Consider the following 142,456-nt stretch of genomic DNA (forward strand, 5'->3'; position numbering starts at 1 on the left):
TTTATATTGTTGGCTTTGACCTGTTTTTCTTTCGCTTGTTTCCCAAGGTGACCATTTTAGCATCAGTCAAGAGTTTTGAGTATGTCCCAAAGCGTTCGCCTGAGGTCACATCACCCTGAAAGCGCCCGATCTCAGAGGCTAAGCAGGGTCTGGGTCAGATGGGAGACCGCCAGGGTCTATGTTGTTGGCGTTGACCTTTTTTTTCACTTGTTTCCCAAGATAACCATCTTGGTATTTGTCAAGAGGGTTGAGAGTGTCTAAATAGAACACCTATGGCCACATCACCCTGAAAGCGCACAATCTCATCTGATCTCGGAGGCCTAGCAGTGTACGGCCTGGTTAATACCTGTATGGGAGACCATCTGTGAATACCAGGTGCCATAGGCTTCTTTTTATGTTGTTGGCGTTTACCTGTTTATTTTCGCTTGTTTCCAGAGGTGACCATCTTGGCGTTTAACAAGAGGGTTGAGAATGCCCAAAGAGATCATCTACGGCCCCATCACCCTGAAAGCGCCCAATCTCATCTGATCTCAGAGGCTAAACAGTGTCGGGCCTGGTTAGTACCTGGATGGGAGACTGCCTGGAAATACCAGGTGCCATAGGCTTCTTTTTTGTTGTTGGCTTTGAACGACCATCTTGGCGTTTGTCAAGAGGGTTGGGCGTGTCTTGAAGAGAACGCTTACGGCCACATCACCCTAAAAGCACCCGATCTCGTCTGATTTCAGAGGCTTAGCAGCATCAGGCCTGGTTAGTACCTGGATGGGAGACTGCCTGGGAAGACCAGGTGACATAGAAGGATCTGGCCTGGTTAGTGTCTTGATTGGGAGATTGCCTGTGAATTCCGGATGCCGTAGGATTCTTTTTATGTTGTTGGCTTTGACCTGTTTTTTTCCCTTGTTTCCCAAGGTGACCATCTTGGCATTTGTCAAGAGGGTTGAGAGTGCACAAAGAAATTGCCTACGGGCAGAACACCCTGAAAGCGCCCAATCTCGTTTGGTCTCAGAGGCTAAGCAGGGTTGGGCCTGGTTTGTACCTGGATGAGAGACCTCCTGGGTTTTCCAGATGCCGCAGGCTTCTTTTTATCTTGTTGGCGTTGACTTGTTTTTTTTGTTTGTTTCCCAAGGTGACCATCTTGGCGTTTGTCAAGAGGGTTGAGCGTGCATTTGATCTCAGAGGCTAAGCAGGGTTGGGACATGGTTAGTACCTGGATGGGAGACCGCCTGGGATTTCTCGATGCCATAGGCTTTAGTTTTAAGTTGTTGGCATTGACTTATTTTTTTATTTTTATTATTCTTTTATTAAGTAGAACAACATAAATATAACAGTCAACCATACAGCATGACCCAGGGTCACAATTACATGCTAACAAAAAATAGGCAGCCAAATAACTCTGGGTTCTCAGAGGGGAGTCCTACAGTTTCATGCAGAAAATAGAGAAACCCCACCTCCGACATGTAGTACAGTATAACTAGTGCAGCTCCGTTCGGACAAATGTAATCATGGAGAACAACTGGGACCACAGCGAGCCAGCTTATCATGACCTACGTGAACCAGAGTAAAATATGAGCCGGTCATGTCCAGAACCCTGGGGTTCTTCTGGGTCCCGAAGGCTAGTAAGGAGACAAGGCATAGTCAAAAGGGAGGACGGGGGAAGAAGAGAGTGCAAAGACGGAGAGAGAGGAGGTGGGGGGATGGCGACGGGGAAAAAAAGAAAAATAAAGACAAAAAGGGAGGGGGGGAATGCCACCCAGGGCAGACATGGCCTACGTAGGTAAACGTTAGATGTTCAGTCGTTTTCTGGGACGGAGGCACTGCTCACCTCCCGAATGTAGTCTCGAGTACCAGTAAAATACCTCCAGGGCCTCCATGTAACACTAAATGCCTCTTCAGTGTTGTGAAGGGTGGCGGTCAATTCTTCCATCCGGAGAATATGATTGACTTTGGAATACCACAGCACCTTGGATGGGGGCTGAGGCTGCCTCCACAGTGCGGGAATGCAGGCCCGGGCGGCATTCAGGAGTTGCATCGTGAGGGTTTTTTTGTATTTTCGAACAGGCTGTTCGGTCAAGTGTAGAAGGCACGCTACTGGGAACCCAAAAGTTCCTCAAGGTCGGGCATGCCCAGAAAAGGTGTCCCATGGTCCCCATATCTGAATTTCACCTCCAACAAACATCCGGGATCGATCTATCCATTTTATTCAGAAGGTATGGGACTCTATACCAGCGTGAGACTATCTTGTATCTTGATATTGGTTTGCGATGGAAGCTTTATGTACTAAGGTCAGGATCTTCCCTATCTGTTGTTGGGTAAATGTGATGCCTAAGTCCCTCTCCCATTTGTGGATAAATGGTGGGGGTCGACTCCTCCTCCTGACTACTCAATAGGTTGTACAGGAGGGAGAGGGTGTGTCGCACAGGTTCCCTTTTGTGACAGATGGATTTATAGGGGGTCAGGTCTCTAGGAGTGTAGGGGGCCCTTTGTATGGCCAGAAGAAAGTGACAAAGTTGATAAGCACTAAACAAGTCAAGCGGAGGGTCAGAAAGCTCGGCGACAGTTTGCGTGGTCGGGAGCCCTCCCGTGGGCCACACCTCTCCCAGCTGCTGTTTCCCCACCACAGTCAACTGTCGCAGTTTCTTGTTGGTAAATCCCGGTGGGAAGTCTGGATTACCTATAACCGGAGTCATTGGTGATGGCAGGGGAGCAATGTGTGTGCAGCGGAACAACCTCCGCACAACAGCCAACGTAGCTCCCACTACAGGGTGACCTCTGAGGTCTTTTGGTAGGGAGGACAGGAGCCACGGGGAGGTCAATAGGGGAATGGATCCATCCTCAATCTCCATCTCCACCCACTGCTTGTGTGGGCCATTACAATGCCAATCAACGACTCTCGCTAGCAGAGTCACTCTGTAGTCTTGTCTGAGATCTGGGAGACCCAGACCCCCCTTGTCCTTTGGTCTGGCAAGCAATTGCAAACGGCTTTGGGCAGTTTGCGCGCCCAAATAAAGTCCCGGAGCAGCACCTGCAGTTGTCTGAAAAAAATTGGGGGTAACCGGATCGGTAATGTCTGGAACATGTATAAGATCCGAGGGAGGGCCATCATTTTGAATGCATTACAGCGCCCGAACCAGGTCAGTGTTAAAGCATGCCAGTTTCCCAAATCAGATTTCAGTCTATCCAGGAGAGGGACAAAATTAAGCAGGTACAATTGCGCTAAATCCGCTGCGATGTCAACGCCCAGTTAACGTATAGATTTTTCAGCCCAGTAGAATGGAAAAGAGGAGCGGAGCCTCTTGGCCTCACCATCCGGGACCGATATATTCAATACAGCCGACTTGGCGCAATTGTTTTTACAGTTTGATAGGCTGCCGTGTCGCTGTAGAGACGCAAGTATTTTGGGAAGCAAAATGTGTGGATTGGAGACGGAAAAAATTAGATCGTCAGCGTACGCCGCAATTTTGTGGTGTGCCGAGGGTTTGGATATGCCAGTAATATTCGGGTCATTCCGAACGTGACACATAAGTGGTTCCAGTGTCAGAAATAAAATTAGGGGAGACAGAGAGCACCCCTGCCTCCTCCCATTAGTGATGGGGAAAGAGTCCGAGCACCACTCGGTCACCCGTACCGCTGCCGATGGCGTGGAGTAAAGCGACATTACCCAGCTCATCATGTTGGGGCCAAGACCTATATGTTCCAGGGTGGCCTGCATAAAGTGCCAGGCCACCTTGTCAAAGGCCTTCTCCGCGTCCGTTGACAACATAAGCAAGGGCCTTCCCTGGGCCGTATTGTCTCTAGCTTCCGACTTATTTTTATTTTTTTGCTTGTTTCCCAAGGTGACCATCTTGGCGTTTGTCAAGAGGGTTGAAAGTGCCTGAAGAGATTGCCTACGGGCACATCACCCTGAAAGCACCCGATCTCGTTTGATGTTGGAGGCTAATAGAGTCGGGCCTTGTTAGTACCTGGATGGGAGACCGCCTGGGAATACCAGGTGTCGTAGACTTCTTTTTATGTTGTTGGCGTTGACCTGTTTTTTTTCGCTTATTTCCCAAAGTGACCATCTTGGTGTTTGTCAAGAGGGTTGAGAGTGCCTGAAGAGATTGCCTATGGCCACATCACTCTGAAAGCACCCAATCTCGTCTGATCTTGGAGGCTAAGAAGAGTCGGGCCTGGTTAGTACCTGGATGGGAGACCACCTGGGATTACCAGTTATTGTAGGCTTCTTTTTATGTTGTTGGCGTTGATTCGTTTTCTTTTTTTTGCTTGTTTCCCAAGGTGACAATCTTGGCATTTGTCAAGAGGGTTGAGAGTGCCCAAAGAGATCGCTTACAGCAGCATCACCCTGAAAGAGCCCTATCTCTTCTCTTTTCTGAGGCTAAGAAGGGTTGGGCCTAGTTAGTACCTGGATGGGAGATGGCGTTGGAATACCAGGTGCCGTATTCTTCTTTTTATGTTGTTGACATTGACCTGTTTTTTTTTTCACTTGTTTCCCAAGGTGACCATCTTGGCATTTGTCAAGGGGGTTGAGAGTGCCCGAAGAGATCACCTACGGCCCCATCACCCTGAAAGCGCCCAATCTCGTCGGATCTCGGATGCTAAACAGTGTCGGGCCTGGTTAGTACCTGGATGGGAGACCGCCTGGGAATACCAGGTGCCATAGGCTTCTGTTTTTTTTTTTTTTATTTAGTAGTATGCGACATACAATGCAAAGGCAACTTCACAGAATGTGTGATACAAATAGTTACAACAAACGATCATATTGCATGGATATCAGAGCCAATGGTAAGAAGTCTGAGGAGAATAGCACGTGTACAGCTTTGCGGTCATATCAGGATGAGATTAAAGCTCCATCTCGTTGGGATCCTCTACCACTTAAAAATATTATTGATACTAGCCCTGCTACCCTCGAAGAGTTTAGATATCCATAGATAGGGGAAGAGTATTGTGTAGTAGTCAAATGGGGTCGGAACATACCATTTTCTTTTCCCTTTTTTGAGTTAAGAAGGGAAATAGTAGAACTGAAAGGAGGGAGAAGGGGAAAGAGAAGATTGGGGAAGGAAATGTCAGAAAAGGAAAAGAAGGGGTAAGGGGGTGTCGTGGGTAGAGTGGATAGGATGGGGTCCCCTCCCAGGGAGCAAGAGACGCCCTCGGCTCACCAGCTCATCAGCTGTCCAACGTTTGGAAACAGCGATCTCCAACGATCACCATGAGCTTACTATGTCTCGCGGAGGTATTCTTCTGAAAAGCGAAACTGGGTCCAGTAGAACCATCTGTTCCCATGCTCCTACGTTTTATCCCTCATTGTGGCAGTCAGGTCTTCCATTCGTTCAATATCATTTACCCTTGCGAACCACTGGGTCACCATTGGAGCAGATTGCTCTTTCCACTGACTTGGGATGCAGGCCCTAGCTGCATTGAGGAGATGTTTAAGTAAGGACTTATGATAACGCTTTCTCGACATAGGAGTTAGATTGAGAAGAACTGCTGCGGGATCATTGGCTAAGGAAATGTCTGTGAACTTGTGGATGAGACTCAGGACAGGCTGCCAGAATGTTTGTAATTTAGGGCATTCCCAGAAAATGTGGAGAATGGTGCCACATTTGGTCCACAGCGACAGCAGCGGTCAGATTGACCGGGGAATATTTTGGCCAACACCACCGGTGTACGATACCAGCGTGTGATCAGCTTATATGAGATCTCCTGATATTTACTGCAGAGTGACGACTTATGGGCGAAAAAGAGTATTCTGTCCTTCTGTGGTTTGGAGAATGTAGTTTGTAAGTCCCTTTTCCATTTAGCTAGGAAGGGTGGATCCGTGGAGGATTGTGCGTCTGTCAGGATTTGGTAGGACCTAGAGAGGGAACCACGAACTGGGCCATCATCCAGGCAAAGTTCCTCGAAGGGGTGGAATTGCCTAGAGAAGAACGAATGGTTAGGTAGTGATCCGAGGAAATGGATTAGCTGTCTAGCTCTCCAGCTATCCAATGCAACAGGTACTTGCTCTAGCAGTATGGTCCCCATGGGAATCAAGCCCGTGGGTCCAAGAAATAGGGCTGCTCTCAGAATCCCTTTCGGGGCTTGCCTGGTAAAGGCCTGGTCAGACAGGCCCGGAGGGAATCTAGGATGTCCAATAATTGGGGTCATAGGAGAAGGGAAGTTAGTCAGGTGGGAAAGGTGAAAAAAACTATCCATCTCGGCGAGCGAGGGGCCAATTAACGGGTAAGTAGTCACACAGGGCTCCAATGGCCTCCCCGCCCAAGGCAGACCAGCCAGTGGAACCCGCGCCATCTCCTGCTCTAGCTTGACCCATAGCTTCAGTTCCCCATGCCGGTGTCTTATCACATATGGTCCCCCATCGGATAGTGTCCTCTGTGTACTGCGCATTCCGAAAATTGCCAAGCATGAACGGCGCCTGCGCACTGAGTCCAGGTTCTATCCCCACTATCCAAGTGGACATAGAGTAAGAATATAAAAGAGCCGAGCGCAGCGAGGCCGAGCCCGAAGCGTGGCGAGCGAAGCTCGCCTGCGAGGGACCCTCTAATATTCACAACCCTATGTCCGCTTGGATGGTGGGGTTACCACCTCCACTCACCGCGCAGGCGCCGTTCAGCTTCGGAGATTTTCCGAAGCTTCGTCTGCTCCGTACTGCGCATGCGCAGTACGGCGCGGACACTATATCATGGCCGGACAGTATATGGCAGAACACCGGCACCAGTCAACCACCGGTGTCATGTGCGTCACTGTGTAATATAGAGCAGGGTCCGGGAAGCCAATACCTCCCCGCAATTTCGGTCGCAATAGCATTGCCCTACCAATACGCATATGTTTTCCGCGCCAGAGGAACTTGATAAAGATTGAGCGAACCGCATGAAAGAAAGTCTGGGGTATTTTGATAGGTAAGGCTTGTAGTAGATACAGAAGTCGTGGCATCGCGTTCATCTTCAACACATTACAGCGTCCGAACCATGACAGAGCTAGTGGGTCCCATCTTTTAAGGTCCGCTGTAAGCCCATAGGCTTCTTTTTATGTTGTTGGCTTTGACCTGTTTTTTTTGCTTGTTTCTCAAGGCGACCATCTTGGCGTTTGTCAAGAGGGTTGGGCGTGTCTTGAAGAGAATGCTTACGGCCACATCAACCTGAAAGCACCTGATGTCGTCTGATTTCAGAGGCTAAGCAGCGTCAGGCCTGGTTAGTGCCTGGATGGGAGACTCCCTGGGAAGACCAGGTGCCATAGAAGGATCTGGTCTGGTTAGTGATTTTTTTTTTTTTAATTCTTTATTTACGGATTGCAGGTAATACAGAGACAAACTGTAAAAGACATAGATCCCTCAGTTTTCCAGGTTAACAAAAATACATAGTTAATACTTCGTGGGGGACCGGGGGAAACCTAACAACTTATGTCAGCAGCAGCCCCAGCCGTGGCTAGGCCACCACATTATCCCACTCTAATGATCTGGCACCCCAGTGTCTACTTATAAACCAGGGCAGTCCCCGGGGCGATCCCCCTCAAGGCCCAGACTGAGGGGCCTCTAACATCGGTCACCTTCATTCTACTGGTCAAAGAGCTCAGCCGGGACCACCCCAAGGGCCGCCAACCCCTGGCTGGGAAATCGAGGGAACAAAACGAAAAGATCCTTGCAATCACCATGTATTTTAATTATACTTGGGAGTTAGGGGGTAGGGAAAGAGGGGGGAGCAAATGGGCAGGAGAAGGGGATGGGGGTAGAAAGAATGAAAGTTATAGGGGGCTAACAGTGCTACGAGGCAGACGGGGGAGAGAGTGAACCAGGGTGGTATACGAGAAGGGAGAGAAAGAAAGAGGACTCCGATGGGTTCCCACGGCCGGACCCTTCCCTCTATACACGTGCCAGAGCCTACAGATAGGATCTGTATGCGTCGGAAAACCTGAACAGGCTCCAAGACAACCAACGTGCAGTGTGCTCTTCCTCCCTGTCGCCTAACGCTGATGTGAGCTGTTCCATATGGTAGATGTCGCAAACTCTTGCAAACCAGTGAGACACCAGTGGAGCGGCCTGCTGTTTCCAAATGCTAGGTATACATGCCCTGGCCCCACTCAGAAGATGTTTTAAGAGAGATTTATGGTACTTCTTGCTCGAGAGTGGGGTCAGATTGAGGAAGATCACAGCTGGGTTGTTCTGGAGATCAATAGCCGTGAGGTCATAAATGATATTGAGAACCTGTCTCCAGAAATGGGCCAGTTGAGGGCATTCCCAGAAGATATGTAGTAACGTGCCGGCTTGTTCACCGCATCTCCAGCACAAAGGGCTGTGACCGGGAAACATAGCCGCCAGGACAGTGGGGGTCCTGTACCATCAGGTCAAAATTTTATAAGCTATTTCCTGGTATTTACTACATAGGGATGACTTGTGCGCAAAAAGAAGCGCGCGGTTCTTCTGGTCTGGCGAGAGCCGGACATGCAGGTCTCGCTCCCATTTTTCCACGAACACCAGGTTACCCTGGGAGAGTTGGTCCAGTAGGATGCGATATGACAGGGAAAGAGACCCTCGGGTCGGTCCCTCTCCTGAGCATACCTCCTCAAACGATGTTAGGGGTCTGCGGAATTCGCCACTGTTTGGCAAAGATTTCAAGAAGTGGGAGAGTTGGGCAAGCTTCCACTGTCCCAGGGCCGTGGTTGCTAACGCCTCATACATAGTGGAGACCGCTGTCCACGTCCTAGGGCCAAGAAAAGAAGAGGCCCGCACAAGGTCCCGGTCAGGGTCGAGGCGGAAAGACTTTTCCGTCATGCCGGGTTCAAAGCGTGGGTGTCCAATAATAGGAGTCATGGGCGAAGGGAAACTGGGCACGCCCGTCAGGGTAAAATATCTGTCTAGCTCTTGTAACGTTGGCTCAATGAGTGGGTGTGCCCACGTCGCTCCCGACCAGCCCGGTCCACACCAGGGCAAACCCTCAAATGGAAATGGTACGGATTCACGCTCCAGACGAACCCACAGCTTATCCTTCAGGTGTCTGCACCAGTCAACTACTCTGTTCATGTGCACCGCCGTATAGTACCATGCCGGATCTGGGAGGCCAATCCCTCCCTTGTCTTTTGGTCTGAGCAGTAATGTTCGGCTGAGTCTTGGAGGCCTGCCCTGCCATACGTATCGAATAAAGATGGAGCGCATGGCTTTAAAAAATGATTGGGGGATTTTTATCGGTAAGGCTTGTAATAGATACAAGAGTCTGGGCATTACATTCATTTTGAGCACATTGCATCTCCCAAACCAAGAGGTCGCCAACTTTGACCACCTCTCTAGATCTACGGCAAAATTTTTTAGAAGCGGCTGGAAATTCAATTGGAAAATCAGATGTGGGTCCGGGGGAACCAGCGACGGGAGGTTTGCCGAAGCTAGGTACTCGTCAATGGCCGCTGTGCCGGCCTGGAGGGCGTCTCCTGAGTCCCGGGGGTGCAAGTTATAAAGGGCTTCATAGAAAGATCAGAAACACTCCGCTATCTCCCGTGAATCATGAAGCTTGGCACCTGAAGGGGAGGTTATGGTTGGAATGAAGGACGCGTTGCGTTGGGCACGCAGGGAGTTCGCTAGGGACCTACTACACTTGTCTCCATATTCATAATACGTCCTGCGGACCCACATGAGTCTGGTTCTAGCCTGAAAGAGAGAGAAATCTCTGATTTGTTCTCTAAGATCTCTCACCTCCACCTCCAGCGCAGCAGTCGGCTGGGATTTGTGTCGTTGTTCACACGCATGCAACTTGGCAATACGTTTGGAGAGAGCCTCAGTTTTGGCCACTTTGAGTCTATGACCATGTTTAATAAGAATGCCCCTAATGTAGCATTTATGAGCCGCCCATAACATGAGGGGGCTGGAAACAGAATCACGGTTATGATCAAAGTAACTTTCTAATTCCCTAAGCAGGTCTGCGTGGGTCTCAGGGTCCTTCAGGAGAGACTCTTTCAGTCTCCACCAGGACTGACCACGCGACTCCTGTTGTAGCTTCAGCATCAAAGAAATCGGGGCATAGTCAGACAGGGCTATGTGGCCTATCTGAGCGTCTGTGACCGCCGGGATAGCATTGTGGGCGACTAAAAACATATCTATACGTGAGTAAGAACCATGAGCGGTGGAAAAGAACGTATGGTCCCTATCCTGTGGGTGAAGCGTACGCCACACATCGATCAGTCGGTGGGAGTGTAGCAGGTCTCTTATGTGTGAACGCGTTCTCGCAGAAATCGCAGAGGTGCCCGATGATGAGTCTCTGCGGGGGTCCAAGGTGAGGTTAAAGTCCCCCCCAACGATCAAAGTACCCTCCGAGAATGCAGCCAGGGCATCCAAGGATGCTTCTAAGGCCGGCAGCTGGTCCACATTCGGCATGTATAGGTTGGCAAGAGTAAAAGTTTGCGAGTGGAGAGTTCCCTTAATGAAGAGATATCTCCCTTCACTATCGGCTTGGACAGCTAACAGGCGCCACGGCAAGTTTTTAGCAAGAAGAACACACACTCCTCTCGATTTGGAAGTAGGGGACGTGCTGTGGTGGGCCAGGGGGAAGTGCTTACTATAAAGCCGTGGTATTTGGTCTGTCCTGAAATGGGTCTCCTGGAGGAAAACTATTTGGGGCTTCATCCGCCACAATTCTGTTAGGCAGCTGGACCTTTTTTCAGGTACATTCAGCCCTTTCACATTCCAGGAAACCAGCTTCAGGGCCATGACGGCAGTGGTACCCGGCCGGCGGTCCCCACCAGAGTCAGTAGTAGATATAGAGTTCAAGCACAGAGGAAGAGGAGGAGAAAAAGGAAAAGCAGTAACGAAGCGGAGAAGGTCCGGAGTTAGTAGGGAGGAGGAGGGTAGGAGGGGTGGGGATAGATCAGGGAATTGCTAAAGCTCCTATCGGAGAGAACCTGCCGGTTAGGGCAGAGGGGCCTAGTGGGGGAAGAGGTAAGGCACTGCAGAGAGAGGAACTCGTCGGTGCAGTACCCCTCCAGCATCCCATGGTCCATGCAGTCGCAATCGGGCGTGCACGGAGCTTCTTTGGCATCTTAACTACGACATCAAACGCATTATAGAACATCACTGCAGCAGGTATCGGGCAGTTAACAACAGTAGAACAGTGCATAATTAGACCAACATATTAAACTTTTCAACACAGAGTATAGATAACTTTATACCACCCAGGCACCCCCCCCCCCCCCCAAAAAAAAAAAAAAAAAAGGAAAAAAGGGGGGGGGGAGGAGGAGAGGGGGAGGGAGCAGGAACGCCGCCCAGGGGCACCCGGGGGGCACCACCAGGCAGTCCAAAAACACAAAGAGCGCCGAGACTAGGGCACCTGTAGATAAACAGTAACGAGAATGGTGAACAGTACCGCCAATAACTCAGGGCTTCGTCCAGGAAGCGCAGTGTCCAACTCTGTTCTTCCAATGTCCTTCCTCTCCCCTAGCGGGGGCGCTGAGAACAATGGCCCGTGGCATGGTAAACAACACAAAGCTGGATACTCCAGCCGTCTATGTTGGTAGAGAAAAAGAAAACAAAAAAAAAAAGGGTATAACACAGGAATAACGGAAAATTACTGTACTCTCTCAGGGTTCACGATCTTGAGGGGCCTGCGATCTCTGACGTTGGGATCGACGGTGGCGTCTCACTCTCTGTGGCCTGGTTGAGGTGTTGTTCGTCGGGGCCACTGCTCCCTGGGGGACAACAGGAGCCAACCAGTCGGGGACCTGAACCGAGGGCAGGCCCAAAGCCTCCAGAAAGGACGGGACCTCCGAAGGGTGTCGTAGCGCAAGGGGCCTCCCATTTTTGCGCACTATAAGGTGAAACGGATGGCCCCACTTGTATGGAATCCTCCGTTCAGTTAGGTGTTCCAGAAGGGGTCGCAGACAGCGTCTCATCTGGAGGGTCTTGCGGGATACATCTGGCAGAAGGGTGACTTGGGCCCCGTCAAAATCAATGCTGCCTTTGCGCCACGACGCTTGCAGGACATCCTCCCTAACTGAGTAATTGTGGAGACAGCATAAAACGTCACGTGGCCGGTTCTCTGTGGGGCTCCTGTGGACTCTATCAATGGCTATTACTGTGTCAGCAGCGCGGTCCAGACAGGCGTTAAATATAGCTGTAACTGTGGCTTTGAGGTCTGCCTGGCCAGTGGCTTCGGGCAAGTCTCTGATCCTGATGTTGCGTCTGCGGTTGCGATTCTCAAGGTCATCCACTAGGAGTTGCAACTGTGCCACTCTGTCAGCAAGGGTATCATGTGCGGCTTGCAGGCCAGAAACATCAGTGGTCAGGGAGGTCACATCCAATGCCAGGGTGGTCACCCGCTCGTTCGTAGCCGACACGTCACGTTTGACCCCTGCGATTTCATGTCGCAAGGTCGTTTCAATCCTGGCTGCCATACAGCTAAAGTCTGCTTTAGTGGGAAGGTTTTGGAGTAAAGCTAGGATGGCCTTGTCCCCCAATAATGCCGGTGCTGGTGGCAGCGGTGGGTCCCCCTGTGTGTCTGAGGTGAGAGCAGCCTGGCCATTCGGTCCTGGGATGAGGCTTCCACTGCGGGAGGGTCTCTGGGACAGTTGGGAGTTGTGAGGGAACCAGGGTGGCAGGCCGCTATGGTCCGGGCTGTCAAGCGAGGCCATGGACAGTGAGCGGGGGAGACACGGGGACAAGTCACTAGGCGGGGAGAACGGGGGCATGTCGTGTCCCTGCATAGCAGTCTGCTCACCTTCCCTCTGTACCGCGTGTCCTGGAGCGCCGGAGGCCGCGGGCGCCATCTTGGCTGGATCCGGCGTGGAGGCCGGAGGCTGCAGCGGGACCAAGTACCTGTCCATGGCAGCAGTGGCGGACCCCGCTCGGCTGGCTGTGTTCCGCCGAAGCGCGGGGATGACGGCGATGCCGAAATATGCGACCAGACTGTGGTAAAGGGGTGCGGAGGGGTCACGGACCGGGAGCTCCGGAAAAGAGCGTCCTCACTCCTTCATGCCTAGGCCACGCCCCCCCTGGTTAGTGTCTTGATTGGGAGATCGCCTGGGAATACTGGATGCCGTAGGCTTCTTTTTATGTTGTTGGCTTTGACCTGTTTTTTTTTAGCTTGTTTCCCAAGGTGACCATCTTGGCCTTTGTCAAGAGGCTTCAGAGTGCCCAAAGAGAGTGCCTACGGCCAAATCACCTATATATAGTATCTTATATATAATAACTAAAAATATTATTTATTATTATAGATATAGATATATAGTATAGTGATTTGGCCGTAGGCACTCTCTTTGAGCACTCTGAAGCCTCTTGACAAAGGCCAAGATGGGTTGAGAGTGCCTGAAGAGATTGCCTATGGCCACATCACTCTGAAAGCACCCAATCTCGTCTGATCTTGGAGGCTAAGAAGAGTCGGGTCTGGTTAGTACCTGGATGGGAGACCACCTGGGAATACCAGTTATTGTAGGCTTCTTTTTATGTTGTTGGCGTTGATTCGTTTTTTTTTTTTGCTTGTTTCCCAAGGTGACCATCTTGGCATTTGTCAAGAGGGTTGAGAGTGCCCAAAGAGATCGCTTACAGCAGCATCACCCTGAAAGAGCCCTATCTCTTCTCTTCTCTGAGGCTAAGAAGGGTTGGGCCTAGTGGGTACCTGGATGGGAGATGGCGTTGGAATACCAGGTGCCGTATTCTTCTTTTTATGTTGTTGACATTGACCTGTTTTTTTTCGCTTGTGTCTCAAGGTGACTATCTTGGCATTTGTCAAGAGGGTTGAGAATGCCCAAAGAGATTGCCTATGGGCACATAACCCTGAAAGCGCCCGATCTCCTCTGATCTCAGAAGCTAAACAGGGTTGGGCCTTGCTAGTACCTGGATTGGAGACCACCTGGGAATACTAGGTGCTGTAGGCTTCCTTTTATGTTGTTGGCCTTGACCTGTTTTTTTTCCCACTTGTTTCCCAAGGTGACCATCTTGGCTTTTGTCAAGAGGGTTGAAATTGCCTGAAGAGATTGCCTACGGGCACATCACCCTGAAAGCACCCGATCTCGTTTGATGTTGGAGCCTAAGAAGAGTCGGGCCTTGTTAGTACCTGGATGGGAAACCGCCTGGGAATACCAGGTGTCGTAGACTTCTTTTTATGTTGTTGGCGTTGACCTGTTTTTTTTTCGCTTGTTTCCCAAAGTGACCATCTTGGTGTTTGTCAAGAGGGTTGAGAGTGCCTGAAGAGATTGCCTATGGCCACATCACTCTGAAAGCACCCAATCTCGTCTGATCTTGGAGGCTAAGAAGAGTCGGGCCTGGTTAGTACCTGGATGGGAGACCACCAGGGAATACCAGTTATTGTAGGCTTCTTTTTATGTTGTTGGCGTTGATTCGTTTTTTTTTTTTGCTTGTTTCCCAAGGTGACCATCTTGGCATTTGTCAAGAGGGTTGAGAGTGCCCAAAGAGAGCGCTTACAGCAGCATCACCCTGAAAGAGCCCTATCTCTTCTCTGAGGCTAAGAAGGGTTGGGCCTAGTTAGTACCTGGATGGGAGATGGCGTTGAAATACCACGTGCCGTATTCTTCTTTTTATGTTGTTGACATTGACCTGTTTTTTATCGCTTGTATCTCAAGGTGACTATCTTGGCATTTGTCAAGAGGGTTGAGAATGCCCAAAAAGATTGCCTATGGGCACATAACCCTGAAAGCACCCGATCTCCTCTGATCTCAGAAGCTAAACAGGGTTGGGCCTTGCTAGTACCTGGATTGGAGACCACCTGGGAATACTAGGTGCTGTAGGCTTCTTTTTATGTTGTTGGCCTTGACCTGTTTTTTTTTTCACTTGTTTCCCAAGGTGACCATCTTGGCGTATGTCAAGAGGGTTGAGAGTGCCCGAAGAGATTACCTACGGCCCCATCACCCTGAAAGCACCCAATCTCGTCTGATTTCGGATGCTAAACAGTGTCGGGCCTGGTTAGTACCTGGATGGGAGACCGCCTGGGAATACCAGGTGCCATAGGCTTCTTTTTTTTATTTTTTTTTATTTAGTAGTATGCAACATACAATGCAAAGGCAACTTCACAGAATGTGTGATACAAATAGTTACAAACAAACGATCATATTGCATGGATATCAGAGCCAATGGTAAGAAGTCCGAGGAGAATATCATGTGTACAGCTTTGCGGTCATATCAAGATGAGATTAAAGCTCCATCTCGTTGGGATCCTCTACCACTTAAAATATTATTGATACTAGCCCTGCTATCCTCGAAGAGTTTAGATATCCATAGATAGGGGAAGAGTATTGTGTAGTAGTCAAATGGGGTCGGAACATACCATTTTCTTTTCCCTTTTTTGAGTTAAGAAGGGAAATAGTAGAACTGAAAGGAGGGAGAAGGGGAAAGAGAAGATTGGGGAAGGAAATGGCAGAAAAGGAAAAGAAGGGGTAAGGGGGTGTCGTGGGTAGAGTGGATAGGATGGGGTCCCCTCCGAGGGAGCAAGAGACGCCCTCGGCTCACCAGCTCATCAGCTGTCCAACGTTTGGAACAGCGATCTCCAACGATCACCATGAGCTTACTATGTCTCGCGGAGGTATTCTTCCGAAAAGCGAAACTGGGTCCAGTAGAACCATCTGTTCCCATGCTCCTACGTTTTATCCCTCATTGTGGCAGTCAGGTCTTCCATTCGTTCAATATCATTTACCCTTGCGAACCACTGGGTCACCATTGGAGCAGATTGCTCTTTCCACTGACTTGGGATACAGGCCCTAGCTGCATTGAGGAGATGTTTAAGTAAGGACTTATGATAACGCTTTTCTCGACATAGTTAGATTAGAGTTAGATTGAGAAGAACTGCTGTGGGATCATTGGCTAAGGAAATGTCTGTGAACTTGTGGATGAGTCTCAGGACAGGCTGCCAGAATGTTTGTAATTTAGGGCATTCCCAGAAAATGTGGAGAATGGTGCCAGCCTGTTGCCCGCAGCGACAGCAGCGGTCAGATTGACCGGGGAATATTTTGGCCAACACCACCGGTGTACGATACCAGCGTGTGATCAGCTTATATGAGATCTCCTGATATTTACTGCAGAGTGACGACTTATGGGCGAAAAAGAGTATTCTGTCCTTCTGTGGTTTGGAGAATGTAGTTTGTAAGTCCCTTTTCCATTTAGCTAGGAAGGGTGGATCCGTGGAGGATTGTGCGTCTGTCAGGATTTGGTAGGACCTAGAGAGGAAACCACGAACTGGGCCATCATCCAGGCAAAGTTCCTCGAAGGGGTGGAATTGTCTAGAGAAGAACGAATGGTTAGGTAGTGATCCGAGGAAATGGATTAGCTGTCTAGCTCTCCAGCTATCCAATGCAACAGGTACTTGCTCTAGCAGTATGGTCCCGATCGGAATCAAGCCCGTGGGTCCAAGAAATAGGGCTGCTCTCAGAAGCCCTTTCGGGGCTTGCCTGGTAAAGGCCTGGTCAGACAGGCCCGGAGGGAATCTAGGATGTCCAATAATTGGGGTCATAGGAGAAGGGAAGTTAGTCAGGTGGGAAAGGTGAAAAAAACTATCCATCTCGGCGAGCGAGGGGCCAATTAACGGGTGAGTAGTCACACAGGGCTCCAATGGCCTCCCCGCCCAAGGCAGACCAGTCAGTGGAACCCGCACCATCTCCTGCTCTAGCTTGACCCATAGCTTCAGTTCCTCATGCCGGTGTCTTATCACATATGGTCCCCCATCGGATAGTGTCCGCTGTGTGCTGCGCATGCGCAGTACACAGCAACACAGATTCCGAAAATTGCCGAGCATGAACGGCGCCTGTGCACTGAGTCCAGGTTCTATCCCCACTATCCAAGTGGACATAGAGTAAGAATATAAAAGAGCCGAGCGCAGCGAGGCTGAGCCCAAAGCGTGGCGAGCGAAGCTCGCCTGCGAGGGGCCCTCTAATATTCACAACCCTATGTCCGCTTGGATGGTGGGGCTACCACCTCCACTTACCGCGCAGGCGCCGTTCGGCTTCGGAGATTTTCCGAAGCTTCGTCTGCTCCGTACTGCGCATGCGCAGTACGGCGCAGACACTATATCATGGCAGGACAGTATATGGCAGAACACCAGCACCAGTCAACCACCGGTGTCATGTGCGTCGCTGTGTAATATAGAGCAGGGTCCAGGAAGCCAATACCTCCCCGCAATTTCGGTCGCAACAGCATTGCCCTACCAATACGCATATGTTTTCCGCGCCAGAGGAAATTGATAAAGATTGAGCGAACCGCATGAAAGAAAGTCTGGGGTATTTCGATAGGTAAGGCTTGTGATAGATACAGAAGTCGTGGCATTGCGTTCATATTACAGCGTCCGAACCATGACAGAGCTAGTGGGTCCCATCTCTTAGGGTCCCCTGTAAGCCCATAGGCTTCTTTTTATGTTGTTGGCTTTGACCTGTTTTTTTTGCTTGTTTCTCAAGGCGACCATCTTGGCGTTTGTCAAGAGGGTTGGGCGTGTCTTGAAGAGAATGCTTACGGCCACATCAACCTGAAAGCACCCGATCTCGTCTGATTTCAGAGGCTAAGCAGCGTCAGGCCTGGTTTGTACCTGGATGGGAGACTGCCTGGGAAGACCAGGTGCCATAGAAGGATCTGGTCTGGTTAGTGTCTTGATTGGGAGATCGCCTGGGAATACTGGATGCCGTAGGCTTCTTTTTATGTTGTTGGCTTTGACCTGTTTTTTTTAGCTTGTTTTCCAAGGTGACCATCTTGGCCTTTGTCAAGAGGCTTCAGAGTGCCCAAAGAGAGTGCCTACGGCCAAATCACCCTGAAAGAGCCCAATCTCATCTGATCTCGGAGGCTAAGCAGCGATGGGCCTGGTTAGTACCTGGATGGGAGACAGCTTGGGAATACCAGGTGCCATAGGCTTCTCATTATGTTGTCGGCGTTGACCTGTTTTATTTTCCCTTGTTTCCCAAGGTGACCATCTTCGCATGTGTCAAGAGGGTTGAGAGTGCACAAAGAAATTGCCTATGAGCACAACACCCTAAAAGCGCCCAATCTCGTTTGGTCTCAGAGGCTAAGCAGGGTTGGGCCTGGTTTGTATCTGGATGGGAGACCGCCTGGGTTTTCCAGATGCCGCAGGCTTATTTTTATGTTGTTGGTGTTGACCTGTTTTTTTCGCTTGTTTCCCAAAGTGATCATCTTGGCATTTGTCAAGAGGGTTGAGAGTGCCTAAAGAGATCGCTTACAGCCGCATCACCCTGAAAGCACCCTATCTCTTCTGATCTCAGAGGCTAAGAAGGGTTGGGCCTAGTTAGTACTTGAACGGCCTTGGAATACTAGGTGCCGTAGTCTTCTTTTTATGTTGTTGGCGTTGACCTGTTTTTTTTCGCTTGTTTCCCAGGGTGACTATCTTGGCATTTTTCAAGAGGGATGAGAGTGCCCAAAGAGATTGCCTATGGGCACATCACCCTGAAAGCGCCCAATCTCCGCTGATCTCAGAGGCTAGAAAGGGTCGCGCCTTGTTAATACCTGGATGGGAGACCTATGGAAATACTAGGTGCGGTAGGCTTCTTTTTATGTTGTTGGCGTTGACTTTTTTTTTTTTTTTTGTTTCCCAAGGTGACCATCTTGGCGTTTGTCAAGAGGGTTGAGCGTGCCTGAAAAAATCTACTATGGCTGCATCACCCTGAAAGAGCCAAATCTCATTTGATCTCAGAGGCTAAGCAGGGTTGGGACCTGGTTAGTACCTGGATGGGAGAACGCCTGGGATTTCTCGATGCCATAGGCTTTTTTTAAGTTGTTGGCATTGACTTATTATTTTTTTTTTTTTTATTCTTTTATTAAGTATAAGTAGAACAACATAAATATAACAGTCAACCATACAGCATGACCCAGGGTCACAATTACATGGTAACAAAAAATAGGCAGCCAAATAACTCTGGGTTCTCAGAGGGGAGTCCTAGAGTTTCATGCAGAAAAGAGAGAAACCCCACCTCGGACATGTAGTACAGTATAACTAATGCAGCCCTGTTCGGACAAATGTAATCATGGAGAGCAACTGGGACCACAGCGAGTCAGCTTATCATGACCTATGTGAACCAGAGTAAAATATGAGCCGGTCGTGTCCAGAACCCTGGGGCTCTTCTGGGTCCCAAAGGCTAGTAAGGAGACAAGGCATAGTCAAAAGGGAGGACGGGGGAAGAAGAGAGTGCAAAGACGGAGAGAAAGGAGGGGGGGGGGAATGGCAGCGGGGAAAAATAGAAAAATAAAGACAAAAAAGGAGGGGGGGGGGATGCCACCCAGGGCAGACATGGCCTACGTAGGTAAACGTTAGATGTTCAGTCTTTTTCTGGGACAGGGGCGCTGCTCACCTCCCGAATGTAGTCTCAAGTACCAGAAAAATACCTCCAGGGCCTCCATGTAACACTAAATGCCTCTTCAGTGTTGTGAAGGGTGGCGGTCAATTCTTCCATCCGGAGAATATGATTGACTTTGGAATACCACAGCACCTTGGATGGGGGGCTGAGGCTGCCTCCACAGCGTGGGAATGCAGGCCCGGGCGGCGTTCAGGAGTTGCATCGGGAGGGTTTTTTTGTATTTTCGAACAGGCTGTTTGGTCAAGTGTAGAAGGCACGCTGCTGGGTTGTCTGCGATATCTACATTTCTAAAAGTTTTTATCGTCTCGGTCACCTCCACCCAAAAGTTCCTCAAGGCCGGGCATGCCCAGAAAATGTGTCCCTTGGTCCCCGTATCTGAATTGCACCTCCAACAAACATCTGGGATCGATCTATTCATTTTATTCAGAAGGTATGGGACTCTATACCAGCGTGAGACTATCTTGTATCCTGATTCTTGATATTGGTTTGCGATGGAAGCTTTATGTACTAATGTCAGGATCTTGCCTATCTGTTGTGGGGTAAATGTGATGCCAAAGTCCCTCTCCCATTTGTGGATAAATGGTGGGGTCGACTCCTCCTCCTGACTACTTAATAGGTTGTACAGGAGGGAGAGGGTGTGTCGCACAGGTTCCTTTTTGTGACAGATGGATTCATAGGGCGTCAGGTCTCTAGGAGTGTAGGGGGCCCTTTGTATGGCCAGAAGAAAGTGATGAAGTTGATAAGCACTAAACAAGTCAAGCGGAGGGTCAGAAAGCTTGGCGACAGTTTGCGTGGTCGGGAGCCCTCCCGAGGGCCACACCTCTCCCAGACGCTGTTTCCCCACCACTGTCAACTGTCGCAGTTTCTTGTTGGTAAATCCCGGTGGGAAGTCTGGATTACCTATAACCGGAGTCATTGGTGACGGCAGGGGAGCAATGTGTATGCAGCGGAACAACCTCCGCACAACAGCCAACGTAGCTCCCACTATGGGGTGATCTCTGAGGTCTTTTGGTAGGGAGGACAGGAGCCACGGGGAGGTCAATAGGGGAATGGATCCATCCTCAATCTCCATCTCCACCCACTGCTTGTGTGGGCCATTACAATGCCAATCAACGACTCTCGCTAGCAGAGTCACTCTGTAGTATTGTCTCAGATCTGGGAGACCCAGACCCCCCTTGTCCTTTGGTCTGGCAAGCAATTGCAAACGGGCTCTGGGCGGATTGCGCGGCCAAATAAAGTCCCGGAGCAGCATCTGCAGTTGTCTGAAAAAAATTGGGGGTAACCGGATCGGTAATGTCTGGAACAAGTATAAAATCCGTGGGAGGGCCGTCATTTTGAATGCATTACAGCGCCTGAACCAGGTCAGTGTTAAAGCATGGCAGTTTCCCAAATCAGATTTCAGTCTATTCAGGAGAGGGACAAAATTAAGCGGGTACAATTGCGCCAAATCCGCTGCGATGTCAACGCCCAGGTAACGTATAGATTTTTCAGCTCAGTAGAATGGAAAAGCGGAGCGTAGCCTCTTGGCCTCACCATCCGGGACCGATATATTCAATACAGCCAAAGGTGCAATTGATTTTATAGTTTGATAGGCTGCCGTATCGCCGGAGAGCCGCGAGTATATTGGGAAGCGAAATGTGTGGATTGGAGACGAAAGAAATTAGATCGTTAGCGTACGCCGCAATTTTGTGGTGTGCCGAGGGTTTGGATATGCCAGTAATATTCGGGTCATTCCGAACGTGACACATAAGTGGTTCCAGTGTCAGAATAAAAATTAGGGGAGACAGAGGGCACCCCTGCCTCGTCCCATTAGTGATGGGGAAAGAGTCCGAGCACTCTGAAAGCACCCAATCTCGTCTGATCTTGGAGGCTAAGAAGAGTCAGGCCTGGTTAGTACCTGGATGGGAGACCACCTGGGAATACCAGTTATTGTAGGCTTCTTTTTATGTTGTTGGCCTTGATTCGTTTTGGTTTTTTTTTCGCTTGTTTCCCAAGGTGACCATCTTGGCATTTGTCAAGAGGGTTGAGAGTGCCCAAAGAGTTCGCTTACAGCAGCATCACCCTGAAAGAGCCCTGTCTCTTCTCATCTCTGAGGCTAAGAAGGGTTGGGCCTAGTTAGTCCCTGGATGGGAGATGGCTTTGGAATACCAGGTGCCGTAGTCTTCTTTTTATGTTATTGACATTGACCTGTTTTTTTTTCGCTTGTTTCCCAAGGTGACTATCTTGGCATTTGTCAAGAGGGTTGAGAGTGCCCAAAGAGATTGCCTATGGGCACATAAGCCTGAAAGCGCCCGATCTCCTCTGATCTCAGAGGCTAAACAGGGTCGGGCCTTGCTAGTACCTGGATTGGAGACCACCTGGGAATACTAGGTGCTGGAGGCTTATTTTTATGTTGTTGGCGTTGACTTGTTTTTTTTTTTTTTGTTTACCAAGGTGACCCTCTTGGTGTTTGTCAAGAGGGTTGAGAGTGCTTGAAGAGCTCGCCTATGGCCACATAACCCTGAAAGCACCAGATCTCGTCTGATCTCAGAGACTAAACAGGGTCGGGCCTTGTTAATACCTGGATGGGAGACCACCTGGGAATACTAGGTGCTGTAGACTTCTTCTCATGTTGTTGGCGTTGACTTGATTTTTTTGTTTGTTTCCCAAGGTGACCATATTGGCGTTAGTCAAGGTTGAGAGTGCCTGAAGAAATCTCCTACGGCCACACCACCCTGAAAGAGCCCAATCTCATCTGATCTCAGAGGCTAAGCCGGGTTGGGACCAGTTTAGTACCTGGATGGGAGACCGCCTGGGATTTCCAGATGCCGTAGGCTTCTTTTTATGTTGTGGCCATTGACCTATTTTTTTCCGCTTGTTTCCAAGGTGACCATCTTGGTGTTTGTCAAGAGAGTTGAGAGTGCCTGAAGATATTGGCTACGGCCACATCACCCTGAATCTGTTCCATCTCATCTGATCTTGGAGGCTAAGCAGGGTCGGGCCTGGTTAATGCCTGGATGGGAGACCGCCTGGGAATACCAGGTGTCGTAGGCTTCTTTTTTTTTCAAATATAATTTTTTCTCCAAATAGGGGAAGACGGTCCCCCGAGTACATAATGCAACAGAGAAATACAGAGCAAAAAGCAGCTGAAAAATACTTGATACAGGTATATTCGCAACTGTGAGTCTGCCTTCCATCAATCACAATGATTCAAGGCACGGATAAAGTACTGTACCAAGATCCAGGGTCACACAAACCCCAGGTCCCTCCGGCATAATCCATACAGAGGGGGGTGTGGGGCCGTCATTCCCAATTTTCCACTCTTTCCAAAAGAGAGAGGGGGTGGAGGTGGTGAGAGATAGGGGAGGAAGGCCGAAAAGATAAGGGTTGAAAGATCAGAAAAGGAGAAGAGGGGACGAGACACGATGGCAGCCACTGTCCAAGGGGCCAGTCAAGGAAAGCTCAGAGCACTAAGGCGATAGCAGGCGACATCCTTCCAGCGAGAATATAAAGGTATTCCAGATGTCTCAGGTTTGTTTAAAAAATTCTTGTTTACCTTGTGATGTGAGGATCAAGTCCTCCATTTTTTTTAATGTCCTCTATTTTCCTAAGCCAGTGAGTAATGAAAGGGGGGGAACATTTTTTCCAATAGAGAGGGATGCAGGATTTCGCCGCATTTATCACATGCCGTAAAATTGATTTTTTTGTACTTCTTAATGGGAATCTGTGAATGGTGCAAGAGAAAGAATGCAGCCTCTTCCTGGATGGAGAAGTCTGTGAATTTTTGTGTCATGCATCGGATCTCTGTCCAGAAGTCCACCAAGCTGAGGCAGGACCAAAAAATGTGCAGCAACGTGCCCTCTTCTTCTCCACACCTCCAGCATATGTTCGAGGAAGAGGGGAAACATTTCTGCAGCTTTGATGGTGTCAAATACCACCTGGTGAGAAGTTTAAAATTCGTCTCCTGTATCTTCGTGCACAGCGACATTTTGAGAGCCAAAGTGATAATGCGTTGTCTCTGTGCTGGGGAAAATTAGCAATTAAGGTCCTTTTCCCAGTTGGCCAGACAGGTTAAGTGTGGGTAATCTGTTTGAGAGAGAATGTGGGCCAAAGGGCCTTCGCTCCTGCAAACTCCGTCTGAGGGCGGGCGAACGTTTGAGGATTGGGGATGGAATGGAGAAAATGATGTCATTGCGCCGCTCTCCAAAAAGGCAGTTGGAAAAGCCCTGTCGGATCTGTTAGGGTTGAGAAAGAAGGCCATTTTCCATCAATGACGAATTTAGACGCATTGTCTAGGTTGGAATTTCTAAGTGGGTCCCCAGTTCAAAGGTTGGATGGCCACGTATAGGGAATAGGGGGGAAGTCAAAGACGTGAGTGTGTTTTGGGTAGCGATCAGGTGACTGACTTTCAACTAAGCCCCTATAGTGGGATGTGACATAAATTCTGTGGGTAAATACTTATAGCACCACATGGCGCTTCTTAGCGGAATTCGGGAGTGAGCTTAGAAAGTTTGTTTCGATTCCAGTCCAATACACGGCCCAGATGGGAGGCCAGGTAGTAGTTAGTTAGGGAGAACCAACCCTCCCTGTTGTTTAGACAATGTCAGCTGTGACCGCTTAAGTCTGGGATTTTTGTGGGCCCAGTTAAATTGAGTGAGCAAGGATTGAGCTTGCTTAAAAAACAGGACTGGAATCTGGATCGGGAGAGCTTGGAAAAGATAAGTAAATTTAGGGAGTATGTTCATTTTAATGAGATTGCATCTGCTGAACCAGGAATGGAGGCCAGAATGCCACCCGTGAAGCAAACTGCGGATCTTAGTGACAAGGGGTGGGGGGAAGTTCAACGTACGCGCGATGTCCGGTGGAATGTAAGTACGTGAGTATATCTTACTTATCCATGCCAGCATCCGTTCACTCAGACCTATATGGCGAAGGACCGAGAACATTAATGTCCATTTGACCCGATCAAAAGCCTTCTCGGCATCAGTACTCATGAAAAGACAAGGGGTCCCAGATGACTTTGCTTTACGGATCAGGGTAAGCACCTTAGTGGTGTTGTCCCTATCTTCCCTGGTGGGAATAAAACCTAACTGGTCAATATGTATAAGGGACTACAAGTGATGTGCCAATCACGTGGCGAGGAGTTAGAGAATAGTTTTAGGACCGAATTTTGGAGGGAAATGGGTCTGTAGCTCCCACATAGGCCCGGGTCTTTGCCCTCCTTAGGTATCAACGAGATGTGGGCTCTAAGGGTATCCTCAGGAAAATCCCCATTCGAGCTCAGAGTATTAAATAAATTCACCAAGCGCGGGCCGAGAATAGGGAGGAAGGTCTTAAAGTATTGTGCGGTATATCCGTCAGGGCCCGGAGCCTTACCCACCTTCGGAGGTCCCACGGCCGTCTGGACTTCTTCCAGTGTGATCGGGTCCTCCAAGTACTCCCGTGATTCCGATGAGAGGGTTGGTAGACCAGAACCGGTTACATATCTGTCTATATTGTCCTGTCCAGACCCTGAATCGGGCAGGTTGTACAGATCAGAGTAACATTTTTCAAAGACTTCGACTATTTGGGTTGGGGTAGAGGCCCTCTGGCCATTCTCATCTATCAACTGTGGTATGTAAGAGCCAGATTTCAACTCCTTTACCGACCTGGCTAAGATTTTTCTGCATTTGTCCTCTGACTCCTACGTCAGTTTACGACAAAACTGGAGTGCCGCTTTCGCTTTATAATGGAGTAGGACAGCAATATGGGTATGGAGTGTCCCCAATTCAATCTCTAAGGTCCGTAAGGGGGTATGTTTATGTTTCGCTTACACAGAGGCAAGTTCACGAAACAGATTAGCAAGCTGTTCCTTCCGTGTTCGTTTGATGCGCGCCCCGTGCCTGATAAGTACCCTGTGGAGTACTGACTTGTGAGCCTCCCAAATTATCCCCGGGTCACAGTCCTGCTTTAGTTTTCTTGGAAATAAAGGTCCAATTCCCTGGTCACATCTGCTAAAACTTCCGGTATCTGGAGGAGGCTTTCATTAAGGTGCCAGAATAGAGACCTAGGTGAGGGGTTGGGAGCGAGGAGTAAGAGGCAGAAGTGTCAACCGATGGTGAAAGGGGACATAAAAGTCCCCACCTAATATCAATTGGCCCTCCCGAAAGTCACATAATCTGTGCAGGGTAGTTCTGAGGAATGTGTCTTGGTGATCATTGGGAGCGTACACAGTGGCAAATGTAAAAAGGCGCTCTCCAATGTGGCCCCTAAGAAAAAGATATTGGCCCCCAGGGTCCACCAGAGAATCCTGGAGAACCCAGGGGAGCCTGCTAGAGATCAGAATGGAGAGGAGGGGTTAGTAGAGTGGTAGACCTTAGGGAAGGATCTCGACCATAGAAAGGGGAGGCTAGTATTTTTAAAATGTGTTTCTTGTATAAAGGCCACATCAGTACAGGATGTGTTCAGTTCTCACAGGAGGATCCACCGTTTTTCAGGGGAGTTCAGTCCCTTAACGTTTAGAGAGGTGACCTTGACTGAGTCTGCCATCGCTCCTCGGGGAGGGGGAGGGGGACATCAGAGAAAAGCAAAGAAAGTTGAACCAAGGTAGGTTTTGGGTAGGTAATGCATGGCGGGAACTAAGGGGGAGAAAGGAAGGGCAAATGCAAGGAAAGGTAAAGGGAAAAAGAGGCCGGGCACCTCAACCCCAGGGGGAGAGGGAAATTAAGGGTTGTCCGCACTCAACAGTACAGGAAGGGTATACTAAAACAGCACAATTATGCTATAGCGCTTACCAGATGTACACTGGGTTTAACGCGCTGTCCTACTTGGGTAATTGGGTAGACAGGTTGGAGAGGGAGCCCCCGAATCCTAGTCCCCCCAGTCCCGGCAGTGGTAAATGTCACGTCTGATACCGGTATGCAAATAAAAGACAATCAGTAACATCAAAGAAACAAAAAACAATAGTATAACCAAAACAGAGGTAGAGCATATAACTGTTAGCACTGAGGGGTCTCCTCGGCTCGCCCTAAAAATAGGCATGCACGAGGGAGCCCGTCACAACAGAAAAGGCATCACAGAATGGGATCCACCACCCCCCGTCCCATACCCCTAAAGTACATGCAGTCCCCGAACAAATGCATTTCTCCCTTTGGCAGATTGTCCTCTCCTTACCCCCTCTCCCCCGTCCACGCCCCGGGGGGAAAAGGGGCAGGGAAGGGGGGAAAGGGGGAGTGGAAGGGGGAAAAGGGGGAGTGGAAGGGGGAAAGGGGGAGGGAAAGGAGGGAAGGGAAGGGTGGGAAGGGGGGGAAGGGAGGGGGGAAACAGGGGAGAGGGGACAAACATGCAGAAATGTCAAGTCCTTTAGCGCACTCCCACCAGCAAACACCCGGACCCCATAAATTTCAACTCCTCCCCTCCATGGTCACCACATCAAGATGAAAGAGAAGCAGCCCTGGTCAGTGCATGGAAAATCCGGCAGGCAAGGGGCTGGGGCCACCATCCCTCCATCCAATGGGAGACTTCACCCGAGCAGCAGTCCTGGGGCCTGCCAATTAGTGTCTCTCCTGCATCGCCATCAGGGGCTGTGTAGAGCATCCAGAGGGAGGCTGGGACTGCCCAAACAGTAAGGGGTAAATCCTCCAGGGGGGTCCAGAGTCACCCTGGAGGGAAGCAGTGTCTCGTACCAATAGGCTCAATAAATAAGTCATCCAGGGTCCCCGAAAGCTGCAGAAGGCAATGTCGGCAAAGAGTAGGTGGGAGCCAGACAAGGGGCGCATCCAGGGGGAGGGGACACATATGCGGGAATGTCAAGCCCTTCCAGTACAGCGCATTAGGTATCACTCAGACCCCCCAAAGTGCAAATCCCCCATCTAAGGTCAAGACTCCAGAAGGGAAGATGAGCCGCCCTGGTCTGTACATGAAAGAACCTGCTGCCAAGGGGTTGGGGCCATCATCCCTTCCTCCAATGGGAGATGCCACCGGCATGACAGCCCCGTGTCCTGTCAAGTGGTGCCCCTCTGACAATGTCGTTGTGGTATATGTGGAGCATCCAGGGAGAGGCAGGGACCACCCAAACAGTGAGGGGTAAAGCCTCCAAGGGGGACCGGTGTCAGACAGGAGGATAGCGGTGTCTTGTACAAGTTTTTTAATTAGACAAGTCATCCAGTGTGTTTCTGTGAGCAGCGGAAAGAAAGGTCGGTAAGGATTATGAATGGGTGGGGGCCAGGGAGTGCATAAAACTGCCACCAGATGACCGGGGCAGAGAGGGCAGGGGGATGAAAGTCAGATCTGGTAGGTGGGGGCGGGGGTGAGGAGTGTCCCTCATATTACTCACGTTGGCCATACCTTGAAGCTGAGCGCTCTGCATACCCAGGACGTTCTTCTGTATAATCTAGCCTATCTGTACACATTAGTCGGTCCTCTGTATACACTAGTGTATACAGATAGGCTAGATTATACAGAAGAACGTCCTGGGTATGCAGAGATGGAGGCTAGGGTATACAGAGAGAGAGGCTAGAGTATGCATACTTGCTAGTGTATACAGACGGACTAGTGTATACAGAAGACCGGCTAGTTTATATAGGGAGGCTAATGTGTGCAAAAGACAGGCTAGTGTATACAAATAGGCTAGATTATAGAGAAGAACATCTTGGGTATGCAGAGAGAGAGGCTGGGTTACACAGAGAGGCTGGTGTATGCAGACTTGCTAGTGTATACAGACGGACTAGTGTATACAGAGAGCTAATGTATAAAGAGCAGCTAGTGTATACAAAAGACATCCAAGGGTATACAGAGAGACTCGTGTATGCAGAAGACCGGCTAGTTTATACAGAGAGGCTAAAGTGTACAAAACACAGGCTAGATTATACAGAAGAACGTCCTGGGTATGCAGAGATGGAGGCTAGGGTATACAGAGAGAGAGACTGTGTTACACAGAGAGGCAGGAGTATGCAGACTTGCTAGTGTATACAGATGGACTAGTGTATACAGTAGACCGGCTAGTTTATACAGAGAGGCTAATGTGTACAAAAGACAGGCTAGTTTATACAGATAGGCTAGATTATACAAAAGAACGTCCTGGGTATGCAGAGATGGAGGCTAGGGTATACAGAGAAGCAGAAGTATGCAGACTTGCTAGGGTATACAGAGAGAGAGGCTAGAGTATGCATACGTCCTGGGTATGCAGAGAGAGAAGTTGGGTTACAAAGAGAGGCTAGTGTATGCAGACTTGCTAGTGTATACCGGTGGACTAGTGTATACAGAGAGGCTTGGGTATACAGAGAGCTAATGTATAAAGAGATGCTAGTGTATACCGACGGACTAGTGTATACAGAGGACCGGCTAGTTTATACAGAGAGGTTAATGTGTACAAAAGACAGGCTAGTTTATACAGATAGGCTAGATTATACAGAAGAACGTCCTGGGTATGCAGAGATGGAGGCTAGGGTATACAGAGAGAGAGAGCGAGGCTGGGTTACACAGAGAGACAGGAGTATGCAGACTTGCTAGTGTATACAGATGGACTAGTGTATACAGTTGACCGGCTAGTTTACACAAAGAGGCTAATGTGTACAAAAGACAGGCTAGTGTATACAGATAGGCTAGATTATACAGAAGAAGGTCCTGGTTTATGTAAGAGATGGAGGCTAGGGTATGCAGAGAGAGAGGCTTGGTTACACAGACTTGCTAGTGTATACAGACGGACTAGTGTATACAGAGGACCGGCTAGTTTATACAGAGAGGCTAATGTGTACAAAAGACAGGCTAGTGTATACACATAGGCTAGATTATAGAGAAGAACGTCCTGGGTATGCAGAGATGGAGGCTAAGGTATACAGAGAGAGAAGTTGAGTTACAAAGAGAGGCTAGTGTATGCAGACTTGCTAGTGTATACCGGTGGACTAGTGTATACAGAGAGGCTTGGGTATACAGAGAGCTAATGTATAAAGAGATGCTAGTGTATACAAAAGACAACCAAGAGTAGACAGTGAGGCTCGTGTATACAGAAGACCGGCTACAGAGAAGCTAATTTGTACAAAAGACAGGCTAGTGTATACAGATAGGCTAGATTATACAGAGGAAGGTCCTGGGTATGCAGAGATGTAGGCTAGGGAATCCAGAGAGAGACTGTGTTACACAGAGAGGCTAGAGTATGCAGAAGACCGGCTATTTTTTTTTACAGATAGGCTTGTGTATACAGAAGACAGTCTGGGGAATTCAGTGAGGCTAGTGTATGCAGAGAGGCTGGGACACCGAGAATATTGTAAAAAGAAGGCAGGCTAGTGTATATAGATTATACAGAAGACAGAGAAGTCTATATTGAGTGGCTGGTGTACACAGAGAGATTATATATACAGAAAAGTATACAGAAAAGCTAGCGTGTAAATAAGACAGGACTTTATTTTTTGCTAATGCAACTACTTTTGAAACATATAACGTGTTTTTTTCATATTTTGGTGCTGTTAAAAAGTGGTGTGTGGTCAGTGGTGATATCAATGTGACAGTTAATGTGGAGAACTACAACTATTCAAAATAGAGCAAAAGAGTGCTAAAGTTTATTTTGTTAAGTCATTGACTGATAGACGTTAAGTAATTGGCCGTTATTGGTTTGGCAGTACATGGTTTATTTTGATGTAAGATAGTTTTATTCTCTACTTATAGCCGAGTTTTAGACGACTTTATTATTAGCATTATTCGCATTATTCATATATATTATGCAGAGTGTAAGTATTGCAGTGAGACGATATTGCTTTTAAAAGATTTGTATTATTATACATAGCATTGTTAGCAGACCAATAGGACAATTTACATGGCTTAATATTGCGGAGCGTAATATATCAGGAAAGAGATCCAAAGCGTTAGTTGCAGTAGCTTCATAAAACTGAGATATCGTTGCATTACTCTAAATTTAAAAGTTGTTCCGGTAGCACTGAAAAGACGATATTAGATGAGTGATCTACACATTTCGTTTACTATTTCACTATACCGGCTAAATGTTAATATGTTAATATGTGCTGCGTGTAAGGTAGAAATTAGATGGTTTAGTGTGAGCTGGTTTACCAGGATTTAGAGATAGTAATCTGTTTATACTAGTAATAAATATAGCAAAATAACTATAACGGGTTTAAGTGGAAATACACGAAATAACAGCAACAACGTGTGTAGGTTTTTATCAATCAAGTTAATAACGTGTCAGCAGCTAAATATTCTGCAATAGCAGAGATTAAGTATTGCAGTCGAAATGAGATCGGAAGCGTTAGTTGCAGTAGCTCCAAAATGACTGAAAAATCATTTAATTACTCTAAATTTAAAAGTTATCCCGGTAGCACTGAGTGGACTGATATTAGATGAGTAATCGTTCTAGTACAAATTTAGTTTCCTATAGCAGAGAGATACCAGCTAAATGTGAGACGAGCAATTAAACTGTTCACGGTAGCATTGCATTACTCTTAATATGTGCAGCGTGTAAAGAAGCAATAAGATGGTTTTGTATTATCCTAAAATTAGCAGTATACGTAATAAAGGTGAGTAGGTAACCTGGATTTAGACATAGCAAACTCTATAATCTAATTTAGCAAAATTAGAAAGGATAATATTGAGACAGTATATACAGGTAGAGTTTAAGTGGAAATACACAAAATATCTAGCTTACCTTTACATTGTTCAATAGAGCGTTGCAAAGTAATACCAAGGCAAAATGTCGGAATAGCAATTAGATGAGATGATTGCTGTAATCATGAAATATCAGCAACGACTAGGTTTCTATCGGATGAGAAAGTATAATAACTGGCAAAGTATGACATGGCAAAGAGACAAATTGCATTAGAGATGTGAGATGGACATGAAATGTCAATCCCCATTGGTTACTTACATGTAAACGCGGCTACATACAGCAAAGTGTGAGCTAAGCAGCTAAAGCGTATTTAAGAGTAAATTGACGTAGCTTGAAAATTCCAACGTGTAAATCGTTCCATTAATTATGTTACGCACGAAGACGGCTTGTAAGCAGTGTACTGACTGTTTTCCGTTTCCACTGGTCATCGGCATAATGTATCAGTAACCATGAACATTAATAGTGATAGACAGCTTACATTAGGATGTATGCATTATGTGAATGTAAAATGAATGTAAAATAGTTGCATTATGTGTTATTAATGTAATCAAACTGTATTGCTTTGCTTTGCTACTGCAACCACTTCTCAATCAAGTAAACCGTCCCACTGCTTTTCTCACATTTTGCCGCTGTTAAAAAATGTGTTGCAAGTGTTATGTGTTACAAATGGTTATCAGTGTGACAGTTAATGTGGAAAAGAAGTAATACACAAAATAGAGTCAGAAAGAGAATCCTATTGCATAGAGGTAGCGAGAGATGGTTGCATTAATCTTAATGTGCAGTGTGTAAAAGGTTTTAAAAAGATGGTTTTGTGTTACTTTTGCTTTAACGTAAAATTAACTGTAGACATTATAATTTGTTACAATGATTTAGAGATAGTAATCTCTATAAAATAATAATAATAAGTATAGCAAAACAAATTAGGAAAATTTTGAGGCAGTATGTATAGGTCGAGATATAGTGGATACACAAAAGGGATCAAGGGATAGTAGCAAATTCAAGGGATAAATGCAAAGGTACTCTATTTAACAGTAAATTGACGTAGCTTGCTAATTCCAACGTGTAAATCGTTCCATTAATTTTGCTGCGCCCGAAGACGGCTTACACTGACTGTTTTCCGTTTCCACTGGAAAGAGAATCCTATTGCATAGAGGTAGCGAGAGATGGTTGCATATGGCAGAAAGACGGCTTCCACTGCTTTTCTCACATTTTGCTGCGGTAAAAAGAGATGTTTTGTCACTGTGTTTTAACTGTGACAGATAAGGTGGAGAAAAAGAAGTAATACAGTACATGACAGCTGATACTGGTTGAGCAATAAAACTGTTTTATTAAGATGTAAGACTAGTTTTATTCTCTACATATAGGCTTTTCAGAGAGTTGTATAATATAGGCGACCAATAGGAAATTTAAATGGCTTAATATTGTAGGGAGGAAGTATGGCTGTTCAAAGGTAAGAGATTGAAAGCTTAGTTTTATGTTGTTGGCGCTTACCTGTTTATTTTCGCTTGTTTCCCAAGGTGACCATCTTGGCGCTTAACAAGAGGGTTTGAGAGTGCAAAAGAGATCACCTACGGCCCCATCACCCTGAAAGCGCCCAATCTCATCTGATCTCAGAGGCTAAACAGTGTCGGGCCTGGTTAGTACCTGGATGGGAGACCGCCTGGAAATACCAGGTGCCATAGGCTTCTTTTTTTGTTGTTGGCTTTGAACTGTTTTTTTCGCTTGTTTCTCAAGGCGACCATCTTGGCGTTTGTCAAGAGGGTTGGGCGTGTCTTCAAGAGAACACTTACGGCCACATCACCCTGAAAGCACCCGATCTCGTCTGATTTCAGAGGCTTAGCAGCATCAGGCCTGGTTAGTACCTGGATGGGAGACTGCCTGGGAAGACCAGGTGACATAGAAGGATCTGGTCTGGTTAGTATCTTGATTGGGAGATCGCCTGGGAATACCGGATACCGTAGAATTATTTTTATGTTGTTGGCTTTGACCTGTTTTTTTTCCCTTGTTTCCCAAGGTGACCATCTTGGCATTTGTCAAGAGGGTTGAGAGTGCACAAAGAAATTGCCTACGGGCACAACACCCTGAAAGCGCCCAATCTCGTTTGGTCTCAGAGGCTAAGCAGGGTTGGGACATGGTTAGTACCTGGATGGGAGACCGCCTGGGATTTCTCGATGCCATAGGCTTTAGTTTTAAGCTGTTGGCATTGACTTATTTTTTTTATTTTTATTATTCTTTTATTAAGTAGAACAACATAAATATAACAGTCAACCATACAGCATGAACCAGGGTCACAATTACATGCTAACAAAAAATAGGCAGCCAAATAACTCTGGGTTCTCAGAGGGGAGTCCTACAGTTTCATGCAGAAAATAGAGAAACCCCACCTCCGACATGTAGTACAGTATAACTAGTGCAGCTCCAAATGTAATCATGGAGAACAACTGGGACCACAGCGAGCCAGCTTATCATGACCTACGTGAACCAGAGTAAAATATGAGCCGGTCATGTCCAGAACCCTGGGGTTCTTCTGGGTCCTGAAGGCTAGTAAGGAGACAAGGCATAGTTAAAAGGGAGGACGGGGGAAGAAGAGAGTGCAAAGACGTAGAGAGAGGAGGTGGGGGGATGGCGGCGGGGAAAAAAGGAAAAATAAAGACAAAAAGGGAGGCCACCCAGGGCAGACATGGCCTACATAGGTAAACGTTAGATGTTCAGTCGTTTTCTGGGACGGAGGCACTGCTCACCTCCCGAATGTAGTCTCGAGTACCAGTAAAGTACCTCCAGGGCCTCCATGTAACACTAAATGCCTCTTCAGTGTTGTGAAGGGTGGCGGTCAATTCTTCTATCCGGAGAATATGATTGACTTTGGAATACCACAGCACCTTGGATGGGGGCTGAGGCTGCCTCCACAGTGCGGGAATGCAGGCCCGGGCGGCATTCAGGAGTTGCATCGTGAGGTTTTTTTTGTACTTTCGAACAGGCTGTTCGGTCAAGTGTAGAAGGCACGCTACTGGGAACCCAAAAGTTCCTCAAGGTCGGGCATGCCCAGAAAAGGTGTCCCATGGTCCCCATATCTGAATTTCACCTCCAACAAACATCCGGGATCGATCTATCCATTTTATTCAGAAGGTATGGGACTCTATTCCAGCGTGAGACTATCTTGTATCTTGATATTGGTTTGCGATGGAAGCTTTATGTACTAAGGTCAGGATCTTCCCTATCTGTTGTGGGGTAAATGTGATGGATAAATGGTGGGGGTCGACTCCTCCTCCTGACTACTCAATAGGTTGTACAGAAGGGAGAGGGTGTGTCACACAGGTTCCCTTTTGTGACAGGTCTAGGGTGTCAGGGTGACAGGTATAGGGTGTCAGGTCTCTAGGAGTGTAGGGGGCCCTTTGTATGGCCAGAAGAAAGTGACGAAGTTGATAAGCACTAAACAAGTCAAGCGGAGGGTCAGAAAGCTCGGCGACAGTTTGCGTGGTCGGGAGCCCTCCCGTGGGCCACACCTCTCCCAGACGCTGTTTCCCCACCACTGTCAACTGTCGCAGTTTTTTGTTGGTAAATCCCGGTGGGAAGTCTGGATTACCTATAACCGGAGTCATTGGTGATGGCAGGGGAGCAATGTGTGTGCAGCGGAACAACCTCCGCACAACAGCCAACGTAGCTCCCACTACGGGGTGACCTCTGAGGTCTTTTGGTAGGGAGGATAGGAGCCACAGGGAGGTCAATAGGGGAATGGAATCATCCTCAATCTCCATCTCCACCCACTACTTGTGTGGGCCATTACAATGCCAATCAACGACTCTCGCTAGAAGAGTCACTCTGTAGTATTGTCTGAGATCTGGGAGACCCAGACCCCCCTTGTCCTTTGGTCTGGCAAGCAATTGCAAACGGGCTCTGGGCGGTTTGCGCGCCCAAATAAAGTCCCGGAGCAGCACCTGCAGTAGTCTGAAAAAAATTGGGGGTAACCGGATCGGTAATGTCTGGAACATGTATAAGATCCGAGGGAGGGCCATCATTTTGAATGCATTACAGCGCCCGAACCAGGTCAGTGTTAAAGCATGCCAGTTTCCCAAATCAGATTTCAGTCTATCCAGGAGAGGGACAAAATTAAGCAGGTACAATTGTGCTAAATCCGCTGCGATGTCAACGCCCAGTTAACGTATAGATTTTTCAGCCCAGTAGAATGGAAAAGCGGACCGGAGCCTCTTGGCCTCACCATCCGGGACCGATATATTCAATACAGCCGACTTGGCGCAATTGTTTTTATAGTTTGATAGGCTGCCGTGTCGCTGTAGAGACGCAAGTATTTTGGGAAGCAAAATGTGTGGATTGCAGACGGAAAAAATTAGATCGTCAGCGTACGCCGCAATTTTGTGGTGTGCCGAGGGTTTGGATATGCCAGTAATATTCAGGTCATTCCGAACGTGACACATAAGTGGTTCCAGTGTCAGAATTAAAATTAGGGGAGACAGAGGGCACCCCTGCCTCGTCCCATTAGTGATGGGGAAAGAGTCCGAGCACCCCTCGGTCACCCGTACCGCTGCCGACGGCGTGGAGTAAAGCGACATTACCCAGCTCATCATGTTGGGGCCAAGACCTATATGTTCCAGGGTGGCCTGCATAAAGTGCCAGGCCACCCTGTCAAAGGCCTTCTCCGCGTCCGTTGACAACATAAGCAAGGGCCTTCCCTGTACATGCGCCGCATGGATTAAATTGAGGACTCGGGCCGTATTGTCTCTAGCTTCCGACTTATTTATATTTTTTTGCTTGTTTCCCAAGGTGACCATCTTGGCGTTTGTCAAGAGGGTTGAAAGTACCTGAAGAGATTGCCTACGGGCACATCACCCTGAAAGCACCCAATCTCGTTTGATGTTGTCGGCTAGGAAGAGTCGGGCCTTGTTAGTACCTGGATGGGAGACCGCCTGGGAATACCAGTTATTGTAGGCTTCTTTTTATGTTGTTGGCGTTGATTCGTTTTTTTTTTTTTTGCTTGTTTCCCAAGGTGACCATCTTGGCGTTTGTCAAGAGGGTTGAAAGTGCCTGAAGAGATTGCCTATGGCCACATTACTCTGAAAGCACCCAATCTCGTCTGATCTTGGAGGCTAAGAAGAGTCGGGCTGGTTAGTACCTGGATGGGAGACCACATGGGATTACCAGTTATTGTAGGCTTCTTTTCATGTTGTTGGCGTTGATTCGTTTTTTTTTTTTGCTTGTTTCCCAAGGTGACCATCTTGGCATTGAGGTAAACTCACTACACGATTTTAATCATCCACATCAAGCATGCAATAAAACTATCATACATATAAATAAACCATGTACTCTTTTGCTCTATTTTGCATATTTGTAATTCTCCACATCACCTGTCACATTGAGTATAGGACAGTCCTGACACACCATCCTGACTTATTTTGTTTTATGTCTTATTAGAAATAGAGAGTACTATCTCAAAATCCGGTTAAATCTATTCACTTCGATGAGTTCTACCGCTAATTGTACGGTAATGCAAAATGTTCACAAAACCATGCTGCACATACTAAGAGTAATGTAACTATCGCTCGCTAACGATGTAAACAGTTTTATTGCTTTTCTGACATTAATCGAGTATCTCTGACATTAACTGAGTATCTCTCTGCACTATGATCTTAATAATAATAGGATTGTGCAATGGAAAGATCAACTAGTCTAAGATAAGCTTTCTCATTGGTACCGGATTTAGACTAACGCAGCTATTTCTCGGCCATTTTCAAGCTAAGCTTTCAATCTCTTACCGTTTTACAGCCATACTTCCTCCCTGCAATATTAAGCCATTTAAATGTGTTATTGGTCGCCTATATTATACAACTCTCTGAAAAGCATATATGTAGAGAATAAAACTAGTCTTACATCTTAATAAAACAGTTTTATTGCTCAACCAGTATCAGCGTTTCCACTGTTTGACTCTATTTTTCTGTATTAGTTCTTTTTCTCCACCTTAACTGTCATAGTTAAAACACAGTGACAAAACATTTTTTTTTTTACCGCAGCAAAATGTGAGAAAAGCAGTGTAAGCCGTCTTTATGCCATATGCTTCAGAAAATTAATGTACCGCTTTTAAATCCATATCAATTCCACATAACCGTGAACCGTCTTACAATTTTAACATTTACTGATAGCAATTACTTATATTACATTATGACTATACCATTGGAAAAGGGCCGCGTAATGGAACTGTGAAATTAATCATAATCTCAGAGTTAATTTAGCTGATAAATTTACGATTTACGCAACGATTTAAACTTAGATTTTTTCAAGCTAAATCTATTTAATCTTAAATAATTTATACTATATTCTACTGTACTCTTAAATACTTTACTGTTGTTCTGTATTTTAGCCGTTCTCATTTTTCGTTTTATGTTGCAACCATCGAATCTCATTGCTATTCCGACATTCTAATGAGGATATTACTTTGCAACTATCCCTTGATCCCTTTTGTGTATTCACTTTATCTCGACCTATTTATACTGCCTCAATATTTTCCTAATTTGTTTTGCTATACTTATTATTATTATATTATTATTATATTATAGAAATTACTATCTCTAAATCATTGTAAACCTAACCATAGTTATAATGTTTACAGCTAATTTTACGTTAAAGCAAAATTCACACAAAACCATCTTTTTAAAACCTCTACACATTAAAAGTAATGCAACCATCTCTCGCTACCTCTATGCAATAGGATTCTCTTTTCAGTGGAAACGGAAAACAGTCAGTGTAAGCCGTCTTCGTGCGTAACAAGATTAATGGAACGATGGAATTTTCAAGCTACGTCAATGTACTCTTAAATAATGTATACCCTTTACCTGCTTAGCTCATACTTAGCTGTTTGTAGCCGCGTTAACTGTATTAATGGTTACATGTAAATAACCAATGGGGATTGACATTTCATGTCTATCTCACATCTCTAATGCAATTTGTCTCTTTGCCATGTCATACTTTGCCAGTTATTTACTTTCTCATCCTTAAAGACACGTCGTTGCTGATATTTCATGATTACAGCAATCATCTTATCTAATTGCTATTCCGACATTCTGCCTTGGTATTACTTTGCAACGCTCTATTGAACAATGTAAAGGTAAGCTAGATATTTTGTGTATTTCCACTTAAACTCGACTTGTATATACTGTCTCAATATTATCCGTTCTAATTTTGCTAAATTAGATTGTAGAGTTTGCTATGTCTAAATCCAGGTTACCTACTCACCTTTATTACGTATACTGCTAATTTTAGGATAATACAAAACCATCTTATTGCTTCTTTACACGCTGCACATATTAAGAGTAATGCAATGCTACTGTGAACAGTTTAATTGCTCTTCTCACATTTAGCTAGTATCTCTCTGCTATAGAAAACTGAATTTGTACTACAACGATCACTCATCTAATATCAGTTCACTCAGTGCTACCGGGATAACTTTTACATTTAGAGTAATGAAATGATTTCTCAGTCATTTTGACTGAAAACTAACGCTTTTCTACTGCAATACTTAATCTCTGCTATTGCAGAATATTTAGCTGCTTAGCTCACACTTTGCTGTACGTAGTCCGGTTAACCTGTAATACCTGTAAGTAACCAATGGGGATTTACATTTCATCTCTAATTCATATTCACATTTCTAATGCAGTTTGTCTTTTTGCCATGTTATCCTCTGCCAGTTATTATCCTTTCTCATCATTATGCTATATTTGGGGTATATTCACTAAATGATTAAAGACACGTAATGAACCTGATTGATAAAAACCTACACACGTCGTTGCTGTTATTTCGTGTATTTCCACTTAAACCCGACCTGTATATACTGTCTCAATATTAATCTGAGTTATTTTGCTATATTTATTATAAGAATAAACAGATTACTATCTCTAAATCCTGGTAAACCAACTCACACAAAACCATCTTATTTCTACCTTACACGCAGCACATATTAAGATATTAACATTTAGCCGGTTTCTGTCTGCAATAGTAAACGAAATGTGTAGATCACTCATCTAATATCGTCTTCTCAGTGCTACCGGAACAACGTTTAAATATAGAGTAATGCAATGATTTCTCAGTTTTATGAAGCTATTGCAACTAACGCTTTGGATTTCTTTCCTGTTAAATTACGCTCTGCAATATTAAGCCATGTAAATTGTCCTATTGGTCTGGTAACAATGCTATGTGTAATAATACACATCTTTCAAAAGCAATATCGTCTCAGTGCAATACTTACACTCTGCATAATAAATATGAATAATGCGAATAATGCTAATAATAAAGTCGTCTAAAACTATCTTACATCAAAATAAACCATGTACTGCCAAACCAATAACTAATAAAAAAAGCACTGTAACTCTTTACATGTTTCAGAAGTTGTTGCATTATCTAAAATTAAAAGTCTTCTTTACACGCTAGCCGGTCTTCTGCATACTCTAGCCTCTCTGTGTAAAACAGTCTCTCTCTGGATTCCCTAGCCTCCATCTCTGCATACCCAGGACCTTCCTCTGTATAATCTAGCCTATCTGTATACACTATCCTGTCTTTTGTACAAATTAGCCTCTCTGTAGCCGGTCTTCTGTATACAAGAGCCTCACTCTCTACTCTTGGTTGACTTTTGTATACACTAGCATCTCTTTATACATTATCTCTCTGTATACCCAAGCCTCTCTGTATGCACTAGCAAGTCTGCATACACTAGCCTCTCTTTGTAACCCAACCTCTCTCTCTGTATACCCTAGCCTCCATCTCTGTATACCCAGGACGTTCTTCTCTATAATCTAGCCTATCTGTATACACTAGCCAGTCTTCTGTAGACATTAGCCTCCCTGTATAAACTAGCTGGTCTACTGTATACACTAGTCCGTCTGTATACACTAGCAAGTCTGCATACACTAGCCTCTCTGTGTAACCCTGCCTCTCTCTCTTTATACCCTACCCTCCATCTCTGCATAACCAGGACGTTCTTCTCTATAATCTAGCCTATTTGTATACACTAGCCTGTCTTTTGTACACATTAGCCTCTCTGTATAAACTAGCCGGTCCTCTGTATACACTAGTCCGTCTGTATACACTAGCAAGTATGCGTTCTCTAGCCTCTCTCTCTGTATACCTTAGCCTGGAACTCTGCATACCCAGGATGTTCTTCTGTATAATCTAGCCTATCTTGCCTATATGTATACACTAGCCTGTCTTTTGTACACATTAGCCTCTCTGTATAAACTAGCCGGTCCTCTGTATACACTAGCAAGTCTGTATACACTAGCCTCTTTAGTACAAATTAGCCTCTCTGTAGACGGTCTTCTGTATACACGAGCCTCACTGTCTACTCTTGGTTGTCTTTTGTATACACTGGCATCTCTTTATACATTATCTCTCTGTATACCCAAGCCTCTCTGTATACACTAGTCCGCCTGTATACACTAGCAAGTCTGCATACACTAGCCTCTCTTTGTAACCCAACCTCTCTCTCTGTATACCCAGGACGTTCTTCTCTATAATCTAGCCTATCTGTATACACTAGCCGGTCTTCTGTAGACATTAGCCTCCCTGTATACACTAGCTGGTCTACTGTATACACTAGTCAGTCTGTATACACTAGCAAGTCTGCATACACCAGCCTCTCTCTCTGTATACCCTAGCCTCCATCTCTGCATATCCAGGACGTTCTTCTGTATAATCTAGCCTATCTGTATACACTAGTGTATACAAACGGACTAGTGTATACAGAGGACCGGCTAGTTGATACAGACAGGCTAATGCGTACATAAGACAGGCTAATGTATACAGATAGGCTAGATTATACAGAAGAACGTCCTGGGTATGCAGAGCGCTCAGCTTCAAGGCATGGCCAACGTGAGTAATATGAGGGACACTCCTCACCCCCGCCCCCACCTACCAGATCTGACTTTCATCCTTTTGCCCTCTCTGCCCCGGTCATCTGGTGGCAGTTTTATGCGCTCTCTGGCCCCCACCCATTCATAATCCTTACCGACCTTTCCTTCCGCTGCTCACAGGAACACACTGGATGACTTGTCTAATTAACCAATTTGTACAAGACACCGCTATCCTCCTGTCTGACACCGGTCCCCCTTGGAGACTTTACCTCTCACTGTTTGGGTGGTCCCTGCCTCCCCCTGGATGCTCCACATATACACCGACGACATTGTCGGTGGGGCACCACTTGACAGGACACGGGGCTGTCATGCCGGTGGCATCTCCCATTGGAGGAAGGGATGATGGCCCCAACCCCTTGGCAGCAGGTTCTTTCATGTACAGACCAGGGCGGCTCATCTTCCCTTCTGAAGTCTTGACCTTAGAGGGGGGGAGTTGCACTTTGGGGGGTCTGAGTGATACCTAGTGCACTGTACTGGAAGGGCTTGACATTCCCGCATATGTGTCCCTTCCCCCTGGTTGCGCCCCTCGCCCCCCACCTCTGGCCCCACCTACTCTTTGCCGACATTGCCTTCTGCAGCTTTTGGGGACCCTGGATGACTTATTTATTGAGCCTATTGGTACGAGACACTGCTTCCCTCCAGTGTGACTCTGGACCCCTCTGGAGGATTTACCCCTTACTGTTTGGGCAGTCCCAGCCTCCCTCTGGATGCTCTACACAGCCCCCGATGGCGATGCAGGAGAGACACTAATTGGCGGGCCCCAGGACTGCTGCTCGGGATGGAGGGATGGTGGCCCCAGCCCCTTGCCTGCTGTATTTTCCATGCACCGACCAGGGCTGCTCCTCTTTCATCTTGATGTGGTGACCATGGAGGGGAGGAGTTGAAATTTATGGGGTCCGGGTGTTTGCTGGTGGGAGTGCGCTAAAGGACTTGACATTTCCGCATGTTTGTCCCCTCTCCCCTGTTTCCCCCCTCCCTTAGCCCCCTTTCCTCCCTCCTTTCCATCCCCCTTTCCCCCCTTCCACTCCCCCCTTTCCCCCCTTCAACTCCCCCTTCCCTGCCCCTTTTCCCCCCGGGGCGTGGACGGGGGAGAGGGGGTAAGGAGAGGACAATCTGCCAAAGGGAGAAATGCATTTGTTCGGGGACTGCATTTACTTTTGGGGTATGGGACGGGGGGTGGTGGATCCCATTCTGTGATGCCTTTTCTGTTGTGACGGGCTCCCTCGTGCATGCCTACATTTAGGGCGAGCCGAGGAGACCCCTCAGTGCTGACAGTTATATGCTCTACCTCTGTTTTGATTATACTATTGTTTTTTGGTTCTATGATGTTACTGATTGTCTTTTATTTGCATACCGGTATCAGACGTGACATTTACCACTGCCGGGACTGGGGGGGACTAGGGCTCCCTCTCCGACCTGTCTACCCACCAACCCAAGTAGGACAGCGCTTTAAACTCAGTTTACATCTGGTAAGCGCTATAGCATAATTGTGCTGTTTTAGTATACCCTTCCTGTACTGTTGAGTGTGGACAACCCTTAATTTCCCTTTCCCCCTGGGGTTGAGGTGCCCGGCCTCTTTTTCCACTTACCTTTCCTTCCATTTGCCCTTCCTTTCTCCCCCTTAGTTCCCGCCATCCATTACCTACCCAAAACCTACCTTGGTTCAACTTTCTTTGCTTTTCTCTGACGTCCCCCTCCCCCTCCCCCTCCCCGAGGAGCGATGGCAGAGTCAGTCAAGGTCACCTCTCTAAACGTTAAGGGACTGAACTCCCCTGAAAAACGGTGGATCCTCCTGTGAGAACTGAAGACTTCCTGTACTGATGTGGCCTTTATACGAGAAACACATTTTAAAAATACTAGCCTCCCCTTTCTACGGTCGAGATCCTTCCCTAAGGTCTACCACTCTACTAACCCCTCCTCTAAGACCAAGGGAGTCTCCATTCTGATCTCTAGCAGGCTCCCCTGGGTTCTCCAGGATTCTCTGGTGGACCCTGGGGGCCGATATCTTTTTCTTAGGGGCCACATTGGAGAACGCCTTTTTACATTTGCCACTGTGTACACTCCCAATGATCACCAAGACACGTTCCTCAGAACTACCCTGCACAGATTATGTGACTTTCGGGAGGGCCAGTTGATATTAGGTGGGGACTTTAATGTCCCCTTTCGCCATCGGTTGACACTTCTGCCTCTTGCTCCTCGCTCCTCATTTCCTCTAGAAAGCGGATTACTAAGTGTTTGCTGAATGACCAATTAGTTGATGTCTGGCGTCTGCAACACTCTGGGGAAAGGGACTACTGTTTTTGCTCTTCCCCTCACAAATCATACTTGAGGATAGACTTCTTCTTGATTCCACATGACCAACTGCACTTGGTGAGCTCTTCCTCCATCTGCAATATTACTTGGCTCGACCACGCTCCTGTAGCCCTTACCTACACCCTCTCTAGGAACCCCTCACCTAGGTCTCTATTCTGGCACCTTAATGAGAGCCTCCTCCAGATACCAGAAGTTTTAGCAGATGTGACCAGGGAATTGGACCTTTATTTCCAAGAAAACTAAACACAGGACTCCGACCCGGGGATAATTTGGGAGGCTCACAAGTCAGTACTCTGCAGGGTACTTATCAGGCACGGGGTGCGCATCAAACGAACACGGAAGGAACAGCTTGCTAATCTGTTTTTGTGAACTTGCCTCTGTGGAAGCCAAACATAAACATGCCCCCTCACGGACCTTAGAGATTGAATTGGGGACACTCCATACCCAGATTACTGACCTACTCCATTATAAAGCGAAAGAGGCACTCCAGTTTTGTCATAAACTGACGTAGGAGTCAGGGGACAAATGCGGAAAAATCTTAGCCAGGTCGGTAAAGGAGTTGAAATCTCCCTCTTACATACCACAGTTGATAGATGAGAATGGCCAGAGGGCCTCTACCCCAACCCAAATAGCCGAAGTCTTTGAAAAATGTTACTCTGATCTCTACAACCTGCCCGATTCAGGGTCTGGACAGGACAATATAGACAGATATGTAACCGGTAAACTTTCTTAGCTCACTCCCGAATTCCGCTAAGAAGCGCCATGTGGTGCTATAAGGATTTACCCACAGAATTGACGTCACATCCCACTATAGGGGCTTAGTTGAAAGTCAGTCACCTGATCGCTACCCAAAACACACTCACGTCTTTGACTTCCCCCCTATTCCCTATACGTGGCCATCCAAACTTTGAACCGGGGACCCACTTAGAAATTCCAACCTAGACAATTTGTCTAAATTCGTCATTGATGGAAAATGGCCTTCTTTCTCAACCCTAACAGATCCGACAGGGCTTTTCGCACTGCCTTTTTGGAGAGCGGCGCAACAACATCATTTTCTCCATTCCATCCCCAATCCTCAAACGTTCGCCCGCCCTCAGACAGAGTTTGAGACTCTATGCAGAAGCGAAGGCCCTTTGGCCCACATTCTCTCTCAAACAGATTACCCACACTTAACCTGTCTGTCCAACTGGGAAAAGGACCTTAATTACTCGTTTCCCCCAGCACAGAGACAACGCATTATCACTTTGGCTCTCAAAACCTTGCTGTGCACGAAGATACAGGAGACGAATTTTAAACTTCTCACCAGGTGGTATTTGACACCATCAAAGCTGCATAAATGTTTCCCCTCTTCCTTGAACATATGCTGGAGGTGTGGAGAAGAAGAGGGCACGTTGCTCCACATTTTTTGGTCCTGCCCCAGCTTGGTGGACTTCTGGACAGAGATCCGATGCATAACACAAAAATTCACAGACTTCATCCAGGAAGAGGCTGCATTCTTTCTCTTGCACCATTCACAGATTCCCATTAAGAAGTACAAATTTTTTTTTTTTTTACGGCATGTGATAAATGCGGTGAAATCCTGCATCCCTCTCTATTGGAAAATATGTTCCCCCCCCTTTCATTACTCACTGGCTCAGGAAAATAGAGGACATTAAAAAAAATGGAGGACTTGATCCTCACATCACAAGGTAAACAAGAATTTTTTAAACAAACCTGGGACATCTGGAATACCTTTATATTCTCGCTGGAAGGATGTCGCCTGCTATCGCCTTAGTGCTCTGAGCTTTCCTTGACTGGCCCCTTGGACAGTGGCTGCCATCGTGTCTCGTTGATCTTTCACCCAACGATCAGCTTATATGAGATCTCCTGATATTTACTGCAGAGTGACGACTTATGGGCGAAAAAGAGTATTCTGTCCTTCTGTGGTTTGGAGAATGTAGTTTGTAAGTCCCTTTTCCATTTAGCTAGGAAGGGCGGATCCGTGGAGTATTGTGCGTCTGTCAGGATTTGGTAGGACCTAGAGAGAGAACCAAGAATTGGACCATCATCCAGGCAAAGTTCCTCGAAGGGGTGGAATTGTCTAGGGACACATTTTCTGGGCATGCCCGGCCTTGAGGAACTTTTGGGTGGAGGTGACCGCGACGATAAATACTCTCACAAATGATAGTCACCCTGGAAAACAAGCGAAAAAAAAAACAGGTCAACGCCAGCTACATAAAAAGAAGAATACGGCACCTGGTATTCCAAGGCCGTCTCCCATTCAAGTACTAACTAGGCCCAACCCTTCTTAGCCTCTGAGATCAGAAGAGATAGGGTGCTTTCAGGGTGATGCAGCTGTAAGCGATCTCTTTAGGCACTCTCAACCCTCTTGACAAATGCCAAGATGATCACATTGGGAAACAAGCGAAAAAAACAGGTCAACGCCAACAACATAAAAAGAAGCCTGCGGCATCTGGAAAACCCAGGCGGTCTCCCATCCAGGTACAAACCAGGCCCAACCCTGCTTAGCCTCTGAGACCAAACGAGATTGGGTACTTTCAGGGTGTTGTGCCCATAGGCAATTTCTTTGTGCACTCTCAACCCTCTTGACACATGCCAAGATGGTCACCTTGGGAAACAAGGGAAAAAAACAGGTCAACGCCGTAAACATAATGAGAAGCCTACGGCACCTGGTATTCCCAGGCTGTCTCCCATCCAGGTACTAACCAGTCCCATCGCTGCTTAGCCTCTGAGATCAGATGAGATTGGGCTCTTTCAGGGTGATTTGGCCGTAGGCACTCTCTTTGGGCACTCTGAAGCCTCTTGACAAAGGCCAAGATGGTCACCTTGGGAAACAAGGTAAAAAAACAGGTCAAAGCCAACAACATAAAAAGAAGCCTATGGCATCCAGTATTCCCAGGCGATCTCCCAATCAAGACACTAACCAGACCAGATCCTTCTATGGCACCTGGTCTTCCCAGGCAGTCTCACATCCAGGTACTAACCAGGCCTGATGCTGCTTAGCTTCTGAAATCAGATGAGATCGGGTGCTTTCAGGGTGATGTGGCCATAAGCGTTCTCTTCAAGACACGCCCAACCCTCTTGAAAAACGCCAAGATGGTCGCCTTGAGAAACAAGCGAAAAAAACAAGTCAAAGCCAACAACATAAAAAGAAGCCTATGGGCTTACAGCGGACCTTAAAAGATGGGACCCACTAGCTCTGTCATGGTTCGGACGCTGTAATGTGTTGAAGATGAACGCGATGCCACAACTTCTGTATCTACTACAAGCCTTACCTATCAAAATACCCCAGACTTTCTTTCATGCGGTTCATCTCAATCTTTATCAAGTTCCTCTGGCGCGGCAAACATACTTATCCACAAATGGGAGTGGGACTTAGGCATCACATCTACCCCACAACAGATAGGGAAGATGCTGACCTTAGTACATAAAGCTAACATCGCAACCAATATCAAGAATCAGGATACAAGATAGTCTCACGCTGGTATAGAGTCCCATACCTTCTGAATAAAATGAATAGATCGATCCCGGATGTTTGTTGGAGGTGCAATTCAGATACCGGGACCATGGGAGAGGGTGTGTGTGTGCGATAGACACACCCTGTCCCTTTTGTGACAGATGGATTCATAGGGCGTCAGGTCTCTAGGAGTGTAGGGGGCTCTTTGTATGGCCAGAAGAAAGTGACGAAGTTGATAAGCACTAAACAAGTTAAACGGAGGGTCAGAAAGCTCGGCTCAGCGTATTCTTCTTTTTATGTTGTTAACATTGACCTGTTTTTTTTTCGCTTGTATCTCAAGGTGACTATCTTGGCATTTGTCAAGAGGGTTGAGAGTGCCCAAAGAGATTGCCAATGGGCACATAACCCTGAAAGCGCCCGATCTCCTCTGATCTCAGAGGCCAAACAGGGTTGGGCCTTGCTAGTACCTGGATTGGAGACCACCTGGGAATACTAGGTGCTGTAGGCTTCTTTTTATGTTGTTGGCCTTGACCTGTTTTTTTTTTCACTTGTTTCCCAAGGTGACCATCTTGGCGTTTGTCAAGAGGGTTGAGAGTGCCCGAAGAGATCACCTACGGCCCCATCACCCAGAAAGCGCCCAATCTCATCTGATCTCAGAGGCTAAACAGTGTCGGGCCTGGTTAGTACCTGGATGGGAGACCGGCTGGGAATACCAGGTGCCATAGGCTTCTTTTATGTTGTTGGCTTTGACCTGTTTTTTTCCCTTGTTTCTCAAGGCGACCATCTTGGCGTTTGTCAAGAGGGTTGGGCGCGTCTTGAAGAGAATGCTTACGGCCACATCACCCTGAAAGCACCCGATCTTGTCTGATTTCAGAGGCTAAGCAGCGTCAGGCCTGGCTAGTACCTGGATGGGAGACTGTCTGGGAAGACCAGGTGCCATAGAAGGATCTGGCCTGGTTAGTGTCTTGATTGGGAGACCGCCTGGGAATACCGGATGCCGTAGGCTTCTTTTTATGTTGTTGGCTTTGACATTTTTTTTTTTTACTTGTTTCCCAAGGTGACCATCTTGGCCTTTGTCAAGAGGCTTTAGAGTGCCCAAAGAGAGTGCCTACGGCCAAATCACCCTGAAAGAGCCCAATCTCAACTGATCTCGGAGGCTAAGCAGCGATGGGCCTGGTTAGTACCTGGATGGGAGACAGCCTGGGAATACCAGGTGCCGTAGGCTTCTCATTATGTTGTCGGCGTTGACCTGTTTTTTTTCCCTTGTTTCCCAAGGTGACCATCTTGGCATTTGTCGAGAGGGTTGAGAGTGCACAAAGAAACTGCCTTTGGGCACAACACCCTGAAAGCGCCCAATCTCGTCTGGTCTCAGAGGCTAAGCAGGGTTGGGCCTGGTTTGTACCTGGATGGGAGACCACCTGGGTTTTCCAGATGCCGCAGGCTTCTTTTTATGTTGTTGGTGTTGACCTGTTTTTTTCGCTTGTTTCCCAATGTGATCATCTTGGCATTTGTCAAGAGGGTTGAGAGTGCCTAAAGAGATCGCTTACAGCCGCATCACCCTGAAAGAACCCTATCTCTTCTGATCTCTGAGGCTAAGAAGGGTTGGGCCTAGTTAGTACTGTATGGGAGACGGCCTTGGAATACCAGGTAGCGTATTCTTCTTCTTATGTTGTTGGCGTTGACCTGTTTTTTTTCGCTTGTTTCCCAGGGTGACTATCTTGGCATTATTCAAGAGGGATGAGAGTGCCCAAAGAGATTGCCTATGGGCACATCACCCTGAAAGCGCCCAATCTCCTCTGATCTCAGAGGCTAGAAAGGGTCGCGCCTTGTTAATACCTGGATGGGAGACCGCCTGGGAATACTAGGTGCTGTAGGCTTCTCTTAATGTTGTTGGCGTTGACTTGTTTTTTTTGTTTGTTTCCCAAGGTGACCATCTTGGCGTTTGTCAAGAGGGTTGAGCGTGCCTGAAAAAATCTACTATGGCCGCATCACCCTGAAAGAGCCCAATCTAATTTGATCTCAGAGGCTAAGCAGGGTTGGGACCCGGTTAGTACCTGGATGGGAGACCGCCTGGGATTTATCGATGCCATAGGCTTTTTTTTTTAAGTTCTTGGCATTGACTTATCTTTTTTTGTTTGTTTCCCAAGGTGAACATCTTGGCGTTAGTCAAGAGGGTTGAGAGTGCCTGAAGAACTCTCCTACGGCCACATCACCCTGAAAGAGCCCAATCTCATCTGATCTCAGAGGCTAAGCAGGGTTGGGACCAGTTTAGTACCCGGATGGGAGACCGCCTGGGATTTCCAGATGCCGTAGTGTTCTTTTTATGTTGTTGCCGTTGACCTATTTTTTTTCCGCTTGTTCCCAAGGTGACCATCTTGGCGTTTGTCAAGAGAGTTGAGAGTGCTGAAAGATATCGGCTACGGCCACATCCCCCTGAATCTGTTCCATCTCATCTGATCTTGGAGGCTAAGCAGGGTCAGGCCTGGTTAATGCCTCGATGGGAGACCGCCTGGGAATACCCAGGCTTCTTTTTTTTTTCAAATATAATTTTTTCTCCAAACAAGGGAAGACGGTCCCCCGAGTACATAATGCAACAGAGAAATACAGAGCAAAAAGCAGCTGAACAATACTTGATACAGGTATATTCGCAACTGTGAGTCTGCCTTCCATCAATCACAATGATTCGAGGCACAGATAAAGTACTGTACCAAGATCCAGGGTCACACAAACCCCAGGTCCCTCCGGCATAATCCATCCAGAGGGGGGTGTGGGGCCGTCATTCCCAATTTTCCACTTTTTCCAAAAGAGAGAGGGGGTGGAGGGGGTGAGAGATAGGGGAGGAAGGCAGAAAAGAGAAGGGGTGAAAGATCAGGAAATGAGAAGAAGGGGAGGAGAAACGATGGCAGCCACTGTCCAAGGGGCCAGTCAAGGAAAGCTCAGAGCACTAAGGCGATTGCAGGCGACATCCTTCCAGCGAGAATATAAAGGTATTCCAGATGTCCCAGGTTTGTTTAAAAAATTCTTGTTTACCTTGTGATGTGAGGATCAAGTCCTCCATTTTTTTTTAATGTCCTCTATTTTCCTAAGCCAGTGAGTAATGAAAGGGGGGGGGCATTTTTTCCAATAGAGAGGGATGCAGGATTTCGCCGCATTTATCACATGCCGTAAAATTGATTGTTTTTGTACTTCTTAATGGGAATCTGTGAATGGTACAAGAGAAAGAATGCAGCCTCTTCCTGGATGGAGAAGTCTGTGAATTTTTGTGTTATGCATCGGATCTCTGTCCAGAAGTCCACCAAGCTGGGGCAGGACCAAAAAATGTGGAGCAACGTGCCCTCTTCTTCTCCACACCTCCAGCATATGTTCGAGGAAGAGAGGAAACATTTATGCAGCTTTGATGGTGTCAAATACCACCTGGTGAGAAGTTAAAAATTAGTTTCCTGTATCTTCGTGCACAGCGAGGGTTTGAGAGCCAAAGTGATAATGCGTTGTCTCTGTGCTGGGGAAAACGAGCAATTAAGGTCCTTTTCCCAGTTGGACAGACAGGTTAAGTGTGGGTAATCTGTGGGAGAGAGAATGTGGGCCAAAGGGCCTTCGCTCCCGCATAGAGTCTCAAACTCCGTCTGAGGGCGGGCGAACGTTTGAGGATTGGGGATGGAATGGAGAAAATTATGTTGTTGCGCCGCTCTCCAAAAAGGCAGTGCGAAAAGCCCTGTCGGATCTGTTAGGGTTGAGAAAGAAGGCCATTTTCCATCAATGACGAATTTAGACACATTGTCTAGGTTGGAATTTCTAAGTGGGTCCCCGGTTCAAAGTTCGGATGGCCACGTATAGGGAATAGGGGGGAAGTCAAAGACGTGAGTGTGTTTTGGGTAGTGATCAGGTGACTGACTTTCAACTAAGCCCCTATAGTGGGATGTGACGTCAATTCTGTGGGTAAATCCTTATAGCACCACATGGCGCTTCTTAGCAGAATTCAAGAGTGAGCTAAGAAAGTTTGTTTTGATTCCAGTGCAATACACGCCCCAGATGGGAGGCCAGGTAGTAGCGTCGCAAGTCAGGGAGAACCAATCCTCCCTGTTGTTTAGACAATGTCAGCTGTGACCGCTTAAGTCTGGGATTTTTGTGGGCCCAGTTAAATTGAGTGAGCAAGGATTGAGCTTGCTTAAAAAACGGGACTGGAATCTGGATCGGAGGGAGCTTGGAAAAGATAGGTAAATTTAGGGAGTATGTTCATTTTAATGAGATTGCATCTCCTGAACCAGGAATGGAGGCCAGAATGCCACCCGTGAAGCAAACTGCGGATCTTAGTGAAAAAGGGTGGGGGGAAGTTCAACATAAATGTACGCGCGATGTCCGGTGGAATGTAAGTACCTAAGTACTTAAGGGCTGTATGGGTCCATTTAAATCGAAAATTGGACTGCAAGTCTATTAACGTTTGCGGGGGGACTGCAACCCCCATGGCCTCTGATTTCAAGAAGTATCCCGTATATCTGGAATTCCCGAAGGAGATTTGGCAAGGAAACTCTGGGATTCGTCAGCGAGAAAAGCATGTCATCCACGTAGGCAGATATCTTGCACTCAATAGTACCCATTTGAAGTCCCGTTATGTCTGAGTTTTGTCGAATTGTGGAGAGAAAGGGTTCCAATGACAGGGGCGACAGGGGGCAACCCTGTCTGGTCCCATTCCCAATGTCAAGGGAAGATGAGAGCACCCCATTCGCTTTGACTTGAGCTGAAGGGCGTCAGTATATCTTACTTATCCATGCCAGCTTCCGTTCACTCAGACCTATATGGCGAAGGACCGAGAACATGAATGTCCATTTGACCCGATCAAAAGCCTTCTCGGCATCAGTACTCACGAAAATACAAGGGGTCCCAGATGACTTTGCTTTATGGACCAGGGTAAGCACCTTAATGGTGTTGTCCCTATCTTCCCTGGTGGGAATAAAACCCAACTGGTCAATATGTATAAGGGACTGCAAGTGATGTGCCAATCACGTGGCGAGGATTTTAGAGAATAGTTTTAGGACCGAATTTAGGAGGGAAATGGGTCTGTAGCTCCCACATAGGCCCGGGTCTTTGCCCTCCTTAGGTATCAACGAGATGTGGGCTCTAAGGGTATCCTCATGAAAATCCCTATTCGAGCTCAGAGTATTAAATAAATTCACCAAGCGCGGGCCGAGAATAGGGAGGAAGGTCTTATAGTATTGTGCGGTATATCCGTCAGGGCCCGGAGCCTTACCCACCTTGGAGGTCCCACGGCCATCTGGACTTCTTCCAGTGTGATCGGGTCCTCCAAGTACTCCCATGATTCCGATGAGAGGGTTGGTAGACCAGAACCGGTTACATATCTGTCTATATTGTCCTGTCCAGACCCTGAATCGGGCAGGATGTAGAGATCAGAGTAACATTTTTCAAAGACTTCGGCTATTTGGGTTAGGGTAGAGGCCCTCTGGCCATTCTCATCTATCAACTGTGGTATGTAAGAGGCAGATTTCAACTCCTTTACCGACCTGGCTAAGATTTTTCCGCATTTGTCCCCTGACTCCTACTTCAGTTTACGACAAAACTGGAGTGCCTCTTTCGCTTTATAATGGAGTAGGTCAGTAATCTGGGTATGGAGTGTCCCCAATTCAATCTCTAAGGTCCGTGAGGGGGCATGTTTATGTTTGGCTTCCACAGAGGCAAGTTCACAAAACAGATTAGCAAGCTGTTCCTTCCATGTTCGTTTGATGCGCGCCCCGTGCCTGATAAGTACCCTGCGGAGTACTGACTTGTGAGCCTCGCAAATTATCCCCGGGTCGGAGTCCTGCGTTTAGTTTTCTTGTAAATAAAGGTCCAATTCCCTGGTCACATCTGCTAAAACTTCCGTTATCTGGAGGAGGCTCTCATTAAGGTGCCAGAATAGAGACCTAGGTGAGGGGTTCCTAGAGAGGGTGTAGGTAAGGGCTACAGGAGCGTCGTCGGACCAAGTAATATGGCCGATGGAGGAAGAGCTCACCAAGTGCAGTTGGTCATGTGGAATCAAGAAGAAGTCTATCCTCAAGTATGATTTGTGAGGGGAAGAGCAAAAAGAGTAGTCCCTTTCCCCAGAGTGTTGCAGACGCCAGACATCAACTAATTGGTCATTCAGCAAACACTTAGTAATCCGCTTTCTAGAGGAAATGAGGAGCGAGGAGCAAGAGGCAGAAGTGTCAACCGATGGCGAAAGCCTGCTAGAGATCAGAATGGAGACTGCCTTGGTCTTAGAGGAGGGATTAGTAGCATGGTAGACCTTAGGGAAGGATCTCGACCGTAGAAAGGGGAGGCTAGTATTTTTAAAATGTGTTTCTTGTATAAAGGCCACATCAGTACAGGAAGTCTTCAGTTCTCACAGGAGGATCCACCGTTTTTCAGGGGAGTTCAGTCCCTTAACGTTTAGAGAGGTGACCTTGACTGAGTCTGCCATCGCTCCTCGGGGAGGGGGAGGGGGACGTCAGAGAAAAGCAAAGAAAGTTGAACCAAAGTAGGTTTTGGGTAGGTAATGGATGGCGGGAACTAAGGGGGAGAAAGGAAGGGCAAATGGAAGGAAAGGTAAGGGGAAAAAGAGGCCGGGCACCTCAACCCCAGGGGGAGAGGGAAATTAAGGGTTGTCCGCACTCAATAGTACAGGAAGGGTATACTAAAACAGCACAATTATGCTATAGCGCTTACCAGATGTACACTGGGTTTAAAGCGCTGTCCTACTTGGGTTGGCGGGTAGACAGGTCGGAGAGGGAGCCCCCGAATCCTAGTCCCCCCAGTCCCGGCAGTGGTAAATGTCACATCTGATACCGGCATAAAATAAAAGACAATCAGTAACATCATAGAACCAAAAAACAATAGTATAATCAAAACAGAGGTAGAGCATATAACTGTCAGCACTGAGGGGTCTCCTCGGCTCACCCTAAATGTAGGCATGCACGAGGGAGCCCGTCACAACAGAAAAGGCATGACAGAATGGGATCCACCACCCCCCGTCCCATACCCCAAAAGTACATGCAGTTCCCGAACAAATGCATTCTCCCTTTGGCAGATTGTCCTCTCCTTACCCCCTCTCCCCCGTCCATGCCCCGGGGGAAAAGGGGCAGGGAAGGGGGGAAAAGGGGGGGTGGAAGGGGGGAAAGGGGGAGGGAAAGTAGGGAAGGGAAGGGTGGGAAGGGAGGGGGAGACAGCGGAGAGGGGACAAACATGTGGAAATGTCAAGTCCTTTAGCGCACTCCCACCAGCAACCACCCGGACCCCATAAATTTCAACTCCTCCCCTCCATGGTCACCACATCAAGATGAAAGAGGAGCAGCCCTGGTCGGTGCATGGAAAATCCGGCAGGCAAGGGGCTGGGGCCACCATCCCTCCATCCAACGGGAGACTTCACCCGAGCAGCAGTCCTGGGGCCCGCCAATTAGTGTCTCTCCTGCATCGCCATCGGGGGCTGTGTAGAGCTTCCAGAGGGAGGCTGGGACTACCCAAACAGTAAGGGGTAAATCCTCCAGGGGGGTCCAGAGTCACACTGTATAAACTAGCTGGTCTACTGTATACACTAGTCCGTCTGTATACACTAGCAAGTCTGCATACACTAGCCTCTCTGTGTAACCCTGCCTCTCTCTCTTTATACCCTACCCTCCATCTCTGCATAACCAGGACGTTCTTCTCTATAATCTAGCCTATTTGTATACACTAGCCTGTCTTTTGTACACATTAGCCTCTCTGTATAAACTAGCCGGTCCTCTGTATACACTAGTCCGTCTGTATACACTAGCAAGTATGCGTTCTCTAGCCTCTCTCTCTGTATACCTTAGCCTGGAACTCTGCATACCCAGGATGTTCTTCTGTATAATCTAGCCTATCTTGCCTATATGTATACACTAGCCTGTCTTTTGTACACATTAGCCTCTCTGTATAAACTAGCCGGTCCTCTGTATACACTAGCAAGTCTGTATACACTAGCCTCTTTTGTACAAATTAGCCTCTCTGTAGACGGTCTTCTGTATACACGAGCCTCACTGTCTACTCTTGGTTGTCTTTTGTATACACTGGCATCTCTTTATACATTATCTCTCTGTATACCCAAGCCTCTCTGTATACACTAGTCCGCCTGTATACACTAGCAAGTCTGCATACACTAGCCTCTCTTTGTAACCCAACCTCTCTCTCTGTATACCCAGGACGTTCTTCTCTATAATCTAGCCTATCTGTATACACTAGCCGGTCTTCTGTAGACATTAGCCTCCCTGTATACACTAGCTGATCTACTGTATACACTAGTCAGTCTGTATACACTAGCAAGTCTGCATACACCAGCCTCTCTCTCTGTATACCCTAGCCTCCATCTCTGCATATCCAGGACGTTCTTCTGTATAATCTAGCCTATCTGTATACACTAGTGTATACAAACGGACTAGTGTATACAGAGGACCGGCTAGTTGATACAGACAGGCTAATGCGTACATAAGACAGGCTAATGTATACAGATAGGCTAGATTATACAGAAGAACGTCCTGGGTATGCAGAGCGCTCAGCTTCAAGGCATGGCCAACGTGAGTAATATGAGGGACACTCCTCACCCCCGCCCCCACCTACCAGATCTGACTTTCATCCTTTTGCCCTCTCTGCCCCGGTCATCTGGTGGCAGTTTTATGCGCTCTCTGGCCCCCACCCATTCATAATCCTTACCGACCTTTCCTTCCGCTGCTCACAGGAACACACTGGATGACTTGTCTAATTAACCAATTTGTACAAGACACCGCTATCCTCCTGTCTGACACCGGTCCCCCTTGGAGACTTTACCTCTCACTGTTTGGGTGGTCCCTGCCTCCCCCTGGATGCTCCACATATACACCGACGACATTGTCGGTGGGGCACCACTTGACAGGACACGGGGCTGTCATGCCGGTGGCATCTCCCATTGGAGGAAGGGATGATGGCCCCAACCCCTTGGCAGCAGGTTCTTTCATGTACAGACCAGGGCGGCTCATCTTCCCTTCTGAAGTCTTGACCTTAGAGGGGGGGAGTTGCACTTTGGGGGGTCTGAGTGATACCTAGTGCACTGTACTGGAAGGGCTTGACATTCCCGCATATGTGTCCCTTCCCCCTGGTTGCGCCCCTCGCCCCCCACCTCTGGCCCCACCTACTCTTTGCCGACATTGCCTTCTGCAGCTTTTGGGGACCCTGGATGACTTATTTATTGAGCCTATTGGTACGAGACACTGCTTCCCTCCAGTGTGACTCTGGACCCCTCTGGAGGATTTACCCCTTACTGTTTGGGCAGTCCCAGCCTCCCTCTGGATGCTCTACACAGCCCCCGATGGCGATGCAGGAGAGACACTAATTGGCGGGCCCCAGGACTGCTGCTCGGGATGGAGGGATGGTGGCCCCAGCCCCTTGCCTGCTGTATTTTCCATGCACCGACCAGGGCTGCTCCTCTTTCATCTTGATGTGGTGACCATGGAGGGGAGGAGTTGAAATTTATGGGGTCCGGGTGTTTGCTGGTGGGAGTGCGCTAAAGGACTTGACATTTCCGCATGTTTGTCCCCTCTCCCCTGTTTCCCCCCTCCCTTAGCCCCCTTTCCTCCCTCCTTTCCATCCCCCTTTCCCCCCTTCCACTCCCCCCTTTCCCCCCTTCAACTCCCCCTTCCCTGCCCCTTTTCCCCCCGGGGCGTGGACGGGGGAGAGGGGGTAAGGAGAGGACAATCTGCCAAAGGGAGAAATGCATTTGTTCGGGGACTGCATTTACTTTTGGGGTATGGGACGGGGGGTGGTGGATCCCATTCTGTGATGCCTTTTCTGTTGTGACGGGCTCCCTCGTGCATGCCTACATTTAGGGCGAGCCGAGGAGACCCCTCAGTGCTGACAGTTATATGCTCTACCTCTGTTTTGATTATACTATTGTTTTTTGGTTCTATGATGTTACTGATTGTCTTTTATTTGCATACCGGTATCAGACGTGACATTTACCACTGCCGGGACTGGGGGGGACTAGGGCTCCCTCTCCGACCTGTCTACCCACCAACCCAAGTAGGACAGCGCTTTAAACTCAGTTTACATCTGGTAAGCGCTATAGCATAATTGTGCTGTTTTAGTATACCCTTCCTGTACTGTTGAGTGTGGACAACCCTTAATTTCCCTTTCCCCCTGGGGTTGAGGTGCCCGGCCTCTTTTTCCACTTACCTTTCCTTCCATTTGCCCTTCCTTTCTCCCCCTTAGTTCCCGCCATCCATTACCTACCCAAAACCTACCTTGGTTCAACTTTCTTTGCTTTTCTCTGACGTCCCCCTCCCCCTCCCCCTCCCCGAGGAGCGATGGCAGAGTCAGTCAAGGTCACCTCTCTAAACGTTAAGGGACTGAACTCCCCTGAAAAACGGTGGATCCTCCTGTGAGAACTGAAGACTTCCTGTACTGATGTGGCCTTTATACGAGAAACACATTTTAAAAATACTAGCCTCCCCTTTCTACGGTCGAGATCCTTCCCTAAGGTCTACCACTCTACTAACCCCTCCTCTAAGACCAAGGGAGTCTCCATTCTGATCTCTAGCAGGCTCCCCTGGGTTCTCCAGGATTCTCTGGTGGACCCTGGGGGCCGATATCTTTTTCTTAGGGGCCACATTGGAGAACGCCTTTTTACATTTGCCACTGTGTACACTCCCAATGATCACCAAGACACGTTCCTCAGAACTACCCTGCACAGATTATGTGACTTTCGGGAGGGCCAGTTGATATTAGGTGGGGACTTTAATGTCCCCTTTCGCCATCGGTTGACACTTCTGCCTCTTGCTCCTCGCTCCTCATTTCCTCTAGAAAGCGGATTACTAAGTGTTTGCTGAATGACCAATTAGTTGATGTCTGGCGTCTGCAACACTCTGGGGAAAGGGACTACTGTTTTTGCTCTTCCCCTCACAAATCATACTTGAGGATAGACTTCTTCTTGATTCCACATGACCAACTGCACTTGGTGAGCTCTTCCTCCATCTGCAATATTACTTGGCTCGACCACGCTCCTGTAGCCCTTACCTACACCCTCTCTAGGAACCCCTCACCTAGGTCTCTATTCTGGCACCTTAATGAGAGCCTCCTCCAGATACCAGAAGTTTTAGCAGATGTGACCAGGGAATTGGACCTTTATTTCCAAGAAAACTAAACACAGGACTCCGACCCGGGGATAATTTGGGAGGCTCACAAGTCAGTACTCTGCAGGGTACTTATCAGGCACGGGGTGCGCATCAAACGAACACGGAAGGAACAGCTTGCTAATCTGTTTTTGTGAACTTGCCTCTGTGGAAGCCAAACATAAACATGCCCCCTCACGGACCTTAGAGATTGAATTGGGGACACTCCATACCCAGATTACTGACCTACTCCATTATAAAGCGAAAGAGGCACTCCAGTTTTGTCATAAACTGACGTAGGAGTCAGGGGACAAATGCGGAAAAATCTTAGCCAGGTCGGTAAAGGAGTTGAAATCTCCCTCTTACATACCACAGTTGATAGATGAGAATGGCCAGAGGGCCTCTACCCCAACCCAAATAGCCGAAGTCTTTGAAAAATGTTACTCTGATCTCTACAACCTGCCCGATTCAGGGTCTGGACAGGACAATATAGACAGATATGTAACCGGTAAACTTTCTTAGCTCACTCCCGAATTCCGCTAAGAAGCGCCATGTGGTGCTATAAGGATTTACCCACAGAATTGACGTCACATCCCACTATAGGGGCTTAGTTGAAAGTCAGTCACCTGATCGCTACCCAAAACACACTCACGTCTTTGACTTCCCCCCTATTCCCTATACGTGGCCATCCAAACTTTGAACCGGGGACCCACTTAGAAATTCCAACCTAGACAATTTGTCTAAATTCGTCATTGATGGAAAATGGCCTTCTTTCTCAACCCTAACAGATCCGACAGGGCTTTTCGCACTGCCTTTTTGGAGAGCGGCGCAACAACATCATTTTCTCCATTCCATCCCCAATCCTCAAACGTTCGCCCGCCCTCAGACAGAGTTTGAGACTCTATGCAGAAGCGAAGGCCCTTTGGCCCACATTCTCTCTCAAACAGATTACCCACACTTAACCTGTCTGTCCAACTGGGAAAAGGACCTTAATTACTCGTTTCCCCCAGCACAGAGACAACGCATTATCACTTTGGCTCTCAAAACCTTGCTGTGCACGAAGATACAGGAGACGAATTTTAAACTTCTCACCAGGTGGTATTTGACACCATCAAAGCTGCATAAATGTTTCCCCTCTTCCTTGAACATATGCTGGAGGTGTGGAGAAGAAGAGGGCACGTTGCTCCACATTTTTTGGTCCTGCCCCAGCTTGGTGGACTTCTGGACAGAGATCCGATGCATAACACAAAAATTCACAGACTTCATCCAGGAAGAGGCTGCATTCTTTCTCTTGCACCATTCACAGATTCCCATTAAGAAGTACAAATTTTTTTTTTTTTTACGGCATGTGATAAATGCGGTGAAATCCTGCATCCCTCTCTATTGGAAAATATGTTCCCCCCCCTTTCATTACTCACTGGCTCAGGAAAATAGAGGACATTAAAAAAAATGGAGGACTTGATCCTCACATCACAAGGTAAACAAGAATTTTTTAAACAAACCTGGGACATCTGGAATACCTTTATATTCTCGCTGGAAGGATGTCGCCTGCTATCGCCTTAGTGCTCTGAGCTTTCCTTGACTGGCCCCTTGGACAGTGGCTGCCATCGTGTCTCGTTGATCTTTCACCCAACGATCAGCTTATATGAGATCTCCTGATATTTACTGCAGAGTGACGACTTATGGGCGAAAAAGAGTATTCTGTCCTTCTGTGGTTTGGAGAATGTAGTTTGTAAGTCCCTTTTCCATTTAGCTAGGAAGGGCGGATCCGTGGAGTATTGTGCGTCTGTCAGGATTTGGTAGGACCTAGAGAGAGAACCAAGAATTGGACCATCATCCAGGCAAAGTTCCTCGAAGGGGTGGAATTGTCTAGGGACACATTTTCTGGGCATGCCCGGCCTTGAGGAACTTTTGGGTGGAGGTGACCGCGACGATAAATACTCTCACAAATGATAGTCACCCTGGAAAACAAGCGAAAAAAAAAACAGGTCAACGCCAGCTACATAAAAAGAAGAATACGGCACCTGGTATTCCAAGGCCGTCTCCCATTCAAGTACTAACTAGGCCCAACCCTTCTTAGCCTCTGAGATCAGAAGAGATAGGGTGCTTTCAGGGTGATGCAGCTGTAAGCGATCTCTTTAGGCACTCTCAACCCTCTTGACAAATGCCAAGATGATCACATTGGGAAACAAGCGAAAAAAACAGGTCAACGCCAACAACATAAAAAGAAGCCTGCGGCATCTGGAAAACCCAGGCGGTCTCCCATCCAGGTACAAACCAGGCCCAACCCTGCTTAGCCTCTGAGACCAAACGAGATTGGGTACTTTCAGGGTGTTGTGCCCATAGGCAATTTCTTTGTGCACTCTCAACCCTCTTGACACATGCCAAGATGGTCACCTTGGGAAACAAGGGAAAAAAACAGGTCAACGCCGTCAACATAATGAGAAGCCTACGGCACCTGGTATTCCCAGGCTGTCTCCCATCCAGGTACTAACCAGTCCCATCGCTGCTTAGCCTCTGAGATCAGATGAGATTGGGCTCTTTCAGGGTGATTTGGCCGTAGGCACTCTCTTTGGGCACTCTGAAGCCTCTTGACAAAGGCCAAGATGGTCACCTTGGGAAACAAGGTAAAAAAACAGGTCAAAGCCAACAACATAAAAAGAAGCCTACGGCATCCAGTATTCCCAGGCGATCTCCCAATCAAGACACTAACCAGACCAGATCCTTCTATGGCACCTGGTCTTCCCAGGCAGTCTCACATCCAGGTACTAACCAGGCCTGATGCTGCTTAGCTTCTGAAATCAGATGAGATCGGGTGCTTTCAGGGTGATGTGGCCATAAGCGTTCTCTTCAAGACACGCCCAACCCTCTTGAAAAACGCCAAGATGGTCGCCTTGAGAAACAAGCGAAAAAAACAAGTCAAAGCCAACAACATAAAAAGAAGCCTATGGGCTTACAGCGGACCTTAAAAGATGGGACCCACTAGCTCTGTCATGGTTCGGACGCTGTAATGTGTTGAAGATGAACGCGATGCCACAACTTCTGTATCTACTACAAGCCTTACCTATCAAAATACCCCAGACTTTCTTTCATGCGGTTCATCTCAATCTTTATCAAGTTCCTCTGGCGCGGCAAACATACTTATCCACAAATGGGAGTGGGACTTAGGCATCACATCTACCCCACAACAGATAGGGAAGATGCTGACCATCACCAATGACTCCGGTTATAGCTAATCCAGACTTCCCACCGGGATTTACCAACAAGAAACTGCGACAGTTGACAGTGGTGGGGAAACAGCGTCTGGGAGAGGTGTGGCCCTCGGGAGGGCTCCCGACCACGCAAACTGTCGCCGAGCTTTCTGACCCTCCGCTTGACTTGTTTAGTGCTTATCAACTTCGTCACTTTCTTCTGGCCATACAAAGGGCCCCCTAAACTCCTAGAGACCTGACACCCTATGAATCCATCTGTCACAAAAGGGAACCTGTGCGACACACCCTCTCCCTCCTGTACAACCTATTGAGTAGTCAGGAAGAGGAGTCGACCCCCACCATTTATCCACAAATGGGAGAGGGACTTAGGCATCACATCTACCCCACAACAGATAGGGAAGATGCTGACCTTAGTACATAAAGCTAACATCGCAACCAATATCAAGAATCAGGATACAAGATAGTCTCACGCTGGTATAGAGTCCCATACCTTCTGAATAAAATGAATAGATCGATCCCGGATGTTTGTTGGAGGTGCAATTCAGATACCGGGACCATGGGAGAGGGTGTGTGTGTGCGATAGACACACCCTGTCCCTTTTGTGACAGATGGATTCATAGGGCGTCAGGTCTCTAGGAGTGTAGGGGGCTCTTTGTATGGCCAGAAGAAAGTGACGAAGTTGATAAGCACTAAACAAGTTAAACGGAGGGTCAGAAAGCTCGGCTCAGCGTATTCTTCTTTTTATGTTGTTAACATTGACCTGTTTTTTTTTCGCTTGTATCTCAAGGTGACTATCTTGGCATTTGTCAAGAGGGTTGAGAGTGCCCAAAGAGATTGCCAATGGGCACATAACCCTGAAAGCGCCCGATCTCCTCTGATCTCAGAGGCCAAACAGGGTTGGGCCTTGCTAGTACCTGGATTGGAGACCACCTGGGAATACTAGGTGCTGTAGGCTTCTTTTTATGTTGTTGGCCTTGACCTGTTTTTTTTTTCACTTGTTTCCCAAGGTGACCATCTTGGCGTTTGTCAAGAGGGTTGAGAGTGCCCGAAGAGATCACCTACGGCCCCATCACCCAGAAAGCGCCCAATCTCATCTGATCTCAGAGGCTAAACAGTGTCGGGCCTGGTTAGTACCTGGATGGGAGACCGGCTGGGAATACCAGGTGCCATAGGCTTCTTTTATGTTGTTGGCTTTGACCTGTTTTTTTCCCTTGTTTCTCAAGGCGACCATCTTGGCGTTTGTCAAGAGGGTTGGGCGCGTCTTGAAGAGAATGCTTACGGCCACATCACCCTGAAAGCACCCGATCTTGTCTGATTTCAGAGGCTAAGCAGCGTCAGGCCTGGCTAGTACCTGGATGGGAGACTGTCTGGGAAGACCAGGTGCCATAGAAGGATCTGGCCTGGTTAGTGTCTTGATTGGGAGACCGCCTGGGAATACCGGATGCCGTAGGCTTCTTTTTATGTTGTTGGCTTTGACATTTTTTTTTTTTACTTGTTTCCCAAGGTGACCATCTTGGCCTTTGTCAAGAGGCTTTAGAGTGCCCAAAGAGAGTGCCTACGGCCAAATCACCCTGAAAGAGCCCAATCTCAACTGATCTCGGAGGCTAAGCAGCGATGGGCCTGGTTAGTACCTGGATGGGAGACAGCCTGGGAATACCAGGTGCCGTAGGCTTCTCATTATGTTGTCGGCGTTGACCTGTTTTTTTTCCCTTGTTTCCCAAGGTGACCATCTTGGCATTTGTCGAGAGGGTTGAGAGTGCACAAAGAAACTGCCTTTGGGCACAACACCCTGAAAGCGCCCAATCTCGTCTGGTCTCAGAGGCTAAGCAGGGTTGGGCCTGGTTTGTACCTGGATGGGAGACCACCTGGGTTTTCCAGATGCCGCAGGCTTCTTTTTATGTTGTTGGTGTTGACCTGTTTTTTTCGCTTGTTTCCCAATGTGATCATCTTGGCATTTGTCAAGAGGGTTGAGAGTGCCTAAAGAGATCGCTTACAGCCGCATCACCCTGAAAGAACCCTATCTCTTCTGATCTCTGAGGCTAAGAAGGGTTGGGCCTAGTTAGTACTGTATGGGAGACGGCCTTGGAATACCAGGTAGCGTATTCTTCTTCTTATGTTGTTGGCGTTGACCTGTTTTTTTTCGCTTGTTTCCCAGGGTGACTATCTTGGCATTATTCAAGAGGGATGAGAGTGCCCAAAGAGATTGCCTATGGGCACATCACCCTGAAAGCGCCCAATCTCCTCTGATCTCAGAGGCTAGAAAGGGTCGCGCCTTGTTAATACCTGGATGGGAGACCGCCTGGGAATACTAGGTGCTGTAGGCTTCTCTTAATGTTGTTGGCGTTGACTTGTTTTTTTTGTTTGTTTCCCAAGGTGACCATCTTGGCGTTTGTCAAGAGGGTTGAGCGTGCCTGAAAAAATCTACTATGGCCGCATCACCCTGAAAGAGCCCAATCTAATTTGATCTCAGAGGCTAAGCAGGGTTGGGACCCGGTTAGTACCTGGATGGGAGACCGCCTGGGATTTATCGATGCCATAGGCTTTTTTTTTTAAGTTCTTGGCATTGACTTATCTTTTTTTGTTTGTTTCCCAAGGTGAACATCTTGGCGTTAGTCAAGAGGGTTGAGAGTGCCTGAAGAACTCTCCTACGGCCACATCACCCTGAAAGAGCCCAATCTCATCTGATCTCAGAGGCTAAGCAGGGTTGGGACCAGTTTAGTACCCGGATGGGAGACCGCCTGGGATTTCCAGATGCCGTAGTGTTCTTTTTATGTTGTTGCCGTTGACCTATTTTTTTTCCGCTTGTTCCCAAGGTGACCATCTTGGCGTTTGTCAAGAGAGTTGAGAGTGCTGAAAGATATCGGCTACGGCCACATCCCCCTGAATCTGTTCCATCTCATCTGATCTTGGAGGCTAAGCAGGGTCAGGCCTGGTTAATGCCTCGATGGGAGACCGCCTGGGAATACCCAGGCTTCTTTTTTTTTTCAAATATAATTTTTTCTCCAAACAAGGGAAGACGGTCCCCCGAGTACATAATGCAACAGAGAAATACAGAGCAAAAAGCAGCTGAACAATACTTGATACAGGTATATTCGCAACTGTGAGTCTGCCTTCCATCAATCACAATGATTCGAGGCACAGATAAAGTACTGTACCAAGATCCAGGGTCACACAAACCCCAGGTCCCTCCGGCATAATCCATCCAGAGGGGGGTGTGGGGCCGTCATTCCCAATTTTCCACTTTTTCCAAAAGAGAGAGGGGGTGGAGGGGGTGAGAGATAGGGGAGGAAGGCAGAAAAGAGAAGGGGTGAAAGATCAGGAAATGAGAAGAAGGGGAGGAGAAACGATGGCAGCCACTGTCCAAGGGGCCAGTCAAGGAAAGCTCAGAGCACTAAGGCGATTGCAGGCGACATCCTTCCAGCGAGAATATAAAGGTATTCCAGATGTCCCAGGTTTGTTTAAAAAATTCTTGTTTACCTTGTGATGTGAGGATCAAGTCCTCCATTTTTTTTTAATGTCCTCTATTTTCCTAAGCCAGTGAGTAATGAAAGGGGGGGGGCATTTTTTCCAATAGAGAGGGATGCAGGATTTCGCCGCATTTATCACATGCCGTAAAATTGATTGTTTTTGTACTTCTTAATGGGAATCTGTGAATGGTACAAGAGAAAGAATGCAGCCTCTTCCTGGATGGAGAAGTCTGTGAATTTTTGTGTTATGCATCGGATCTCTGTCCAGAAGTCCACCAAGCTGGGGCAGGACCAAAAAATGTGGAGCAACGTGCCCTCTTCTTCTCCACACCTCCAGCATATGTTCGAGGAAGAGAGGAAACATTTATGCAGCTTTGATGGTGTCAAATACCACCTGGTGAGAAGTTAAAAATTAGTTTCCTGTATCTTCGTGCACAGCGAGGGTTTGAGAGCCAAAGTGATAATGCGTTGTCTCTGTGCTGGGGAAAACGAGCAATTAAGGTCCTTTTCCCAGTTGGACAGACAGGTTAAGTGTGGGTAATCTGTGGGAGAGAGAATGTGGGCCAAAGGGCCTTCGCTCCCGCATAGAGTCTCAAACTCCGTCTGAGGGCGGGCGAACGTTTGAGGATTGGGGATGGAATGGAGAAAATTATGTTGTTGCGCCGCTCTCCAAAAAGGCAGTGCGAAAAGCCCTGTCGGATCTGTTAGGGTTGAGAAAGAAGGCCATTTTCCATCAATGACGAATTTAGACACATTGTCTAGGTTGGAATTTCTAAGTGGGTCCCCGGTTCAAAGTTCGGATGGCCACGTATAGGGAATAGGGGGGAAGTCAAAGACGTGAGTGTGTTTTGGGTAGTGATCAGGTGACTGACTTTCAACTAAGCCCCTATAGTGGGATGTGACGTCAATTCTGTGGGTAAATCCTTATAGCACCACATGGCGCTTCTTAGCAGAATTCAAGAGTGAGCTAAGAAAGTTTGTTTTGATTCCAGTGCAATACACGCCCCAGATGGGAGGCCAGGTAGTAGCGTCGCAAGTCAGGGAGAACCAATCCTCCCTGTTGTTTAGACAATGTCAGCTGTGACCGCTTAAGTCTGGGATTTTTGTGGGCCCAGTTAAATTGAGTGAGCAAGGATTGAGCTTGCTTAAAAAACGGGACTGGAATCTGGATCGGAGGGAGCTTGGAAAAGATAGGTAAATTTAGGGAGTATGTTCATTTTAATGAGATTGCATCTCCTGAACCAGGAATGGAGGCCAGAATGCCACCCGTGAAGCAAACTGCGGATCTTAGTGAAAAAGGGTGGGGGGAAGTTCAACATAAATGTACGCGCGATGTCCGGTGGAATGTAAGTACTTAAGGGCTGTATGGGTCCATTTAAATCGAAAATTGGACTGCAAGTCTATTAACGTTTGCGGGGGGACTGCAACCCCCATGGCCTCTGATTTCAAGAAGTATCCCGTATATCTGGAATTCCCGAAGGAGATTTGGCAAGGAAACTCTGGGATTCGTCAGCGAGAAAAGCATGTCATCCACGTAGGCAGATATCTTGCACTCAATAGTACCCATTTGAAGTCCCGTTATGTCTGAGTTTTGTCGAATTGTGGAGAGAAAGGGTTCCAATGACAGGGGCGACAGGGGGCAACCCTGTCTGGTCCCATTCCCAATGTCAAGGGGAGATGAGAGCACCCCATTCGCTTTGACTTGAGCTGAAGGGCGTCAGTATATCTTACTTATCCATGCCAGCTTCCGTTCACTCAGACCTATATGGCGAAGGACCGAGAACATGAATGTCCATTTGACCCGATCAAAAGCCTTCTCGGCATCAGTACTCACGAAAATACAAGGGGTCCCAGATGACTTTGCTTTATGGACCAGGGTAAGCACCTTAATGGTGTTGTCCCTATCTTCCCTGGTGGGAATAAAACCCAACTGGTCAATATGTATAAGGGACTGCAAGTGATGTGCCAATCACGTGGCGAGGATTTTAGAGAATAGTTTTAGGACCGAATTTAGGAGGGAAATGGGTCTGTAGCTCCCACATAGGCCCGGGTCTTTGCCCTCCTTAGGTATCAACGAGATGTGGGCTCTAAGGGTATCCTCATGAAAATCCCTATTCGAGCTCAGAGTATTAAATAAATTCACCAAGCGCGGGCCGAGAATAGGGAGGAAGGTCTTATAGTATTGTGCGGTATATCCGTCAGGGCCCGGAGCCTTACCCACCTTGGAGGTCCCACGGCCATCTGGACTTCTTCCAGTGTGATCGGGTCCTCCAAGTACTCCCATGATTCCGATGAGAGGGTTGGTAGACCAGAACCGGTTACATATCTGTCTATATTGTCCTGTCCAGACCCTGAATCGGGCAGGATGTAGAGATCAGAGTAACATTTTTCAAAGACTTCGGCTATTTGGGTTAGGGTAGAGGCCCTCTGGCCATTCTCATCTATCAACTGTGGTATGTAAGAGGCAGATTTCAACTCCTTTACCGACCTGGCTAAGATTTTTCCGCATTTGTCCCCTGACTCCTACTTCAGTTTACGACAAAACTGGAGTGCCTCTTTCGCTTTATAATGGAGTAGGTCAGTAATCTGGGTATGGAGTGTCCCCAATTCAATCTCTAAGGTCCGTGAGGGGGCATGTTTATGTTTGGCTTCCACAGAGGCAAGTTCACAAAACAGATTAGCAAGCTGTTCCTTCCATGTTCGTTTGATGCGCGCCCCGTGCCTGATAAGTACCCTGCGGAGTACTGACTTGTGAGCCTCGCAAATTATCCCCGGGTCGGAGTCCTGCGTTTAGTTTTCTTGTAAATAAAGGTCCAATTCCCTGGTCACATCTGCTAAAACTTCCGTTATCTGGAGGAGGCTCTCATTAAGGTGCCAGAATAGAGACCTAGGTGAGGGGTTCCTAGAGAGGCTGTAGGTAAGGGCTACAGGAGCGTCGTCGGACCAAGTAATATGGCCGATGGAGGAAGAGCTCACCAAGTGCAGTTGGTCATGTGGAATCAAGAAGAAGTCTATCCTCAAGTATGATTTGTGAGGGGAAGAGCAAAAAGAGTAGTCCCTTTCCCCAGAGTGTTGCAGACGCCAGACATCAACTAATTGGTCATTCAGCAAACACTTAGTAATCCGCTTTCTAGAGGAAATGAGGAGCGAGGAGCAAGAGGCAGAAGTGTCAACCGATGGCGAAAGCCTGCTAGAGATCAGAATGGAGACTGCCTTGGTCTTAGAGGAGGGATTAGTAGCATGGTAGACCTTAGGGAAGGATCTCGACCGTAGAAAGGGGAGGCTAGTATTTTTAAAATGTGTTTCTTGTATAAAGGCCACATCAGTACAGGAAGTCTTCAGTTCTCACAGGAGGATCCACCGTTTTTCAGGGGAGTTCAGTCCCTTAACGTTTAGAGAGGTGACCTTGACTGAGTCTGCCATCGCTCCTCGGGGAGGGGGAGGGGGACGTCAGAGAAAAGCAAAGAAAGTTGAACCAAGGTAGGTTTTGGGTAGGTAATGGATGGCGGGAACTAAGGGGGAGAAAGGAAGGGCAAATGGAAGGAAAGGTAAGGGGAAAAAGAGGCCGGGCACCTCAACCCCAGGGGGAGAGGGAAATTAAGGGTTGTCCGCACTCAATAGTACAGGAAGGGTATACTAAAACAGCACAATTATGCTATAGCGCTTACCAGATGTACACTGGGTTTAAAGCGCTGTCCTACTTGGGTTGGCGGGTAGACAGGTCGGAGAGGGAGCCCCCGAATCCTAGTCCCCCCAGTCCCGGCAGTGGTAAATGTCACGTCTGATACCGGCATAAAATAAAAGACAATCAGTAACATCATAGAACCAAAAAACAATAGTATAATCAAAACAGAGGTAGAGCATATAACTGTCAGCACTGAGGGGTCTCCTCGGCTCACCCTAAATGTAGGCATGCACGAGGGAGCCCGTCACAACAGAAAAGGCATGACAGAATGGGATCCACCACCCCCCGTCCCATACCCCAAAAGTACATGCAGTCCCCGAACAAATGCATTCTCCCTTTGGCAGATTGTCCTCTCCTTACCCCCTCTCCCCCGTCCATGCCCCGGGGGAGGGGACACATATGCGGGAATGTCAAGCCCTTCCAGTACAGCGCACTAGGTATAACTCAGACCCCCCAAAGTGAAACTCCCCCCTCTAAGGTCAAGACTCCAAAAGGGAAGATGAGCCGCCCTGGTCTGTACATGAAAGAACCTGCTGCCAAGGGGTTGGGGCCATCATCCCTTCCTCCAATGGGAGATGCCATCGGCATGACAGCCCCATGTCCTGTCAAGTGGTGCCCCTCCGACAATGTCGTCGGGGTATATGTGGAGCATCCAGGGGGAGGCAGGAACCACCCAAACAGTGAGGGGTAAAGCCTCCAAGGGGGACCGGTGTCAGACAGGAGGATAGCGGTGTCTTGTACAAGTTGGTTAATTAGACAAGTCATCCAGTGTGTTCCTGTGAGCAGCAGAAGGAAAGGTCGGTAAGGATTATGAATGGGTGGGGGCCAGGGAGTGCATAAAACTGCCACCAGATGACCGGGGCAGAGAGGGCAAGGGGATGAAAGTCAGATCTGGTAGGTGGGGGCGGGGGTGAGGAGTGTCCCTCATATTACTCACGTTGGCCATACCTTGAAGCTGAGCGCTCTGCATACCCAGGACGTTCTTCTGTATAATCTAACCTATCTGTATATATTAGCCTGTCTTTTGTACACATTAACCTGTCTGTATCAACTAGCCGGTCCTCTGTATACACTAGTCCGTCTGTATACACTAGTGCAGGGGTGCTCAACCTGTGGCTCTCCAGCTGTTGCGGAACTACAAGTCCCATGAGGCATAGCAAGACTCCGACAGCCACAAGCATGACACCCAGAGGCAGAGGCATGATGGGACTTGTAGTTTTGAAACATCTGGAGAGCCACAGGTTGAGCACCCCTGCACTAGTGTATACAGATAGGCTAGATTATACAGAAGAACGTCCTGGGTATGCAGAGATGGAGGCTAGGGTATACAGAGAGAGAGGCTAGAGTATGCATACTTGCTAGTGTATACAGACGGACTAGTGTATACAGAAGACCAGCTAGTTTATATAGAGGGGCTAATGTGTGCAAAAGACAGGCTAGTGTATACAAATAGGCTAGATTATAGAGAAGAACATCTTGGGCATGCAGAGATGGAGGCTAGGGTATACAGAGAGAGAGGCTGGGTTACACAGAGAGGCTGGTGTATGCAGACTTGCTAGTGTATACAGACGGACTAGTGTATACAGAGAGGCTTGGGTATACAGAGAGCTAATGTATAAAGAGCAGCTAGTGTATACAAAAGACATCCAAGGGTATACAAAGAGACTCGTGTATGCAGAAGACCGGCTAGTTAATACAGAGAGGCTAAAGTGTAGAAAACACAGGCTAGTGTATATAGATAGGCTAGATTATACAGAAGAACATCCTGGGTATGCAGAGATGGAGGCTATGGTTACACAGACTTGCTAGTGTATACAGACGGACTAGTGTATACAGAAGGCCGGCTAGTTTATACAGAGAGGCTAATGTGTACAAAAGACAGGCTAGTTTATACAGATAGGCTTGATTATACAGAAGAACGTCCTGGGTATGCAGAGATGGAGGCTAGGGTATACAGAGAGAGAGAGGCTGGGTTACACAGAGAGGCAGGAGTATGCAGACTTGCTAGTGTATACAGATGGACTAGTGTATACAGTAGACCGGCTAGTTTATACAGAGAGGCTAATGTGTACATAAGACAGGCTAGTGTATACAGATAGGCTAGATTATACAGAAGAAGGTCCTGGTTATGCAAGAGATGGAGGCTAGGGTATGCAGAGAGAGAGGCTTGGTTACACAGACTTGCTAGTGTATACAGACGGACTAGTGTATACAGAGGACCGGCTAGTTTATACAGAGAGGCTAATGTGTACAAAAAACAGGCTAGTGTATACAGATAGGCTAGATTATACAGAAGAACGTCCTGGGTATGCAGAGATGGAGGCTAGGGTATACAGAGAGAGAGGCTAGAGTATGCATACTTGCTAGTGTATACAGGTGGACTAGTGTATACAGAAGACCGGTTAGTTTATACAGAGAGGCTAATGTGTACAAAAGACAGGCTAGTGTATACAGATAGGCTAGTGTATACAAATAGGCTAGATTATAGAGAAGAACGTCCTGGGTATGCAGAGATGGAGGCTAGGGTATACAGAGAGAGAGGCTGGGTTACACAGAGAGGCTAGTGTATGCAGACTTGCTAGTGTATACAGACGGACTAGTGTATATAGTAGACCAGCTAGTTTATACAGGGAGGCTAATGTCTACAGAAGACCGGCTAGTGTATACAGATAGGCTAGATTATAGAGACGAACGTCCTGGGTATGCAGAGATGGAGGCTAGGGTATACAGAGAGAGAGGTTGGGTTACAAAGAGAGGCTAGTGTATGCAGACTTGCTAGTGTATACAGGCGGACTAGTGTATACAGAGAGCCTTGGGTATAGTAGAGTAGACAGTGAAGCTCGTGTATACAGAAGACCGGCTATAGAGAGGCTAATTTGTACAAAAGACAGGCTAGTGTATACAGATAGGCTAGATTATACAGAGGAAGGTCCTGGGTATGCAGAGATGGAGGCTAGGGAATCCAGAGAGAGACTATGTTACACAGAGAGGCTAGAGTATGCAGAAGACCGGCTAGTTTATACAGAGAGGCTAATGAGTACAAAAGGCAGGCTATTTTTTACAGATAGGCTTGTGTATACAGAAGACAGTCTGGGGAATTCAGTGAGGCTAGTGTATGCAGAGAGGATATGAGCACGGCTTAAATACAGAACAAAAGTACATTATTTAAGAGTACAGTAGAATATAGTATAAATTATTTAAGATTAAATTGACTTAGCTTGAAAAAATCTAAGTTTAATTCGTTGAGTAAATCGTTGTGTAAATCGTAAATTTATCAGCTAAGTTAACTCTGAGATTATGATTAATTTCACAGTTCCATTACGCGGTCCTTTTCCACTGGTATAGTCATAATGTAATATCACTGATAATAATCGGTAATTGCTATCAGTAAATGTTAAAATTGTAAGACGGTTCACGGTTATGTGGAATAGATATGGATTTAAAAGGGGTACGTTAATTTTCTGAAGCATATGGCAAATGGCTTACACTGCTTTTCTCACATTTTGCTGCGGTATAAAGAAATGTTTTATCACTGTGTTTTAACTATGACAGTTAAGGTGGAGAAAAATAAGTAATACAGAAAATAGAGTCAAACAGTGGAAACGTTTATTATCTCTTTAAACTAGCCTCTCTGTGTACCCCAGCCTCACTGTTTACTCTAGCATCTCTGTATACTCAAGCCTATCTGAATACTCGAGTCTGTATTCTGTATTCACTAGCCTTTCTTCTGTCTTCTATATATACTAGCTTCTCTGTACACCCTTGCATCTCTGTAAACACTGTGTGAACTAGCCAGTCTTATGTATACACTCGCCGACTGTATACACTAGACTCTCTGAATACACTAAACCCTCTGTATACCAACAGCCTGTCTTCTGTATACACTAGACTGTAAAAACTAGCTAGAATACACCAGCCTGTCTTCTGTACCCACTAGACTCTCTGTATACACTACCCAGTCTTCTGTATACACTGTCAGCTTTGATGTATTCCCAAGCCTGTCTTCTGTATACACTAGTCTCTCTATATGCACTGTCCTATCTGTATACACTCGACTCTCTCTATACACTAACCTCTCTATATACACTAACATCTTTGTATATACTAGCCTCTCTTTAAACTAGCCTCTCTGTGTACCCCAGCCTCACTGTTTACTCTAGCATCTGTGTATACTCAAGCCTATCTGCATACACAAGTCTGTATTCTGTATACACTAGCCTCTCTTTAAACTAGCCTCTCTGTATACCCCAGAATAACTGTATACTCTAGCCTCTCTGTATACACTAGCATTTCTGTATACATCACCCTATCTGTATTCACTAGCCTCTCTGTATACCCTGGCCTGCCTCTCTATATACACTAGCTTTTCTTCTGAATATAATAGTCTCAGTCTCTCTCTATAACCAAGCCTGTTTTCTGTATACATTAGCATGTGTCCTGTATACACTAGCCTGTCTTCTTTATTCTCTAGCCTCTCTGTATACAATAGCCTGCCATCTAAATAAAATACATACTTTGTATTCCCAACCTGTTCTCTGTATAATCTAGCCTACCTTCTGTATACCTTAGCCTCTCTGTATAAACTAGCCTTCCTTCTATATACACTGCCATTTATGAGGTAAACAAAGAGTCTAGTGTACATAAACGACAGGCTGTGTCCTGTATACACTAGCCTGTCTTCTTTATTCTCTAGCCTCTCTGTATACAATAGCCTGCCATCTAAATAAAATACATACTTTGTATACCCAACCGGCTTTCTGTATAAACTAGCCTACCTTCTATATACACTGCCATTTATGAGGTAAACAAAGAGTCTAGTGTACATAAACGACAGGCTAGAGTATAAAGAGAGGCTAGGGTATACAGAAGAAAGCCTAGTGTATACAGAACACAGGCTAGTACCCTGAGCCTGGGTGAGAGAGGATGAGGAGCATTAGGAGGGCTTGGTCTTCCACATCCGACCAAGTGTTCGGCATGATGTGGCTCAACACGTCCAGCTGCCGAAAATAAGGACAAGCATGGGAGGCACACAACACCCACTGTAAAAGTGCTAGGTTCCTGTATTACCGAAACAGAACACCAGCAATAAGGGGTATCTTCAGGTGTATACTGTGCAGAAGGCACACAACACCCACTCTAACTTCTGCACTGCAGATGCCTGTATTGCAGAAGTTGAACACCAGTAATAAAGGATAGCTTCAGGTGTGTACTGTGCAGGAGGCACATAACACACACTGTAAAAGTGCTAGGTTCCCAAGCAGTAAAGACACTGTCCCTGCCTATCGTCCTCTTTCCCTGACCGCCGCAACACACTATACAAGGCCGCCACACTGGCGGCCTTATATAGTGTGGGGTGTGTACTAAACCCCCCTGAGCTATAATTGGCCACAGGAATCCTTCCTGTGGTCAATTGTGGCTCTCCTCTCAGAGGATGTCACATCTGTTCTTATTATATAGAACTTATTATGCTCCTCGTAAACTTTTTCAATTTGGCTGAAAGGCTGGACGCAAGTTGCCCCGGTGTGGGAACATGGGGGGAGACATGATGCACATGTTTTGGAGATGCCCGAAGTTGATCCGCTACTGGACGGAGGTGACAGGAACCATTGATCGGGTGTTTGGAACCTCCGCCGGGATGGAGGCGAAGTATTGTCTCCTGGGATTAGTTGAAGGAGTTGGAAACCCGGGAAGCAGCCAGATGGCAGTTCTGAGATGCCTATTTCAGGCAAGGAAACTGATTGCCCAACCCTGCTTAGCCTCCAATGTTGGCAATTACTTGTTTTTTTTCGCTTGTTTCCCAAGATGACCATGTTGACGTTTGTCAAGATGGTTGAGAGTGCCCGAAGAGATCGCCTATGGCCCCATCACCTTGAAAGTTCCTGATCTTGTCTGATCTCGGAGGCTAAGCATTGACGGGCCTGATTAGTAACTGGATGGGAGACCAACTGGGAATACCAGGTGCCGTAGGCTTTATTTTATGTTGTTGGCATTGACATGGTTTTTTTTTTCCGCTTGTTTCCCAAGGTGATCATCTTGGCATTTGTCAAGAGGGCTGAGAGAGCCCAAAGAAATCTCCTACGGCCACATCACCCTGAAAGCGCCCGATCTCATCTGATCTCAGAGGCTAAGCAGGGTCCGGCCTGGATAGTACCTAATTACAGGTGCCGTAGGAATCTTTTTATATTGTTGGCTTTGACCTGTTTTTCTTTCGCTTGTTTCCCAAGGTGACCATTTTAGCATCTGTCAAGGGTTTTGAGTATGTCCCGAAGCGTTCGCCTAAGGTCACATCACCCTGAAAGCGCCCGATCTCAGAGGCTAAGCAGGGTCTGGGTCAGATGGCAAACCGCCAGGGTCTATGGTGTTGGCGTTGACCTGTTTTTTTTCACTTGTTTCCCAAGATGACCATCTTGACATTTGTCAAGAGGGTTGAGAGTGTCTAAATAGAACACCTATGGCCACATCACCCTGAAAGTGCACAATCTCATCTGATCTCGGAGGCCTAGCAGTGTACGGCCTGGTTAATTACCTGTATGGGAGACCATCTGTGAATACCAGGTGCCGTAGGCTTCTTTTTATGTTGTTGGCGTTTACCTGTTTATTTTCGCTTGTTTCCCAAGGTGACCATCTTGGCGTTTAACAAGAGGGTTGAGAGTGCACAAAGAGATCACCTACGGCCCCATCACCCTGAAAGCGCCCAATCTCGTCTGATCTCAGAGGCTAAACAGTGTCGGGCCTGGTTAGTACCTGGATGGGAGACCGCCTGGGAATACCAGGCGCCATAGGCTTCTTTTTATGTTGTTGGCTTTGACCTGTTTTTTTCGCTTGTTTCTCAAGGCGACCATCTTGGCGTTTGTCAAGAGGGTTGGGCGTGTCTTGAAGAGAACGCTTACGGCCACATCACCCTGAAAGCACCCGATCTCGTCTGATTTCAGAGGCTAAGCAGCGTCAGGCCTAGTTAGTACCTGGATGGGAGACTGCCTGGGAAGACCAGGTGCCATAGAAGGATCTGGCCTGGTTAGTGTCTTGATTGGGAGATCGCCTGGGAATACCGGATGCCGTAGGATTCTTTTTATGTTGTTGGCTTTGACCTGTTTTTTTTAGCTTGTTTCCCAAGGTGACCATCTTGGCCTTTGTCAAGAGGCTTCAGAGTGCCCAAAGAGAGTGCCTATGGCCAAATCACCCTGAAAGAGCCCAATCTCATCTGATCTCGGAGGCTAAGCAGCGATGGGCCTGGTTAGTACTTGGATGGGAGACAGACTGGGAATACCAGGTGCCGTAGGCTTCTCATTATGTTGTCGGCGTTGACCTGTTTTTTTTCCCTTGTTTCCCAAGGTGACCATCTTGGCATTTGTCAAGAGGGTTGAGAGTGCACAAAGAAATTGCCTACAGGCACAACACCCTGAAAGCGCACAATCTCATCTGATCTCGGAGGCCTAGCAGTGTACGGCCTGGTTAATACCTGTATGGGAGACCATCTGTGAATACCAGGTGCCGTAGGCTTCTTTTTATGTTGTTGGCGTTGACCTGTTTATTTTCACTTGTTTCCCAAGGTGACCATCTTAGCGTTTGTCAAGAGGGTTGAGAGTGCCCGAAGAGATCACCTACGGCCCCATCACCCTGAAAGCGCCCGATCTCATCTGATCTCGGAGGCTAAACAGTGTCGGGCCTGGTTAGTACCTGGATGGGAGACCATCTGTGAATACCAGGTGCCGTAGGCTTCTTTTTATGTTGTAGGCATTGACCTGTTTATTTTCGCTTGTTTCCCAAGGTGACCATTTTAGCATCTGTCAAGAGTTTTGAGTATGTCCCGAAGCATTCGCCTAAGGCCACATCACCCTGAAAGCGCCTGATCTCAGAGGCTAAGCAGGGTCTGGGTCAGATGGGAGACCACCAGGGTCTATGTTGTTGGCGTTTACCTGTTTTTTTTCACTTGTTGTCTGAATAGAACACCTATGGCCACATCACCCTGAAAGCGCACAATCTCATCTGATCTTGGAGGCCTAGCAGTGTACGGCCTGGTTAATACCTGTATGGGAGACCATCTGTGAATACCAGGTGCCGTAGGCTTCTTTTTATGTTGTTGGCAGTGACCTGTTTATTTTCGCTTGTTTCCCAAGGTGACCATCTTGGCATTTAACAAGAGGGTTGAGAGTGCCCAAAGAGATCACCTAGGCCCCATCACCCTGAAAGCACCCGATCTTGTCTGACTCTCGGAGGCTAAGCAGTGTCGGGCCTGGTTAGTACCAGGATGGGAGAACGTCTGGGAATAACAGGTGCCATAGGCTTCTTTTTTTTTTTTAATTAGCACAAGTTTATTGAACATTAAAAGTAAAAAAACAAAGTACAAAGGGTACAGACATCAAACTCTTCATAAATGCAGTACATTAATAGATCATACAATAAAAGAAATTCCCTGACAGCTTTAGTCTTAACTCCAAGACAACTCATTCCACACACGTATGTAAATTCTCTGCCCACCTGTCCCAGATTTTGTGGTATTTGGCTGGACACCCCCGATGTCTATATACCAGTTTAACAAAGGGTAGCTTGCGGTTTATTTCTACCACCCACTCCCGAACGGTAGGTACTGCTGGACGCATCCAGTATTTAGCCACTAGCTTTCGTGCACTGAACAATGTAGAGTGCAAGAACGTGGCCAAAAAGTTATCAACAGTGGCATCAGGAAATATGCTGAGTATGCAACTTTTTGGGTCCAGTTGAAGGGGTGAACCCATATGATCGTGTAAGAACTTAATGATCTGCCCCAAAACGCCTGGATTATTGGGCATTGCCATATGAGATGGTAGAACGTACCAGCCATACTAGAGCATCTGGTTCAGGTTGTAATTAGGGTGGTATCTAGCAATCCGCACCAGGGTGAGATATGACTTATGTACAATGAAGATCTGCGTTAAACGGTCAGGTAGGGTAAGTGAAGCCTGTTTAATATTCTCGAGTGCATCCTCCCATTCCTCACCGTCAAAGGGACCCATATCCTCTTCCCTTCTCATCCTAGCCCGTTCGGTGATTTGCGCCACCAAGCGGGCACGGAGCAAGGTGTACAGGGTCGAAATCAATTTAGTCTGTTCGTCCCCCATTATTACGTCTGTTACCGCTAGTGGCTGTACACCCGGGAGGCCCTGAGCAAACTTTGCACGGAGCGCGTGCCACAATTGCAAGTATCGAAAGTGCATGTGATGGGGTATGTCAAATTCCGCTTGCAATGAAGGGAAATCCCTTATGCCCAAAGGAGTCACCACCTGGTGCAGGTAGATCACTCCCCTAGAAGCCCACAATTCTACAGCAGGTAAGCTATGTAGTTCACGAAGCAGGGGTTTGCGCCATAACGGAGTATGTGAGTGGTAGTAGTCTGCTCCCATTAAACTAAGGGCTAGTTTCCAAATACTCCGGTGGTGTGGTAGGATCCGGGCCCGGGCATCCCTTGCCCCACCACCACGAAAAATCATCTGAAGGGGAGTATGAACGTGGGATTGAGCTCCCCTGCCTACCAAAGCCTGGTATCTGTGACTGTCTGCTTTATGAAGGTGGTAACAATGTGAGATTTGTGCTGCTATATAGTACGTGCGAAAATCAGGGAGAGCTAAGTCCCCCATAGATGTCGGATTTTTAAGAGTGTTCCACGCCAACTTATGCCTAGAAGGGCCCCATATGAAGGTGTTCAGAACACCGTCCAGTGTTCTGAAGAACGCCACAGGGACCATGACAGGGGAATGCCAAAGTACATACAGGAGCTTAGGCAATAAGATCATTTTGGTAATATTGACCCGTCCCATGACCCCAATGGGGAGACGGGACCAAGCCTGAGTCCTCTCTTTCACATACAGAAGCAACGGTTCGAGGTTGCAATGGACATATTTCCGAGGCTCTCTCGTAACCCGCACTCCCAGATACTGGATAGAAGACACCCTGGAGAGCGGGAGAGAGGCGGCACACCGGTCTGGAGGGGAAAGTCGAGAGGTAAAACCTGCGACTTGGTCCAATTAATACGTAGGCCGGAATGACTGCCAAACTCCTCTATGACCTCCAGAGCAACTCGCAATGACTGGTCCGAGTCTTCCAAATACAGCAGAGTATCATCTGCGTACATACTTACAGATTCCTCTAGAGAGCCACATCGGAGGCCTACTACCTCCGGGTGTGCCCAGAGTGCAGCAGCCAGCGGTTCCGCCGCCAAAGCATAAAGCGTAGGAGAGAGCGGACATCCCTGTCGTGTGCCACGGCCTAACTGGAAGGGGTCCGACACCCAACCATTAACCGCTACTCTAGCCATTGGGCGATAATACAGAAGAGTAATCCATTCAATAAAATTAGGGCCAAAGCCAAATTTACCCAAGCACTCCCAGAGATAATTCCACTCAATGGAATCAAACGCCTTGGCTGCATCTAGTGACACCACCACCCTCGACCCCATCCTGTCATGTCCAGCCTGAATATTCATATATAAACGATGGATATTTATGGCCGTGTTTTTCCCGGGCATAAATCCCGTTTGATCAGGGTGAACAAGTGACAGGATAATGTCACTCAGACGGGTGGCAAGTACTTTAGCCAATATTTTTATATCTGCCTGGAGCAGCAAGATGGGACGGTAGGAATCCGGGGAGTGGGGATCCTTTCCTGGCTTGGGTATCACTATAATAACGGCCTGCCTTAGAGTATCTGGTAGGGATTCGGATTCAAATATGTGCGTATATAGTCTCAGTAATTCTGGCACTAGTATCTCAGAGTATTGGGCATAAAAATCTAGGGGAATGCCATCCAGTCCAGGGGCCTTAGCCGCGGCAAGGGAAGCTATTGCTAGGCTGATCTCGTCCGCCGACAACGGAGCCTCAAGAGCCCTAATCTGTGCTTCGGACAGGTGGGGAAGAGAGACATCCTGGAGGTATGCCCCTGTCTCATTTCTCGTTGTATGCACTTGTGACGCATAAAGGGCAGCGTAGTAGTCACGAAACATATTGGCTACTAACGGCGGATCAGTCACTTGCTCACCCCCATGGTCGGTCAACGAAACCACCACCGGGGGTTTGGAGTCCTGATGTGCCAAGTAGGCCAGCAGCTTTCCTGTCCTTTCCCCCTGCTCGAACACCCGTTGTTTAATAAAAAACAGCTTTTGTTTAGCCTGTTCAAACTGGAGGTGTTCAACTAACTTGGTGTGATGTCTTAGCTTCTGGGCCTTAGCGGGTGTGGGGTCAGTGGTAAAGTCAGTGGTCGCCGAGTCTAGCTCCCTCAGGGCAGTGGACATCAGAGTTTTGGAGGTACGTTTCAACCGGTTGATCCGGTGTGATAAAGTGGAGCGTACATGCAGTTTGAAGGCCTCCCAGGTACAATCAACCGAAGCCGTATCCCGATTAGTATTAAAAAAAAAACTGCCACTCGCCCCCTATATCTTCACACTCACTCAAGGCGGTTAACCAGAAAGGGTGAAGCCACCACGGTTTCGGTCCAGTGGGCCGGATCAGTGAGAACGTTGCCCAACAAGGGGCGTGGTCCGACAACGATCTGGCACAGTAGCACGTGTCAACTAGCCTGGGTAACAATTGGCTGGATACAGCAATGTAATCGATACGATGAGTTGCAGAGAAACAGGATTAAATGCGTTTAGACGGATATTTAAATCGCCATAGATCAGTAAGGGAGAATTCTTGAAACGTGCATGCTTAGGCCAGTGTCCCCCTGCTGAGGTCCCCCTCGACCAGGGCACAGTTTATCTACCCCCGGATTCAGAACCATATTAAAATCCCCCAGCCAAATCGCTGGGACATTGGGATGCTGGGCCATAAAAAAGAGCCCCTCCGTAATTAGTCTATGATCATAGGGCGGGGGTATATAATAGGCGAGAATAATGTACTGTTCGCCGTGTAAAAAACACAAATGTGTACAAATATATATCTGCCCTGTGGGTCTGTCTGCAATGAAACTAAAGTACACCCCGCGTGAAAATGACGCATGGGTGGCGTGGTAGGCCCATCCAACCCATGGGCGACGCAAAGCCAGTTGCAATCTCCCAGTGACATGCGTCTCCGCCAGAACCGTAATATCCGCCCTATAGGTTTTAAGACACCCAAATACTGCCGCCCGCTTAAGTTTATCCCGGATCCCTCGGACATTCCATGTCAGTAACTTAAGAGTGCCCATGGTATGGTCTCAGCTACTATCTCAAGGGGGAAAGTAGTACTCATATCCCAGAGCAGGGCTGTACCCATCCCCACAGTTATCAACATAGATACAGAGGAGAGACATTTGCCTGTACCATAGCCAATTAAATCTTGTGCCATAAACTAAACTTACAACATAAAAACCTGTAACGTAACACTTACATCCCATCCCCACCATCCCTGCTCTCAGCCACCCCAACTTAGCTGGAGCTCTCTTCCCAGAACAAAACATTAAACACTTGGCAATGTCAGTAACAATAAGCCACGGGGGTGGACTCTGCTAGGTATGTGCCCAGCAACAAAGCCAATGTCTTCCTCGTCATAACCCGACGGTTAGGCCGGAACCGGACCATGCGTCCATTTTCCACTCCTCTCCCAGTTGTGCGGTGCCCATCACAGCAGCGTGATGTACAAAGCTAACAAAGGGCATGTAGCAGAAGAAGTTTAAAGTGCTGCAGTCTCATGTAGCAAATCAAGGTGTCCTGTGACCCCGCCATTCACCCAAGGAAAGGGCCCATATAGTTCCGCTGAGTGGGCCAACCAAACTGCAGGGGGAAAAAGGGGGTAATATGTAACAAAACGGGGGTAGGCGCAGAGTGTAGGAACAGTCATCATCAAGCTCCTCAGACAAAAAGGGTGGCATCCAGCAGGAGTAGGGGGGGGGACACGGGTAGTAGCTCATGGATTGCATTCAGTTAATAACACACAAGATGTCTGACAGCGGCCTGCTTGCACATAAAAAGAGGGGGGCCAGATAAAGTACTCACAGATCCAGCGTCAAATTTAGTCCCGAAGTGGCCGATTACGAGCCGCGTCTCTCTGATCCAACCAGGACACCGCCATCTCAGGATCTTCGAAAAAGTAGGCCCTATCCTCCCCCACAACGCGGAGTCTGGCCGGATACAGCATGGCATACTTGATGTGATGTGCCCTGAGGCGCCTCTTGATTTCCACAAAGCGGGAGCGACGTTTTTGAACTTCAGCCGAGAATTCAGGAAACACGAGATATGCCCGTTCTGGAACGGGATATTGCCTCTATCACGGGTAAGGCGGAGGATGGCATCTCTATCACGGTAGTTAAGCAGCTTAGCAATGCACGTACGGGGGGGTGCTCCCTCCGGTGGGGGGCGGGCAGGCATCCTGTGAGCCCATTCAATCACAAAGGAGGTAGAAAAGGCCTCTCTACCATAAGCCTTAATCAGGAGAGATTCCAGAAATTTTGCCGGGTCAGCCCCCTCAGAGCCCTCGGGGAGACCGATGAACCGGAGGTTAGATCTGCGAGCCCTGTTCTTGAGGTCGTCTTGTTTCTGGGCTGGCTGCTGGAGCTGTCTCTGCACATCCTCCTGGGCATGCTGTAAGGGGAACAAGACATCTTTGGCCGGGTTTCAGTCTCCTTCACTCTGTCTCGCAGTTTAGCCATGTCCTGTCGGATAATTGACACATCTACTTTAACCTCCTCAAGTTTAGATGTCAGCATGGCCTGGCAGGTAGAAATCGCCTAGAGCACTTTCGCCGTATCCGACGCGGCGGGTTCTGCAGGCGGAGAGGACTGTCCGCCATGTTGGCCCTCGTGGTCCCGCCGGAACTTATCAAGTGAAGCCGCCGCTGCAGATGGTTTCTTTGTGGGAGACATGACCCTGAGCTGCACAAGGGGACTAGCGGGTACAATACTGGTAAAAACGTGGGTAAAGTAGTTAGTGGGCACCCAAGATCACTGCAGGAGATCGCGGTAGGAGCGGATCTCAGGTCACAAGCGTCCTACTACATCGCTGTCCAGGCCACGCCCCCCCCCGTAGGCTTCTTTTTATGTTGTTGGCCTTGACCTGTTTTTTTTCCACTTATTTCCCAAGGTGACCATCTTGGCATTTGTCAAGAGGGTTGAGAGTGCCCAAAGAGATCGCTTACAGCAGCATCACCCTGAAAGAGCCCTATCTCTTCTATTCTCTGAGGCTAAGAAGGGTTGGGCCTAGTTAGTACCTGGATGGGAGATGGCGTTGGAATACCAGGTGCCGTATTCTTCTTTTTATGTTGTTGACATTGACCTGTTTTTTTTCGCTTGTATCTCAAGGTGACTATCTTGGCATTTGTCAAGAGGGTTGAGAGTGCCCAAAGAGATTGCCTATGGGCACATAACCCTGAAAGCGCCCGATCTCCTCTGATCTCAGAGGCTAAACAGGGTTGGGCCTTGGACCTGGATTGGAGACCACCTGGGAATACTAGGTGCTTTAGGCTTCTTTTTATGTTGGAATAATTTTGATGGTTCAACCTCAAGCAACACCTAACAAAGATGGCACCTCATCCCTGAAAGTTTGAAACATGAATCAAAGGACAGGAAGGGAAATTAGGGATTTTTGCGGTGCTAGTTAACAAAATACAATTAATTGAAGTACAAAGTTAGTAGTACAAAAATTTATTAAGTTTGAGCTTAAAATCAGTAGCAATATATGCTTAAAAGATTCTGAATAATGCAATACAGTGGTTGTTCTCGTCAAGCACACATAGTCCCGACATGTTTCGCATTAGATTGCTTCTTCAGGGGATGTGTGAAAGTTTGAACAAGATCTAAACCGAAAATACAAAGTACAAAATAGTAATGAAGTATGTCACAACATTCGTAAATGCAGAAATAGAGGGGAAGGGAAAAGGGGGAGGGGAAACAACAGACACACACACATCAAACCCACCTTTAACCACTACGTTGGTGGTAAAGTAGTGGAATTGTCCACCTCGGGGGTTAGCCACAGCAGTGCTGAATCGCAGGGGGCTAAAAAGCCAACCCAAGAAAACTGATAAAAAAAGGAATATATAGTAAGACCAAATTTGAAATTTTGGGATGATTTAAAGATCTTTGAGTACCTAGCTTAATTTCAAGGTTGCTAAAATAAAACAACCTTTTGGGGGTGAAGGACCCTCTAAAGTATAAAAATTGAGAAAAAATAGTACAAGGATGTATTTTAGTTTCAAATGTATTACTTACGTAGGTTGGATAATTGTAAGCAGTGGGGACGCTCGCATTTTGAGAAGAAATCTTTTTGAGCAATCAGGGAGACACACCTGCATAGAAATACCAGCTGGGTGGCCAATCAAGGAAAAAACAAAACGAAGATAAGAAAAAAAAAAAAAAAAAAAAAAAAAAATTTTTTTTGTATCTCAAAAGGGTGGTATGTACATCATAAACTGAATGTTATACAGACACCAACCCTCAGGCATATAGATATACCCAGAGAGTTAAACATTCGCATCCCAAGGCATAGAATTCAAAGCCAGGGAGTTAATGCAAGCATATAAAAAGGGACATAGACAGTAGCCTAGGTCCAAAGGGTGGAAACACCGGCAGAGAGATACGTGAACGTTTTCAAATGAAAAAAAGAGAGACAAAGACCGATCGAATAAATGTTTAAGAATATAACAATAAGCTTACCGAAAAGTACAGAGTCTGAACGATCAAGCGTCACCCTTGGCTGCAACCCGCAACGGAATGACGATATTACGAAGGCTTTTTATATGCCCCGCCATCAAGCCGGCGTCTGACGTAGTCGGCCTGATGCGGACAAAAGGAGCGCTATTGCGCATGCTCACCAATGGGACGAGACTGAATAGGCCTACAAACCCCATAATGCCTCAGGCATGTGGGCGGAGGAAAGAGGGGAACGATCGATGCCATCGTAGAAAGCGAAGGCATAAACGAACGCGGCCATCAATCTGACCGCCCAGTCAGGCGTAGAGGCAAAAAACGATGGAAAAGAGGGTCGGAACAGAATGGCAGAAGAAATAGCCAATCCTTCCGACCAATGTAGGGGGAGCGTCGCAGCGCTGAAAAGGGGCAATGGCACACAAGGCGCCTGTGCCCCCGGGTGTCCGTGCGAACAGCACTGATGGGGAAGCCGTAGAGGTGGACCATTCGGGTGGGAAATCCTAAAAAGGGAAGAACAAAAAAATAATTCTCTAAAAGCTGCACATAACAAAACATAATAATATCGTAAACATATAGGCATATACATGATGTATTTTTATACTCAAAACAAATCAATACAGACAAATTTCAAATAATACAATAGAACAATGAAAAAATAAATAAAAATAAAAATAAAAAAGAAAGGAGGGGGGGGGGGGGGAAAGGGAGGGAGGGGGAGGGGAGGGAGGGAAAAGGGGAAGGAGGGGAAAGGGAAATGGGAACCCAACCAGGTTCCCTCTCAGAAGAGCGGTCAGCAAGATTGAAAGGCCAGAAAAGGTTTCTATATCATAAAAAAGGTTTGAAGCTTAAGTTTTCATTGAAGCCAGGTGGAATTGTAGCCCTTAGGTTGAAAATCCATTCAGCTTCATGTTGAAGTAAGATATTATCCACACTGCCCCCTCTCACATCAAGGGGGATATGTTCAAGTGCGGAAAAGGTGATAAATTTGGGATTGAAGGCATGGAAGAGGCCAACATGTCGACTGATGGCCGTCTCCATTTTCTTCTTGATAATGGGTTTGATATGGTCCTTGATTCGAATACAAAATTGTCGCTTTGTTTTACCTACATAAAACCCGCCACAAAGGCAACGGGCCAGATATATAACGCCCTGTGTTTGGCATGTGACTCGATGTTTAATGGAGTGCCATTTGCCATTTGGCAGTTTAAGTTTGGTATGTGAATTGACATAACAACAAACCTCACAATGGCCACAAGGAAAAGTGCCACTGGTTACTTTTCTAGTGTCCAACTTTGGTTGTTCAAAGTGGCTATGCACTAATTTATCTTTGAGAGAGGGAACTCTTTTAAAGGTAACTTCGGGAAAGTTTTTAATATGTTTCTTGGTAATAGGGTCAGCTAGAAGGAGTGGCCAAAACTTGTGTAAAATTTCTTTGAACTTACGATGCTGATTGGAATAGCGAGTAATAATTCTAACTGAATCATTTGTATTGGGACGTCGGGTTGAAAAAATAAGTGAAGTTCTAGTTTTAGGTTTTACACGGTTATAGGCTCGTTTCAAGCATTTATGACTGTATCCTCTTTTTCTCAATCTTTGGTAAAGGTCATCAGCTGCTATATTAAAATCTGAATTTTTGCTACAATTTCGCTTTAAACGCAAATATTGGCTATAGGGAATACTGTTAATCAAAGAAATTGGGTGAAAGCTAGTAGCGTGTAAAACCGTGTTACCGGCAGATGGTTTCCTAAATAAGAGAGAGTTGAGTCTACCTTCACTGTCCACCGAGATAGTTATGTCTAAAAAGTTAACTATTGACTGACTATGTTGCATAGTAAATTTCAAATTGAAATTGTTAATAGAAATCAATTGAAAGAAAGTTTTTAATTCTGTTTCCGTACCTGCCCAAAAGAAAAGAACATCATCGATATAACGAAACCATGAAATAATTTTATCCAAGAACGGTGACAAATCTTCTCTAGAAAAAGTTTCCTTTTCCCACCCCCCCAGGTACAGGTTTGCATACGATGGGGCACATTTAGTCCCCATCGCAACTCCCTGTACCTGGAGGTAGTGGGTGGAGTCAAAAACAAAGACATTATGCTTAAGAATATATTCAAGAAGGTCCACAACAAAAGAACTATATTGTAAGAAAGAGGAACCTCTTTCAGAAAGAAACCTGCGTACAACTTCAACTCCCTTGTCATGGGGAATTGTGTTGTAGAGGCTTTCGATATCCAGGGCAACCAACCATGAGTTGGGAGGGAGAGACAGTCCCTCAATCATTCTTAACAAATCGATGGTATCTTTAACATATGAAGATAGAGAGATGACGTGTGGACTTAGATAGCTGTCAACTAATGCGCTCGCATTTTCAGTTAAACAGGAACATCCGGAAATGATAGGACGTCCTGGGGGATTTGTTTGAGACTTATGAATTTTCGGTAGTGCGTAAAAAGTTGGAATCTTTGGATCCTTGATGTTTAGAAATTTCCATGTGTTGAGGTCAATGACCCCTTGTTGATATGCCTTAAAAATGAGATTCAAATAGATATTTCGATAATTTAGAATGACAGTTTTAGAAATAGGACGATACCAATTTCTATTGGACAGTATATTTCGACACATGGAGGTGTATTGTGCAACTTCCATGATCACCAAATTTCCGCCCTTGTCTGCGGGCTTAATAATTAAATTTGTATTTTTTTGTAAGGATTTAATAGCTGCTCTATGTTGTAACGAAAGATTGTTAGATAAAGGTGAATGAAACGACAATTTCTCAATCTCTATAGTTGTTTGCTGTATAAACGCCCAAATGTTTGGGTTTGCATTGAGTAGAGGAAATGCTCTAGATTTGCATTTAAAGGATGGAGGGGGGGGAAGGAAACACCTGGGACTGACAGACTAGGAGTAGAAATTGCTTCCGAGTCGTCGTCATCAGTGTTTCCCTCCTCCCATAATTCCTCCCCTCCCCCTCCCTCCCTTTCCCCCCCCCCCCTCCTTTCTTTTTTATTTTTATTTTTATTTATTTTTTCATTGTTCTATTGTATTATTTGAAATTTGTCTGTATTGATTTGTTTTGAGTATAAAAATACATCATGTATATGCCTATATGTTTACGATATTATTATGTTTTGTTATGTGCAGCTTTTAGAGAATTATTTTTTTGTTCTTCCCTTTTTAGGATTTCCCACCCGAATGGTCCACCTCTACGGCTTCCCCATCAGTGCTGTTCGCACGGACACCCGGGGGCACAGGCGCCTTGTGTGCCATTGCCCCTTTTCAGCGCTGCGACGCTCCCCCTACATTGGTCGGAAGGATTGGCTATTTCTTCTGCCATTCTGTTCCGACCCTCTTTTCCATCGTTTTTTGCCTCTACGCCTGACTGGGCGGTCAGATTGATGGCCGCGTTCGTTTATGCCTTCGCTTTCTACGATGGCATCGATCGTTCCCCTCTTTCCTCCGCCCACATGCCTGAGGCATTATGGGGTTTGTAGGCCTATTCAGTCTCGTCCCATTGGTGAGCATGCGCAATAGCGCTCCTTTTGTCCGCATCAGGCCGACTACGTCAGACGCCGGCTTGATGGCGGGGCATATAAAAAGCCTTCGTAATATCGTCATTCCGTTGCGGGTTGCAGCCAAGGGTGACGCTTGATCGTTCAGACTCTGTACTTTTCGGTAAGCTTATTGTTATATTCTTAAACATTTATTCGATCGGTCTTTGTCTCTCTTTTTTTCATTTGAAAACGTTCACGTATCTCTCTGCCGGTGTTTCCACCCTTTGGACCTAGGCTACTGTCTATGTCCCTTTTTATATGCTTGCATTAACTCCCTGGCTTTGAATTCTATGCCTTGGGATGCGAATGTTTAACTCTCTGGGTATATCTATATGCCTGAGGGTTGGTGTCTGTATAACATTCAGTTTATGATGTACATACCACCCTTTTGAGATACAAAAAATTTTTTTTTTTTTTTTTTTTTTTTTTTTTTTTTTCTTATCTTCGTTTTGTTTTTTCCTTGATTGGCCACCCAGCTGGTATTTCTATGCAGGTGTGTCTCCCTGATTGCTCAAAAAGATTTCTTCTCAAAATGCGAGCGTCCCCACTGCTTACAATTATCCAACCTACGTAAGTAATACATTTGAAACTAAAATACATCCTTGTACTATTTTTTCTCAATTTTTATACTTTAGAGGGTCCTTCACCCCCAAAAGGTTGTTTTATTTTAGCAACCTTGAAATTAAGCTAGGTACTCAAAGATCTTTAAATCATCCCAAAATTTCAAATTTGGTCTTACTATATATTCCTTTTTTTATCAGTTTTCTTGGGTTGGCTTTTTAGCCCCCTGCGATTCAGCACTGCTGTGGCTAACCCCCGAGGTGGACAATTCCACTACTTTACCACCAACGTAGTGGTTAAAGGTGGGTTTGATGTGTGTGTGTCTGTTGTTTCCCCTCCCCCTTTCCCCTTCCCCTCTATTTCTGCATTTACGAATGTTGTGACATACTTCATTACTATTTTGTACTTTGTATTTTCGGTTTAGATCTTGTTCAAACTTTCACACATCCCCTGAAGAAGCAATCTAATGCGAAACATGTCGGGACTATGTGTGCTTGACGAGAACAACCACTGTATTGCATTATTCAGAATCTTTTAAGCATATATTGCTACTGATTTTAAGCTCAAACTTAATAAATTTTTGTACTACTAACTTTGTACTTCAATTAATTGTATTTTGTTAACTAGCACCGCAAAAATCCCTAATTTCCCTTCCTGTCCTTTGATTCTTTTTATGTTGTTGGCGTTGACTTGTATTTTTTTTGTTTGTTTACCAAGGTGACCATCTTGGTGTTTGTCAAGAGGGTTGAGAGTGCCTGAAGAAATCTCCTACGGCCACATCCCCCTGAAAGAGCCCAATCTCATCTGACCTCAGAGGCTAAGCAGGGTTGGGACCAGTTTAGTACCTGGATGTTAGACCGCCTGGGTTTTCCAGATACCGTAGGCTTCTTTTTATGTTGTTGCCGTTGACCTATTTTTTTCCGCTTGTTCCCAAGGTGACCATCTTGGCGTTTGTCAAGAGAGTTGAGAGTGCCTGAAGATATTGGCTACGGCCACATCACCCAGAATCTGTTCCATCTCGTCTGATCTTGGAGGCTAAGCAGGGTCGGGCCTGGTTAATGCCTGGATGGGAGACCGCCTGGGAATACCAGGTGTCGTAGGCTTCTTTTTTTTTCCAAATATAATTTTTTCTCCAAACAGGGGAAGACGGTCCCCCGAGTACATAATGCAACAGAGAAATACAGAGCAAAAAGCAGCTGAACAATACTTGATACAGGAATATTCACAACTGTGAGTCTGCCTTCCATCAATCATAATGATTCGAGGCACGGATAAAGTACTGTACCAAGATCCTGGGTCACACAAACCCCAGGTCCCTCCGGCATAATCCATCCAGAGGGGGGTGTGGGGCCGTCATTCCCAATTTTCCACTTTTTCCAAAAGAGAGAGGGGGTGGAGAGGGTGAGAGATAGGGGAGGAAGGCAGAAAAGAGAAGGGGTGAAAGATCAGGAAAGGAGAAGAGGGGACGAGACACTATGGCAGCCACTGTCCAAGAGGCCAATCAAGGAAAGCTCAGAGCACTAAGGCGATAGCATGCGACATCCTTCCAGCGAGAATATAAAGGTATTCCAGATGTCCCAGGTTTGTTTAAAAAATTCCTGTTTACCTTGTGATGTGAGGATCAAGTCCTCCATTTTTTTAATGTCCTCTATTTTCCTAAGCCAGTGAGTAATGAAAGGGGGGGAACATTTTTTCCAATAGAGAGGGATGCAGGATTTCGCCGCATTTATCACATGCCGTAAAATTGATTTTTTTTTACTTCTTAATTGGAATCTGTGAATGGTGCAAGAGAAAGAATGCAGCCTCTTCCGGGATGGAGAAGTCTGTGAATTTTTGTGTTATGCATTGGATCTCTGTCCAGAAGTCCACCAAGCTGGGGCAGGACCAAAAAATGTGGCGCAACGTGCCCTCTTCTTCTCAACACCTCCAGCATATGTTCGAGGAGGAGGAAGAGGGGAAATATTTATGCAGCTTTGATGGTGTCAAATACCACCTGGTGAGAAGTTTAAAATTTGTCTCCTGTATCTTCGTGCACAGCGAGGTTTTGAGAGCCAAAGTGATAATGCGTTGTCTCTGTGCTGGGGAGAACGAGCAATTAAGGTCTTTTTCCCAGTTGGACAGACAGGTTAAGTGTGAGTGATCTGTTTGAGAGAGAATGTGGGCCAAAGGGCCTTCGCTCCTGCATAGAGTCTCAAACTCCGTCTGAGGGCGGGTGAAAGTTTGAGGATTGGGAATGGAATGGAGAAAATGATGTCGTTGCGCCGCTCTCCAAAAAGGCAGTTGGAAAAGCCCTGTCAGATCTGTTAGGGTTGACAAAGAAGGCCATTTTCCGTCAATGACGAATTTAGACGCATGGTCTAGGTTGGAATTTCTAAGTGGGTCCTCGGTTCGAAGTTTGGATGGCCACGTATAGGGAATAGGGGGGAAGTCAAAGACGTGATTGTGTTTTGGGTAGCGATCAGGTGACTGACTTTCAACGAAGTCCCTATAGTGGGATGTGACGTCAATTCTTTGGGTAAATCCTTATAGCACCACATGGCGCTTCTTAGCGGAATTCGGGAGTGAGATTGTTCTAGTTGCACCCAGAGCTTAGAAAGTTTGTTTTGATTCCAGTCCAATACACACCCCAGATGGGAGGCCAGGTAGTAGCGTCGCAAGTCAGGGAGAACCAACCCTCCCTGTTGTTTAGACAATGTCAGCTGTGACCGCTTAAGTCTGGGATTTTTGTGGGCCCAGTTAAATTGAGTGAGCAGGGATTGAGCTTGCTTAAAAAACGGGACTGGAATCTGGAACGGGAGAGCTTGGGCTCTGTCTGGTCCCATTCCCGATGTCAAGGGGAGATGAGAGCACCCCATTCGCTTTGACTTGAGTTGAAGGTCGTGAGTATATCTTACTTATCCATGCCAGCATCCGTTCACTCAGACCTATATGGTGAGGGACAGAGAACATGAATGTCGATTTGACCCGATCAAAAGCCTTCTCGGCATCAGTACTCACGAAAAGACAAGGGGTCCCAAATGACTTTGCTTTATGGACCAGGGTAAGCAACTTAATGGTGTTGTCCCTATCTTCCCTGGTGGGAATAAAACCTAACTGGTCAATGTGTATAAGGGACTGCAAGTGCTGTGCCAATCGCGTGGCGAGGATTTTAGAGAATAGTTTTAGGACCGAATTTAGGAGGGAAATCCCACATAGGCCCGGGTCTTTGCCCTCCTTAGGTATCAATGAGATGTGGGCTCTAAGGGTATCCTCAGTAAAATCCCCATTCGAGCTCAGAGTATTAAATATATTCACCAAGCGCGGGCCGAGAATAGGGAGGAAGGTCTTATAGTATTGTGCGGTATATCCGTCAGGGCCCGGAGCCTTACCCACCTTCGGAGGTCCCATGGCTGATTGGACTTCTTCCAGTGTGATCGGGTCCTCCAAGTACTCCCGTGATTCCGATGAGAGGGTTGGTAGACCAGAACCGGTTACATATCTGTCTATATTGTCCTGTCCGGACCCTGAATCGGGCAGGTTGTAGAGATCAGAGTAAAATTTTTCAAAGACTTCGGCTATTTGGGTTGGGGTAGAGGCCCTCTGGCCATTCTCATCTATCAACTGTGGTATGTAAGAGGCAGATTTCAACTCCTTTACTGACCTGGCTAAGATTTTTCCGCATTTGTCCCCTGACTACTACGTCAGTTTACGACAAAACTGGAGTACCTCTTTTGCTTTATAATGGAGTAGGTCAGTAATCTGGGTACGGAGTGTCCCCAATTCAATCTCTAAGGTCCGTGAGGGGGCATGTTTATGTTTCGCTTCCACAGAGGCAAGTTCACTAAACAGATTAGCAAGCTGTTCCTTCCGTGTTCGTTTGATGCGCACCCCGTGCCTGATAAGTACCCTGTGGAGTACTGACTTGTGAGCCTCCCAAATTATCCCCGGGTCGCAGTCCTGCGTTTAGTTTTCTTGTAAATAAAGGTCCAATTCCCTGGTCACATCTGCTAAAACTTCCGGTATCTGGAGGAGGCTCTCATTAAGGTGCCAGAATAGAGACCTAGGTGAGGGGTTCCTAGAGAGGGTGTAGGTAAGGGCTACAGGAGCGTGGTCGGACCAAGTAATATGGCCGATGGAGGAAGAGCTCACCAAGTGCAGTTGGTCATGTGGAATCAAGAAGAAGTCTATCCTCAAGTATGATTGGTGAGGGGAAGAGCAAAAAGAGTAGTCTCTTTCCTCGGAGTGTTGCAGACGCCAGACATTAACTAATTGGTCATTCAGTAAACACTTAGTAATCCGCTTTCTAGAGGAAATGAGGAGCGAGGAGCAAGAGGCAGAAGTGTCAACCGATGGCGAAAGGGGACATTAAAGTCCCCACCTAATATCAACTGGCCCTCCCGAAAGTCACATAATCTGTGCAGGGTAGTTCTGAGGAACGTGTCTTGGTGATCATTGGGAGCGTACACAGTGACAAATGTAAAAAGGAGCTCTCCAATGTGGCCCCTAAGAAAAAGATATCGGCCCCCAGGGTCCACCAGAGAATCCTGGAGAACCCAGGGGAGCCTGCTAGAGATCAGAATGGAGACTCCCTTGGTCTTAGAGGAGGGGTTAGTAGAGTGGTAGACCTTAGGGAAGGATCTCGACCGTAGAAAGGGGAGGCTAGTATTTTTAAAATGTGTTTCTTGTATAAAGGCCACATCAGTAAAGGAAGTCTTCAGTTCTCACAGGAAGATCCACCGTTTTTCAGGGGAGTTCAGTCCCTTAACGTTTAGAGAGGTGACCTTGACTGAGTCTGCCATCGCTCCTCGGGGAGGGGGACGTCAGAGAAAAGCAAAGAAAGTTGAACCAAGGTAGGTATTGGGTAAGTAATGGATGGCGGGAACTAAGGGGGAGAAAGGAAGGGCAAATGGAAGGAAAGGTAAGGGGAAAAAGAAGCCGGGCACCTCAACTCCAGGGGGAGAGGGAAATTAAGGGTTGTCCGCACTCAACAGTACAGGAATGGTGTACTAAAACAGCACAATTATGTTATGGCGCTTACTAGATGTACACTGGGTTTAAAGCGCCGTCCTACTTGGGTTGGTGGGTAGACAGGTCAGAGAGGGAGCCCCCGGATCCCAGTCCCCCCAGTCCCGGCAGTGGTAAATGTCACGTCTGATACCGGTATGCAAATAAAAGACAATCAGTAACATCATAGAACCAAAAAACAATAGTATAATGAAAACAGAGGTAGAGCATATAACTGTCAGCACTGAGTGGTCTCCTCAGCTCGCACTAAACGTAGGCATGCACAAGGGAGCCCGTCACAACAGAAAAGGCATCACAGAATGGGATCCACCACCCCCCGTCCCGTCCCATACCCCAAAAGGTGCAGCCCATGCAGCCCCCGAACAAATGCATTTCTCCCTTTGGCAGATTGTCCTCTCCTTACCCCCTCTCTCCCGTCCACACCCCGGGGGGAAAAGGGGGAGGGAAAGGGGGGAGGGAAGGGAGGAAAGGGGGGAGGGAAGGGAAGGAGGGAAGGGGGAAGGGGGGCAGCAAGGGAGAGGGGACAAACATGCGGAAATGTCAAGTCCTTTAGCGCACTCACACCAGCAACCACCCGGACGCCATAAATTTCAACTCCTCCCCTCCATGGTCACCACATCAAGATGAAAGAGGAGCAGCCCTGGTCGGTGCATGGAGAATCCGGCAGGCAAGGGGCTGGGGCCACCACCCCTCCATCCAACGGGAGACTTCACCCGAGCAGCAGTCCTGGGGCCCGCCAATTAGTGTCTCTCCTGCATCGCCATTGGGGGCTGTGTAGAGCAACCAGAGGGAGGCTGGGACCGCCCAAACAGTAAGGGGTAAATCCTCCAGGGGGGTCCAGAGTCACACTGGAGGGAAGCAGTGTCTCGTACCAAAAGGGTCAGTCATCCAGGGTTTCCCTGAAAGCTGCAGAAAGCAATGTCGGCAAAGAGTAGGTGGGGGCCAGAGGGGGGGGGGGACGAGGGGTGCAACCAGGGGGAGGGGACACATATGCGGGAATGTCAAGCCCTTCCAGTACAGCGCACTAGGTATCACTCAGACCCCCCAAAGTGCAACTTCCCCCTCTAAGGTCAAGACTCCAGAAGGGAAGATGAGCCGCCCTGGTCTGTACATGAAAGAACCTGCTGCCAAGAGGTTGGGGCCATCATCCCTTCATCCAATGGGAGATGCCACCGGCATGACAGCCCCGTGTCCTGTCAAGTGGTGCCCCTCCGACAATGTCGTCGGGGTATATGTGGAGCATCCAGGGATAGGCAGGGACCACACAAACAGTGAGGGGTAAAGCCTCCAAGGGGGACTGGTGTCAGACAGGAGGATAGCGGTGTCTTGTACAAGTTGGTGGTTAATTAGACAAGTCATCCAGTGTGTTCCTGTGAGCAGCGGAAGGAAAGGTTGGTAAGGATTATGAATGGGTGGGGGCCAGGGAGTGCATAAAACTGCCACCAGATGACCGGGGCAGAGAGGGCAAGGGGATGAAAATCAGATCTGGTAGGTGGGGGGGGGTGAGGAGTGTCGCTCATATTACTTACGTTGGCCATCCCTTGAAGCTGAGCGCTCTGCATACCCAGGACGTTCTTCTATATAATCTAGCCTATCTGTATACATTAGCCTGTCTTTTGTACACATAGCCTCTCTGTATCAACTAGCCGGTCCTCTGTATACACTAGTCCGTCTGTATACACTAGTGCAGGGGTGGCCAACCCGCGGCTCTCGAGCCGCATGCGGCTCTTTGATCGGTTTCCTGCGGCTCTTCGGGCTGGTTCGGGCTGTTTCATTGCGGTGACAGGCAGCCCGAGTCTCTGCACTCCTCCGCTCCTCCCACACATCAACAGCCAATCAGCGTGTAGTGTCCCCAGCCCGCCACATTTGAATACATAGGCGCTGGAGTGAGGCTGAATGGGGGCAGAGGAAGGAGAAACACGCTGTATCTGAAGCCGATGAGATACAAAAAGGTATGGCCACAAGTGTGCAGGTTACTGATCTGTCCTCCCTCTGTCTTGCTCTGTACTTTTGTTTTTTTTTAATAACGTTTCACCTGAACACTGATAAGATCTGCTCAGCACATTCTCTGTCTGTTGATAGTGTGACACACTGCTGGCTGTTAACCATTTCAGCTTCTTTTCACTTATTTATCCAGAGCTCTGTGTGTGCTGCATGCTTTCTGTGATGTTTTTTGGAAGAATTTACTGCTAGTTCAGGCTAGAAGACCCATTAACTGTTTATTGTTATCCTGACCAGTTCACTGTTTGTAAGACAATTTGTATTTTGGAAATTAGATGAGCTGCTGTCTTCTGTCACATGGATGTACTTTCAAAGGAAGATTACTGACCTGTGGTCTTTGTAGTCTTAAAACAGTGTGTGACATTTACAATAAATCCAGCTGAGCAAAAGTATGTGTGTATGAGGAAGGGATGGGGTGATGTTCATGTGTGCCCATGCGTATGATGTGGCTCTTTGCGGTAACTCGGTAAAAAATGTGGCTCTTGGTCTTCGTCTGGTTGGCCACCCCTGCACTAGTGTATACAGATAGGCTAGATTACACAGAAGAACATCCTGGGCATGCAGAGATGGAGGCTAGGGTATACAGAGAGAGAGGCTAGAGTATGCATACGGACTAGTGTATACAGAAGGCCGGCTAGTTTATACAGAGAGGCTAATGTGTACAAAAGACAGGCTATTGTATACAGATAGGCTAGATTATACAGAAGAATGTCCTGGGTATGCAGAGATGGAGGCTAGGGTATACAAAGAGAGAGGCTGGGTTACACAGAGAGGCTAGTGTATGCAGACTTGCTAGTGTATACAGACGGACTAGTGTATACAGAGAGGCTTGGGTATACAGAGAGCTAATGTATAAAGAGAAGCTAGTGTATACAAAAGACAACCAAGGGTATACAGAGAGGCTTGTGTATACAGAAGACCGGCAAGGGTATACAGAGAGAGAGGCTAGAGTATTCATACTTGCTAGTGTATACAAATGGACTAGTGTATACAGTAGACCAGCTAGTTTATACAGAGAGGCTAATTTGTACAAAAGACAGGCTAGTGTATAAAGATAGGCTAGATTATACAGAAGAACGTCCTGGGTATGCAGAGATGGAGGCTAGGGTATACAGAGAGAGAGACTGTGTTACACAGAGAGGCTAGATTATGCAGGCTTCCTAGTGTATACAGACGGACTAGTGTATACAGAAGACCGGCTAGTTTATACAGAGAGGCTAATGTGTATAAAAGACAGGCTAGTGTATACAGATAGGCTAGAATATACAGAAGAACGTCCTGGGTATGCAGAGATGGAGGCTAGGGTATACAGAGAGAGAGGCTAGAGTATGCATACTTGCTAGTGTATACAGACGGACTAGTGAATACAGAAGACCTTTCTAGTTTATCCAGAGAGGCTAATGTGTACAAAAGACAGGCTAGTGTATACAAATAGGCTAGATTATAGAGAAGAACGTCCTGGGTATGCAGAGATGGAGGCTAGTGTATACAGAGAGAGAGGTTGAGTTACAAAGAGAGGCTAGTGTATGCAGACTTGCTAGTGTATACAGGCGGATTAGTGTATACAGAGAGGCTTGGGTATACAGAGAGATAATGTATAAAGAGATGCTAGTGTATACAAAAGACAACCAAGAGTAGACAGTGAGGCTCGTGTATACAGAAGGCCGGTTACAGAGAGGCTAATATGTACAAAAGACAGGCTAGTGTATACAGTTAGGCTAGATTATACAGAGGAAGGTCCTGGGTATGCAGAGATGGAGGCTAAGGAATCCAGAGAGAGACTGTGTTACACAGAGAGGCTAGAGTATGCAGAAGACAGGCTAGTTTATACAGAGAGGCTAATGAGTAGAAAAGGCAGGCTAGTGTAGATGACAAGCTATTGTTTACAGATAGGCTTGTGTATACAGAAGACAGTCTGGGGAATTCAGTGAGGCCAGTGTATGCAGAGAGGCTGGGACACCGAGACTATTGTAAAAAGAAGGCAGGCTAGTGTATATAGATTACGGGCACGTGTATACAGAAGACAGAGAGGGTAGTCTATATAGAGTGGCTGGTCTACACAGAGAGCTTAATGTATACAGAAAGGCTAGCGTGTACAGAAGACAGGACTTTATTTTCTGCTAATGCAACTACTTCTGAAACATGTAAAGAGTTACAGGGCTTTTTTCATATTTTGGTGCTGTTAAAAAGTGGTGTGTTGTCAGTGGTGATATCAATGTGACAGTTAATGTGGAGAACTACAAATATACAAAATAGAGCAAAAGAGTGCTAAGTTTATTTTGTTAAGTCATTGGCTGATAGACGTTAAGTAACTGGCCGTTATTGGTTTGGCAGTACATGGTTTATTTTGATGTTAGATAGTTTTATTCTCTACTTATAGCCGAGTTTTAGACGACTTTATTATTAGCATTATTCGCATTATTCAAATTTATTATGCAGAGTGTAAATATTGCAGTGAGACGATATTGCTTTTGAAAGATTTGTATTATTATACATAGCATTGTTAGCAGACAGGAAAGAGAGCCAAAGCGTTAGTTGCAAAAGCTTCATAAAACTGAGAAATCGTTGCATTATTCTAAATTTAAAAGTTGTTCCGGTAGCACTGAGAAGACTGATATTAGATGAGTGATCTACACATTTCCTTCACTATTTCAGAGAGATACCGGCTAATTGTTAATATCTTAATATGTGCTGCGTGTAAGGTAGAAAAAAGATGGTTTTGTGTGAGTTGGTTTACCAGGATTCAGAGATAGTAATCTGTTTATTCTAATAATAAATATAGCAAAATAACTCATATTAATATTGAGACAGTATATACAGGTCGGGTTTAAGTGGAAATACACGAAATAACAGCAACAACGTGTGTAGGTTTTTATCAATCAGGTTCATTACGTGTCTTTATTCATGTAGTGAATATACCCCAAATATAGCATAAGGATGAGAAAGATAATAACTGGCAGAGGATGACATGGCAAAAAGACAAACTGCATTAGAAATGTCAATGTGAATTAGAGATGAAATATCAATCCCCATTGGTAACTTACAGGTAACCATTAATACAGTTAACACGGCTACGTACAGCAAAGTGTGAGCTAAGCAGCTAAATATTCTGCAATAGCAGAGATTAAGTATTGCAGTTGAAAAGAGAGCGGAAGCGTTAGTTGCAGTAGCTTCAAAATGACTGAGAAATCATTTCATTACTCTAAATGTAAAAGTTATCCCGGTAGCACTGAGTGGACTGATATTAGATGAGCGATCGTTGTAGTACAAATTCAGTTTCCTATAGCAGAGAGATACCAGCTAAATGTGAGAAGAGCAATTAAACTGGTCACATCGGTAGCATTTGCATTACTCTTAATATGTGCAGCGTGTAAAGAAGCAATAAGATGGTTTTGTATTATCCTAAAATTAGCAGTATACGTAATAAAGGTGAGTAGGTAACCTGGATTTAGACATGGCAAACTCTACAATCTAATTTAGCAAAATTAGAAAGGATAATAATGAGAAAGTATATAGAGGTCGAGTTTAAGTGGAAATACACAAAATATCTAGCTTACCTTTACATTGTTCAATAGAGCGTTGCAAAGTAATACCAAGGCAGAATGTCGGAATAGCAATTAGATGAGATGATTGCTGTAATCATGAAATATCAGTCACGACGTGACTAGGTTTCTATCGTTTTTCAGGATCCTTACGTGTCTTTAAGGATGAGAAAGTATAATTACTGGCAAAGTATGACATGGCAAAGAGACAAATTGCATTAGAGATGTGAGATAGACATGAAATATCAATCCCCATTGGCTACTTACATTTAACCATTTAACCATTAATACAGTTAACGCGGCTACATACAGCAAAGTGTGAGCTAAGCAGCTAAAGGGTATACATTATTTAAGAGGAAAATTGACGTAGCTTGAAAATTCCAACGTGTAAATCGTTACATTAATTTTGTTACGCACGAAGACGGCTTCCACTGGTTATCGGCATTATAGTACTCTCTATTTCTAATAATAAATAAAGCAAAATAAGTCAGAATGGTGTGACAGTTGATGTGGAGAATTACAAATATGCAAAATAGAGCAACAGAGTACATGGTTTATTTTGTTGTATGATAGTTTTATTGCATGCTTGATGTGGATGATTAAAATCGTGTAGTGAGTATAATCTATATTTAGCATAAGAATGAAAAGGCATAACATGGCAGAGACAAACTCCATTAGAGATGTGAGCTAGAGGAAATGATGACATGTCTCTGTGTAGCCCAGATTGTCTTCTGTTATCAGTTAGCCTAGCCTCTAAATTCACTAGATACACTAGCATGTTTTCTGTTTTCTGTATACATTACTCGGTCTAGGTTTCTATCGTTTTTCAGGATCCTTACGTCGTGTCTTTAAGGATGAGAAAGTATAATTGCTGGCAAACAATGACATGGCAAAGAGACAAATTGCATTAGAGATGTGAGATAGACATGAAATATCAATCCCCATTGGTTATTTACATTTAACCATTAATACAGTTAACGCGGCTACATACAGCAAAGTGTGAGCTAAGCAGCTAAAGGGTATACATTATTTAAGAGTAAATTGACGTAGCTTGAAAATTCCAACGTGTAAATCGTTCCATTAATTTTGTTACGCACGAAGACGGCTTCCACTGGTTATCGGCATAATGTATCAGTAACCCTGAACATTAATAGTGATAGACAATTTACATTAGGATGTATGCTTGATGTGAATGTAAAATAGTTGCATTATGTGTTATTAATGTAATCAAACTTTATTAATATCCTTTGCTACTGCAACCACTTCTCAATCAAGTAAACCGTCCCACTGCTTTTCTCACATTTTGCTGCTGTTTAAAAATGTGTTGCCAGTGTTATGTGTTACAAATGGTTATCAGTGTAACAGTTAATGTGGAGAAGAAGGAATACACAAAATAGAGTCAGAAAGAGAATCCTATTGCATAGAGGTTGCGAGAGATGGTTGCATTACTCTTAATGTGTAAAAGGTTTTAAAAAGATGGTTTTGTGTGAATTTTGCTTTAACGTAAAATTAGCTGTAGACATTATAACTATGGTTAGGTTTACAATGATTTAGAGATCGTAATCTCTATAATATAATAATCTAAGTTTAAATTGTTGAGTAAATCGTTGAGTAAATCGTAAATTTATCAGCTAAATTAACTCTGAGATTATGATTAATTTCACAGTTCCATTACGCGGTCCGATTCCACAGGTATAGTCATAATGTAATATCAGTAATTGCTAGAAGTAAATGTTAAAATTGTAAGACGGTTTACGGTTATGTGAATTTGATATGGATTTAAAAGCGGTACATTAATTTTCTATAGCATATGGCAGAAAGACGGCTTACACTGCTTTTCTCACATTTTGCTGCGGTAAAAATAAATGTTTTGTCACTGTGTTTTAACTGTGACAGTTAAGGTGGAGAAAAAGAACTAATACAGAAAATAGAGTCAAACAGTGGAAACGTTTATTTGCTTATGTTATGACAGCTGATACTGTTAGAGCAATAAAACTGTTTTATTAAGATGTAAGACTAGTTTTATTCTCTACATATATGCTTTTCAGAGAGTTGTATAATATAGGCGACCAATAAGACATTTAAATGGCTTAATATTGCAGGGAGGAAGTATCGCTGTAAAACGGTAAGAGATTGAAAGCTTAGCTTGAAAATGGCCGAGAAATAGCTGCGTTAGTCTAAATTTAAAGGATATGCCGGTACCAATGAGAAAGCTTATATTAGACTAGTTGATCTTTGCATTACACAATCCTATTATTATTATTATTAAGATCATAGTGCAGAGAGATACTCAGTTAATGTCAGAGATACTCGGTTAATGTCAGAAAAGCAATAAAACTGTTTACATCGTTAGCGAGGGATAGTTACATTACTCTTAGTATGTGCAGCATGTCTGGTAGCAAATGGATGGTTTTGTGAACATTTTGAATTACCGTACAATTAGCGGTAGAACTCATCGAAGTGAATAGATTTAACCGGATTTTGAGATAGTACTCTCTATTTCTAATAAGAAATAAAACAAAATAAGTCAGGATGGTGTGTCAGGACTGTCACATACTCAATGTGACAGTTGATGTGGAGAATTACAAATATGCAAAATAGAGCAAAAGAGGACATGGTTTATTTTGATGTGTGATATATTTATTGCATGCTTGATGTGGATGATTAAAATCGTGTAGTGAGTGTAATCTATATTTAGCATAAGAATAAAAAAACATAACATGGCAATGAGACAAACTCCATTAGAGATGTGAGCTAGATGAAATGTCTTTGTATAGCCCAGATTGTCTTCTGTTATCACTTAGCCTACCCTCTAAATTCACTAGCCTCTCTATATACACCAGCATGTTTACACTAGCCGGTCTTCTGCATACAATAGCCTGTCTTCGATATACACTAGCCTATGTTCTGAATACACTAGCCCGTCTTCTGTCTTCTGTATGCCCTAGCCTGCTTTCTGTATACATTAGTCTCTCTGTATAAACTAGCATCTCTGTATACCAAAAAACTGTCTTCTGTAAACACTTGTCTCTCTTTATAGCCTGTCTAGCCTTTCTTCTGTACACACTGTATACACTAACCAGGCTTCTATATACAATAGCTTCACTGTATGCACTAGCCTCTCTGTATAATCTAGCCTCTCTGTATACCCTAGATAGTGTTCTGCATACACTAGCCTCTCCGTAGAAGCCAGCCTTTATTCTGTGTTCACTAGCCTTTCTTCTGTATGCTGTAGTCTTCTATATATACTAGCTTCTATGTACACCCTTGCATCTCTGTAAACACTGTGTAAACTAGCCAGTCTTATGTATACACTCGCCAACTGTATACACTAGACTCTCTGAATACACTAAACCCTCTGTATACCACAGCCTGTCTTCTGTATACACTAGACTGCAAAAACTAGCTAGAATACACCAGCCTGTCTTCTGTACCCACTAGACTCTCTGTATACACTACCCAGTCTTCTGTATACACTGTCAGCTTTGATGTATACCCAAGCCTGTCTTCTGTATACACTAGTTTCTCTGTATGCACTGTCCTTTCTGTATACACTCGACTCTCTCTATACACTAAACTCTCTATATACACTAACATCTTTGTATATACTAGCCTCTCTTTAAACTAGCCTCTCTGTGTACCCCAGCCTCACTGTTTACTCTAGCATCTCTTTATACTCAAGCCTATCTGCATACACAAGTCTGTATTCTGTATTCACTAGCCTTTCTTCTGTATGCTGTAGTCTTCTATATATACTAGCTTCTCTGTACACCCTTGCATCTTTGTAAACACTGTGTGAACTAGCCAGTATTATGTATACACTCGCCGACTGTATACACTAGACTCTCTGAATACACTAAACCCTCTGTATACCACAGCCTGTCTTCTGTATACACTAGACTGTAAAAACTAGCTAGAATACACCAGCCTGTCTTCTGTACACTACCCAGTCTTCTGTATACACTGTCAGCTTTGATGTATACCCAAGCCTGTCTTCTTTATACACTAGTTTCTCTATATGCACTGTCCTTTCTGTATATACTCGACTCTCTCTATACACTAACCTCTCTATATACACTAACATCTTTGCATTTACTAGCCTCTCTTTAAACTAGCCTCTCTGTGTACCCCAGCCTCACTGTTTACTCTAGCATCTCTGTATACTCAAGCCTATCTGCATACACGAGTCTGTATTCTGTATACACTAGCCTCTCTTTAAACTAGCCTCTCTATATACTCTAGCCTCTCTGTATACACTAGCATTTCTGTATACATCCCCCTATCTGTATTCACTAGCCTCTCTGTATACCCCAGCCTGCCTCTCTATATACACTAGCTTTTCCTCTGAATATAATAGTCTCAGTCTCTCTCTATAACCAAGCCTGTTTTCTGTATACATTAGCATGTGTCCTGTATACACTAGCATGTCTTCTTTATTCTCTAGCCTCTCTGTATACAATAGCCTGCCATCTAAATAAAATACATACTTTGTATTCCCAACCTGTTTTCTCTATAATCTAGCCTACCTTCTGTATACCTTAGCCTCTCTGTATAAACTAGCCTTCCTTCTATATACACTGCCATTTATGAGGTAAACAAAGAGTCTAGTGTACATAAACGACAGGCAAGAGTATAAAGAGAGGATAGGGTATACAGAAGAAAGCCTAGTGTATACAGAACACAGGCTAGTACCCTGAGCCTGGGTGAGAGAGGATGAGGAGCATTAGGAGGGCTTGGTCTTCCACATCCGACCAAGTGTTCGGCATGATGTGGCTCAACACGTCCAGCTGCCGAAAATAAGGACAATCGTGGGAGGCACACAACACCCACTGTAACAGTGCTAGGTTCCTGTATTACAGAAACAGAACACCAGCAGAAGGGGTATCTTCAGGTGTATACTGTGCAGGAGGCACACAACACCCACTCTAACTTCTGCACTGCAGATGCCTGTATTGCAGAAATTGAACACCAGTAATAAAGGGTAGCTTCAGGTGTGTACTATGCAGGAGGCACATAACACCCACTGTAACAGTGCTAGGTTCCCAAGCAGTAAAGACACTGTCCGTGCCTATCGTCCGCTTTCCCTGACCGCCGCAACACACTTATACAAGGCCGCCGTGCTGGCGGCCTTATATAGTGTGGGGTGTGTACTAAACCCCCCTGAGCTATAATTGGCCACAGGAATCCTGCCTGTGGTCAATTGTGGCTCTCCTCACAGAGGATGTCACATCTGTTCTTATTATATAGAACTTATTATGCTCCTCGTAAACTTTTTCAATTTGGCCGAACGGCCGGACGCAAGTTGCCCCCGGTGCGGCAACATGGGGGGAGATATGATGCACATGTTTTGGAGATGCCCGAAGTTGATCCGCTACTGGACGGAGGTGTTTGGAACCTCCACCAGGATGGAGGCGAAGTATTGTCTTCTGGGATTAGTTGAAGGAGTTGGAAACCCGGGAAGCAGCCAGATGGCAGTTCTGAGATGCCTATTTCAGGCAAGGAAACTGATTGCCCAACCCTGCTTAGCCTCCAATGTTGGCAATGACTTGTTTTTTTTCGCTTGTTTCCCAAGATGACCATGTTGGCGTTTGTCAAGATGGTTGAGAGTGCCTGAAGAGATCGCCTATGGCCCCATTACCTTGAAAGTGCCTGATCTTGTCTGATCTCAGAGGCTAAGCATTGTCGGGCCTGATTAGTAACTTGATGGAAGACCGACTGGGAATAGCAGGTGCCGTATGCTTATTTTTATTTTGTTGGCGTTGACCTGTTTTTTTTCGCTTGTTTCCCAAGATGACCATCTTGGTGTTTGTCAAGAGGGTTGAGAGTGCCCAAAGAAAGTGCCTACAGCCAAATCACCCTGAGAGTGCCCGATCTTGTCTGATCCCGGAGGCTAAGAATTGTCGGGCCTGATTAGTAACTGGATGGGAGACCGACTGGGAATTCCAGGTGCCGTAGGCTTCTTTTTATGTTGTTGGCGTTGACGTGGTTTTTTTTCCGCTTGTTTCCCAAGGTGATCATCTTGGCATTTGTCAAGAGGGCTGAGAGAGCCCAAAGAAATCTCCTACAGCCCAATTACCCTGAAAGCGCCTGATCTCATCTGATCTCAGAGGCTAAGCAGGGTCCGGCCTGGATAGTACCTAATTACAGGTGCCGTAGGAATCTTTTTATATTGTCGGCTTTGACCTGTTTTTTTTTTTGCTTGTTTCCCAAGGTGACCATTTTAGCATCTGTCAAGAGTTTTGAGTATGTCCCGAAGCGTTCACCTAAGGTCACATCAGCCTGAAAGCGCCCGATCTCAGAGGCTAAGCAGGGTCTTGGTCAGATGGGAGACCGCCAGGGTCTATGTTGTTGGCGTTGACCTGTTTTTTTACTTGTTTCCCAAGATGAGCATCTTGGCATTTGTCAAGAGGGTTGAGAGTGTCTAAATAGAACACCTATGGCCACATTACCCTGAAAGCGCACAATCTCATCTGATCTCGGAGGCCTAGCAGTGTACGGCCTGGTTAATACCTGTATGGGAGACCATCTGTGAATACCAGGTGCCGTAGGCTTCTTTTTATGTTGTTGGTGTTGACCTGTTTATTTTCGCTTGTTTCCCAAGGTGACCATCTTGGCATTTAACAAGAGGGTTGAGAGTGCCCAAAGAGCTCACCTACGGCCCCATCACCCTGAAAGCGCCCAATCTCGTCTGATCTCAGAGGCTAAACAGTGTCGGGCCTGGTTAGTACCTGGATGGGAGACCGCCTGGGAATACCAGGTGTCATAGGCTTCTTTTTATGTTGTTGGCTTTGACCTGTTTTTTTCACTTGTTTCTCAAGGCGACCATCTTGACGTTTGTCAAGAGGGTTGGGCGTGTCTTGAAGAGAACGCTTACGGCCACATCACCCTGAAAGCACCCGATCTCATCTGATTTCAGAGGCTAAGCAGCGTCAGGCCTGGTTAGTACCTGGATGGGAGACTGCCTGGGAAGACCAGGTGCCACAGAAGGATCTGGCCTGGTTAGTGTCTTGATTGGGAGATCGCCTGGGAATACCGGATGCCGTAGGCTTCTTTTTATGTTGTTGGCTTTGACCTTTTTTTTTCGCTTGTTTCTCAAGGCGACCATCTTGGCGTTTGTCAAAAGGGTTGGGCGTGTCTTGAAGAGAACGCTTACGGCCACATCACCCTGAAAGCACCCGATCTCGTCTGATTTCAGAGGCTAAGCAGCATCAGGCCTGGTTAGTACCTGGATGGGAGACTGCCTGGGAAGACCAGGTGCCATAGAAGGATCTGGCCTGGTTAGTGTCTTAACTGGGAGATCGCCTGGGAATACCGGATGCCGTAGGCTTCTTTTTATGTTGTTGGCTTTGACCTGTTTTTTTTAGCTTGTTTCCCAAGGTGACCATCTTGGCCATTGTCAAGAGGCTTCAGAGTGCCCAAGGAGAGTGCCTACGGCCAAATCACCCTGAAAGAGCCCAATCTCATCTGATCTCGGAGGCTAAGCAGCTATGGGCCTGGTTAGTACCTGGATGGGAGACAGCCTAGGAATACCAGGTGCCGTAGGCTTCTCATTATGTTGTCGGCGTTGACCTGTTTTTTTTTCCGTTGTTTCCCAAGGTGACCATCTTGGCATTTGTCAAGAGGGTTGAGAGTGCACAAAGAAATTGCCTACGGGCACAACACCCTGAAAGTGCACAATCTCATCTGATCTCGGAGGCCTAGCAGTGTACGGCCTGGTTAATACCTGTATGGGAGACCATCTGTGAATACCAGGTGCCGTAGGCTTCTTTTTATGTTGTTGGCTTTGACCTGTTTATTTTCGCTTGTTTCCCATGGTGACCATCTTGGCGTTCATCAACAACACCCTGAAAGCGCCAAATCTCGTTTGGTCCCAGAGACTAAGCAGGGTTGGGCCTGGTTTGTACCTGGATGGGAGACCGCCTGCGTTTTCCAGATGCCGCAGGCTTCTTTTTATGTTGTTGGCGTTGACTTGTTTTTTTTGTTTGTTTCCCAAGGTGACCATCTTGGTGTTTGTCAAGAGGGTTGAGCGTGCCTGAAAAAATCTACTATGGCCGCATCACCCTGAAAGAGCCCAATCTCATTTGATCTCAGAGGCTAAGCAGGTTTGGGACCTGGTTAGTACCTGGATGGGAGACCGCCTGGGATTTCTCGATGCCATAGGCTTTTTTTTTAAGTTGTTGGCATTGATTTTTTTTTTTTATTCTTTTATTAAGTATAAGTAGAACAACATAAATATAACAGTCAACCATACAGCATGACCCAGGGTCACAATTACATGGTAACAAAAAATAGGCAGCCAAATAACTCTGGGTTCTCAGAGGGGAGTCCTACAGTTTCATGCAGAAAAGAGAGAAACCCCACCTCCGACATGTAGTACAGTATAACTAGTGCAGCTCCGTTCGGACAAATGTAATCATGGAGCACAACTGGGACCACAGCGAGCCAGCTTATCATGACCTATGTGAACCAGAGAAAAATATGAGCCGGTCGTGTCCAGAACCCTGGGGTTCTTCTGGGTCCCGAAGGCTAGTAAGGAGACAAGGCATAGTCAAAAGGGAGGACGGGGGGAGAAGAGAGTGCAAAGACGGAGAGAGAGGAGGGGGGTTGGCGTCGGGGAAAAAAAGAAAAATAAAGACAAAAAAGGAGGGGGGGAATGCCACCCAGGGCAGACATGGCCTACGTAGGTAAACGTTAGATGTTCAGTCGTTTTCTGGGACAGGGGAGCTGCTCACCTCCCGAATGTAGTCTCGAGTACCAGAAAAATACCTCCAGGGCCTCCATGTAACACTAAGGCCGCGTACACACGGGTGGATTGTCTGCCCAACTAAGTTCGTCAGACAATCCGACAGACAGTCCGTTCAACTTTTGAATGAACGGACTTGACCACACACGATGAACAGACAGTCCGCTGAAAGCTTGCGCGATGACGTGTACAGCACGTACGACGGGAGTAGAAAAACGACGTCCAATACACTGCAATGCAACCTTCGGCCGTGTAAATCCTTTCTGAGCATGCGCCATACTTAGTCCGTCCAACTTGCATACACACGAGCGGACTGTCCGCTGAAACCAAGTTTGGACGGACAAAACCAAGTTTGGACGGACAAAATTACGGAAATTCCGAAAGACTAAGTCCGTCAGACTGTCCGCTGAAGCCCACACACGAGCGGATTGTCTGCTGAAACACGGTTCAGCGGACTAAGTTGGGCAGACAATCCGCCCGTGTGTACGCGGCCTTAATGCCTCTTCAGTGTTGTGAAGGGTGGCGGTCAATTCTTCCATCCGGAGAATATGATTGACTTTGGAATACCGCAGCACCTTGGATGGGGGCTGAGGCTGCCTCCACAGTGCGGGAATGCAGGCCCGGGCGGCGTTCAGGAGTTGCATCGTGAGGGTTTTTTTGTATTTTCGAACAGGCTGTTCGGTCAAGTGTGGAAGGCATTCTGCTGGGTTGTCTGCGATATCTACATTTGTGAGAGTCTTTATCGTCCCGGTCACCTCCACCTAAAAGTTCCTCAAGGCCGGGCATGCCCAGAAAATGTGTCCCATGGTCCCCGTATCTGAATTCCACCTCCAACAAACATCCGGGATCGATCTATTCATTTTATTCAGAAGGTATGGGACTCTATAACAGCGTGAGACTATCTTGTATCCTGATTCTTGATATTGGTTTGCGATGGAAGCTTTATGTACTAAGGTCAGGATCTTCCTTACCTGTTGTGGGGTAAATGTGATGCCTAAGTCCCTCTCCCATTTGTGGATAAATGGTGGGGGTCGACTCCTCCTCCTGACTACTCACAGGAGGGAGAGGGTGTGTCACAAAGGTTTCCTTTTGTGACAGATGGATTCATAGGGCGTCAGGTCTCTAGGAGTGTAGGGGGCCCTTTGTATGGCAGGAAGAAAGTGACGAAGTTGATAAGCACTAATCAAGTCAAGCGGAGGGTCAGAAAGCTTGGCGACAGTTTGCGTGGTCGGGAGCCCTCCCGAGGGCCACACCTCTCCCAGACGCTGTTTCCCCACCACTGTCAACTGTCGCAGTTTCTTGTTGGTAAATCCCGGTGGGAAGTCTGGATTACCTATAACCGGAGTCATTGGTGACGGCAGGGGAGCAATGTGTGTGCAGCGGAACAACCTCCGCACAACAGCCAACGTAGCTCCCACTACGGGTTGATCTCTGAGGTCTTTTGGTAGGGAGGACAGGAGCCATGGGGAGGTCAATAGGGGACTGGATCCATCCTCAATCTCCATCTCCACCCACTGTTTGTGTGGGCCATTACAATGCCAATCAAAGACTCTCGCTAGCAGAGTCGCTCTGTAGTATTGTCTCAGAACTGGGAGACCCAGACCCCCCTTGTCCTTTGGTCTGGCAAGCAATTGCAAACGGGCTCTGGGCAGTTTGCGCGCCCAAATAAAGTCCCGGAGCAGCATCTGCAGTTGTCTGAAAAAAATTGAGGGTAACCGGATCGGTAATGTCTGGAACAAGTATAAGATCCACGGGAGGGCCGTCATTTTGAATGCATTACAGCACCCGAACCAGGTCAGTGTTAAAGCATGCCAGTTTCCCAAATCAGATTTCAGTCTATTCAGGAGAGGGACAAGATTAAGCGGGTACAATTGCGCCAAATCCGCTGCGATGTCAACGCCCAGGTAACGTACAGATTTTTCAGCCCAGTAGAATGGAAAAGTGGAGCGTAGCCTCTTGGCCTCACCATCCGGGACCGATATATTCAATACAGCCGACTTGGCCCAATTGATTTTATAGTTTGATAGGCTGCCGTATCGCTGGAGAGCCGCGAGTATATTGGGAAGCGAAATGTGTGGATTGGAGACAAAAAAAATTAGATCATCAGCGTACGCCGCAATTTTGTGGTGTGCCGAGGGTTTGGATATGCCAGTAATATTCGGGTCATTCCGAACGTGACACATAAGTGGTTCCAGTGTCAGAATAAAAATTAGGGGAGACAGAGGGCACCCCTGCCTCGTTCCATTAGTGATAGGGAAAGAGTCCGAGCACCACTCGTTCACCCGTACCGCTGCCGACGGCGTGGAGTAAAGCGACATTACCCAGCTCATCATGTTGGGGCCAAGACCTATATGTTCCAGGGTGGCCTGCATAAAAGTGCCAGGCCACCCTGTCAAAGGCCTTCTCCGCGTCCGTTGACAACATAAGCAAGGGCCTTCCCTGTACATGCGCCGCATGGATTAAATTGAGGACTCGGGCCGTATTGTCTCTAGCTTCCGACTTATTTTTATTTTTTTTGCTTGTTTCCCAAGGTGACCATCTTGGCGTTTGTCAAGAGGGTTGAAAGTGCCTGAAGAGATTGCCTATGGGCACATCACTCTGAAAGCACCCGATCTTGTTTGATGTTGGAGGCTAAGAAGCGTCGGGCCTTGTTAGTACCTGGATGGGAGACCGCCTGGGAATACCAGGTGCCGTAGACTTCTTTTTATGTTGTTGGCGTTGACCTGTTTTTTTTCTCGCTTCTTTCCCAAGGTGACCATCTTGGTGTTTGTCGAGAGGGTTGAGAGTGCCTGAAGAGATTGCCTATGGCCACATCACTCTGAAAGCACCCAATCTCGTCTGATCTTGGAGGCTAAGAAGAGTCGGGCCTGGTTAGTACCTGGATGGGAGACCACCTGGGAATACCAGTTATTGTAGGCTTCTTTTTATGTTGTTGGCGTTGATTCGTTTTTTTTTTTTGCTTGTTTCCCAAGGTGACCATCTTGGCATTTGTCAAGAGGGTTGAGAGTGCCCAAAGAGATCGCTTACAGCAGCATCACCCTGAAAGAGCCCTATCTCTTCTCTTCTCTGAGGCTAAGAAGGGTTGGGCCTAGTTAGTACCTGGATGGGAGATGGCGTTGGAATACCAGGTGCCGTATTCTTCTTTTTATGTTGTTGACATTGACCTGTTTTTTTTGCTTGTTTCCCAAGGTGACCATTTTGGCATTTGTCAAGAGGGTTGAGAGTGCCCAAAGAGATTGCCTATGGGCACATAACCCTGAAAGCGCCCAATCTCGTCTGATCTCGGAGGCTAAACAGTGTCGGGCCTGGTTAGTACCTGGATGGGAGACCACCTGGGAATACCAGTTATTGTAGGCTTCTTTTTATGTTGTTGGCGTTGATTCGTTTTTTTTTTTCGCTTGTTTCCCAAGGTGACCATCTTGGCATTTGTCAAGAGGGTTGAGAGAGCCCAAAGAGATCGCTTACAGCAGCATCACCCTGAAAGAGCCCTATCTCTTCTCTTCTCTGAGGCTAAGAAGGGTTGGGCCTAGTTAGTACCTGGATGGGAGATGGCGTTGGAATAGAAAGCTCAGAGACAGTTTGCGTGGTCGGGAGCCCTCCCGAGGGCCACACCTCTCCCAGACGCTGTTTCCCCACCACTGTCAACTGTCGCAGTTTCTTGTTGGTAAATCCCGGTGGGAAGTCTGGATTACCTATAACCGGAGTCATTGGTGACGGCAGGGGAGCAATGTGTGTGCAGCGGAACAACCTCCGCACAACAGCCAACGTAGCTCCCACTACGGGTTGATCTCTGAGGTCTTTTGGTAGGGAGGACAGGAGCCATGGGGAGGTCAATAGGGGACTGGATCCATCCTCAATCTCCATCTCCACCCACTGTTTGTGTGGGCCATTACAATGCCAATCAATGACTCTCGCTAGCAGAGTCGCTCTGTAGTATTGTCTCAGAACTGGGAGACCCAGACCCCCCTTGTCCTTTGGTCTGGCAAGCAATTGCAAACGGGCTCTGGGCAGTTTGCGCGCCCAAATAAAGTCCCGGAGCAGCATCTGCAGTTGTCTGAAAAAAATTGAGGGTAACCGGATCGGTAATGTCTGGAACAAGTATAAGATCCGTGGGAGGGCCGTCATTTTGAATGCATTACAGCACCCGAACCAGGTCAGTGTTAAAGCATGCCAGTTTCCCAAATCAGATTTCAGTCTATTCAGGAGAGGGACAAAATTAAGCGGGTACAATTGCGCCAAATCCGCTGCGATGTCAACGCCCAGGTAACGTACAGATTTTTCAGCCCAGTAGAATGGAAAAGCAGAGCGTAGCCTCTTGGCCTCACCATCCGGGACCGATATATTCAATACAGCCGACTTGGCGCAATTGATTTTATAGTTTGATAGGCTGCCGTATCGCTGGAGAGCCGCGAGTATATTGGGAAGCGAAATGTGTGGATTGGAGACGAAAAAAATTAGATCATCAGCGTACGCCGCAATTTTGTGGTGTGCCGAGGGTTTGGATATGCCAGTAATATTCGGGTCATTCCGAACGTGACACATAAGTGGTTCCAGTGTCAGAATAAAAATTAGGGGAGACAGAGGGCACCCCTGCCTCGTCCCATTAGTGATAGGGAAAGAGTCCGAGCACCACTCGTTCACCCGTACCGCTGCCGACGGCGTGGAGTAAAGCGACATTACCCAGCTCATCATGTTGGGGCCAAGACCTATATGTTCCAGGGTGGCCTGCATAAAAGTGCCAGGCCACCCTGTCAAAGGCCTTCTCCGCGTCCGTTGACAACATAAGCAAGGGCCTTCCCTGTACATGCGCCGCATGGATTAAATTGAGGACTCGGGCCGTAATGTCTCTAGCTTCCGACTTATTTTTTTATTTTTGCTTGTTTCCCAAGGTGACCATCTTGGCGTTTGTCAAGAGGGTTGAAAGTGCCTGAAGAGATTGCCTATGGGCACATCACTCTGAAAGCACCCAATCTCGTTTGATGTTGGAGGCTAAGAAGCGTCGGGCCTTGTTAGTACCTGGATGGGAGACCGCCTGGGAATACCAGGTGCCGTAGACTTCTTTTTATGTTGTTGGCGTTGACCTGTTTTTTTTCTCGCTTCTTTCCCAAGGTGACCATCTTGGTGTTTGTCGAGAGGGTTGAGAGTGCCTATGGCCACATCACTCTGAAAGCACCCAATTTCGTCTGATCTTGGAGGCTAAGAAGAGTCGGGCCTGGTTAGTACCTGGATGGGAGACCACCTGGGAATACCAGTTATTGTAGGCTTCTTTTTATGTTGTTGGCGTTGATTCGTTTTTTTTTTTCGCTTGTTTCCCAAGGTGACCATCTTGGCATTTGTCAAGAGGGTTGAGAGTGCCCAAAGAGATCGCTTACAGCAGCATCACCCTGAAAGAGCCCTATCTCTTCTCTTCTCTGAGGCTAAGAAGGGTTGGGCCTAGTTAGTACCTGGATGGGAGATGGCGTTGGAATACCAGGTGCCGTATTCTTCTTTTTATGTTGTTGACATTGACCTGTTTTTTTTGCTTGTTTCCCAAGGTGACCATCTTGGCATTTGTCAAGAGGGTTGAGAGTGCCCAAAGAGATTGCCTATGGGCACATAACCCTGAAAGCGCCCAATCTCGTCTGATCTCGGAGGCTAAACAATGTCGGGCCTGGTTAGTACCTGGATGGGAGACCACCTGGGAATACCAGTTATTGTAGGCTTCTTTTTATGTTGTTGGCGTTGATTCGTTTTTTTTTTCGGTTGTTTCCCAAGGTGATCATCTTGGCATTTGTCAAGAGGGTTGAGAGAGCCCAAAGAGATCGCTTACAGCAGCATCACCCTGAAAGAGCCCTATCTCTTCTCTTCTCTGAGGCTAAGAAGGGTTGGGCCTAGTTAGTACCTGGATGGGAGATGGCGTTGGAATACCAGGTGCCATATTCTTCTTTTTATGTTGTTGACATTGACCTGTTTTTTTTCGCGTTGATTCGTTTTTTTTTTTTCGCTTGTTTCCCAAGGTGACTATCTTGGCATTAAGAGGGTTGAGAGTGCCCAAAGAGATTGCCTATGGGCACATAACCCTGAAAGCGCCCGATCTCCTCTGATCTCAGAGGCTAAACAGGGTCGGGCCTTGCTAGTACCTGGATTGGAGATCACCTGGGAATACTAGGTGCTGTAGGCTTCTTTTTATGTTGTTGGCGTTGACTTGCTTTTTTATTTGTTTGTTTACCAAGGTGACCATCTTGGTGTTTGTCAAGAGGGTTGAGAGTGCCTGAAGAGCTCGCCTATGGCCACATAACCCTGAAAGCACCAGATCTCATCTGATCTCAGAGACTAAACAGGGTCGGGCCTTGTTAATACCTGGATGGGAGACCACCTGGGAATACTAGGTGCTGTAGACTTCTTCTTATGTTGTTGGCGTTGACTTGTTTTTTTGTTTGTTTCCCAAGGTGACCATCTTGGCGTTAGTCAAGTTGAGAGTGCCTGAAGAAATCTCCTACGGCCACATCACCCTGAAAGAGCCCAATCTCATCTGATCTCAGAGGCTAAGCAGGGTCGGGCCTGGTTAATGCCTGGATGGGAGACCGCCTGGGAATACCAGGTGTCGTAGGCTTCTTTTTTTTTTCAAATATAATTTTTTCTCCAAACAGGGGAAGACGGTCCCCCGAGTACATAATGCAACAGAGAAATACAGAGCAAAAAGCAGCTGAACAGTACTTGATACAGGTATATTCGCAACTGTGAGTCTGCCTTCCATCAATCACAATGATTCGAGGCACGGATAAAGTACTGTACCAAGATCCAAGGTCACACAAACCCCAGGTCCCTCCGGCATAATCCATCCAGAGGGGGGTGTGGGGCCGTCATTACCAATTTTCCACTTTTTCCAAAAGAGAGAGGGGGTGGAGGGGGTGAGAGATAGGGGAGGAAGGCAGAAAAGAAAAGGGGTGAAAGATCAGGAAAGGAGAAGAGGGGACGAGACACGATGGCAGCCACTGTCCAAGGGGCCAGTCAAGGAAAGCTCAGAGCACTAAGGTGATAGCAGGCGACATCCTTCCAGCGAGAATATAAAGGTATTCCAGATGTCCCAGGTTTGTTTAAAAAATTCTTGTTTACCTTGTGATGTGAGGATCAAGTCCTCCATTTTTTTTAATGTCCTCTATTTTCCTAAGCCAGTGAGTAATGAAAGGGGGGGAACATTTTTTCCAATAGAGAGGGATGCAGGATTTCGACGCATTTATCACATACCGTAAAATTGATTTTTTTTGTACTTCTTAATGGGAATCTGTGAATGGTGCAAGAGAAAGAATGCAGCCTCTTCCGGGATGGAGAAGTCTGTGATTTTTTGTGTTATGCATCGGATCTCTGTCCAGAAGTCCACCAAGCTGGGGCAGGACCAAAAAATGTGGAGCAACGTGCCCTCTTCTTCTCCACACCTCCAGCATATGTTCGAGGAAGAGGGGAAACATTTATGCAGCTTTGATGGTGTCTAATAGGGATGAGCCGAACACCCCCCAGTTCGGTTCGCACCAGAACTTTCGAACGGACCCCAAATTCGTACGAACGTTAGAACCCCATTGAAGTCTATGGGACTCGAACGTTCAAAATTAAAAGTGCTAATTTTAACGGCTAATATGCAAGATACTGTCCTAAAAAGGGTTTGGGGACCTGGCTCCTGCCCCAGGGGACATGGGTCAATGCAAAAAAAAGTTTTAAAAACGGCCGTTTTGGCTGGAGCACTGATTTTAATGACGATTAAAGTGAAAAAAAAAGTGAAATATTCCTTTAAATATCGTGCCTGGGTGGTGTCTGTAGTATGCCTGTGAAGTGCCACGTGTTTCCCGTGTTTAGAACAGTCCCTGCACAAAATGACATTTAACAGAAATAACGTCATTTAAAATTGCTTGCGGTTTTAATGTTATATCTGGTTCCTGCAATATGGTTGAAAATCATTGAGAAAAATGGCAGGGGTAGCCCTCCCTGCCCATTACCAGCCCCTTTGGGTCTTGTACGCATATTAAGGGAAACCCCGTACCCATATTAAAAAAAGGAAATATGTGTGGCCCCCAGGCCCTATATACTCAGAACAGCAGGATACAGGCGGTGCAAACAAGACAGGGACTGTGTAGGTTTGTTGTGTTAAGTTGAATCTGTTTGTAATTTTCAACTGGTACATTTTTAAAGTGTAGCTCCAGTCAAAAAAACTATTTTTAAGCTTTTTGGAAAACATAGGGAAGGGTTATCACCCCTGCATTATTTGTTTTGCCGTCCGTCTTTTTTCATTTCACTTGCTGTTGTCTCCTTCCGTTTGCAAGTAGGAGATGTTTGTAAGTTGGATCTTTGAAAGTAGGGGCCTGCCCTATTTGCTCTGCAGAAATGGCGGAACAAGGTGTTGTTTTTTTTTTTTTATAAATTCTTTATTTTTTCATCTTTTCTTTCCATAGATTTCACATTACATTTCGTTATATATCTACAACTTCTTTAACAGCTATAACAGTCTTATAATATTTCAATCCATACCTCAATTCCACGTCATCCTCCCCCATCCCTCACCCTTCCCTCCCAGAAAAATAAATAAATAAATATACAAACTAAAAAAATAAAAAAAACGGAGTTTTCACTATAATCCCCCCCCCCTCACTCCCCCCCCCCCCCCCCCACAACCCGCCTGCTCTATCATATTTCAAATGTTACTTTATAATTTAGATATGGAGCCCAAATCTTCTGATATTTCTTATCTTGATCTCTCATTGTCATTGTTAAATTTACCATTTGTCGGATTTCTGCAATTCTCTGAAACCACTGTGCTCTAGCTGGAGGGCTGCTTTTTTTTCCACAGAACCGGAATACATGCCCTTGCTGCTATCAATAAGTGTTTCAGCAAAGAATTTTTGAATCTTTCTATTGCCATTGGGATATCCAGCAACAGAAAAGTTGCCGGTTTATCTCCCAGGTCAATTCCTATAATCCTTACAATAGTATCGGCTACCATCTCCCAGAACACTCTAATTTTTGGACATTCCCAAAATATATGTAGTAGTGTTCCCTCTGCTCCATGACATCTCCAACATGTCTCTGATATCTGGGGGTAAATTTGATGTAAGGTGTTGGTTTTGCCACAACATTGTAAGCCCTCAAAGTGACTCTTGGTGAGCGCTGGAGCGCCCTGCTGTGAACGATTATATCAAGAATTGTAATTACATGCCATTGTTGAACAGTGGTAGAAAAATTGACCTTTGGTGGTTGTGGTGCTGGTGCCACAACACTATAAGTGCTCACAGTTACTCTGGGTGGGCACAGGAATGGGCCCACCTGTGAAATATTATATCAAGAATTGTAATTACATGTCCCTGTTAAACAGGGGCAGAAAAATTGGGCCTTAGGCACTGGTGCTGGTGCCACGACACTGCAACCTCTCGCATATACTCTAGTTTTAGTGCAGGAATTAGGCCTGCTGCAAAGCATTGCATCAAAAATTGTAATTAAACGCCCCTGTTAAACAGGCGCAGAAAAATTGGGCTGATGGCATCACCCAGAACCAGAAATGTTCTTCCAACATATCAGCGGAGGAGGAAGAGGATAGACAATCAACATAACAGGACAGTCACTCAGCATCAGCATAGGCAGTCTTGAAGGGATGTGATATTTCAAAAAAAATTATTCGGTTACATCAGCTTCAGGTGCTTGGTAGCTGTGGGTGATCCAAGACTGATTCATCTTGATGAAGGTCAGTTGATCAACTGATTCGGTGGACAGGCGCACCCTGTGATTGGTAACAAAGCCACCAACAGCACTGAAGGTGCGTTCCGAAAGAACGCTAGATGCAGGACAGGCCAGTAGCTCAATTGCATACTGTGCAAGCTCTGGCCAGTGATCCATCCTCAAGACCCAGTAAGCCAGAGGATTTTCGGTGGGAAAGGTGTCCAAGTCTGACCTTGCCCCTAGGTATTCCTGCACCATGTAAATCAGACGCTGGCGATGGTTGCTGGAACCGATCATACCTTGGGGCTGCGGACTAAAAAATTGTTTGAAAGCATCAGTCAGACGGCCACCTTCTCCACCGCTCCTTCTGACCGATGCCTCAGCAACACGTTGTCCAGGACCAGGAGTTTGTAACCTCCCAGTTTCTGGGAACGCGTTGCACAGACCTTTCTGCAAGGCCTCCCGGAGATGTCTCATCCTCTGCTCCCTCTGCGATGGCAAGATAAGGTCGGCAACCTTACCCTCGTACCGTGGATCAAGGAGAGTGGCCAGCCAGTAATGGTCCCTCTCCTTGATCCGAAGAATACGAGGATCCTTCCGCAGGCTTTGCAGGATCAGGGAGGCCATGCAGCGTAGGTTAGCTGAGGCATTCGGTCCGGAGTCCTCTGGGTCACTAAGGACAACATGATCCGCAGCTACCTCCTCCCAGCCACCTACAAGTCCACGTGTTTCTTGGGACTGTAAATCATCCCTACAAGACTGCTGCTGCTGCTGCTGATGCTGAGTGCCAGCCTCCACCTCCATGCTGACACAATCATCCTCCTCCTCCTCTTCCTCCTCCTCATCCTCTTCCTGTGTGATGTGTTGCCTTATGAGGAGTTTATGAGTAATCTCCATTAGCAACTGGGAATATTTGTATTATAGATGTATATATTAGGATAAGAAATAAAGAAGGTTTATAATAGTTTTAGCTTAACCTGCCCATATGGTTTGATTTACAGGAACAGACTTCTGGTCAGCATATATAATTCAATTAAAAATACCTTTGTCTTACAGGTATGCTAAGTGTGGGTGTGAGGGAGATGTCCTGCTGTTTACCTAATGTGATAGTCAAAACCCAGGAACAGATACCATTTGGGTGTGTAGTCAGTACGGAGCCGAATTCATTTGCTAGATAAAGGCTTGTGTATTCTTCCGTGCTAATCAACCATTTATCCATTTCAAAGGGTGGTTGATATGCTAAAAATATTTCTTTGATCTGTTCAGGAATGGACAATTTACCCCGGCTAGGACTATGCATAGTTAAGTGTCCTATTCAAGAGCAAACTTCCTCTTTAATTAAGTGGGCTTCAGACTAATTATCACTAACCAATTAAACCCAAAAGAGGAGGTGCTATTGAGGGGAAATTAAGTTATGAGAAAATGGACCAATCTTGCAAGAAATACGCCCAGGGGAGGAGAGGGCTAACCAATCAGGGTGGTCCTATGCAAGTCAATGAGAAATGGCCCTTCTTAAGGGGACCCCAAACCCAGGATAATGGCAGATGAGACTGACCAGAGATTAGGTAAATTATCAGATCATCTCCCAGCACTTAAAAGGTATACCTGCTTGTCATATGTCTTGTTTTGTATTGTAATGAATGTATTGTACTCTTGTTGTATTTTAACCTAATATTTTACTCCCTCACTTAGACTATAGATATTTTCTGTGTATTAGATAGACCTGTAACTTACTCTAATAAATGGTGTTATGTTAAAACTTTCTTTCCTTTGTCAATAAGAATTCTCTTTTCAACCCATATCATATCTTCTGATTAATAAATCAGAAATATAGATTTTAAAGGTTAACAGTGGCGACCACGAAGTTGAGTACAGGACTGAAAGTATTTAATATAATACCACAATTTGTTTATTAGAGATTAAGCTGATTAAGGGAATTTAAGCTGAGTCCGCTTATTCAATCTATCTAGATAAAAAGGTTATTAGGGGGAATTTAAGCTGAGTCAGCTTATCCAATCTATATAGGGAAAAATATAGGTAAATGATTTTTTTTTTATTATTATATGTTTTTTTTTTATTATTAAGTGGGTATTAGATTAACTCTAAGGAGAGAATATACACCACAAGTTATTATTATTGTTTTTTTTATGTTTTGGATTTTTTTTTTATTATTTTTTTTTTATTATTATTAATTTTTTATTTTTAAAAAAAAAAAAATTTCATTAATATCCCAAAATTATAATTGAAAAAGTTCTTTGGATGTACCTTTATATACCGGTCGATGTAAGGGGGAGGAAGTAACTTTGCGGGAAAAGTGTTATTAATTTTTTTTTTATTATTGCATTCTTTGGTGCTCACCAAGCTTCATTGCTGTCTCTAACAATTGCTTGAGAGTCCTGCATGGTGAGTACATTTATTTTATTGAAAAGACGCCAATTGAGTGTGGTCTTGGTTTTGTTAAAAAGGTTCAACAAATGTTTGTTTTAATTTAAATGGTCTATCCACTAAATGCATAACATAGCTTTAAGAAAGTAGTTTGTTTGTTTTTACGGTGGAATTTTACAAGCAGTAATATTCTCATTGTTGTCAGTTAAAGTACAGAGCTGTGGAAGTCTTGTTGCTGAATACTGAAGCTAATCTTTGAGAAAGATTATTAGTAGTGTATTAGTGTGAAATAAGGTGCACTGAGCATAGTACAATAGACCTTCCAAAAGTTTTTGTTGTTGTTTTTTTTTTTGTATTACTGAATTGAGTTACAAATACTAGTGTAAACACGGCTGCGTTTACCTTACTATTGTCAGCCTATAGATCCTTGGGGGCTTACAGTAAACATTCTCAAAGCTCTTGGTTCTATTGTCCCCTGGGTCAATTGTTGTATTGAAGGCTCAATGTTATGGTGAGTATAATTAGTGTTTCCCCACTAATATAAAAGAGGGTTTTATTGTGAGCTGAAATATTGTTTTATTTTTACTGTATTTTCTGCATTTTTATTTGAGTCTGTTTATGTTTTTTTTTTAGGTGTTTTCCTTCCCTCCTTCTATACGGTAATCTCAAAGTGACTGTATAGTACAGGGGAACAGTTAACATAATTTAGCTTACAAATTTTGCATTGTATAGATTGGTAATGGCTGCCATGTCCTGTCTAGAAAGTTTTGTAGCAACGTATACTCATAAACAGAAGAACAATGAATTTGCCTGTGATGCCAAGTTAAAAGCATCTCCTTGGACTTATGTCCAGGAGTTATTTGAGGAACAAGCTAAGACAACCAAAAAAAAAATAAGCTTAAAAGTCTAGCCTTAGCAGGCATGTATGCAGCTTGCATGGCTATGAATACTAAAATGCAGAAATTAGAAGATATAGTCTATAATAAAAATATTACAATTTCTGAGAAGGAAAAAGAGAATATAGCTTTACAGAACCAGGTACAAACATTAACTACCCTTAATCAATTAGTTAATGCCTCACAGGAGGAAAATGTTAAAAGTGTAAATTTGGCCCAGAAAGAAGTGGTACAATATAAAAGCATGCTAACTAAAGTTGAGACTGAGCTGGACCACATAACTACTGCATACAAAGTAGTCCAAAATCAGTTACATGAAGCTAAGAAAGGAACATTTATAGATCACACACACTGCACGCAAACCGAGTCACAGTTGCTACAAACAATTTCTATCCTTAAAGGACAGGCGGTTGTGGCCAACAGATGCGAACAAGGTAATGCTACGGCACCTACTTGTGCCTATGAAATTGGGGACACAGAGGAATATGAAGAGTATTGGGGAGAGGAAGATATGGGTTCCGATTCCACATTTCCTGTGGCAATGGGAGAAATCGCAGAGCCACAGGAAAATCGAGAATGCACCATTGTCATAGACCCACCAGACAATGGGGACCAGCTATCTACAAATGAGGAGCATGACAAGTTCCCCATCATGGGTAGGACCCAGATTTCCTCCTCTACTGAAGGAAATCAAACATTTTTGGGCTTTGATAGTGAAGGAAATGAGGTGATTTCCAATGTATATCCAATTCAACCTGTAAAAACCCTTATGAGTGTAGCGGATTTCATTGGCAAAATTAAAACGAATGAACACATTACTTCACATGCAACCAATGTACAACAGAGGTGTGAGCTCTTAGGGGTGCGAAATCCTAGTGACCAAGTTAAGGTGTTACAATTAATCCTTGACGCCCACACCTGGAATGCACTCCCAGATCAAATTAAGGAAGGCAAAGGGAGCTACAAAGTAACCGTGGCCGAATTGCAAAAAGTCATAAACCCCTCAGCTATAGGTTTGATGATGGCCTATCAAATCAAACAAAGTAATGAGGAAAACCCTTTAGTTTATGCCAATAGATTGTGGGCAGCATATAACACTAACAATGGTAAAACCACTAGAGAGGACATGAAATATAAGAACCTACTGATACACAATGCCCATCCCGCTATTCGAATAAAATGTGAGCATTTGATAGACCCTAGAAAACATAGCTATGAGGAGGTGATTGGATTAATACATAGATCATTCCATGCCATCCAAGCATATAAACAGCACAGGCTTAAGGAAAGAGAAGAGAAACAGCTGTTTAGGAAGGTGGCTGCAGTACAATGCAGGACTACCACCATAGAAGGCCCCCATGCCCCAGGAGAAGCCAATCCTCCATACAACCCTAACTGGGACAAAAGTTTACAAGGGAGGGGGAGGGGATATAGGGGGAAATCAGGTTATAGAGGCAGAGGCAGAGGAAGAGAAAACTCTCATAGCCACCCATCACAGGGCAAGCATGTCAGTGACACAGAAAGAGCTCCTACTTATGCAGAGTTGCGACAACAATTACAGGCCTTTCAAGTAGGCCCTGGAAAAGAAGTACAGGTAGCTTCCCAGACAGAGGCTGACCGTCATCAATGGTGACAACTACAAGGCCCCAAAATCTTAGCACCTATTTCTCTGGATATGTGTGGGCGCCCTGTAGTGTCAGCGTTGATTAGGGGCCGTCAATGTATCATGTTAATCGACACAGGGGCGGCGATATCAATTATGCATGACAAAGATCCCTTAAACTCAACACTATCTTCAGGAAAGCCACTGAATCTCCAGAGCTTTGCTGGACATAATGTTGAGTCTGCCTTGTCCAAGCCCCTAACAATCCAAATTGGTGAGTTAACCCTAAAACAGCCATTAGCATTAATGTGTTTGCCAAATGAAACCAGCCTGCTGGGTTCAGACTTCTTAATTCCCAATGGATGTATGTTGGATCTGACCAACCTGTTACTATTGCAAGGGGTTCCAACTGATCAGAATAGCACCATTGTGATACCTGATTCTCACACAATTGCAGCCATCAAACGCAATGATTTAAAATATGACATACTGGAGATCATTACAGATCACCCAGAACATCAGCTTCTGCAGCCTGTGATAGAAAGACATCAGGGATCCTTTGCAAAACACAAACATGACTGTGGAAAGGTAAATACGGTAATACACATCAGTGGGCCAGACCCAGTTCCGCAGAAACAATACCCCTTTCCAAAGGAAGCTATCAGCTACATACAGGAAACCATACAGTCACTGCTTGACCAAAAGGTCATCAGACCATGTGTATCAACAACAAATGTGCCAATATGGCCGATTCGCAAAAGTACTGACAATTCGTGGAGATTAACAATCGATTACCGCAAATTGAACAGTATTACAAACAATTGCTCCCCCACCGTTGCATCTGTCCCGGATGTTTTGAGCATGTTAAATCCCAAACACAAATATTTCACAGTGCTGGACATATCAAACGGTTTTTGGTCATTACCGTTGTCAGAAGAATGTCAATACAAATTTGCATTTACATTTCTGGGAAAACAGTATACTTTCAATTCTGTCCCTTAAGGATTTCATAACTCTCCTACGTTATTTAATGCAACCATGAGAGATATTTTAATTGATTTTTCTTCTCCAAAGAATCTTTTCCAGTACGTGGACGATTTGTTGCTAGCCACATGCGACAAAGAAGAGCATTTGCGGCTATTGGAGGAACTTCTGCAGATCCTAGGAAAGGCGGGACTGAAGTGTAATCCCATTAAGGCACAATTGTTGAAGGAATCTGTGTCTTTTCTTGGCATTACAGTGACAGCAAACGGACGTAAGATAGCAAATGAAAAGGTAAAAGCCATTCTACAATTACCGCTGCCAGTGAGCATCCCGACTCTGAGATCTTTTTTAGGATTGGTAAATTATTCACGGGCTTTCATCCCTGAATTTGCACAAAAATCTGCACCACTGTATGATTTGTTGAAAAAGGATACCCAATGGCAATGGACTGAGCAACACACCAAGGCAGTGCAGGAGCTTAAAGAAGCTTTAGCGCAAGCGCCAGCATTAGCCAACCCAGAGTACCAACTGCCCTTTCACATTGAGACTGCCATATCAGAGACAGCCATGTCAGCTGTTCTGTCACAGGAAATCCATGGGCAACAGAGACCCATTTCATATGCGTCTAAATTATTATCTCCTGTGGAAATGAAGTACTCTCTATGTGAAAAACACCTCCTAGTTACGTTTTGGGCAGTGAAATACTTCACATACATCATAGGACTTAACCCAGTCATCCTGCACACAACTCACACTCCCACTAAATTTTTACTCACAGACCGAGTGAAGGATGGCAATGTATCCAATGCCAGATTGGCCCATTGGGCTTTGTTGCTTCAAGACAGAGACATTAAAGTTCAACACACAAATAATCCGTCCACTAGAGCCCATGGCCTCCTTTACCAGGGAGTAACACATGAATGTGATATCACCCCACAATCAGCGGCACAACAATTCTTTAGACCTTTTTCAGTAAAGGAAACAGTCCCTGAAAACGCAGGCCAAATTTTCACAGATGGATCATGTTTTTACGTGGAGGGTTCTCCACGTGCAGGATTTGGAATATACTATATCAATTCACAAGCAAAGACCCAAACATCAATCTTTCGGTCATGTCAAGTCAAATCAGCACAATTTGCGGAGATGGCTGCAATCGCTCATGCCCTAGAACTGATGAAAGGGGACCAAGAAATTGTTTTATACTCAGATTCTGCGTGGGTCTGTAATGCCCTTACAGAATTTCTGCCCTTCTGGCACACCCACCAGTACATGTCCTCAGATGGGTCTCCACTTAAACATGCATCCCTGTTGAAATATATTGTATCATTGGTGCAAAAGTTGCCAGTCAAACCATGGGTGTGCAAAGTTAAAGGTCATTCAGGTACTGCCCCATACTGGGAACAAAATGAGGCGGCGGATTGCTTGGCCAAACAAGGAGCACAGGGAGGGGAGATCTGGGAAATTCCGTCAAATTTACCGGACCTAGTCTTGTGCCCCAGTGTTTGTGCCCTCACAAAATCCTGCATAGTAGTTCCGGATATTTCGGACATACAATGCCAGGATGACAACATTAAGGAAATAATGCAAAAACTGCAAAATGAGACTGGGGAACTCTCTGAGGGGAATACTTTGACAAAATATATAAAACACCTCACATTGTCAGAAGATAAAAAGGTATTGTTACATCATGGAGATGAAGTAACTTGGGTGGTTCCAGAAAAATACCAAAATGAAATGATTTACATAGTGCATGACCTGCCTACTGGGGGTCATCAAGGGTCAGAGAAAACAGGTGAGCGGCTCAAGAACATAGGTTGGTGGCCTTCCATGATGACAGATGTGAAGCAGTATTGTGACAATTGTATTGTCTGTGCACAGGTTAACCCCGCACCAAGGAAGATCAATGCCCCTTTACGAATTAGACTGAAAGAAGGGCCATGGAATGCCTTACAAATGGATTACATGGGACCCTTGCCAGTCACTTCTAGAAACAACAGATTCATCTTCGTAGTCACAGATTTATTTTCTAAATGGGCAGAGATCTTCCCAACCAAAAGTAACACTGCACAAAATACGGCTAAGATTTTAGTGGAACAGGTGTTCAGTAGATGGGGGCTCCCAGGATCAATAGAGTCAGATCAGGGGACCCATTTTACTGGAAAGGTGGTAAAAACCTGCCTACAGATGTTAGGGGTGGAGCAAAAATTTCACATTCCATATCACCCAGAATCTTCAGGTCAGGTTGAAAGAGCCAATCGGCAGATTAAGACAATGCTAAAAAAATTTGTACACATCAATGGTAAGAACTGGGATAATCTGCTGCCATTACTGGCCATGGCCATCCGAGCAACCCCCTCATATGCTACCCGGCTGACACCCTTTGAAGTGCTGACAGGTAGACAGATGAGACTCCCTGAACATCTCTGGCTAGAGATGCATACACCTACCATAGACAGACTTTCAATGGACCAATACCTCCTTAAACCCCAAAAAGCGGTAAAAGAGATCCATGTATTTGCCGCAGCACAAATGGGTAAAAGTCAAAAGAAAGCCAAGGCGTATTTTGACAAAGGGGTTCGAGAATGCACTTGGGCCATAGGAGACAGAGTTATGTTCTTGGAACTACGTCCCCTGGATCACAGTCTAAGTCAAAAATGGAGAGGTCCATTTTCTATTATTGATAAATTAAGTCCTTCTGTATATAAAATCAGAATAGAGGCGGGCAAAAAGACACAAGATAAATGGGTTCATGCGAACCAACTGAAACAGTTCCATGGAGCCAAAGAAATCAACTAAAATGTGCTGCTTTCTTTCCTTTTAGAGCCATGAAGTCGATGTGGATCGTTATCCTGCTCCAGCTGATCACAACTACCAAGGAAGAGGAGACTGGACCACTCATCAGCGTGATCGTTGACAAGAATCCTGTCTACTGCCTAGAGGGGGAATCCATTTTATTACCTGTGGCCATTGTAGGGACTGTGGGGAAGCAAGTATATTGGTGGAGTCCCAGTGATAATCATCTCGTCTGGGGTAACGGTGTCGCAGGGAATATCACTGACTACCGGGATAGAGTCATGAGTTTTCAGAATGGATCCTTGTTGATTCAAGAGACACGGTTGAGTGATGCCGGAGAGTGGAAATATTCTTTTGTTATCTCCATCCCCTTGTCCAGCAACACACAGGCATCCACTCTTCAGTACGTCCCAGGAAAAGTCACCTTGCACGTGTCCCCAAAGACTAACACCCCTGCTCCTACAACTTTGCCCAAAAATACAGCTGCAATCCCCTACTATGAACCAACATCCTTGGAATGCCCATCCCTGCAAGAGGGACCACCTAGTGGCCTAACGGCAACATCAATCCCTGGAATTCTGTTCAATAACGTTAAGTTCATTCATGTACCCGTGGTACTTAATTTGTCCCAGTGGAACATGGCTGAATTCGGCTCATGTGCCCGGACAAATGTGTCTCTGTTTTACTCCTCCTTGCTGGTAGATTTGATTGCCTCCCATGCAAGCCGAACTCAGGACCCATTTGCAGAACCAAACCTCACTCCCCATAGGGGCATTTTCAGATCCAGAAAGTTAAAGGGGTTGGACAGCATACTTGGGTCCATCCCAGGACTTTTTGGATCTGGCATGTCAATTTGGAACCGAGACGATTTGTCAGTGATTCGCAGGCATATCGGAAATTTTGAACAAAAAGAGGGTCGGCAAGTGCTGAAACCAGTTCTGCTGGGTGTTGAGGGGCTTGCAGAGGAGGAAAGGTTTACGGTGTATAACATGAAAGATATTGCCCAGTTGTTTGAAAAGACACAACAGAAAATCAACGAAATCATAAACATAAATAATCAGAAAGCTAGAGAGGATGGTATGGGGAAAGAGGTAATATGCACTGCGTATGGAAATTTTGTTTTAACCAAGGTCACTAATATCATCCGAGATATGGAAGCAGGTAAAATCCCTGATATATTAAGAGATACCGACCTTACCCAATGGTATTGTACTCACACTAATAATAGTGGTGGAATGAATGTACATTCTGGAGACAAGTGCAAACCTCTGCCAGTTTCCACAATTCGAAATATAGGGATAGTAACACCACACCCAAATAGAGGGCCATTTTCTTGCAAGAAGAGCCCGTCCCTGTGCGCCTACCGGGACCTAATGTATGTTTCCTTCACCATGTCGCTGCCAGTGTTCCATCCACAAGATGACTACTTTAACACGATGGCGTCCATACACTCCCTCGGGTACCTCGAAAACGACATGTACAAGGAAAGGTTGCACCTCCCCGAAATGCTCATTCAAGTTCAAGGGCGATGGAAAGCACCACACACTGCCTGCTGCACTGTCAAAGACAATAGGTACTTATGCCGTTGTGATGTGTTTGAAATTGACACTCCAGTCTGTGGTCTAAGCAATGACCCGGATCCCACCGCCAAAGTAGCGAGGGACCCCCAACTGGAAAGTCCACGCCACCCACCTCAAGAAACCAGCACAAGTGAGATGGAAGCTAACTGCCCAGTGAAGCTGTCAAAATGGAGAACACCTAGCACAAAGGTCACCTACCACATGGATGGACTGTACTGTGTCGTTACCAATCACCAGAAATTTCTCTATGGGGGTCAGTCGTGTCCCATACCCTATCCAAATTTTTGCTTCATTCCACACGAGTACACTATTATTGGGGAAACTGTAGTAACCCCCATACCAGTGTTAACAGAAGACTATATCATTGAGAGTCCCCCTGATGTCCCAGATCCTATAACCTATCTACCCCATTTTGATATAAAAATTGATACTCTGTCAGTAAACCTTCACAATCTGCTCGCAAGGAAGGATACCCATATAATTCAAATTAGTAATGATATGGAGAAAACAGGGAAAAGGTTGAATGAACTTTTACATGATGGGGATTTCAGTTTGGTCACCACCAGGACCTGGGTGGAAATGGGAATAAAAGGTCTTCTCATATTGCAGTGTGGGGTACTGTTATTTATGACGGGCATGGTGATATATCTCGGCCGACTTCTAAGATGGCAGAGGGAGAAACTGAACTCACTAATGGAGATTAGACATAAACAATTACTCACTTAAGTGTGGCGTCGTTTCATTGGACTCAACTTGCCACAAGGGGTCATCTGTTGCCTTATGAGGAGTGCCCCCCACTGTCTCCTGAACTCTTTGAGCACAGTGTTGGTTACATGCTCCAGGAGGATGCCCAGTGTTTTGTAGGCTCTGATGATGACACTCACCAAGAGGAAGGCAGTAGCGTGAATGCAGAGAGAGGGGATGCTCAAGAAGGACAGCAATCTGGCAGTCATGTTCCACAAGCTGCAGCATATTGCCAGGTTTGCTACAGCGATGAAGAGGGAGGGGATGATGAGGGCATTGACTCCACGTGGGTGCCTGGTAGGAGAGAGGAGGAGGAGGAGGCACATGTCCAACAAGGCAGGATGCCCTCCGGGGGCCAGCTTAGGGGCAGCACACCGACTGAATCACACCGCAGAGCTCCGCCTGTGCAGGGCGCTGCCTCTGCGCGTTATTCTAAAAGTTCTTTGGTGTGGACCTTTTTTCAGACGAGTGCATCAGATCGCACCGCTGCTATTTGCAACATATGTCTCAAGCGTATCTCGCGTGGCCAAAACATCAGCCGCTTGGGCACCACATGCTTGGCCAGACATATGTTGACCTGCCATGCAGCTCGTTGGCAAGCGTACCTCAAAGACCCACACCAAAGAACAAAGCGGACCTCTCCTTGCTCCTCATCAGCTGGCATCTCCAACCCCACTAGACCTTCAGTCCTCTCTGAAACCTGCTCTGAGAGGAATGAAGGTGTAGAATTAGGTGTGTCACAGCCAAGTGCTTCCGGGCACTCTGCTAGCAGTACACCCACGTCTGATTATAGCAGGCAAATGTCCCTGCCCCAGCTGCTGGACCGGCGAAAGAAGTTCACTCCCAGCCATCCACATGCCCAGCGGTTGAATGCTAGCTTGGCTAAATTGCTAGCACTTCAACTGCTGATCGCTGCATTAGTGTCGCTACTGTCGCTAGGTAGCTAATTATTTTTTTAGGTTCACCGCCAGGTTTTTATATCGCTAGGTACCCCGATATACTACCCAATAATGGTTTTAACCCCCTGATTGCCCCTAGTTAACCCTTTCACCCCCTTTTGCCAGTGTCACTAAGCGATCATTTTTCTGATCGCTGCATTAGTGTCGCTAGTGTCGCTAGGTAGCTAGTTATTTTTTTAGGTTCACTGCCTGGTTTTTATAGCGCTAGGTACCCCAATATACTACCCAATAATGGTTTTAACCCCATGATTGCCCCTAGTTAACCCTTTCACCCCCTTTTGCCAGTGTCACTAAGCGATCATTTTCTGATCGCTGCATTAGTGTCGCTAGTGTCGCTAGGTAGCTAGTTTTTTTTTAGGTTCACCACCAGGTTTTTATAGCGCTAGGTACCCCGATATACTACCCAATAATGGTTTTAACCCCCTGATTGCCCCTAGTTAACCCTTTCACCCCCTTTTTCCAGTGTCACTAAGTGATCATTTTTCTGATCGCTGCATTAGTGTCGCTAGGTAGCTAGTTATTTTTTTAGGTTCACCGCCAGGTTTTTATAGCGCTAGGTACCCCGATATACTACCCAATAATGGTTTTAACCCCCTGATTGCCCCTAGTTAACCCTTTCACCCCCTTTTGCCAGTGTCACTAAGCGATCATTTTTTCTGATCGCTGCATTAGTGTCGCTAGTGTCGTTAAGTAGCTAGTTATTTTTTTAGGTTCACCGCTAGGTTTTTATAGCGTTAGGTACCCCCATATACTACCCAATAATGGTTTTAACCCCCTGATTGCCCCTAGTTAACCCTTTCACCAGCGATCACAGTATAAGTGTCACTGGTGACGCTGGTTAGCCAGTTCGTTATTTAGGTTCCCCGTCAGGTTTTTATATAGCGCCAGGGACCCCCATATACTACCTAATAAAAATTTGAACCCCCTGATTGCCCCTAGTTAACCCTTTCACCACTGATCACCGTATAAGTGTTACGGGTGACTCTGGTTAGTTTGCTTTTTATAGCATCAGGGCACCCACCATTTATTACCCAATAAAGGTTTAACCCCCTGATCACCCGGCGGGTGATATCAATTAGGTTTTAGGGTCAGGGTCTGTGTCGCCCCAGGCAGCGCTAGGTTAGTGCCAGTACCGCTAACACCCACACGCAAAGCATAAACCTCCCGTAGTGGTATAGAATCTGAACAGATCAATATCTGATCTGATCAGATCTATACTAGCGTCCCCAGCAGTTTAGGGTTCCAAAAAAACGCATTGTAAGCGGGATCAGCCCAGATACCTGCTAGCACCTGCGTTTTGCCCCTCTGCCCAGCCCACCCAAGTGCAGTATCGATCGATCACTGTCACTTACAAAACACTAAACACATAACTGCAGCGATCGCAGAGTCAGGCCTGATCCCTGCCATCGCTAACAGTTTTTTTGGTAGCATGTTATATTTAAATCCGGAAGGCAGTGCTTGGATTTCGGGGTCCCGTACGTGGCTAGGCTCCCAAAAAGTACCCCACATGTGGTATCCTTGTACTCGGGAGAAGCAGCAGAATTTATTTTGGGGTGTAATTTGACTTATGCCCATAGCATGTGTGAGCAATATATCATTTAGTGACAACTTTGTGCAAAAAAAAAAGTTTGTAATATTTGCTTGTGGCAAAATATAAAATATTCCATGGACTCAACATGCCTCTCAGTAAATAGCTTGGGGTGTCTACTTTCCAAAATGGGGTCATTTTGGGGGGTTTTGTGCTATTTTGGCATTTTATGGCCTTCGAAACTGTGATAGGTAGTGAGGAGTGAAATCAAAAATTTGCACCCTTAGAAATCCTGAAGGTGGTGATTGGTTTTTGGGGTGCCGTGCGCGACTAGACTCCCAAAAAGTCCCACACATGTGGTATCCCCATACTCGGGAGAAGTAGCGGAATATATTATGGGGTGCAATTCCACATATAACCATGGCATGTGTGAGCAATATATCATTTAGTGACAACTTTTTTTTTTTTTTTGTCATTATTCAATCCCTTAGGACAAAAAAAATAAATATTCAATGGGCTCAACATACCCATCAGCAATTTCCTTGGGGTGTCTACTTTCCAAAATGGGGTCATTTGGGGGGGGTTTGTACTGCCCTGCCATTTTAGCACCTCAAGAAATGAGATAGGCAGTCATAAATTAAAAGCTGTGTAAATTCCAGAAAATGTACTCTAGTTTGTAGACGCTATAACTTTTGCGCAAACCAAAAAATATATGCTTATTGACATTTTTTTTACTAAAGACATGTGGCTGAATAAATTTTGCCCTCAATGTATGACTAAAATTTAGTTTATTCGATTTTTCTTATAACAAAAAGAAGAAAATATCTATTTTTTTCAAAATTTTCGCTCTTTTTCCATTTATATCGCAAAAAATAAAAATCGCAGAGGCAATCATATACCATCAAAAGAAAGCTCTATTTGTGGGAAGAAAAGGAAGCACATTTCGTTTGGGTGCAATATTGCATGACCGCGCAATTACCAGTTAAAGCAGCGCAGTGCGAAATTGGAAAAAGACCTCTGGTCCTTAAGGTGTTTATTGGTCCGGGGCTGAAGTGGTTAAAATTCATCTCCTGTATCTTTGTGCACAGCGAGGTTTTGAGAGCCAAAGTGATAATGCGTTGTCTCTGTGCTGGGGAAAACAAGCAATTAAGGTCCTTTTCCCACTTGGACAGACAGGTTAAGTGTGGGTGATCTGCAGTGCCAGATTAAGAACATCATGGGCCTGGTGCTGAGGATTTTGGTGGGGCCTTTAATAAACAATAAATAAATAAAAATGCTAACTATTTTTTGTTATAACAAATTCAATTAAAGAGAGAGAGGGAGGATGAGAGAGCGAGAGAAAGACAGAGAGAGAGAAAGGGGATGAAAGAGGTGTGAGGGGTAAGGGAGGATGAGAGAGAAAGGGGGGATGAGAGAAAGAGGATGCACATGAGCATGTGTGGGAGTGACATCAACACAGCCTGGCCAAGGCAAGTGACCGAAGGCACAGAACCCAAAAGGAAGACCGGGTAAAGATGGAAGTGCCGCCGGATTGATCACAGCACAGCACTGGAGGGCTCAATCTGACAATTTAAGTGTGCCCTAATGTGCTAATATGCTGGGCATACTTGTACATCATGGCATAACCTACCCCAGGGCCTCTAAAAAGTAGTAATTTTAGAAAAGTTTACTACTGCTTTAATATCACAGGAGCCTCTCATGGGGCCCCTACTTACCCTGTGGCCCTTGGACAGTGCCTAAGTGCATAGTTGTCAACATTTGAAAAATAATTTCAGGGACACTTTTTTCTACAGGTGCTATATTTAGAGTAGCTGACATCCCCCGTGTTCCTCTATATATCACAATAGTAATTACAAAATTAAATACCGTATATACTCGAGTATAGGCCGACCCGAATATAAGCCGAGGCCCCCAATTTACCCCCAAAAAAACTGGCAAACTTATTGACTCGTGTATAAGCCGAGGGTGAGACATGCCTGTCCATCCCTGTGTGTGTGTCCGTCCATCCCTGTGTGTCCGTCCATCCCTGTGTGTCCGTCCATCCCTGTGTGTCCGTCCATCCATCCCTGTGTGTGTGTGTGTCCATCCATCCATCCATCCCTGTGTGTGTGTGTGTCCATCCATCCATCCATCCCTGTGTGTGTGTGTGTCCATCCATCCATCCATCCCTGTGTGTGTGTGTCTCCATCCATCCATCCATCCCTGTGTGTGTGTGTCTCCATCCATCCATCCATCCCTGTGTGTGTGTGTCTCCATCCATCCATCCATCCCTGTGTGTGTGTGTATCCATCCATCCCTGTGTGTGTGTCTCCATCCATCCATCCCTGTGTGTGTGTGTGTCCATGTGTGTGTGTGTGTGTGTGTGTGTGTGTGTGTGTGTGTGTGTCCAGCCTACCTGTGTCCCGAGCCTCCGTCCCGTGCCTTGCCTCCTTGCCTCCGTCCCGTGCCGTGCCTTGCCTCCGTCCCGTGTCGTGCCTTGCCTCCGTCCCGTCCCGTGCCGTGCCTTGCCTTGCCTCCGTCCCGTGCCTTGCCAGGATCGCCGCTCTTCGTCGGCGCCTCGGCGGCCATTGTAAAATTCAAAAGCCGCGCCTCCGCCTTCGCCTGTGATAGGCGGAACACTGAATTTCCCAGCAGCCTGTGTTCCGCCTATCACGGACATCGTCTCATCCTCGTCCGTAGTACGAGGATGAGACGATGTCCGTGATAGGCGGAACACAGGCTGCTGGGAAATTCAGTGTTCCGCCTATCACAGGCGAAGGCGGAGCCGGAGGCGCGGCTTTTGAATTATAGAATGGCCGCTGTCTGTCTGCTCGACACGCTGATCGAGCAGGCAGACAGCGATGACTCGAGTATAAGCCGAGGGGGGCACTTTCAGCCTCAAAAAAGAGGCTGAAAATCTCGGCTTATACTCGAGTATATACGGTAAGTACTAATAATGGGGCAGAACAAATATGAGGACTGTGATATTTCCTTTAGTTGAACTGACAAAAGTGTGCCCATTCTAGAGCTGGTAACATTGAGGATATTCAGCATAATTTTAAAGAACAGTTTTTGTGGATAAGAGGCATAGGGGAGGAGTATGGATGGTATAAAAGTGGGAAGTATGTGCAGGTGAGGGAGAGGAATGTGGAGGGTCTAACAGTGGGCACTATGTACAGGAGAGGAGTGTGGAGGGTATGGCAGAAGGCACTATGTACAGGAGAGGAGTGTGAGGGGTATGACAGTGGGCAGTATGCACAGCAGAGGAGTGTAGAGGGTATGACATTGGGCACTATGTATAGGAGAGGAGTGTGGAGGGTATGACAGTGAGTAGAATTGTACAGGAGAGGAGTGTTGGAGGTATGACAGTGGGCACTATGTATAGGAGAGGAGTTTGGAGGGTATGACAGTGAGTAGTATGTACAGGAGAGGAGTGTGGAGGGTATGACAGTGGGCACTATATATAGGAGAGAAGTGTTGGAGGTATGACAGTGGGCACTATGTATAGGAAAGGAGTGTGGAGGGTATGACAGTGAGTAGTATGTACAGGAGAGGAGTGTGGAGGGTATGACAGCGGGCGTTATGTATAGGAGAGAAGTGTTGGAGGTATGACAGTGGGCACTATGTATAGGAGAGGAGTGTGAAGGGTATGACAGTGGGCACTATATATAGGAGAGAAGTGTGGAGAGTATGACAGTGGGCACTTGTATAGGAGAGGATGATGAAATAATCTGGGAAGGAAAAATGTAAAGGTTTGTGGAAGGATGTTTAGGGGCTGTGTAGTGGTTAAGTGGTCCATACATGGATTGAAATTACACCAATTAAGCAGAGACCAGCCATAGTCGATCTATGTATGGGCTAGCTGGTTTTATACAAGTCAACCTATTAACCGACTTGAGTACAACCAGCCTTTCAGGTTTTCCCCAAAACAATCAGTGCTGCCAGCTATAGTTAGCAACACTAATCATTGTATTCACTGGCAGAACACAATAACACTGCGGAAGTGATTGCCCCATTCACATGTCAGCAGGTGAGAGGGTGTGTGGGTGTGTGGGGACAGGCTGGGGAGAGATACTAGTCAGTCCCTGGGTAGGCACTGGTTAGTATCAGAGCCAGATACACACAGGTTACATATGCTATGATCGTTAGAGCGAGAGCAATAATTCTAGCTCTAGACCTCCTCTGTAACTCTAAACATGTAACCTGTAAAAAAATGTAAAGCATTGCTTAGTACACAACAAAAAATCATGCTAACTTTAGTGTTTTTTTTATGAATGAAACAGTTTCTTTCCAAAAAAAAGTTTGAAAAATTGCTGCGCAAATATCGTGTAACATAAAAAGTTGCAAAGACCACCATTTTATTCCATAGGGTGTCTGCTAAAACAATATATAATGCTTGGGGGTTCTGAGTAATTTTCTAGCATAAAAAAATGATGATTTTTACATGTAGGAGAGAAGTCTCAGAATGGCCCGGGTGGCAAGGGGTTAATTATCATAAGTAATATACAAATAATTATTATAAGCTCTGTGAGTTCATCCTCTCAGTCTGCTGCAGAGTGTTCCAGCTTGTATTTATACTGCCGCTCTGTATGTAGCTTCTGACAGGCAGCGCAATGAGCCCCGTATCTCCGGAACCATAGATGATAGCAGCCCCATATTTTAACCAGTGTTGGAGTGTGTATTTAGCTACCTACTCCCCAAATATGGGGTCTCTGTGACTCCTGATCGCCGAGCTACAATCCTCGAAGTCAATCTTTTTTTATTTATTTATTTTTATTTATTTATTTTTTTGGGCATATGGGCCTATCTTGAGAAAGGGGCCTGGAGCTGCAGCTCCAATAGCCCCTATGTTAATCCGGCCCTGGTGATCTGTTTGAGAGAGAATGTGGGCCAAAGGGTCTTCGCTCCTGCATAGAGTCTCAAACTCTGTCTGAGGGCGGGCGAAAGTTTGAGGATTGGGGATGGAATGGAGAAAATTATGTCATTGCGCCGCTCTCCAAAAAGGCAGTTGGAAAAGCCCTGTCGGATCTGTAATGCCACGTACACACGACCGGACTTTTTGAGGGACTAGGTCCGACAGACTTTCGACGGAGTTCTGACAGAGTTCTGATGGACTTTCCGAATGAACGGACTTGGCCACACACAATCACACCAAAGTCCGACGGATTCGAACGTGATGACGTACGACCGGACTAGAATAAGGAAGTTGATAGCCAGTAAGTAGCCAATAGCTGCCCTCGCGTCGGTTTTTGTCCGTCGGACTAGCATACACACGAGCGGATTTCTCGGTAGGAACTGGGTCCGGCGGAGTTACGGCGGTAAAATTTGAAACATGTTCCATTTCTAAAGTCTGTCGGATTTTTGCAAATCAAAAGTCTGCTGCAGCCCACACACGATCGAATGGTCTGCCGGAATTGTTCCGTCGGACCTTTGATGTTGAAAAGTCTGGTTGTGTGTACGCGGCATTAGGGTTGAGAAAGAAGGCCATTTTCCATCAATGACGAATTTAGACGCATGGTCTAGGTTGGAATTTCTAAGTGGGTCCCCGGTTCAAAGTTCGGATGGCCACATATAGGGAATAGGGGGGAAGTCAAAGACGTGAGTGTGTTTTGGGTAGCGATCAGGTGACTGACTTTCAACGAAGCCCCTATAGTGGGATGTGATGTCAATTCTGTGGGTAAATCCTTATAGCACCACATGGCGCTTCGGGAGTGAGCTTAGAAAGTTTGTTTCGATTCCAGTCCAATACACGCCCCAGATGGGAGGCCAGGTAGTAGCATCGCAAGTCAGGGAGAACCAACCCTCCCTGTTGTTTAGACAATGTCAGCTGTGACCGCTTAAATCTGGGATTTTTGTGGGCCCAGTTAAATTGAGTGAGCAGGGATTGAGCTTGCTTAAAAAACGGGACTGGAATCTGGATCGGGAGAGCTTGGAAAAGATAGGTAAATTTAGGGAGTATGTTCATTTTAATGAGATTGCAGCTCCTGAACCAGGAATGGAGGCCAGAATGCCACCTGTGAAGCAAACTGCGGATCTTAGTGACAAGGGGGGGGGGGAGTTCAACATAAACGTACACGCGATGTCCGGTGGAATGTAAGTACCTAAGTAGTTAAGGGCTGTATGGGTCCATTTAAATCGAAAATTGGACTGCAAGTCTAGTAACGTTTGCGGGGGGACTGCAACCCCCATGGCCTCTGATTTCAAGAAGTATCCCGTATATCTGGAATTCCCGAAGGAGATTTGGCAAGGAAACTCTGAGATTCGTCAGCGAGAACAGCATGTCATCCGCGTAGGCAGATATCTTGCACTCAATAGTACCCATTTGTAGTCCCGTTATGTCTGAGTTTTGTCGAATTGTGGAGAGAAAGGGTTCATATGACAGTGCGAATAATAGGGGCGACAGGGGGCAACCCTGTCTGCTCCCATTCCCGATGTCAAGGGGAGATGAGAGCACCCCATTCGCTTTGACTTGAGCTGAAGGGCGTGAGTATATCTTACTTATCCATGCCAGCATTCGTTCATTCAGACCTATATGGCGAGGGACCGAGAACATGAATGTCCATTTGACCCGATCAAAAGTCTTCTCAGCATCAGTACTCACGAAAAGACAAGGGGTCCCAGATGACTTTGCTTTATGGACAAGGGTAAGCACCTTAATGGTGTTGTCCCTATCTTCCCTGGTGGGAATAAAACCTAACTGGTCAATATGTATAAGGGACAGCAAGTGATGTGCCAATCATGTGGCGAGGATTTTAGAGAATAGTTTTAGGACCGAATTTAGGAGGGAAATGGGTCTGTAAATCCCACACAGGCCCGGGTCTTTGCCCTCCTTAGGTATCAACGATATGTGGGCTCTAAGGGTATCCTCAGAAAAATCCCCATTCGAGCTCTGAGTATTAAATAAATTCACCAAGCGCGGGCCGAGAATAGCGAGGAAGGTCTTATAGTATAGTATATCAGTCAGGGCCCGGAGCCTTACCCACCTTCGGAGGTCCCACGGCCGTCTGGACTTCTTCCCGTGTGATCGGGTCCTCCAAGTACTCCCGTGATTCCAATGAGAGGGTTGGTAGACCAGAACCGGTTACATATCTGTCTATATTGTTCTGTCCGGACCCTGAATCGGGCAGGTTGTAGAGATCAGAGTAAAATTTTTCAAAGACTTTGGCTAATTGGGTTGGGGTAGAGGCCCTCTGGCCATTCTCATCTATCTAACGAAAAATCAATCAGCGCTGAACACAACAAATAAATAAAATGATAAACAATATGCAGCTATGGTATGTAAGAGGCAGATTTCAACTCCTTTACCGACCTGGCTACGATTTTTCCGCATTTGTCCCCTGACTCCTACGTCAGTTTACGACAAAACTGGAGTGCCGCTTTCGCTTTATAATGGAGTAGGTCAGTAATCTGGGTACGGAGTGTCCCCAATTCAATCTCTAATGTCTGTGAGGGGGCATGTTTATGTTTCGCTTCCACAGAGGCAAGTTCACGAAACAGATTAGAAAGCTGTTCCTTTCCGTGTTCGTTTGATGCGCGCCCCGTGCCTGATAAGTACCCTGCGGAGTACTGACTTTTGAGCCTCCCAAATTATCCCCGGGTCACAGTCCTGCGTTTAGTTTTCTTGGAAATAAAGGTCCAATTCCCTGGTCACATCTGCTAAAACTTCCGGTATCTGGAGGAGGCTCTCATAAAGGTGCCAGAATAGAGACCTAGGTGAGGGGTTCCTAGAGAGGGTGTAGGTAAGGGCTACAGGAGCGTGGTCGGACCAAGTAATATGGGCGATGGAGGAAGAGCTCACCAAGTGCAGTTGGTCATGTGGAATCAAGAAGAAGTCTATCCTCAAGTATGATTTGTGAGGGGAAGAGCAAAAAGAGTAGTCCCTTTCCCCGGAGTGTTGCAGACGCCAGACATCAACTAATTGGTCATTCAGTAAACACTTAGTAATCCGCTTTCTAGAGGAAATGAGGAGCGAGGAGCAAGAGGCAGAAGTGTCAACCGATGGCGAAAGGGGACATTAAAGTCCCCACCTAATATCAACTGGCCCTCCCGAAAGTCACATAATCTGTGCAGGGTAGTTCTGAGGAACGTGTCTTGTTAACCTTTTGGAGCGTACACAGTGGCAAATGTAAAAATGCTGCCAAGGGGTTGGGGCCATCATCTCTTCCTCCAATGGGAGATGCCACCGGCATGACAGCCCCGTGTCCTGTCAAGAGGCTCGTGTATGCAGAAGATTGGCTAGTTTATACAGAGAGGCTAATGTGTACAAAAGACAGGCTAGTGTATACAGATAGGCTAGATTATACAGAAGAACGTCCTGGGTATGTAGAGATGGAGGCTAGGGTATACAGAGAGAGGAGCTAGGGTATGCATACTTGCTAGTGTATACAGATGGACTAGTGTATACAGAAGACCGGCTAGTTTATATAGAGAGGCTAATGTGTGCAAAAGACAGGCTAGTGTATACAAATAGGCTAGATTATAGAGAAGAACATCTTGGGTATGCAGAGATGGAGGCTAGGGTATACAGAGAGAGAGGCTGGGTTACACAGAGAGGCTAGTGTATGCAGACTTGCTAGTGTATACAGACAGACTAGTGTATACAGAGAGGCTTGGGTATACAGAGAGCTAATGTATAAAGAGAAGCTAGTGTATACAAAAGACATCCAAGGGTATACAGAGAGGCTCGTGTATGCAGAAGACCGGCTAGTTTATACAGAGAGGCTAAAGTGTACAAAACACAGGCTAGTGTATATAGATAGGCTAGATTATACAGAAGAACGTCCTGGGTATGCAGAGATTGAGGCTAGGGTATACAGAGAGAGAGGCTGGGTTACACAGACTTGCTAGTGTATACAGACGGACTAGTGTATACAGAAGGCCGGCTAGTTTATACAGAGAGGCTAATGTGTACAAAAGACAGGCTAGTGTATACAGATAGGCTAGATTATACAGAAAAACGTCCTGGGTATGCAGAGATGGAGGCTAGGGTATATAAAGAGAGAGGCTGGGTTACACAGAGAGGCTAGTGTATGCAGACTTGCTAGTGTATACAGACGGACTAGTGTATACAGAGAGGCTTGGGTATACAGAGAGCTAATGTATAAAGAGAAGCTAGTGTATACAAAAGACAACCAAGGGTATACAGAGAGGCTCGTGTATACAGAAGACCAGCTAGTTTATACAGAGAGGCTAATGTGTACAAAAGAAAGGCTAGTGTATACAGATAGGCTAGATTATACAGAAAAACTTCCTGGGTATGCAGAGATGGAGGCTAGGGTATACAGAGAGAGAGGCTAGAGTATGCATACTTGCTAGTGTATACAGATGGACTAGTGTATACAGAAGAGCATAATTGTGCTGTTTTAGTATACCCTTCCTGTACTGTTGAGTGCGGACAACCCTTAATTTCCCTCTCCCCCTGGGGTTGAGGTGCCCGGCCTCTTTTTCCCCTTACCTTTCTTTCCATTTGCTTTTCCTTTCCCCCCCTTAGTTTCCGCCATCCATTACCTACCCAATACCTACATTGGTTCAACTTTCTTTGCTTTTCTCTGACGTCTCCCTCCCCTTCCCAGAGGAGCGATGGCAGACTCAGTCAAGGTCACCTCTCTAAACGTTAAGGGCCTGAACTCCCCAGGATCCTCCTGTGAGAACTGAAGACTTCCTGTACTGATGTGGCCTTTATACAAGAAACACATTTTAAAAATACTAGCCTCTCCTTTCTATGGTTGAGATCCTTCCCTAAGGTCTACCACTCTACTAACCCCTCCTCTAAGACCAAGGGAGTCTCCATTCTGATCTCTAGCAGGATCCCCTGGGTTCTCCAGGATTCTCTGGTGTATAAAATCTTGTATATAATCTTGTATGTAAATATCTTTTTCTTAGGGGCCACATTGGAGAGCTCCTTTTTACATTTGCCACTGTGTACGCTCCCAATGATCACCAAGACACGTTCCTCAGAACTACCGGCTTTTGATCGGGTCAAATGGACATTCATGTTTTCGGTCCTTCGCAATATAGGTGTGAGTGAACGGATGCTGGCATGGATAAGTAAGATATACTCACGCCCTTCAGCTCAAGTCAAAGCGAATGGAGTGCTCTCAGCTCCCCTTGACATCGGGAATGGGACCAGACAGGGTTGTCCCCTGTCACCCCTATTATTCGCACTGTCATTGGAACCCTTTCTCTCCACAATTCGACAAAACTCAGACATAACGGGACTCCAAATGGGTACTATTGAGTGCAAGATATCTGCCTACGCGGATGACATGCTGTTCTCGCTGACGAATCCCAGAGTTTCCTTGCCAAATCTCCTTTGGGAATTCCAGATATACGGGATACTTCTTGAAATCAGAGGCCATGGGGGTTGCAGTCCCCCCGCAAACGTTACTAGACTTGCAGTCCAATTTTCGATTTAAATGGACCCATACAGCCCTTAACTACTTAGGTACTTACATTCCACCGGACATCGTGCGCACGTTTATGTTGAACTTCCCCCACCCCTTGTCGCTAAGATCCACAGTTTGCTTCACGGGTGGCATTCTGGCCTCCATTCCTGGTTCAGGAGATGCAATCTCATTAAAATGAACATACTCCCTAAATTTACCTATCTTTTCCAAGCTCTCCCGATCCAGATTCCAGTCCCGTTTTTTAAGCAAGCTCAATCCCTGCTCACTCAATTTAACTGGGCCCACAAAAATCATAGACTTAAGCGGTCACAGCTGACATTGTCTAAACAACAGGGAGGGTTGGTTCTCCCTGACATGTGACGCTACTACCTGGCTTCCCATCTGGGGCGTGTATTGGACTGGAATCGAAACAAACTTTCTAAGCTCTGGGTGCAACTAGAACAATCTCACTCCCGAATTCCGCTAAAAAGCGCCATGTGGTGCTATAAGGATTTACCCACAGAATTGACGTCACATCCCACTATAGGGGGTTCGTTGAAAGTCAGTCACCTGATCGCTACCCAAAACACACTCACGTCTTTGACTATTCCCTATACGAGGCCATCCGAAATTTGAACCGGGGACCCAGTTAGAAATTCCAACCTAGACCATGCGTCTAAATTCGTCATTGATGGAAAATGGCCTTCTTTCTCAACCCTAACAGATCCGACAGGGCTTTTCCAACTGCCTTTTTGGAGAGCGGCGGAACGACATCATTTTCTCCATTCCATCCCCAATCCTCAAACTTTCGCCCACCCTCAGACGGAGTTTGAGACTTTATGCAGGAGCGAAGGCCCTTTGGCCCACATTCTCTCTCAAACAGATCACCCACACTTAACCTGTCTGTCCAACTGGGAAAAGGACCTTAATTGCTTGTTTTCCCCAGCACAGAGACAACGTGACACATTATCACTTTGGCTCTCAAAACCTCGCTGTGCACGAAGATACAGGAGACGAATTTTAAACTTCTGACCAGGTGGTATTTGACACCATCAAAGCTGCATAAATGTTTCCCCTTTTCCTCGAACATATGCTGGAGGTGTGGAGAAGAAGAAGGCACATTGCTCCACATTTTTTGGTCCTGCCCCAGCTTGGTGGACTTCTGGACAGAGATCCAATGCATAACACAAAAATTCACAGACTTCTCCATCCCGGAAGAGGCTGCATTCTTTCTCTTGCACCATTCACAGATTCCCATTAAGAAGTACAAAAAATCTATTTTACAGTATGTGATGAATGCGGCGAAATCCTGCATCCCTCTCTATTGGAAAAAATGCCCCCCCCCCTTTCATTACTCACTGGCTTAGGAAAATAGAGGACATTAAAAAAAGTGGAGGACTTGATCCTCACATCACAAGGTAAACAAGAGTTTTTTAAACAAACCTGGGACATCTGGAATACCTTTATATTCTCACTGGAAGGATGTTGCCTGCTATCGCCTTAGTGCTCTGAGCTTTCCTTGACTGGCCCCTTGGACAGTGGCTGCCATCGTGTCTCGTCCCCTCTTCTCCTTTCCTGATCTTTCACCCCTTCTCTTTTCTGCCTTCCTCCACTATCTCTCACCCCCTCCACCCCCTCTCTCTTTTGGAAAAAGTGGAAAATTGGGAATGACGGCCCCACACCCCCCTCTGGATGGATTATGCCGGAGGGACCTGGGGTTTGTGTGACCCTGGATCTTGGTACAGTACTTTATCCGTGCCTCGAATCATTGTGATTGATGGAAGGCAGACTCACAGTTGCGAATATACCTGTATCAAGTATTGTTCAGGTGCTTTTTGCTCTGTATTTCTCTGTTGCATTATGTACTCGGGGGACCGTCTTCCCCTGTTTGGAGTACAAATTATATTTGAAAAAAAAAAGAAGCCTACGACACCTGGTAT

General features: G+C 46.3%; 40 pseudogenes; 36 read left to right on the top strand and 4 right to left on the bottom strand.

Annotated features, from left to right (window-relative positions):
* Positions 1-486: 486 nt before the first annotated feature.
* LOC143950244 (5S ribosomal RNA) lies at positions 487-605 on the top strand (annotated as a pseudogene).
* A 3,491-nt stretch (positions 606-4,096) lies between these two features.
* Positions 4,097-4,215, top strand: LOC143956172 (5S ribosomal RNA; annotated as a pseudogene).
* Positions 4,216-4,538: 323 nt separating this feature from the next.
* Positions 4,539-4,657, top strand: LOC143955557 (5S ribosomal RNA; annotated as a pseudogene).
* An 8,624-nt stretch (positions 4,658-13,281) lies between these two features.
* LOC143956657 (5S ribosomal RNA) lies at positions 13,282-13,400 on the top strand (annotated as a pseudogene).
* Positions 13,401-13,720: 320 nt separating this feature from the next.
* On the top strand, positions 13,721-13,839 carry LOC143943404 (5S ribosomal RNA; annotated as a pseudogene).
* Positions 13,840-14,159: 320 nt separating this feature from the next.
* On the top strand, positions 14,160-14,278 carry LOC143953946 (5S ribosomal RNA; annotated as a pseudogene).
* Positions 14,279-14,593: 315 nt separating this feature from the next.
* LOC143942613 (5S ribosomal RNA) lies at positions 14,594-14,712 on the top strand (annotated as a pseudogene).
* Positions 14,713-14,813: 101 nt separating this feature from the next.
* LOC143955611 (5S ribosomal RNA) lies at positions 14,814-14,932 on the top strand (annotated as a pseudogene).
* Positions 14,933-17,690: 2,758 nt separating this feature from the next.
* LOC143957134 (5S ribosomal RNA) lies at positions 17,691-17,809 on the top strand (annotated as a pseudogene).
* A 3,936-nt stretch (positions 17,810-21,745) lies between these two features.
* Positions 21,746-21,864, top strand: LOC143944633 (5S ribosomal RNA; annotated as a pseudogene).
* A 95-nt stretch (positions 21,865-21,959) lies between these two features.
* LOC143950775 (5S ribosomal RNA) lies at positions 21,960-22,079 on the top strand (annotated as a pseudogene).
* A 98-nt stretch (positions 22,080-22,177) lies between these two features.
* On the top strand, positions 22,178-22,296 carry LOC143947757 (5S ribosomal RNA; annotated as a pseudogene).
* Positions 22,297-32,401: 10,105 nt separating this feature from the next.
* LOC143944094 (5S ribosomal RNA) lies at positions 32,402-32,520 on the top strand (annotated as a pseudogene).
* A 3,366-nt stretch (positions 32,521-35,886) lies between these two features.
* LOC143945194 (5S ribosomal RNA) lies at positions 35,887-36,004 on the top strand (annotated as a pseudogene).
* A 9,712-nt stretch (positions 36,005-45,716) lies between these two features.
* Positions 45,717-45,835, bottom strand: LOC143947182 (5S ribosomal RNA; annotated as a pseudogene).
* A 159-nt stretch (positions 45,836-45,994) lies between these two features.
* On the bottom strand, positions 45,995-46,113 carry LOC143952655 (5S ribosomal RNA; annotated as a pseudogene).
* Positions 46,114-47,125: 1,012 nt separating this feature from the next.
* Positions 47,126-47,244, top strand: LOC143947138 (5S ribosomal RNA; annotated as a pseudogene).
* A 378-nt stretch (positions 47,245-47,622) lies between these two features.
* On the top strand, positions 47,623-47,741 carry LOC143956690 (5S ribosomal RNA; annotated as a pseudogene).
* Positions 47,742-48,712: 971 nt separating this feature from the next.
* On the top strand, positions 48,713-48,832 carry LOC143952566 (5S ribosomal RNA; annotated as a pseudogene).
* Positions 48,833-60,085: 11,253 nt separating this feature from the next.
* Positions 60,086-60,204, bottom strand: LOC143947193 (5S ribosomal RNA; annotated as a pseudogene).
* A 159-nt stretch (positions 60,205-60,363) lies between these two features.
* LOC143952666 (5S ribosomal RNA) lies at positions 60,364-60,482 on the bottom strand (annotated as a pseudogene).
* Positions 60,483-61,907: 1,425 nt separating this feature from the next.
* LOC143947149 (5S ribosomal RNA) lies at positions 61,908-62,026 on the top strand (annotated as a pseudogene).
* Positions 62,027-62,404: 378 nt separating this feature from the next.
* On the top strand, positions 62,405-62,523 carry LOC143956697 (5S ribosomal RNA; annotated as a pseudogene).
* A 971-nt stretch (positions 62,524-63,494) lies between these two features.
* LOC143952577 (5S ribosomal RNA) lies at positions 63,495-63,614 on the top strand (annotated as a pseudogene).
* A 10,240-nt stretch (positions 63,615-73,854) lies between these two features.
* Positions 73,855-73,973, top strand: LOC143946222 (5S ribosomal RNA; annotated as a pseudogene).
* A 696-nt stretch (positions 73,974-74,669) lies between these two features.
* LOC143943706 (5S ribosomal RNA) lies at positions 74,670-74,788 on the top strand (annotated as a pseudogene).
* Positions 74,789-75,166: 378 nt separating this feature from the next.
* LOC143955841 (5S ribosomal RNA) lies at positions 75,167-75,285 on the top strand (annotated as a pseudogene).
* Positions 75,286-75,602: 317 nt separating this feature from the next.
* LOC143954386 (5S ribosomal RNA) lies at positions 75,603-75,721 on the top strand (annotated as a pseudogene).
* A 29,185-nt stretch (positions 75,722-104,906) lies between these two features.
* On the top strand, positions 104,907-105,025 carry LOC143943529 (5S ribosomal RNA; annotated as a pseudogene).
* Positions 105,026-105,124: 99 nt separating this feature from the next.
* Positions 105,125-105,243, top strand: LOC143952400 (5S ribosomal RNA; annotated as a pseudogene).
* Positions 105,244-105,682: 439 nt separating this feature from the next.
* Positions 105,683-105,801, top strand: LOC143943314 (5S ribosomal RNA; annotated as a pseudogene).
* Positions 105,802-109,579: 3,778 nt separating this feature from the next.
* On the top strand, positions 109,580-109,698 carry LOC143952754 (5S ribosomal RNA; annotated as a pseudogene).
* Positions 109,699-109,799: 101 nt separating this feature from the next.
* Positions 109,800-109,918, top strand: LOC143944776 (5S ribosomal RNA; annotated as a pseudogene).
* Positions 109,919-110,237: 319 nt separating this feature from the next.
* LOC143947613 (5S ribosomal RNA) lies at positions 110,238-110,356 on the top strand (annotated as a pseudogene).
* A 1,581-nt stretch (positions 110,357-111,937) lies between these two features.
* On the top strand, positions 111,938-112,056 carry LOC143945613 (5S ribosomal RNA; annotated as a pseudogene).
* An 88-nt stretch (positions 112,057-112,144) lies between these two features.
* Positions 112,145-112,263, top strand: LOC143954298 (5S ribosomal RNA; annotated as a pseudogene).
* Positions 112,264-112,582: 319 nt separating this feature from the next.
* LOC143952920 (5S ribosomal RNA) lies at positions 112,583-112,701 on the top strand (annotated as a pseudogene).
* Positions 112,702-113,040: 339 nt separating this feature from the next.
* Positions 113,041-113,159, top strand: LOC143953339 (5S ribosomal RNA; annotated as a pseudogene).
* A 101-nt stretch (positions 113,160-113,260) lies between these two features.
* Positions 113,261-113,379, top strand: LOC143943266 (5S ribosomal RNA; annotated as a pseudogene).
* Positions 113,380-113,472: 93 nt separating this feature from the next.
* Positions 113,473-113,591, top strand: LOC143942667 (5S ribosomal RNA; annotated as a pseudogene).
* The last annotated feature ends 28,865 nt before the right edge of the window (positions 113,592-142,456 follow it).

This window comes from Lithobates pipiens, unplaced genomic scaffold, assembly GCF_037356315.1.
Source record: "Lithobates pipiens isolate NorthernLeopardFrog02 unplaced genomic scaffold, aLitPip1_a1.2 Scaffold_10, whole genome shotgun sequence".
Classification (NCBI taxonomy): Eukaryota; Metazoa; Chordata; class Amphibia; order Anura; family Ranidae; genus Lithobates; species Lithobates pipiens.